Source organism: Scyliorhinus torazame, chromosome 14 (assembly GCF_047496885.1).
Source record: "Scyliorhinus torazame isolate Kashiwa2021f chromosome 14, sScyTor2.1, whole genome shotgun sequence".
Taxonomy (NCBI): Eukaryota; Metazoa; Chordata; class Chondrichthyes; order Carcharhiniformes; family Scyliorhinidae; genus Scyliorhinus; species Scyliorhinus torazame.
This window is the reverse complement of record NC_092720.1, coordinates 211,327,406-211,471,584: the sequence shown is the minus strand read 5'-3', so window position 1 is coordinate 211,471,584 and position 144,179 is coordinate 211,327,406. Positions and strand designations below refer to the sequence as shown.

General features: G+C 51.5%; 1 protein-coding gene across 4 annotated transcripts; it reads right to left on the bottom strand.

Annotated features, from left to right (window-relative positions):
- Positions 1-43,716: 43,716 nt before the first annotated feature.
- On the bottom strand, positions 43,717-128,309 carry LOC140390450 (butyrophilin subfamily 3 member A1-like). 4 transcript variants are annotated; one of them, XM_072475597.1, is made up of 12 exons: positions 128,176-128,309; positions 101,501-101,605; positions 93,954-94,304; positions 83,174-83,458; positions 81,977-82,096; positions 81,700-81,726; positions 80,392-80,418; positions 78,860-78,880; positions 76,998-77,018; positions 53,979-54,005; positions 53,261-53,287; positions 43,717-47,166 (listed from the first exon to the last, which is right to left on the bottom strand). In XM_072475597.1, the coding sequence occupies exons 2-12, from the start codon at positions 101,568-101,570 to the stop codon at positions 46,652-46,654; spliced, it is 1,491 nt and encodes a 496-aa protein (XP_072331698.1). In that variant the 5' UTR covers positions 101,571-101,605; positions 128,176-128,309; the 3' UTR covers positions 43,717-46,651. The 4 variants fall into 4 exon arrangements, with proteins under 4 accessions (XP_072331698.1, XP_072331699.1, XP_072331700.1 ...); XM_072475598.1 differs by having other exon boundaries at positions 128,181-128,276; XM_072475599.1 differs by lacking the exon at positions 93,954-94,304.
- Between the last annotated feature and the right edge of the window lie 15,870 nt (positions 128,310-144,179).

Here is a 144,179-nt window from a genome sequence, read left to right as displayed (position 1 = left end):
TTCACTCTCTTTCACCCTCCTTCGCCTCGTTTCACTCTCTTTCAACCTCCTTCTCCTCGTTTCACACTCTTTCACCCTCCTTCGCCTCGTTTCACACTCTTTCACTCTCCTTCGCCTCGTTTCACTCTCTGTCACCCTCCTTTGTCCCGTTTCACTCTCTATCACCCTCCTTCGCCTCGTTTCACTCTCCTTCACCCTCCTTCGCCTCGTTTCACTCTCTTTCACGCTCCTTCGCCTCGTTTCATTCTCTTTCACCCTCCTTCGCCTCGTTTCAGCATCTATCACCCTCCTTCGCCTCGTTTCACTCTCTTTCACCCTCTTTCGTCCCGTTTCACTCTCTTTCACGCTGCTTCGCCTCGTTTCACTCTCTGTCACCCTCCTTCGCCTCGCTTCACTCTCTTTCACCCTCCTTCGCCTCGTTTCACTCTCCTTCAACCTCCTTCGCCTCGTTTCACTCTCTTTCACCCTCTTTCGTCTCGTTTCACTCTCTGTCACCCTCCTTCGTCCCGTTTCACCCTCTATCAGACTCATTCGCCTCGTTTCACTCTCTTTCACTCTCCTTCGCCTCGTTTCACTCTCTTTCACCCTCCTTCGCCTCGTTTCACTCTCTTTCACCCACCTTTGTCTCGTTTCATTCTCTTTCACCCTCCTTCGCCTCGTTTCAGCATCTATCACCCTCCTTCGCCTCGTTTCACTCTCTTTCACTCTCGTTCGCCTCGTTTCTATCTCTATCACCCTCCTTCGCCTCGTTTCACTCTCTTTCACCCTCCTTCGCCTCGTTTTACTCTCTTTCACGCTCCTTCGCCTCGTTTCACTCTCTTTCACCCTCCTTCGCCTCGTTTCAGCATCTATCACCCTCCTTCGCATCGTTTCACTCTCTTTCACCCTCTTTCGTCCCGTTTCACTCTCTTTCACGCTGCTTCGCCTCGTTTCACTCTCTGTCACCCTCCTTCGCCTCGGTTCACTCTCTTTCACCCTCCTTCGCCTCGTTTCACTCTCCTTCAACCTCCTTCGCCTCGTTTCACTCTCTGTCACCCTCCTTCGCCTCGTTTCACTCTCTTTCACGCTCCTTCGCCTCGTTTCACTCTCTTTCACCCTCTTTCGTCTCGTTTCACTCTCTGTCACCCTCCTTCGTCCCGTTTCACTCTCTTTCACCCTCCTTCGCCTCGTTTCAATCTCTTTCACCCACCTTTGTCTCGTTTTACTCTCTTTCACCCTCCTTCGTCTCGTTTCACTCTCTTTCACGCTCCTTCGCCTCGTTTCACTCTCTGTCACCCTCCTTCGCCTCGTTTCACTCTCTTTCACGCTCCTTCGCCTCGTTTCACTCTCTTTCACCCTCTTTCGTCTCGTTTCACTCTCTGTCATCCTCCTTCGTCCCGTTTCACTCTCTATCACCCTCCTTCGCCTCGTTTCACTCTCTTTCACCCACCTTTGTCTCGTTTCACTCTCTTTCACCCTCCTTCGTCTCGTTTCACTCTCTTTCACCCTCCTTCGCCTCGTTTCATCATCTATCACCCTCCTTCGCCTCGTTTCACTCTCTTTCACTCTCGTTCGCCTCGTTTCACTCTCTTTCACCCTCTTTCGTCTCGTTTCTCTCTCTGTCACCCTACTTCGCCTCCATTCACTCTCTTTCACCCTCCTTCGCCTCGTTTCACCCTCTATCACCCTCCTTCGCCTCGTTTCACTCTCTTTCACACTCCTTCGCCTCGTTTCACTCTCTTTCACCCTCTTTCGTCTCGTTTCACTCTCTTTCACCCTCCTTCGCCTCGTTTCACCCTCTATCACGCTCCTTCGCCTCGTTTCACTCTCTTTCACCCTCCTTCGCCTTGTTTCACTCTCTTTCACCCTCCTTCGCCTCGTTTCACTCTCTTTCACCCTCCTTCGTCTCGTTTCACTCTCTTTCATCCTCCTTCGTCTCGTTTCACTCTCTTTCACCCTCCTTCGCCTCGTTTCATTCCCTTTCACCCTCCTTCGCCTCGTTTCAGCATCTATCACCCTCCTTCGCCTCGTTTCACTCTCTTTCACCCTCTTTCGTCTCGTTTCACTCTCTGTCACCCTCCTTCGCCTCGTTTCACTCTCTTTCACACTCCTTCGCCTCGTTTCACTCTCTTTCACCCTCCTTCGCCTCGTTTCAGCATCTATCACCCTCCTTCGCCTCGTTTCACTCTCTTTCACCCTCTTTCGTCTCGTTTCACTCTCTTTCACCCTCCTTCGCCTCGTTTCACTCTCCTTCAACCTCCTTCGCCTCGTTTCACTCTCTGTCACCCTCCTTCGCCTCGTTTCACTGTCTTTCACCCTCTTTCGCCTCGTTTCACTCTCTTTCACGCTCCTTCGCCTCGTTTCACTCTCTTTCACCCTCCTTCGCCTCGTTTCTCCCTCTATCACACTCCTGCGCCTCGTTTCACTCTCTTTCACCCTCCTTCGTCTCGTTTCACTGTCTTTCACCCTCCTTCGTCTCGTTTCACTCTCTTTCACCCTCCGTCGCCTCGTTTCACCCTCTATCACCCTCCTTCGTTTCGTTTCACTCTCTTTCACACTCCCTCGCCTCGTTTCCCACTCTTTCACCCTCCCTCGTCTCGTTTCACTCTCTTTCACCCTCCTGCGCGTCGTTTCACTCTCTTTCACCCTCCTTCGCCTCGTTTCACTCTCTTTCACCCTCCTTCGTCTCGTTTCACTCTCTTTCACCCTCCTTCGTCTCGTTTCACTGTCTCTCACCCTCCTTCGCCTCGTTTCACTCTCTTTCACCCTCCGTCGCCTCGTTTCACCCTCTATCACCCTCCTTCGTCTCGTTTCACTCTCTTTCACAATCCCTCGCCTCGTTTCACTCTCTTTCACGCTCCTTCGCCTCGTTTCACTCTCTTTCACGCTCCCTCGCCTCGTTTCACTCTCTTTCACTCTCCTTCGCCTCGTTTCACTCTCTTTCACCCTCCTTCGCCTCGTTTCACTCTCTTTCATCCTCCTTCGCCTCGTTTCACACTCTTTCATCCTCCTTCGCCTCATTTCACCCTCTATCACCCTCCATCGTCTCGTTTCACCCTCTATCACCCTCCTTCGTCTCGTTTCACTCTCTTTCACCCTCCTTCGCCTCGTTTCAATCTCTTTCACGCTCCTTCGCCTCGTTTCACTCTCTTTCACCCTCCTTCGCCTCATTTCACCCTCCATCACCCTCCTTCGCCTCGTTTCACTCTCTTTCACTCTCCTTCACCTCGTTTCACTCTCTTTCACCCTCTTTCGTCTCGTTTCACTCTCTGTCACCCTCCTTTGTCCCGTTTCACTATCTTTCACCCTCCTTCGCCTCGTTTCACCATCTATCGCCCTCCTTCGCCTCGTTTCACTCTCTTTCACCCTCCATCGCCTCGTTTCACTCTCTTTCACCCTCCTTCGCCTCGTTTCACTCTCTTTCACCCTCCTTCGCCTCGTTTCACTCTCTTTCACCCTCCTTCGCCTCGTTTCACTCTCTTTCACGCTCCTTCGCCTCGTTTCACTCTCTGTCACCCTCCTTCGCCTCGTTTCTCTCTTTCACCCTCCTTCGCCTCGTTTCAGCATCTATCACCCTCCTTCGCCTCGTTTCACTCTCTTTCACTCTCGTTCGCCTTGTTTCACTCACTTTCACCCTCGTTCGTCTCGTTTCACTCTCTGTCACCCTCCTTCGCCTCGTTTCACTCTCTTTCACCCTCCTTCGCCTCGTTTCACCCTCTATCACCCTCCTGCGCCTCGTTTCACTCATATTCACCCTCCTTCGTCTCGTTTCACTCTCTTTCACCCTCCTTCGCCTCGTTTCACTCTCTTTCACCCTCCGTCGCCTCGTTTCACCCTCTATCACCCTCCTTCGTCTCGTTTCAGCTCTTTCACACTCCCTCGCCTCGTTTCCCACTCTTTCACCCTCCCTCGCCTCGTTTCACTCTCTTTCACCCTCCTGCGCCTCGTTTCACTCTCTTTCACCCTCCTTCGCCTCGTTTCACTCTCTTTCACCCTCCTTCGTCTCGTTTCACTCTCTTTCACCCTCCTTCGCCTCGTTTCACTGTCTTTCACCCTCCTTCGCCTCGTTTCACTCTCTTTCACCCTCCGTCGCCTCGTTTCACCCTCTATCACCCTCCTTCGTCTCGTTTCACTCTCTTTCACACTCCCTCGCCTCGTTTCACTCTCTTTCACGCTCCTTCGCCTCGTTTCACTCTCTTTCACGCTCCCTCGCCTCGTTTCACTCTCTTTCACTCTCCTTCGCCTCGTTTCACTCTCTTTCACCCTCCTTCGCCTCGTTTCACTTTCTTTCATCCTCCTTCGCCTCGTTTCACTCTCTTTCACCCTCCTTCGCCTCATTTCACCCTCTATCACCCTCCATCGTCTCGTTTCACCCTCTATCACCCTCCTTCGTCTCGTTTCACTCTCTTTCACCCTCCTTCGCCTCGTTTCACTCTCTTTCACGCTCCTTCGCCTCGTTTCACTCTCTTTCACCCTCCTTCGCCTCATTTCATCCTCCATCACCCTCCTTCGCCTCGTTTCACTCTCTTTCACTCTCCTTCGCCTCGTTTCACTCTCTTTCACCCTCTTTCGTCTCGTTTCACTCTCTGCCACCCTCCTTTGTCCCGTTTCACTCTCTTTCACCCTCCTTCGCCTCGTTTCACCCTCTATCAACCTCCTTCGCCTCGTTTCACTCTCTTTCACCCTCCATCGCCTCGTTTCACTCTCTTTCACCCTCCTTCGCCTCGTTTCACTCTCTTTCACCCTCCTTCACCTCGTTTCACTCTCTTTCACCCTCCTTCGTCTCGTTTCACTCTCTTTCACGCTCCTTCGCCTCGTTTCACTCTCTTTCACCCTCCTTCGCCTCGCTTCTCTCTTTCACCCTCCTTCGCCTCGTTTCACCCTCTATCACCCTCCTGCGCCTCGTTTCACTCATATTCACCCTCCTTCGTCTCGTTTCACTCTCTTTCACCCTCCTTCGCCTTGTTTCACTCTCTTTCACCCTCCGTCGCCTCGTTTCACCCTCTATCACCCTCATTCCTCTCGTTCCACTCTCTTTCACACTCCCTCGCCTCGTTTCACTCTCTTTCACCCTCCTTCGCCTCGTTTCACTCTCTTTCACCCTCCTTCGCCTTGTTTCACTCTCTTTCACCCTCCTTCGTCTCGTTTTACCCTCTATCACCCTCCTTCGCCCTGTTTCACTCTCTTTCACCCTCCTTCGCCTCGTTTCACTCTCTTTCACCCTCTTTCGTCTCGATTCACTCTCTGTCACCCTCCTTCGTCCCGTTTCACTATCTTTCACCCTCCATCGCCTCGTTTCAATCTCTTTCACCCTTCTTCGCCTCGATACACTCGCTTTCACCCTCCTTCGTCCCGTTTCACTCTCTTTCACCCTCCTTCGCCTCATTTCTCTCTTTCACCCTCCTTCGCCTCGTTTCAGCATCTATCACCCTCCTTCGCCTCGTTTCACTCTCTTTCACTCTCGTTCGCCTTGTTTCACTCTCTTTCACCCTCGTTCGTCTCGTTTCACTCTCTGTCACCCTCCTTCGCCTCGTTTCACTCTCTTTCACCCTCCTTAGTCTCGTTTCACCCTCTATCACCCTCCTACGCCTCGTTTCACTCATATTCACCCTCCTTCGTCTCGTTTCACTCTCTTTCACCCTCCTTCGCCTCGTTTCACTCTCTTTCACCCTCCGTCGCCTCGTTTCACCCTCTATCACCCTCATTCCTCTCGTTCCACTCTCTTTCACACTCCCTCGCCTCGTTTCACTCTCTTTCACCCTCCTTCGCCTCGTTTCACTCTCTTTCACCCTCCTTCGCCTTGTTTCACTCTCTTTCACCCTCCTTCGTCTCGTTTCACCCTCTATCAACCTCCTTCGCCCTGTTTCACTCTCTTTCACCCTCCTTCGCCTCGTTTCACTCTCTTTCACCCTCCTTCGTCCCGTTTCACTATCTTTCACCCTCCTTCGCCTCGCTTCACTCTCTTTCACACTCTTTCGTCTCGTTTCACTCTCTTTCACCCTCCTTAAACTTGTTTCACTCTCTTTCAACCTCCTTCTCCTCGTTTCACACTCTTTCACCCTCCGTCGCTTCGTTTCACACTCTTTCACTCTCCTTCGCCTCGTTTCACTCTCGGTCACCCTCCTTTGTCCCGTTTCACTCTCTTTCACCCTCCATCGTCTCGTTTCACCCTCTATCACCCTCCTTCGGCTCGTTTCACTCTCTTTCACCCTCCTTCGCCTCGTTTCACTCTCTTTCACGCTCCTTCGCCTCGTTTCACTCTCTTTCACCCTCCTTCGCCTCGTTTCAGCATCTATCACCCTCCTTCGCCTCGTTTCACTCTCTTTCACTCTCGTTCGCCTCGTTTCACTCTCTTTCACCCTCCTTCGCCTCGTTTCACTCTCTTTCACCCTCCTTCGCCTCGTTTCACTCTCTTTCACCCTCCTTCGCCTCGTTTCACTCTCTTTCACCCTCCTTCGCCTCGTTTCACTCTCTTTCACGCTCCTTTGCCTCGTTTCACTCTCTTTCACCCTCCTTCGCCTCGTTTCAGCATCTATCACCCTCCTTCGCCTCGTTTCACTCTCCTTCAACCTCCTTCGCCTCGTTTCACTGTCTTTCACCCTCTTTCGCCTCGTTTCACTCTCTTTCACGCTCCTTCGCCTCGTTTCACTCTCTTTCACCCTCCTTCGTCTTGTTTCACTGTCTTTCACCCTCCTTCGCCTCGTTTCACTCTCTTTCACCCTCCGTCGCCTCGTTTCACCCTCTATCACCCTCCTTCGTCTCGTTTCACTCTCTTTCACACTCCCTCGCCTCGTTTCACTCTCTTTCACCCTCTTTCGTCTCGTTTCACTCTCTGTCACCCTGCTTTGTCCCGTTTCACTCTCTTTCACCCTCCTTCGCCTCGTTTCACCCTCTATCACGCTCCTTCGCCTCGTTTCACTCTCTTTCACCCTCCTTCGCCTCGTTTCACTCTCTTTCACCCTCCTTCGCCTCGTTTCACTCTCTTTCACCCTCCTTCGCCTCGTTTCACTCTCTTTCACCCTCCTTCGCCTCGTTTCACTCTCTTTCACGCTCCTTCGCCTCGTTTCACTCTCTTTCACCCTCCTTCGCCTCGTTTCAGCATCTATCACCCTCCTTCGCCTCGTTTCACTCTCTTTCACCCTCTTTCGTCCCGTTTGACTCTCTTTCACGCTGCTTCGTCTCGTTTCACTCTCTGTCACCCTCCTTCGCCTCGTTTCATTCTCTTTCACCCTCCTTCGCCTCGTTTCACTCTCCTTCAACCTCCTTCGCCTCGTTTCACTCTCTGTCACCCTCCTTCGCCTCGTTTCACTCTCTTTCACTCTCCTTCGCCTCGTTTCACTCTCTTTCACCCTCTTTCGTCTCGTTTCACTCTCTGTCACCCTCCTTCGTCCCGTTTCACCCTCCATCAGCCTCCTTCGCCTTGTTTCACTCTCTTTCACTCTCCTTCGCCTCGTTTCACTCTCTTTCACCCTCCTTCGCCTCGTTTCACTCTCTTTCACCCACCTTTGTCTCGTTTCACTCTCTTTCACCCTCCTTCGTCTCGTTTCACTCTCTTTCACCCTCCTTCGCCTCGTTTCAGCATCTATCACCCTCCTTCGCCTCGTTTCACTCTCTTTCACTCTCGTTCGCCTCGTTTCACTCTCTTTCACTCTCCTTCGCCTCGTTTCACTCTCTTTCACCCTCTTTCGTCTCGTTTCTCTCTCTGTCACCCTCCTTCGCCTCCATTCACTCTCTTTCACCCTCCTTCGCCTCGTTTCACCCTCTATCACCCTCCTTCGCCTCGTTTCACTCTCTTTCACTCTCCTTCGCCTCGTTTCACTCTCTTTCACCCTCCTTCGCCTCGTTTCACTCTCTTTCACCCTCCTTCGTCCCGTTTCACTATCTTTCACCCTCCTTCGCTCGTTTCACTCTTTTTCACCCTCCCTCGCCTCGCTTCACTCTCTTTCACCCTCTTTCGTCTCGTTTCACTCTCTTTCACCCTCCTTAAACTTGTTTCACTCTCTTTCAACCTCCTTCTCCTCGTTTCACTCTCTTTCACCCTCCCTCGCCTCGCTTCACTCTCTTTCACCCTCCTTCGCCTCGTTTCACACTCTTTCACCCTCCGTCGCTTCGTTTCACACTCTTTCACTATTCTTTGCCTCGTTTCACTCTCGGTCACCATCCTTTGTCCCGTTTCACTCTCTTTCACCCTCCATCGTCTCGTTTCACCCTCTATCACCCTCCTTCGTCTCGTTTCACTCTCTTTCACCCTCCTTCGCCTCGTTTCACTCTCTTTCACGCTCCTTCGCCTCGTTTCACTCTCTTTCACCCTCCTTCGCCTCGTTTCACCCTCCATCACCCTCCTTCGCCTCGTTTCACTCTCTTTCACCCTCCTTCGCCTCGTTTCAGCATCTATCACCCTCCTTCGCCTCGTTTCACTCTCTTTCACTCTCGTTCGCCTCGTTTCACTCTCTTTCACCCTCCTTCGCCTCGTTTCACTCTCTTTCACCCTCCTTCGCCTCGTTTCACTCTCTTTCACCCTCCTTCGCCTCGTTTCACTCTCTTTCACGCTCCTTTGCCTCGTTTCACTCTCTTTCACCCTCCTTCGCCTCGTTTCAGCATCTATCACCCTCCTTCGCCTCGTTTCACTCTCCTTCAACCTCCTTCGCCTCGTTTCACTGTCTTTCACCCTCTTTCGCCTCGTTTCACTCTCTTTCACCCTCCCTCGCCTCGTTTCACTCTCTTTCAACCTCCTTCGCCTCGTTTCACTTTCTTTCACCCTCCTTCGCCTCGTTTCACTCTCTTTCACGCTCCTTCGCCTCGTTTCACTCTCTTTCACCCTCCTTCGCCTCGTTTTACCCTCCATCACCCTCCTTCGCCTGGTTTCACTCTCTTTCACCCTCCTTCGCCTCGTTTCACCCTCTATCACCCTCCTTCGCCTCGTTTCACTCTCTTTCACACTCCCTCGCCTCGTTTCACTCTCTTTCACCCTCCTTCGCCTCGTTTCACTCTCTTTCACCCTCCTTCGCCTTGTTTCACTCTCTTTCACCCTCCTTCGTCTCGTTTTACCCTCTATCACCCTCCTTCGCCCTGTTTCACTCTCTTTCACCCTCCTTCGCCTCGTTTCACTCTCTTTCACCCTCTTTCGTCTCGATTCACTCTCTGTCACCCTCCTTCGTCCCGTTTCACTATCTTTCACCCTCCATCGCCTCGTTTCAATCTCTTTCACCCTTCTTCGCCTCGATACACTCGCTTTCACCCTCCTTCGTCCCGTTTCACTCTCTTTCACCCTCCTTCGCCTCATTTCTCTCTTTCACCCTCCTTCGCCTCGTTTCAGCATCTATCACCCTCCTTCGCCTCGTTTCACTCTCTTTCACTCTCGTTCGCCTTGTTTCACTCTCTTTCACCCTCGTTCGTCTCGTTTCACTCTCTGTCACCCTCCTTCGCCTCGTTTCACTCTCTTTCACCCTCCTTAGTCTCGTTTCACCCTCTATCACCCTCCTACGCCTCGTTTCACTCATATTCACCCTCCTTCGTCTCGTTTCACTCTCTTTCACCCTCCTTCGCCTCGTTTCACTCTCTTTCACCCTCCGTCGCCTCGTTTCACCCTCTATCACCCTCATTCCTCTCGTTCCACTCTCTTTCACACTCCCTCGCCTCGTTTCACTCTCTTTCACCCTCCTTCGCCTCGTTTCACTCTCTTTCACCCTCCTTCGCCTTGTTTCACTCTCTTTCACCCTCCTTCGTCTCGTTTCACCCTCTATCAACCTCCTTCGCCCTGTTTCACTCTCTTTCACCCTCCTTCGCCTCGTTTCACTCTCTTTCACCCTCCTTCGTCCCGTTTCACTATCTTTCACCCTCCTTCGCCTCGCTTCACTCTCTTTCACACTCTTTCGTCTCGTTTCACTCTCTTTCACCCTCCTTAAACTTGTTTCACTCTCTTTCAACCTCCTTCTCCTCGTTTCATACTCTTTCACCCTCCGTCGCTTCGTTTCACACTCTTTCACTCTCCTTCGCCTCGTTTCACTCTCGGTCACCCTCCTTTGTCCCGTTTCACTCTCTTTCACCCTCCATCGTCTCGTTTCACCCTCTATCACCCTCCTTCGGCTCGTTTCACTCTCTTTCACCCTCCTTCGCCTCGTTTCACTCTCTTTCACGCTCCTTCGCCTCGTTTCACTCTCTTTCACCATTCTTCGCCTCGTTTCACCCTCCATCACCCTCCTTCGCCTCGTTTCACTCTCTTTCACCCTCCTTCGCCTCGTTTCAGCATCTATCACCCTCCTTCGCCTCGTTTCACTCTCTTTCACTCTCGTTCGCCTCGTTTCACTCTCTTTCACCCTCCTTCGCCTCGTTTCACTCTCTTTCACCCTCCTTCGCCTCGTTTCACTCTCTTTCACCCTCCTTCGCCTCGTTTCACTCTCTTTCACCCTCCTTCGCCTCGTTTCACTCTCTTTCACGCTCCTTTGCCTCGTTTCACTCTCTTTCACCCTCCTTCGCCTCGTTTCAGCATCTATCACCCTCCTTCGCCTCGTTTCACTCTCCTTCAACCTCCTTCGCCTCGTTTCACTGTCTTTCACCCTCTTTCGCCTCGTTTCACTCTCTTTCACGCTCCTTCGCCTCGTTTCACCCTCTATCACACTCCTGCGCCTCGTTTCACTCTCTTTCACCCACCTTCGTCTTGTTTCACTGTCTTTCACCCTCCTTCGCCTCGTTTCACTCTCTTTCACCCTCCGTCGCCTCGTTTCACCCTCTATCACCCTCCTTCGTCTCGTTTCACTCTCTTTCACACTCCCTCGCCTCGTTTCACTCTCTTTCACCCTCTTTCGTCTCGTTTCACTCTCTGTCACCCTGCTTTGTCCCGTTTCACTCTCTTTCACCCTCCTTCGCCTCGTTTCACCCTCTATCACGCTCCTTCGCCTCGTTTCACTCTCTTTCACCCTCCTTCGCCTCGTTTCACTCTCTTTCACCCTCCTTCGCCTCGTTTCACTCTCTTTCACCCTCCTTCGCCTCGTTTCACTCTCTTTCACCCTCCTTCGCCTCGTTTCACTCTCTTTCACGCTCCTTCGCCTCGTTTCACTCTCTTTCACCCTCCTTCGCCTCGTTTCAGCATCTATCACCCTCCTTTGCCTCGTTTCACTCTCTTTCACCCTCTTTCGTCCCGTTTGACTCTCTTTCACGCTGCTTCGTCTCGTTTCACTCTCTGTCACCCTCCTTCGCCTCGTTTCATTCTCTTTCACCCTCCTTCGCCTCGTTTCACTCTCCTTCAACCTCCTTCGCCTCGTTTCACTCTCTGTCACCCTCCTTCGCCTCGTTTCACTCTCTTTCACTCTCCTTCGCCTCGTTTCACTCTCTTTCACCCTCTTTCGTCTCGTTTCACTCTCTGTCACCCTCCTTCGTCCCGTTTCACCCTCCATCAGCCTCCTTCGCCTTGTTTCACTCTCTTTCACTCTCCTTCGCCTCGTTTCACTCTCTTTCACCCTCCTTCGCCTCGTTTCACTCTCTTTCACCCACCTTTGTCTCGTTTCACTCTCTTTCACCCTCCTTCGTCTCGTTTCACTCTCTTTCACCCTCCTTCGCCTCGTTTCAGCATCTATCACCCTCCTTCGCCTCGTTTCACTCTCTTTCACTCTCGTTCGCCTCGTTTCACTCTCTTTCACTCTCCTTCGCCTCGTTTCACTCTCTTTCACCCTCTTTCGTCTCGTTTCTCTCTCTGTCACCCTCCTTCGCCTCCATTCACTCTCTTTCACCCTCCTTCGCCTCGTTTCACCCTCTATCACCCTCCTTCGCCTCGTTTCACTCTCTTTCACTCTCCTTCGCCTCGTTTCACTCTCTTTCACCCTCCTTCGCCTCGTTTCACTCTCTTTCACCCTCCTTCGTCCCGTTTCACTATCTTTCACCCTCCTTCGCTCGTTTCACTCTTTTTCACCCTCCCTCGCCTCGCTCACTCTCTTTCACCCTCTTTCGTCTCGTTTCACTCTCTTTCACCCTCCTTAAACTTGTTTCACTCTCTTTCAACCTCCTTCTCCTCGTTTCACTCTCTTTCACCCTCCCTCGCCTCGCTTCACTCTCTTTCACCCTCCTTCGCCTCGTTTCACACTCTTTCACCCTCCGTCGCTTCGTTTCACACTCTTTCACTATTCTTTGCCTCGTTTCACTCTCGGTCACCATCCTTTGTCCCGTTTCACTCTCTTTCACCCTCCATCGTCTCGTTTCACCCTCTATCACCCTCCTTCGTCTCGTTTCACTCTCTTTCACCCTCCTTCGCCTCGTTTCACTCTCTTTCACGCTCCTTCGCCTCGTTTCACTCTCTTTCACCCTCCTTCGCCTCGTTTCACCCTCCATCACCCTCCTTCGCCTCGTTTCACTCTCTTTCACCCTCCTTCGCCTCGTTTCAGCATCTATCACCCTCCTTCGCCTCGTTTCACTCTCTTTCACTCTCGTTCGCCTCGTTTCACTCTCTTTCACCCTCCTTCGCCTCGTTTCACTCTCTTTCACCCTCCTTCGCCTCGTTTCACTCTCTTTCACCCTCCTTCGCCTCGTTTCACTCTCTTTCACGCTCCTTTGCCTCGTTTCACTCTCTTTCACCCTCCTTCGCCTCGTTTCAGCATCTATCACCCTCCTTCGCCTCGTTTCACTCTCCTTCAACCTCCTTCGCCTCGTTTCACTGTCTTTCACCCTCTTTCGCCTCGTTTCACTCTCTTTCACCCTCCCTCGCCTCGTTTCACTCTCTTTCAACCTCCTTCGCCTCGTTTCACTTTCTTTCACCCTCCTTCGCCTCGTTTCACTCTCTTTCACGCTCCTTCGCCTCGTTTCACTCTCTTTCACCCTCCTTCGCCTCGTTTTACCCTCCATCACCCTCCTTCGCCTGGTTTCACTCTCTTTCACCCTCCTTCGCCTCGTTTCACCCTCTATCACCCTCCTTCGCCTCGTTTCACTCTCTTTCACACTCCCTCGCCTCGTTTCACTCTCTTTCACCCTCTTTCGTCTCGCTTCACTCTCTGTCACCCTCCTTTGTCCCGTTTCACTCTCTTTCACCCTCCTTCGCCTCGTTTCACCCTCTATCACGCTCCTTCGCCTCGTTTCACTCTCTTTCACCCTCCTTCGCCTCGTTTCACTCTCTTTCACCCTCCTTCGCCTCGTTTCACTCTCTTTCACCCTCCTTCGCCTCGTTTCACTCTCTTTCACGCTCCTTCGCCTCGTTTCACTCTCTTTCACCCTCCTTCGCCTTGTTTCAGCATCTATCACCCTCCCTCGCCTCGTTTCACCCTCTATCACCCTCCTTCGTCTCGTTTCACTCTCTTTCACACTCCCTCGCCTCGTTTCACTCTCTTTCACCCTCTTTCGTCTCGTTTCACTCTCTGTCACCCTCCTTTGTCCCGTTTCACTCTCTTTCACCCTCCATCGTCTCGTTTCACCCTCTATCACCCTCCTTCGTCTCGTTTCACTCTCTTTCACCCTCCTTCGCCTCGTTTCAATCTCTTTCACGTTCCTTCGCCTCGTTTCACTCTCTTTCACCCTCCTTCGCCTCATTTCACCCTCCATCACCCTCCTTCGCCTCGTTTCACTCTCTTTCACTCTCCTTCACCTCGTTTCACTCTCTTTCACCCTCTTTCGTCTCGTTTCACTCTCTGTCACCCTCCTTTGTCCCGTTTCACTCTCTTTCACCCTCCTTCGCCTCGTTTCACCATCTATCGCCCTCCTTCGCCTCGTTTCACCCTCTTTCACCCTCCATCACCTCGTTTCACTCTCTTTCACCCTCCTTCGCCTCGTTTCACTCTCTTTCACCCTCCTTCGCCTCGTTTCACTCTCTTTCACCCTCCTTCGCCTCGTTTCACTCTCTTTCACGCTCCTTCGCCTCGTTTCACTCTCTTTCACCCTCCTTCGCCTCGTTTCTCTCTTTCACCCTCCTTCGCCTCGTTTCAGCATCTATCACCCTCCTTCGCCTCGTTTCACTCTCTTTCACTCTCGTTCGCCTTGTTTCACTCACTTTCACCCTCGTTCGTCTCGTTTCACTCTCTGTCACCCTCCTTCGCCTCGTTTCACTCTCTTTCACCCTCCTTCGCCTCGTTTCACCCTCTATCACCCTCCTGCGCCTCGTTTCACTCATATTCACCCTCCTTCGTCTCGTTTCACTCTCTTTCACCCTCCTTCGCCTCGTTTCACTCTCTTTCACCCTCCGTCGCCTCGTTTCACCCTCTATCACCCTCCTTCGTCTCGTTTCAGCTCTTTCACACTCCCTCGCCTCGTTTCCCACTCTTTCACCCTCCCTCGCCTCGTTTCACTCTCTTTCACCCTCCTGCGCCTCGTTTCACTCTCTTTCACCCTCCTTCGCCTCGTTTCACTCTCTTTCACCCTCCTTCGTCTCGTTTCACTCTCTTTCACCCTCCTTCGCCTCGTTTCACTGTCTTTCACCCTCCTTCGCCTCGTTTCACTCTCTTTCACCCTCCGTCGCCTCGTTTCACCCTCTATCACCCTCCTTCGTCTCGTTTCACTCTCTTTCACACTCCCTCGCCTCGTTTCACTCTCTTTCGCGCTCCTTCGCCTCGTTTCACTCTCTTTCACGCTCCCTCGCCTCGTTTCACTCTCTTTCACTCTCCTTCGCCTCGTTTCACTCTCTTTCACCCTCCTTCGCCTCGTTTCACTTTCTTTCATCCTCCTTCGCCTCGTTTCACTCTCTTTCACCCTCCTTCGCCTCATTTCACCCTCTATCACCCTCCATCGTCTCGTTTCACCCTCTATCACCCTCCTTCGTCTCGTTTCACTCTCTTTCACCCTCCTTCGCCTCGTTTCACTCTCTTTCACGCTCCTTCGCCTCGTTTCACTCTCTTTCACCCTCCTTCGCCTCATTTCATCCTCCATCACCCTCCTTCGCCTCGTTTCACTCTCTTTCACTCCTTCGCCTCGTTTCACTCTCTTTCACCCTCTTTCGTCTCGTTTCACTCTCTGCCACCCTCCTTTGTCCCGTTTCACTCTCTTTCACCCTCCTTCGCCTCGTTTCACCCTCTATCACCCTCCTTCGCCTCGTTTCACTCTCTTTCACCCTCCATCGCCTCGTTTCACTCTCTTTCACCCTCCTTCGCCTCGTTTCACTCTCTTTCACCCTCCTTCACCTCGTTTCACTCTCTTTCACCCTCCTTCGTCTCGTTTCACTCTCTTTCACGCTCCTTCGCCTCGTTTCACTCTCTTTCACCCTCCTTCGCCTCGCTTCTCTCTTTCACCCTCCTTCGCCTCGTTTCACCCTCTATCACCCTCCTGCGCCTCGTTTCACTCATATTCACCCTCCTTCGTCTCGTTTCACTCTCTTTCACCCTCCTTCGCCTTGTTTCACTCTCTTTCACCCTCCGTCTCCTCGTTTCACCCACTATCACCCTCATTCCTCTCGTTCCACTCTCTTTCACACTCCCTCGCCTCGTTTCACTCTCTTTCACCCTCCTTCGCCTCGTTTCACTCTCTTTCACCCTCCTTTGACTTGTTTCACTCTCTTTCACCCTCCTTCGTCTCGTTTTACCCTCTATCACCCTCCTTCGCCCTGTTTCACTCTCTTTCACCCTCCTTCGCCTCGTTTCACTCTCTTTCACCCTCTTTCGTCTCGATTCACTCTCTGTCACCCTCCTTCGTCCCGTTTCACTATCTTTCACCCTCCATCGCCTCGTTTCAATCTCTTTCACCCTCCTTCGCCTCGATACACTCTCTTTCACCCTCCTTCGTCCCGTTTCACTCTCTTTCACCCTCCTTCGCCTCATTTCTCTCTTTCACCCTCCTTCGCCTCGTTTCAGCATCTATCACCCTCCTTCGCCTCGTTTCACTCTCTTTCACTCTCGTTCGCCTTGTTTCACTCTCTTTCACCCTCGTTCGTCTCGTTTCACTCTCTGTCACCCTCCTTCGCCTCGTTTCACTCTCTTTCACCCTCCTTCGCCTCGTTTCACCCTCTATCACCCTCCTACGCCTCGTTTCACTCATATTCACCCTCCTTCGTCTCGTTTCACTCTCTTTCACCCTCCTTCGCCTCGTTTCACTCTCTTTCACCCTCCGTCGCCTCGTTTCACCCTCTATCACCCTCATTCCTCTCGTTCCACTCTCTTTCACACTCCCTCGCCTCGTTTCACTCTCTTTCACCCTCCTTCGCCTCGTTTCACTCTCTTTCACCCTCCTTCGCCTTGTTTCACTCTCTTTCACCCTCCTTCGTCTCGTTTCACCCTCTATCAACCTCCTTCGCCCTGTTTCACTCTCTTTCACCCTCCTTCGCCTCGTTTCACTCTCTTTCACCCTCCTTCGTCCCGTTTCACTATCTTTCACCCTCCTTCGCCTCGCTTCACTCTCTTTCACCCTCTTTCGTCTCGTTTCACTCTCTTTCACCCTCCTTAAACTTGTTTCACTCTCTTTCAACCTCCTTCTCCTCGTTTCACACTCTTTCACCCTCCGTCGTTTCGTTTCACACTCTTTCACTCTCCTTCACCTCGTTTCACTCTCTTTCACCCTCCTTCGTCTCGTTTCACTCTCTTTCACGCTCCTTCGCCTCGTTTCACTCTCTTTCACCCTCCTTCGCCTCGCTTCTCTCTTTCACCCTCCTTCGCCTCGTTTCACCCTCTATCACCCTCCTGCGCCTCGTTTCATTCATATTCACCCTCCTTCGTCTCGTTTCACTCTCTTTCACCCTCCTTCGCCTTGTTTCACTCTCTTTCACCCTCCGTCGCCTCGTTTCACCCACTATCACCCTCATTCCTCTCGTTCCACTCTCTTTCACACTCCCTCGCCTCGTTTCACTCTCTTTCACCCTCCTTCGCCTCGTTTCACTCTCTTTCACCCTCCTTTGCCTTGTTTCACTCTCTTTCACCCTCCTTCGTCTCGTTTTACCCTCTATCACCCTCCTTCGCCCTGTTTCACTCTCTTTCACCCTCCTTCGCCTCGTTTCACTCTCTTTCACCCTCTTTCGTCTCGATTCACTCTCTGTCACCCTCCTTCGTCCCGTTTCACTATCTTTCACCCTCCATCGCCTCGTTTCAATCTCTTTCACCCTCCTTCGCCTCGATACACTCTCTTTCACCCTCCTTCGTCCCGTTTCACTCTCTTTCACCCTCCTTCGCCTCATTTCTCTCTTTCACCCTCCTTCGCCTCGTTTCAGCATCTATCACCCTCCTTCGCCTCGTTTCACTCTCTTTCACTCTCGTTCGCCTTGTTTCACTCTCTTTCACCCTCATTCATCTCGTTTCACTCTCTGTCACCCTCCTTCGCCTCGTTTCACTCTCTTTCACCCTCCTTCGCCTCGTTTCACCCTCTATCACCCTCCTACGCCTCGTTTCACTCATATTCACCCTCCTTCGTCTCGTTTCACTCTCTTTCACCCTCCTTCGCCTCGTTTCACTCTCTTTCACCCTCCGTCGCCTCGTTTCACCCTCTATCACCCTCATTCCTCTCGTTCCACTCTCTTTCACACTCCCTCGCCTCGTTTCACTCTCTTTCACCCTCCTTCGCCTCGTTTCACTCTCTTTCACCCTCCTTCGCCTTGTTTCACTCTCTTTCACCCTCCTTCGTCTCGTTTCACCCTCTATCAACCTCCTTCGCCCTGTTTCACTCTCTTTCACCCTCCTTCGCCTCGTTTCACTCTCTTTCACCCTCCTTCGTCCCGTTTCACTATCTTTCACCCTCCTTCGCCTCGCTTCACTCTCTTTCACCCTCTTTCGTCTCGTTTCACTCTCTTTCACCCTCCTTAAACTTGTTTCACTCTCTTTCAACCTCCTTCTCCTCGTTTCACACTCTTTCACCCTCCGTCGTTTCGTTTCACACTCTTTCACTCTCCTTCGCCTCGTTTCACTCTCGGTCACCCTCCTTTGTCCCGTTTCACTCTCTTTCACCCTCCATCGTCTCGTTTCACCCTCTATCACCCTCCTTCGGCTCGTTTCACTCTCTTTCACCCTCCTTCGCCTCGTTTCACTCTCTTTCACGCTCCTTCGCCTCGTTTCACTCTCTTTCACCCTCCTTCGTCTCGTTTCACTCTCTTTCACCCTCCTTCGCCTCGTTTCAGCATCTATCACCCTCCTTCGCCTCGTTTCACCCTCCATCACCCTCCTTCGCCTCGTTTCACTCTCTTTCACCCTCCTTCGCCTCGTTTCAGCATCTATCACCCTCCTTCGCCTCGTTTCACTCTCTTTCACTCTCGTTCGCCTCGTTTCACTCTCTTTCACCCTCCTTCGCCTCGTTTCACTCTCTTTCACCCTCCTTCGCCTCGTTTCACTCTCTTTCACCCTCCTTCGCCTCGTTTCACTCTCTTTCACCCTCCTTCGCCTCGTTTCACTCTCTTTCACGCTCCTTTGCCTCGTTTCACTCTCTTTCACCCTCCTTCGCCTCGTTTCAGCATCTATCACCCTCCTTCGCCTCGTTTCACTCTCCTTCAACCTCCTTCGCCTCGTTTCACTGTCTTTCACCCTCTTTCGCCTCGTTTCACTCTCTTTCACGCTCCTTCGCCTCGTTTCACCCTCTATCACACTCCTGCGCCTCGTTTCACTCTCTTTCACCCTCCTTCGTCTTGTTTCACTGTCTTTCACCCTCCTTCGCCTCGTTTCACTCTCTTTCACCCTCCGTCGCCTCGTTTCACCCTCTATCACCCTCCTTCGTCTCGTTTCACTCTCTTTCACACTCCCTCGCCTCGTTTCACTCTCTTTCACCCTCTTTCGTCTCGTTTCACTCTCTGTCACCCTGCTTTGTCCCGTTTCACTCTCTTTCTCCCTCCTTCGCCTCGTTTCACTCTCTATCACCCTCCTTCGCCTCGTTTCACTCTCTTTCACCCTCCTTCGCCTCGTTTCACCCTCTATCACGCTCCTTCGCCTCGTTTCACTCTCTTTCACCCTCCTTCGCCTCGTTTCACTCTCTTTCACCCTCCTTCGCCTCGTTTCACTCTCTTTCACCCTCCTTCGCCTCGTTTCACTCTCTTTCACCCTCCTTCGCCTCGTTTCACTCTCTTTCACGCTCCTTCGCCTCGTTTCACTCTCTTTCACCCTCCTTCGCCTCGTTTCAGCATCTATCACCCTCCTTCGCCTCGTTTCACTCTCTTTCACCCTCTTTCGTCCCGTTTGACTCTCTTTCACGCTGCTTCGTCTCGTTTCACTCTCTGTCACCCTCCTTCGCCTCGTTTCATTCTCTTTCACCCTCCTTCGCCTCGTTTCACTCTCCTTCAACCTCCTTCGCCTCGTTTCACTCTCTGTCACCCTCCTTCGCCTCGTTTCATTCTCTTTCACCCTCCTTCGCCTCGTTTCACTCTCCTTCAACCTCCTTCGCCTCGTTTCACTCTCTGTCACCCTCCTTCGTCCCGTTTCACCCTCTATCAGCCTCCTTCGCCTTGTTTCACTCTCTTTCACTCTCCTTCGCCTCGTTTCACTCTCTTTCACCCTCCTTCGCCTCGTTTCACTCTCTTTCACCCACCTTTGTCTCGTTTCACTCTCTTTCACCCTCCTTCGTCTCGTTTCACTCTCTTTCACCCTCCTTCGCCTCGTTTCAGCATCTATCACCCTCCTTCGCCTCGTTTCACTCTCTTTCACTCTCGTTCGCCTCGTTTCACTCTCTTTCACTCTCCTTCGCCTCGTTTCACTCTCTTTCACCCTCTTTCGTCTCGTTTTTCTCTCTGTCACCCTCCTTCGCCTCCATTCACTCTCTTTCACCCTCCTTCGCCTCGTTTCACCCTCTATCACCCTCCTTCGCCTCGTTTCACTCTCTTTCACTCTCCTTCGCCTCGTTTCACTCTCTTTCACCCTCCTTCGCCTCGTTTCACTCTCTTTCACCCTCCTTCGTCCCGTTTCACTATCTTTCACCCTCCTTCGCTCGTTTCACTCTTTTTCACCCTCCCTCGCCTCGCTTCACTCTCTTTCACCCTCTTTCGTCTCGTTTCACTCTCTTTCACCCTCCTTAAACTTGTTTCACTCTCTTTCAACCTCCTTCTCCTCGTTTCACTCTCTTTCACCCTCCCTCGCCTCGCTTCACTCTCTTTCACCCTCCTTCGCCTCGTTTCACACTCTTTCACCCTCCGTCGCTTCGTTTCACACTCTTTCACTATTCTTCGCCTCGTTTCACTCTCGGTCACCATCCTTTGTCCCGTTTCACTCTCTTTCACCCTCCATCGTCTCGTTTCACCCTCTATCACCCTCCTTCGTCTCGTTTCACTCTCTTTCACCCTCCTTCGCCTCGTTTCACTCTCTTTCACGCTCCTTCGCCTCGTTTCACTCTCTTTCACCCTCCGTCGCCTCGTTTCACCCTCCATCACCCTCCTTCGCCTCGTTTCACTCTCTTTCACCCTCCTTCGCCTCGTTTCAGCATCTATCACCCTCCTTCGCCTCGTTTCACTCTCGTTCGCCTCGTTTCACTCTCTTTCACCCTCCTTCGCCTCGTTTCACTCTCTTTCACCCTCCTTCGCCTCGTTTCACTCTCTTTCACCCTCCTTCGCCTCGTTTCACTCTCTTTCACGCTCCTTTGCCTCGTTTCACTCTCTTTCACCCTCCTTCGCCTCGTTTCAGCATCTATCACCCTCCTTCGCCTCGTTTCACTCTCCTTCAACCTCCTTCGCCTCGTTTCACTGTCTTTCACCCTCTTTCGCCTCGTTTCACTCTCTTTCACCCTTCTTCGCCTCGATTCACTCTCTTTCACCCTCCTTCGCCTCGTTTCACTTTCTTTCACCCTCCTTCGCCTCGTTTCACTCTCTTTCACGCTCCTTCGCCTCGTTTCACTCTCTTTCACCCTCCTTCGTATCGTTTTACCCTCCATCACCCTCCTTCGCCTGGTTTCACTCTCTTTCACCCTCCTTCGCCTCGTTTCACCCTCTATCACCCTCCTTCGCCTCGTTTCACTCTCTTTCACACTCCCTCGCCTCGTTTCACTCTCTTTCACCCTCTTTCGTCTCGCTTCACTCTCTGTCACCCTCCTTTGTCCCGTTTCACTCTCTTTCACCCTCCTTCGCCTCGTTTCACCCTCTATCACGCTCCTTCGCCTCGTTTCACGCTCTTTCACCCTCCTTCGCCTCGTTTCACTCTCTTTCACCCTCCTTCGCCTCGTTTCACTCTCTTTCACCCTCCTTTGCCTCGTTTCACTCTCTTTCACCCTCCTTCGCCTCGTTTCACTCTCTTTCACGCTCCTTCGCCTCGTTTCACTCTCTTTCACCCTCCTTCGCCTCGTTTCAGCATCTATCACCCTCCCTCGCCTCGTTTCACCCTCTATCACCCTCCTTCGTCTCGTTTCACTCTCTTTCACCCTCCTTCGCCTCGTTTCACTCTCTTTCACCCTCCTTCGCCTCGTTTCACTCTCTTTCACGCTCCTTCGCCTCGTTTCACTCTCTTTCACCCTCCTTCGTCTCGTTTCACTCTCTTTCACCCACCTTTGTCTCGTTTCACTCTCTTTCACCCTCCTTCGTCTCGTTTCACTCTCTTTCACCCTCCTTCGCCTCGTTTCAGCATCTATCACCCTCCTTCGCCTCGTTTCACTCTCTTTTGCCTCATTTCCCTCTCTTTCACTCTCCTTCGCCTCGTTTCACTCTCTTTCACCCTCTTTCGTCTCGTTTCTCTCTCTGTCACCCTCCTTCGCCTCCATTCACTCTCTTTCACCCTCCTTCGCCTCGTTTCACCCTCTATCACCCTCCTTCGCCTCGTTTCACTCTCTTTCACTCTCCTTCGCCTCGTTTCACTCTCTTTCACCCTCTTTCGTCTCGTTTCACTCTCTGTCACCCTCCTTTGTCCCGTTTCACTCTCTTTCACCCTCCTTCGCCTCGTTTCACCCTCTATCACGCTCCTTCGCCTCGTTTCACTCTCTTTCACCCTCCTTCGCCTCGTTTCACTCTCTTTCACCCTCCTTCGCCTCGTTTCACTCTCTTTCACCCTCCTTCGCCTCGTTTCACTCTCTTTCACCCTCCTTCGCCTCGTTTCACCCTCTTTCACGCTCCTTCGCCTCGTTTCACTCTCTTTCACCCTCCTTCGCCTCGTTTCAGTATCTATCACCCTCCTTCGCCTCGTTTCACTCTCTTTCACCCTCTTTCGTCCCGTTTCACTCTCTGTCACTCTCCTTCGCCTCGTTTCACTCTCTTTCACCCTCCTTCGCCTCGTTTCACTCTCCTTCAACCTCCTTCGCCTCGTTTCACTCTCTGTCACCCTCCTTCGCCTCGTTTCACTCTCTTTCACGCTCCTTCGCCTCGTTTCACTCTCTTTCACCCTCTTTCGTCTCGTTTCACTCTCTGTCACCCTCCTTCGTCCCGTTTCACCCTCTATCAGCCTCCTTGGCCTTGTTTCACTCTCTTTCACTCTCCTTCGCCTCGTTTCACTCTCTTTCACCCTCCTTCGCCTCGTTTCACTCTCTTTCACCCTCCTTCGTCTCGTTTCACTCTCTTTCACCCACCTTCGTCTCGTTTCACTCTCTTTCACCCTCCTTCGTCTCGTTTCACTCTCTTTCACCCTCCTTCGCCTCGTTTCAGTATCTATCACCCTCCTTCGCCTCGTTTCACTCTCTTTCACTCTCGTTCGCCTCGTTTCACTCTCTTTCACCCTCTTTCGTCTCGTTTCTCTCTCTGTCACCCTCCTGCGCCTCCATTCACTCTCTTTCACCCTCCTTCGCCTCGTTTCACCCTCTATCACCCTCCTTCGCCTCGTTTCACTCTCTTTCACTCTCCTTCGCCTCGTTTCACTCTCTTTCACCCTCTTTCGTCTCGTTTCACTCTGTCGCCCTCCTTTGTCCTGTTTCACTCTCTTTCACCCTCCTTCGCCTCGTTTCACTCTCTTTCACTCTCCTTCGCCTCGTTTCACTCTCTTTCACCCTCCTTCGCCTCGTTTCACTCTCTTTCACCCTCCTTCGCCTCGTTTCACTCTCTTTCACCCTCCTTCGTCTCGTTTCACTCTCTTTCACCCTCCTTCGCCTCGTTTCACTCTCTTTCACCCTCCTTCGTCTCGTTTCACTCTCTTTCATCCTCCTTCGTCTCGTTTCACTCTCTTTCACCCTCCTTCGCCTCGTTTCACTCTCTTTCACCCTCCTTCGCCTCGTTTCACTCTCTTTCACCCTCATTCGCCTCGTTTCACTCTCTTTCACCCTCCTTCGCCTAGTTTCACACACTTTCACCCTCCTTCGCATCCTTTCACTCTCTTTAAACATACTTCGTCTCGTTTCACTCTGTTTAACCCTCCTTAGTCTCGGTTCACTCTCTTTCACCCTCCTTCGCCTCGTTTCACACACTTTCACCCTCCTTCGCATCCTTTCACACTCTTTAACCATCCTTCGTCTCGTTTCACTCTCTTTAACCCTCCTTAGTCTCGGTTCCCTCTCTTTCACATTCCTTCGTCTCGTTTCACTCCCTTTAACCCTCCTTCGTCTCGTTTCACTCTCTTTCACCCTCCGTCGTCTCGTTTCACTCTCTTTCACCCTCCTTCGACTCGTTTCTCAACCCTTCCACCCTCCTTCGTCTCGTTTCTCTCTCTTTCACCCTCCTTCGTCTTGCTTCTCTCTCATTCACCCTTCTTCGTCTCGTTTTTCTCTCTTTCACTCTCCTTCGTCTCGTTTCACTCTCTTTCACCCTCCTTTGTCTCGTTTCTCTCTCACCCTCCTTCGTCTCGTTTCACTCACTTTCAGCCTCCTTCGCCTCGTTTCACTCTCTTTCACCCTCCTTCGTCTCGTTTCACTCTCTTTCACCCTCCTTCGCCTCGTTTCACTCTCTTTCACACTCCTACGCCACGTTTCACTCTCTTTCACCCCCCATCGTCTCGTTTCACTCTCTTTCACCCTCCTTCGTCTCGTTTCACTCTCTTTCACCCTCCATCATCTCGTTTCACTCTCTTTCACCCTCCTTCGCCTCGTTTCACTCTCTTTCACCCTCCTTCCTCTCGTTTCACTCTTTCACCCTCCTTCGTCTCGTTTCACCCTCTTTCACCGTCCTTCGTGTCGTTTGACTCTCTTTCACCCACATTCGCCTCGTTTCACACACTTTCACCCTCCTTCGCCTCGTTTCACTCTCTTTCACCCTCCATCATCTCGTTTCACTCTCTTTCACCCTCCTTCGCCTCGTTTCACTCTCTTTCACCCTCCTACGCCTCGTTTCACTCTCTTTCACCCTCCATCATCTCGTTTCACTCTCTTTCACCCTCCTACGCCTCGTTTCACTCTCTTTCACCCTCCATCATCTCGTTTCACTCTCTTTCACCCTCCTTCGCCTCGTTTCACTCTTTTTCACCCTCCTTCCTCTCGTTTCACTCTTTCACCCTCCTTCGTCTCGTTTCACTCTCTTTCACCCTCCTTCGCCTCATTTCACTCTCTTTCACCCTCCTTCGCCTCGTTTCACTCTCTTTCACCCTCCTTCGCCTCGTTTCACTCTCTTTCACCCTCATTCGCCTCGTTTCACTCTCTTTCACCCTCCTTCGCCTAGTTTCACACACTTTCACCCTCCTTCGCATCCTTTCACTCTCTTTAAACATCCTTCGTCTCGTTTCACTCTGTTTTACCCTCCTTAGTCTCGGTTCACTCTCTTTCACCCTCCTTCGCCTCGTTTCACACACTTTCACCCTCCTTCGCCTCGTTTCACTCTCTTTCACCCTCCTTCGCCTCGTTTCACTCTCTTTCACCCTCCTTCGCCTCGTTTCACTCTCTTTCACCCTCCTTCGCCTCGTTTCACTCTCTTTCACGCTCCTTCGCCTAGTTTCACTCTCTTTCACCCTCCTTCGCCTCGTTTCAGCATCTATCACCCTCCTTCGCCTCGTTTCACTCTCTTTCGCCTCGTTTCACTCTCTTTCACTCTCCTTCGCCTCGTTTCACTCTCTTTCACCCTCTTTCGTCTCGTTTCTCTCTCTGTCACCCTCCTTCGCCTCCATTCACTCTCTTTCACCCTCCTTCGCCTCGTTTCACCCTCTATCACCCTCCTTCGCCTCGTTTCACTCTCTTTCACTCTCCTTCGCCTCGTTTCACTCTCTTTCACCCTCTTTCGTCTCGTTTCACTCTCTGTCACCCTCCTTTGTCCCGTTTCACTCTCTTTCACCCTCCTTCGCCTCGTTTCACCCTCTATCACGCTCCTTCGCCTCGTTTCACTCTCTTTCACCCTCCTTCGCCTCGTTTCACTCTCTTTCACCCTCCTTCGCCTCGTTTCACTCTCTTTCACCCTCCTTCGCCTCGTTTCACTCTCTTTCACCCTCCTTCGCCTCGTTTCACTCTCTTTCACGCTCCTTCGCCTCGTTTCACTCTCTTTCACCCTCCTTCGCCTCGTTTCAGCATCTATCACCCTCCTTCGCCTCGTTTCACTCTCTTTCACCCTCTTTCGTCCCGTTTCACTCTCTTTCACCCTCCTTCGCCTCGTTTCACTCTCTTTCACCCTCCTTCGCCTCGTTTCACTCTCCTTCAAACTCCTTCGCCTCGTTTCACTCTCTGTCACCCTCCTTCGCCTCGTTTCACTCTCTTTCACGCTCCTTCGCCTCGTTTCACTCTCTTTCACCCTCTTTCGTCTCGTTTCACTCTCTGTCACCCTCCTTCGTCCCGTTTCACCCTCTATCAGCCTCCTTGGCCTTGTTTCACTCTCTTTCACTCTCCTTCGCCTCGTTTCACTCTCTTTCACCCTCCTTCGCCTCGTTTCACTCTCTTTCACCCACCTTTGTCTCGTTTCACTCTCTTTCACCCTCCTTCGTCTCGTTTCACTCTCTTTCACCCTCCTTCGCCTCGTTTCAGTATCTATCACCCTCCTTCGCCTCGTTTCACTCTCTTTCACCCTCCTTCGTCTCGTTTCACTCTCTTTCACCCTCCTTCGCCTCGTTTCACTCTCTTTCACCCTCCTTCGTCTCGTTTCACTCTCTTTCATCCTCCTTCGTCTCGTTTCACTCTCTTTCACCCTCCTTCGCCTCGTTTCACTCTCTTTCACCCTCCTTCGCCTCGTTTCACTCTCTTTCACCCTCATTCGCCTCGTTTCACTCTCTTTCACCCTCCTTCGCCTAGTTTCACACACTTTCACCCTCCTTCGCATCCTTTCACTCTCTTTAAACATCCTTCGTCTCGTTTCACTCTGTTTAACCCTCCTTAGTCTCGGTTCACTCTCTTTCACCCTCCTTCGCCTCGTTTCACACACTTTCACCCTCCTTCGCATCCTTTCACACTCTTTAACCATCCTTCGTCTCATTTCACTCTCTTTCACATTCCTTCGTCTCGTTTCACTCCCTTTAACCCTCCTTCGTCTCGTTTCACTCTCTTTCACCCTCCGTCGTCTCGTTTCACTCTCTTTCACCCTCCTTCGACTCGTTTCTCAACCCTTCCACCCTCCATCGTCTCGTTTCTCTCTCTTTCACCCTCCTTCGTCTTGCTTCTCTCTCATTCACCCTTCTTCGTCTCGTTTTTCTCTCTTTCACTCTCCTTCGTCTCGTTTCACTCTCTTTCACCCTCCTTTGTCTCGTTTCTCTCTCACCCTCCTTCGTCTCGTTTCACTCTCTTTCAGCCTCCTTCGCCTCGTTTCACTCTCTTTCACCCTCCTTCGTCTCGTTTCACTCTCTTTCACCCTCCTTCGCCTCGTTTCACTCTCTTTCACGCTCCTTCGCCTCGTTTCACTCTCTTTCACCCTCCTACGCCTCGTTTCACTCTCTTTCACCCCCCATCATCTCGTTTCACTCTCTTTCACCCTCCTTCGCCTCGTTTCACTCTCTTTCACCCTCCATCATCTCGTTTCACTCTCTTTCACCCTCCTTCGCCTCGTTTCACTCTCTTTCACCCTCCTTCGTCTCGTTTCACTCTCTTTCACCCTCCTTCGTGTCGTTTGACTCTCTTTCACCCTCATTCGCCTCGTTTCACACACTTTCACCCTCCTTCGCCTCGTTTCACTCTCTTTCACCCTCCATCATCTCGTTTCACTCTCTTTCACCCTCCTTCGCCTCGTTTCACTCTCTTTCACCCTCCTACGCCTCGTTTCACTCTCTTTCACCCTCCATCATCTCGTTTCACTCTCTTTCACCCTCCTACGCCTCGTTTCACTCTCTTTCACCCTCCATCATCTCGTTTCACTCTCTTTCACCCTCCTTCGCCTCGTTTCACTCTTTTTCACCCTCCTTCCTCTCGTTTCACTCTTTCACCCTCCTTCGTCTCGTTTCACTCTCTTTCACCCTCCTTCGTGTCGTTTAACTCTCTTTCACCCTCATTCGCCTCGTTTCACACACTTTCACCCTCCTTCGCCTCGTTTCACTCTCTTTCACCCTCCATCATCTCGTTTCACTCTCTTTCACCCTCCTTCGCCTCGTTTCACTCTCTTTCACCCTCCTTCGCCTCGTTTCACTCTCTTTCACCCTCCTTCGTCTCGTTTCACTCTCTTTCACCCTCCCTCGCCTTGTTTCACTCTCTTTTTTTTTAAATAATATTTTATTGAAAATATTTGGTCAACCAACACAGTACATTGTGCATCCTTTACACAACATTATAACAATACAGATAATAATGACCTTTTTTATTTAAACAAGAACAAAAGAAAACAACAACAAATAAATAAATATTAAATAACAAAAATAAAAAACTAGCCCTAATTGGCAACTGCCTTGTCTCAGGCCACACACACCCCCCCACCCCCCCCCCCCCCCCCCAAGTCCTGGGCTGCTGCTGCTGCCTTCTTTTTCCCCCCATCTATCTTTCCGCAAGATATTCGACGAACGGTTGCCACCGCCTGGTAAACCCTTGAGCCGACCCCCTTAGGACGAACTTAATCCGCTCTAACTTTATGAACCCCGCCATATCATTTATCCAGGTCTCCACCCCCGGGGGCTTGCCTTCTTTCCACATTAGCAATATCCTGCGCCGGGCTACTAGGGACGCAAAGGCCAAAACATTGGACTCTCTCGCCTCCTGCACTCCCGGCTCTTGTGCAACCCCAAATATAGCCAACCCCCAGCTTGGTTCGACCCGGACTCCTACTACTTTCGAAAGCACCTTTGTCACCCCCATCCAAAACCCCTGTAGTGCCGGGCATGACCAAAATATATGGGTATGATTCGCTGGGCTTCTCGAGCACCTCGCACACCTATCCTCCACCCCAAAAAATTTACTGAGCCGTGTTCCAGTCATATGTGCCCTGTGTAATACCTTAAACTGAATCAGGCTTAGCCTGGCGCACGAGGACGACGAGTTTACCCTGTTTAGGGCATCTGCCCACAGCCCCTCCTCGATCTCCTCCCCTAGCTCTTCTTCCCATTTCCCTTTTAGTTCGTCCACCATAGTCTCCCCTTCATCCCTCATTTCCCTATATATATCCGACACCTTACCGTCCCCCACCCATTTCTTCGAGATGACTCTGTCCTGCACCTCTTGTGTCGGGAGCTGCGGGAATTCCCTCACCTGTTGCCTCGCAAAAGCCCTCAATTGCATGTACCTGAATGCATTCCCTTGGGGCAACCCATATTTCTCAGTCAGCGCTCCCAGACTCGCGAACTTCCCATCCCCAAATAGATCTTTCAATTGCATTATACCTGCTCTTTGCCACATTCCATATCCCCCATCCATTCCCCCCGGGGCAAACCTATGGTTGTTTCTTATCGGGGACCCCCCCAATGCTCCGGTCTTTCCCCTATGTCGTCTCCACTGTCCCCAAATCTTCAGTGTAGCTACCACCACCGGACTCGTGGTATAGTTCCTTGGTGAGAACGGCAATGGGGCTGTCACCATAGCCTGCAGGCTGGTCCCCCTACAGGACGCCCTCTCTAATCTCTTCCACGCCGCTTCTTCCTCTTCTCCCATCCACTTACTCACCATTGAAATATTAGCGGCCCAATAATACTCACTTAGGCTCGGTAGTGCCAGCCCCCCCCTATCCCTACTACGCTGTAAGAATCCCTTCCTCACTCTCGGAGTCTTCCCGGCCCAAACAAAACCCATGATACTCTTTTCTATCCTTTTGAAAAAAGCCTTCGTGATCACCACCGGGAGGCACTGAAACACAAAGAGGAATCTCGGGAGGACCACCATCTTAACCGCCTGCACCCTCCCTGCCATTGACAATGCTACCATATCCCATCTCTTGAAATCTTCCTCCATCTGTTCCACCAACCGCGTCAAATTTAGCCTGTGCAATGTGCCCCAATTCTTAGCTATCTGGATCCCCAGGTAACGAAAGTCTCTTGTTACCTTCCTCAACGGTAGGTCTTCTATTTCTCTACTCTGCTCCCCTGGATGCACCACAAACAGCTCACTCTTCCCCATGTTCAATTTATACCCTGAAAAATCCCCAAACCCTCCAAGTATCCGCATTATTTCTGGCATCCCCTCCGCTGGATCCGCCACATATAGTAGCAGATCATCCGCATATAAAGATACCCGGTGTTCTTCTCCTCCCCTAAGTATTCCCCTCCATCTCTTGGAACCTCTCAGCGCTATCGCCAGGGGCTCAATCGCCAGTGCAAACAGTAATGGGGACAGAGGACATCCCTGCCTTGTCCCTCTATGGAGCCGAAAATATGCCGATCCCCGTCCATTCGTGACCACACTCACCACTGGGGCCCTATACAACAGCTGCACCCATCTAACATACCCCTCTCCAAACCCAAATCTCCTCAACACCTCCCACAGATAATCCCATTCCACTCTATCAAATGCTTTCTCGGCATCCATCGCCACTACTATCTCCGTTTCACCCTCTTGTGGGGCCATCATCATTACCCCTAACAGCCTCCGTATATTCGTGTTCAGCTGTCTCCCCTTCACAAACCCAGTTTGGTCCTCATGAACCACCCCCGGGACACATTCCTCTATTCTCATTGCCATTACCTTGGCCAGGACCTTGGCATCCACATTGAGGAGGGAAATTGGTCTGTAGGACCCGCATTGTAGCGGATCCTTTTCCTTCTTTAAGAGAAGCGATATCGTTGCTTCTGACATAGCCGGGGGCAGTTGTCCCCTTTCCTTTGCCTCGTTAAAGGTCCTCGTCAGTAGCGGGGCCAGCAAGTCCAAATATTTTCTGTAAAATTCAACTGGGAATCCGTCCGGTCCCGGGGCCTTTCCCGTCTGCATGTTCCTAATTCCTTTCACCACTTCTTCTACCGTGATCTGTGCTCCCAGTCCCACCCTTTCCTGCTCTTCCACCTTGGGAATTTCCAGCCGATCCAAAAAATCCATCATTCTCTCCCTCCCATCCGGGGGTTGAGCTTCATACAATTTTTTATAAAATGTCTTGAACACTTTGTTCACTCTCTCCGCTCCCCGCTCCGTCTCTCCTTCCTCGTCCCTCACCCCCCCTATTTCCCTCGCTGCTCCCCTTTTCCTCAATTGGTGTGCCAGCAATCTGCTCGCCTTCTCTCCATATTCATACTGTACACCCTGCGCCTTCCTCCACTGTGCCTCTGCAGTGCCTGTAGTCAGCAAGTCAAATTCCACATGCAGCCTTTGCCTTTCCCTGTACAGTCCCTCCTCCGGTGCTTCCGCATATTGTCTATCCACCCTCAAAAGTTCTTGCAGCAACCGCTCCCGTTCCTTACTCTCCTGCTTCCCTTTATGTGTCCTTATTGATATCAGCTCCCCCCTAACCACCGCCTTCAACGCCTCCCAGACCACTCCCACCTGAACCTCCCCATTGTCATTGAGTTCCAAGTACTTTTCAATGCATCCCCTCACCCTTAGGCACACCCCCTCATCCGCCATTAGTCCCATGTCCATTCTCCAGGGTGGGCGCCCTCTTGTTTCCTCCCCTATCTCCAAGTCTACCCAGTGTGGGGCATGATCCGAAATGGCTATAGCCGTATATTCCGTTCCCCTCACCCTCGGGATCAATGCCCTACCCAACACAAAAAAGTCTATGCGTGAATAGACTTTATGGACATAGGAGAAAAACGAGAACTCCTTACCCCTAGGTCTACTGAATCTCCACGGGTCCACCCCTCCCATCTGCTCCATAAAATCCTTAAGCACCTTGGCTGCTGCCGGCCTCCTACCAGTCCTGGACTTCGACCTGTCCAGCCTTGGTTCCAACACCGTGTTAAAGTCTCCCCCCATTATCAGCTTTCCGGTCTCTAGGTCTGGGATGCGTCCTAGCATTCGCCTCATAAAGTTGGCATCGTCCCAGTTCGGGGCATACACGTTTACCAAAACCACCATCTCTCCCTGTAATTTGCCACTCACCATCACGTATCTGCCCCCGTTATCCGCCACTATAGTCTTCGCCTCGAACATTACCCGCTTCCCCACTAATATAGCCACCCCCCTGTTTTTCGCATCCAGCCCCGAATGGAACACCTGCCCCACCCATCCTTTGCGCAACCTAACCTGGTCTATCAGTTTCAGGTGCGTTTCCTGTAGCATAACCACATCTGCTTTAAGTTTCTTAAGGTGTGCAAGTACTCGTGCCCTCTTTATCGGCCCGTTAAGCCCCCTCACGTTCCACGTGATCAGCCGAGTTGGGGGGCTTCCCACCTCCCCCCCTTGCCGGTTAGCCATCATCTTTTTCCAGCTTCTCACCCAGTTCCCACGCAGCTGTATCTCTCCCAGACGGTGCCCCCCCGCCCATCCTTTCCCGTACCCACTCCCCCCTTTCCCCAGCAGCAGCAACCCAGTAATTCCCCCCTCCCCCCCCCCCTGCTAGACCCCCCGCTAGCGTAATTACTCCCCCCATGTTGCTCCCAGAAGTCAGCAAACTCTGGCTGACCTCGGCTTCCCCCCGTGATCACGGCTCGCACCGTGCGACGCCCCCTCCTTCCTGCTTCTCTATTCCCGCCATAATTATCATAGCGCGGGAACCAAGCCCGCGCCTCTCCCTCGGCCCCGCCTCCCATGGCCAACGCCCCATCTCCTCTCCCTCCCCACCTCCCCCCGTCACCACCTGTGGGAGAAAGAAAAGTTACCATACCGCAGGATTAAAACATAAAACCCCTCTTCGCCCCCCCCCATTCGCCCCACCACTTTGTCCAAACGTTCATTTTCATAATCCAATCATTCCAATTTTTCTTCTACAATAAAAGTCCACGCTTCATCCGCCGTTTCAAAGTAGTGGTGCCTCCCTTGATATGTGACCCACAGTCTTGCCGGTTGCAGCATTCCAAATTTTATCTTCTTTTTGTGAAGTACCGCTTTGGCCCGATTAAAGCTCGCCCTCCTTCTCGCCACCTCCGCACTCCAATCTTGATAAACGCGGATCACCGCTTTCTCCCATTTACTACACCGAGTTTTCTTCGCCCATCTAAGGACCATTTCTCTATCCTTAAAACGGAGGAATCTCACCACTATGGCTCTGGGAGTTTCTCTTGCTCTCGATCCTCGCACCATAACTCGGTATGCTCCCTCCACCTCCAACGGACCCGTCGGGGCCTCCGCTCCCATTAACGAGTGCAGCATCGTGCTCACATATGCCCCGACGTCCGCCCCCTCCACACCTTCAGGAAGGCCAAGAATCCTCAAGTTGTTCCTCCTTGCGTTGTTTTCCAGTGCCTCCAACCTCTCCACAGATCGTTTCTGGTGTGCCTCCTGTATCTCCGACTTCACCACCAGGCCCTGTATATCGTTCTCATTCTCTGCTGCTTTCGCCTTCACGACCCGAAGCTCCTGCTCCTGGGTCTTTTGTTCCTCTTTCAGCCCTTCAATCGCCTGTAATATCGGGGCCAACAGCTCTTTCTTCATTTCCTTTTTTATCTCCTCCACGCAGCGTTTCAAGAACTCTTGTTGTTCAGGGCCCCATATGAAACTGCCACCTTCCGACGCCATCTTGGTTTCTGCTTGCCTTCCTTGCCGTTGTTCCAAAGGATCTGCTGCAATCCGGCCACTTTCCTCTCCTTTTTCCATCCGTGTCCAGGGGGAACACCCTTCTGGTTTACCGCACGGTGTTTTTAGCCGTTAAAATTGCCGTTGGGGCTCCTATCAAGAGCCCAAAAGTCCGTTCCACCGGGAGCTGCCGAAACGTGCGACTCAGCTGGTCATTGCCGCACCCGGAAGTCCTCGTTTCACTCTCTTTCAACCTCCTTCGCCTCATTTCACTCTCTTTCACCCTCCTGTGCCTCGTTTCACTCTCTTTCACCCTCCTTCACCTCGTTTCACTCTCTTTCACCCTCCTTTGCCTCGTTTCACTCTCTTTCACCCTCCTTCGTCTCGTTTCACACTCTTTATCCCTCTTTCATCTCGTTTCACTCTCATTCACCCTCCTTTGTCTCATTTCACTTTTTAGTGGGATCTTACCAATCCTCCTCTCCTGGTCCTCTGGGTGAACCACGAACAGCTTGCTCTTCCCCATGTTAAGCTTCTACCCCGAGAAATCCCCAAATTCCCTTAGGATCCTCATTACCTCCGGCATTCCCCCCAGTGGGTCCACCACAGAGAGCAGCAAATCGTCCGCATAAAGCGACACCCTATGCTCCTCCCCACCCCACACCAACCCCCTCCAGTTCCTCGACTCCCTCAGTGCCATAGCCAGGGGTTCAATCGCCAGTGTGAAGAGCAGGGGGGACAGGGGACACCCCTGCCTCATCCCTCGGTGCAAGCAAAAGTACTCGGACCTCCTCCTGTTTGTGGCCACACTCGCAATCGGGACCTCATACAACTGCCTAACCCACCTGACAAACCCCTCCCCAAACCCAAACATCTACAGCACCTCCCCACTCTACCCTATCGAAGGCTTTCTCAGCGTCCATCGCCACCACTATCTCCGCCTCCCCCTCCCTTGCCGGCATCATGATAACGTTCAAAAGCCTCCGCACATTCGCGTTCAACTGCCTCCCCTTCACAAACCCCGTCTGGTCTTCGTGGATGATCTGCGGCACACAATCCACAATCCTCGTGGCTAAAACCTTCGCCAGCACCTTGGCATCTACATTTAGCAACAAAATCAGCCTGTAAGACCCACACTGCAGGGGATCCTTGTCCCGCTTCAGTATCAAGGAGATCAGTGCTGGGGACATTGTCGGGGGCTGAGCCCCCCCTCCCTTGCCTCATTGAAGGTCCTAACTAGCAACGGGCCCAACAGGTCCATATATTTTTGATAGAATTCGACTGGGAAACAGTCCGGCCCCAGTGCCTTCCCCGCCTGCATGTTTCTTATCCCTTTGGTCAGCTCCTCCAGCCCAATCGGGGCCCCCAATCCCACCACCAGTCCCTCCTCCACCTTCGGAAACCTCAATTGTTCCAGAAAGCGGCCTATCCATCCCTGTTCCAGTGGGGGCTCGGACCGATACAATTCATCATAAAAGTCCCTGAAGACCCCATTGATGCCAACCCCACTCCGCACCACACTCCCTCCCCTGTCCTTAACTCCCCCGATCTCCCTAGCTGCGTCCCGCTTCCGAAGCTGATGCGCCAGCATCCGGCTTGCCTTTTCCCCATACTCGTAAATCGCCCCCTGGGCCTTCCTCCACTGCACCTCCTCCTTCCTGGTGGTCACCAGGTCGAATTCGGCCTGGAGGCTGCACCTCTTCCTCAACAATCCTTCCTCGGGCACCTCCGCATACCTCCTGTCTACCCTCACCATCTCCCCCACCAGCCTCTCCCTCTCCCACCCGCTCCCTCCTCTCCTTGTGGGCCCTGATGGAGATCAGCTTTCCCCTAACCACCACCTTCAGCACCTCCCATATCATCCCCACTCGGACCTCCCCGTTATCGTTGGCCTCCAGGTACCTCTCTATACTTCATCGGGCCCGTTCAATCACCTCCTCGTCTGCCAACAGCCCCACCTCCAAGCGCCACATTATCAGGCCCCCCACTTCCAAGTCTGGGATCCGGCCCAACATGTGCCGCATAAAACCCGCATCGTCCCAGTTCGGAGCATACACATTGACCAGTACCACCCTCTCTCCCTGCAACTTACCACTTACCATTACGTACCTACCGCCATTATCTGCCACAATGCTCGACGCCTCAAATGACACCTTCTTTCCCACCAAGATCGCCACCCCTCGATTTTGGGCATCCAGCCCCAAATGAAACACCTGACCTACCCACCCTGTCCTCAGTCTTACCTGGTCTGCCACCTTCAGGTGTGTCTCCTGGAGCATAACCACATCCGCCTTCAGCCCCTTCAGGTGCGCGAACACGCGGGCCCGCTTGACCGGCCCATTCAGTCCCCTTACATTCCAGGTTATCAGCCGGATTAGGGGGCTTCCCGCCCCCCTCCCCCGCCGACTAGCCATAACCCCTCCTCGGCCAGCCACGCGCCCGCACCCCACACCCGGCCCGTTCCCCACGGCGGCAGACCCCCGCTTCGACCCCCCCCCCCCCCCCCACTCACTCCAGCTCCCCCTTGACCATAGCAGCAGCAACTCAATTCTTCAGACGATCTTTAAGACACAGGCCTTGATGGTGACTATGGGTGATTCCTGATTCCTTTATGTCATTTGTTTATGCTAACATGCGGGCTAATGTTTGGGGTTTGGTGGGAGGATGGGATTATTGTTTTAGATATGGGGATTGACATTGCATTCGTTACTGATTGTTGTTAATTGTTGGGTGTAAATTTGGGAGAAAATGTGAAAGAGGAGGAGAATAACATTTTTAAAAAGACACAGGCCTTGGACATGTCCCTGCAGGCTTTATATCAGGACCTCTGCCCTCCAATTGTCCACCCGCCCCCCAGCCCCAGAAACTAAAGAATTGAACTAATTACTGCATTTCAATAGCTGCACGGCCACATGTAAGGAGGCAGTTCCCATCTCTCAGAATTCATTTCTGTTTTATTAGAAATGTGCAGCGCAATCCCTCAAAGGCCACAGAGCGATGAGATTCACAAAAAGCTTTAATCTCGCACCTTCAATGTAAGAAAGGCACGTCACCACATTATAAAGTAATATACACCGCCCGATCACGAGAAACCATGTGAGGTCACATGACCAAATGCTTGGTCAAAGAGGTTGATTTTAAGCAGCGCTTAAAAGAGGGACACGAGGCTTCCGGATGCGTCGATGACCAGCTGAGTCGCACGTTTCGGCAGCTCCCGGTGGAACGGACTTTTGGGCTCTTGATAGGAGCCCCAACGGCAATTTTAACGGCTAAAAACACTGTGCGGTAAACCAGAAGGGAATTCCCCCTGGACACGGATGGAAAAAGGAGAGGAAACTGGCCGGATTGCGGAGGATCCTCTAGAGCAGCGGCCAGGAAGGCAAGCACAAAGAAAGATGGCGTCGGAAGGTGGCCATCGAGTATGGGGCCCTGACCAACAAGAGTTCCTGCGGCGCTGTGTGGAAGAACTCAAAAAGGAGATGAAGAAGGAGCTGCTGGCCCCAATATTACAAGCGATTGAAGGGCTAAAGGAGGAGCAAAAGACACAGGAGCAGGAGCTTTGGGTCGTGAAGGCAAAGGCCGCTGAAAATGAAGACGAAATACAGGGCCTGGTGGTGAAGACAGAGATGCACGAGGCACAACACAAAAGGTGTGTGGAAAGGCTGGAGGTGCTGGAGAATAATGCGAGGAAGAATTTAAGGATTCTTGGTCTTCCCGAAGGTGCAGAAGTGGCGGACGTCGGGGCATATGTGAGCACGATGCTTCACTCGTTAATGGGATCGGAGGCCCCAACGGGCCCGTTGGAGGTGGAGGGAGCTTATCGAGTTATGACGCGAAGACCGAGGGCTGGAGAAATACCTCGAGCTATAGTGGTGAGATTTCTCCGATATAATGACTGAGAGATGGTCCTCAGATGGGTGAAGAAAGCTCGGAGCAGTGGGTGGGAGAACGCGGTGATCCGCGTATACCAGGATTGGAGTGCGGAGGTGGCGAGAAGGAGGGCAAGCTTTAATCGGGCCAAGGCGGTGCTTCACAAAAAGAAGGTTCAATTTGGAATGTTGCAGCCGGCAAGACTGTGGGTCACACACCAAGGGAAGCAGCACTACTTTGAGACGGCAGAAGAGGCGTGGACATTTATTGTCGAGGAGAAGCTGGAATAAGCGGGCCAGAAAAAGAACGTTTGGGACAAAGTGGTGGGGTGATTACGTGGGGTGAAGGGGGGGGGAAAGGGGGAAGGGGTGATCTCGCTAGTGGTTAATCTTGCGACCCTGTAACTTTTCTCTCTTCCCCATGTCGTGGGGGAGGGGGGAGGGAGGATGAGGAGCTGGGGGCGCCGGCCATTAGGGGTGGGGCCAAGTGGGAAGCGCGGGCTTTGTTCCCGCGCTATGGTAATCACGGCGGGAACAGGGAAGCAGGAAGGAGGGGGCCTTGCACAGTGTGAGCCGAGGTCACGGGGGGAAGCCGAGGTCAGCCAGAGTTTGCTGACTTCTGGCAGCAAGATGGGGGGTGCAATTACGCTAGCTTGGGATCTAGCGGGGGGGGGGTTAACTGGGTTGCTGCTGCTGGGGAGAAGGGGGAGCTGGTACGGGGGGGGTGGTCGAGGCGGGAGGGCGCCGTCGGGGGGAGATACGGCTACGTGGGAACCGGGTGAGGAGCTGGATTAAAAAAGGGGATGGCTAGTCGACAAGGGGGGGTTAAAGAGCCCCCAAACCCGGCTGATCACGTGGAACGTGAGAAGGCTGAACGGGCCGATTAAAAGGGCACGGGTACTCGCACACCTAAAGAAATTAAAGGCAGATGTAGTTATGTTGCAGGAGACGCATCTGAAACTGACAGACCAGGTCAGACTACGCAAAGAATGGGTGGGGCAGGTGTTTCATTCGGGGCTAGACGCAAAAAACAGGGGGGTGGCTATCTTAGTGGGGAAACGGGTACTGTTCGAGGCAAAGACCATAGTGGCGGATAGTGGGGGCAGATACGTGATGGTGAGTGGCAGATTGCAAGGGGAGGCAGTGGTTCTAGTGAATGTATATGCCCCGAACTGGGATGATGCCAATTTTTATGAGGCGTATGTTAGGACGTATCCCGGACCTAGAGGCGGGAAAGTTGGTAATGGGGGAAGACTTCAATACGGTGCTGGACCCAGGGCTGGACAGATCGAGGTCCAGGACTGGGAGGAGGCCGGCTGCAGTTGGGTGCTCAAGGACTTTATGGAGCAGATGGGAGGAGTAGACCCCTGGAGATTTAGCAGGCCTAGGAGTAAGGAGTTCTCGTTTTTCTCCTATGTCCATAAAGTATATTCACGGATAGACTTTTTTGTTTTGGGAAGGGGGCTGATCCCGAAGGTGACAGGGACAGAGTACACGGCTATAGCTATCTCGGACCACGCTCCACATTGGGTGGACCTGGGGATAGGGGAGGAAAAAGAACAGCACCCGCCCTGGAGAATGGACATGGGATTATTGGCAGATGAGGGGGTATGCTTAAGGGTGAGGGGGTGTATTGAAAGGTACTTGGAGCTTAATGACAATGGGGAGGTTCAGGTGGGAGTGGTCTGGGAGGCGTTGAAGGCAGTGGTTAGAGGGGAGCTGATATCTATCAGGGCACATCAAGGAAAGCAGGAGGGTAGGGAAAGGGAGCGGTTGCTGAAAGAACTTTTGAGGGTGGACAGACAATATGCGGAGGCACCGGAGGAGGGACTGTACAGGGAAAGGCAAAGGCTACATGTAGAATTTGACTTGTTGAATACGGGTAATGCAGAGGCACAATGGAGGAAGGCACAGGTTGTACAGTACGAATATGGGGAGAAGGCGAGCCGGTTGCTGGCCCACCAACTGAGGAAGAGGGGAACAGCGAGGGAGCTATGGGGGTTGAGAGATGAGGAGGGAGAGATGGAGCGGAGAGAGTGAATGGGTTGTTCAAGGCATTCTATGAAAGATTATACAAAGCTCAGCCCCCGGAAGGGAAGGAGAGAATGATGTGCTTTCTGGATCAGCTGGAATTCCCTAAGGTGGAGGAGCAGGAGAGGGCGGGACTGGGAGCACAGATTGAGATGGAGGAGGTAGTGAAAGGGATTGGGAGCATGCAGGCGGGGAAGGCCCCGGGACCAGACGGATTCCCGGTGGAATTTTATAGGAAGTATATGGACTTGCTGGCCCCGCTTCTGAAGAGAACCTTTAATGAGGCGCGGGAAAGGGGGCAGCTGCCCCCGACTATGTCAGAGGCAACGATATCGCTCCTCCTAAAGAAGGAAAAAGACCCGCTGCAATGCGGGTCCTATAGGCCCATTTCTCTTTTAAATGTGGATGCTAAGATTCTGGCCAAGGTAATGGCGACGAGGATAGAGGACTGTGTCCCGGGGGTGGTTCATGAGGACCAAACTGGGTTTGTGAAGGGGAGGCAGCTGAACACGAATATACGGAGGTTGCTAGGGGTAATGATGATGCCCCCACCAGAGGGGGAAGCGGAGATAGTGGTGGCGATGGATGCCGAGAAAGCATTTGATAGAGTGGAGTGGGATTATCTGTGGGAGGTGCTGAGGAGATTTGGCTTTGGAGATGGGTATATCGGATGGGTACAGTTGCTGTATAGGGCACCGATGGCGAGTGTGGTTACGAATGGACGGGGGTCTGATTATTTTCGGCTCCATAGAGGGACGAGGCAGGGATGTCCTCTGTCCCCGTTATTGTTTGCACTGGCGATTGAGCCCCTGGCCATAGCATTGAGGGGCTCCAGGAAGTGGAGGGGAGTGTTTAGGGAAGGAGAAGAACACCGGGTATCTTTGTATGCGGATGATTTGTTGTTGTATGTGGCGGACCCGGTGGAGGGGATGCCAGAGATAATGCGGATACTTGGGGAGTTTGGGTTTTTTTCGGGGTATAAATTGAACATGGGGAAAAGTGAGTTGTTTGTGGTGCATCTGGGGGAGCAGAGCAGGGAAATAGAGGATTTACCGCTGAGGAAGGTGACAAGAGACTTCCGGTACTTAGGGATTCAGATAGCCAAGAATTGGGGAACCTTACACCGGCTTAATTTAACACGATTGGTGGAACAGATGGAGGAGGACTTCAAGAGATGGGACATGGTATCCCTGTCACTGGCAGGTAGGGTGCAGGCGGTTAAAATGGTGGTTCTCCCGAGATTCCTCTTTGTGTTTCAGTGCCTCCCGGTGATGGTCACGAAGGCTTTTTTTAAGAGAATCGAGAAAAGCATTATGAGTTTTGTGTGGGCCGGGAAGACCCCGAGAGTGAGGAGGGGGTTCTTGCAGCGTAGTAGGGATAGGGGGGGGGCTGGCACTACCGAGCCTAAATGATTATTACTGGGCCACCAATATTTCAATGGCGTGTAAGTGGATGGGAGAAGGGGAGGGAGCGGCGTGGAAGAGATTGGAGAGGACGTCCTGCAAGGGGACCAGCTTACAAGCAATGGTGACGGCACCGTTGCCGTTCTCACCGAAGATATACACTACAAGCCCGGGGGTGGTGGCAACATTAAAAATTTGGGGGCAGTGGAGACGGCATGGGGGAAGGACGGGAGCCTCGGTGCGGTCCCCGATAAAAAATAACCATAGGTTTGTTCCGGGGAGAATGGATGGGGGATTTGGAGCATGGCAAAGAGCTGGGGTAGTACATTTGAGAGATCTGTTTGTAGATGGGACGTTTGCGAGTCTGGGAGCGCTGACGGAAAAATATGGGTTGCCCCAAGGGAATGCATTTCGGTATATGCAACTGAGGGCTTTTGCGAGGCAACAGGTGAGGGAATTCCCGCAGCTCCCGACGCAGGGGGTGCAGGATAGAGTGATCTCAGAGACATGGGTGGGGGATGGTAGGGTGTCGGACATATATAGGGAAATGAGGGACGAGGGGGAGATCACGGTAGATGAGCTGAATGGGAAATGGGAAGAAGAGCTGGGGGAGGAGATTGAGGAGGGGCTGTGGGCTGATGCCCTACGTAGGGTAAACTCGTCGTCCTCGTGTGCCAGGCTAAGCCTGATACAATTCAAGGTTCTACAATTCAAGGTTCTACACAGGGCGCATATGACTGGAGCACGGCTCAGTAAATTTTTCGGGGTAGAGGATAGGTGTGGGAGATGCTCGAGAAGCCCAGCGAATCACAGCCACATGTTCTGGTCATGTCCGGCATTACAGGGGTTCTGGGTGGGGGTGGCGAAGGTGCTTTCGAAGGTGGTGGGGGTCCGGATCGAGCCAGGCTGGGGGTTGGCTATATTCGGGGTTGCAGAAGAGCCGGGAGTACAGGAGGCGAGAGAGGCTGATGTTTTGGCCTTTGCGTCCCTAGTAGCCCGGCGCAGGATATTGCTTATGTGGAAGGAAGCCAAACCCCCGGGCGTGGAGACCTGGATAAACGACATGGTAGGGTTTATAAAGTTAGAACAGATCAAGTTCGTATTAAGGGGTTTGGCTCAAGGGTTCACCAGGCGGTGGCAACCGTTCGTCAACTACCTCGCAGAACGATAGAGGGAATGGAAAAGAAAGAAGACAACAGCAGCAACCCAGGGGGAAGGGGGGGGGGAGGTTTGTATCTTTGAAGAGTAACTATTTTTGACAAGGCAGTTGCCATTTAGTTTTGTTTTTGTTCCTGTTTATATATTATTTATTTATTTGTTTTAAACTGGCCACTGTTATTTATATTGCTTTATTGTTGTTTAAAAGAAAAACTATGTACTGTTATGTTTGGCCAAAAAATCTTGAATAAAATATATTTTTTTAAAAAGAGGGACACGAAGCAGAGTTGTAGGGAGGGAAGGACGGAGGTTGGGCCCCGGGGCAAGTGAAAATGGAGACGAAGATCCGGCATGCTCTAGGGTCCAGAATTAAGAGGAGCCTATGGAATCTCTACAGTGCATAAGGAGCACAGTACGAAGTCTTACAACACCAGATGCCATCTTTGAATTTGTCTATATATGTGTTTCTGGAACAGACCTCTTCATTCACCTGAGGAAGGAGCAGCGCTCCGAAAGCTAGTGACATCGAAACAAACCTGTTGGACTTTAACCTGGTGTTGTAAGACTTCGTACTGTGCTCACCCCAGTCCAACGCCGGCATCTCCACATCATGCATAAGGAGGCCATTGAGCTCATCGAATCTCCACCGACCATCTAAAAGAGCATCCTACATAGGCCCGTTCTCCTACCCTATCCCCATAACCTCACCTAACCTGCACATCTTTGGACACTAAAGGGGCAATTTAGCACGACCAATCCACCTAACCTGCACGTCTTTCGGGACTTGTGGGAGGAAACCGGAGCACCCGGAGGGAACCCACGCAGACAGAGGAGAACGTGCAGACTCTGCACAGACACTCACCCAAAGCCAGAATCGAACCCGGGTCCCTGATGCTGTGAGGCAGCAGTGCTAACCACTGTGCTGCCCAGATATCACGGAGGGTTTGGGGAGGCTGGAGGTGGTGACAAATATATGGGGGGCAGAGGTGGTGGAGGGAATTGAAGGCAAGGGTGAGACTTTGCTTGAGCGGTAGCCAATGCCGGTCAGTGAGCACAGGGCACGACAGGGGAAATTTGGATGATTTCAAGTTTACAGAGGGTGGAATGTAGGAGGAGCAGCCAGTTAGTGAGTTGGAATAGTCGAGTCTGGAGATATCGATAGTATGGATGAGGATTCCAGCAACCGATAATCTGAGGCAAGGAATGAAATCGGGCAGTGTCACGGCGGTGGTAATGATGATGGTGTGGGTATGTGCTTGGAAGCTCATCTTGGGGTCAAATATATCAAGACTGTGAATAGATGGTCTTAAGCTCAGTTGCGAGGGATGGACTCAGCAGTTAGGGAACCGAGTTTGGAACAGGGGCTGAAAGCAATGGCGTCAGTCTACCCAGTGTTTAACCGGAGAATATTTCTGCTCACCCAGTACCGGATGTCGGATAAACTGTCTTGATAACGTATCAGAGGGGGGGGGGGGAATTCAAGGGAGGTGAGGGTGAGATGGAGTGGAGTGTCGTCAATGTCCATGTGTAAACTAGCACTATACTATTTGTGGAAGATGTTGCCAAGATTCAGCAAGTAGATGAGACGAGGAGGGGGATGAGGATGGAACCTTGGCACACGCCAGAGGAAACGGTTCGGGAGCAGGAAGTGGAGACATTTCAAGGATTGTCTGAATATCATTCGATAAGAATGGAGGACAATTCCTCCCAGCTGGATAACGGTTGTTACAAACACAGCAGCTGTCATTGGTGAGCGAGACAGACGCCAGAGTAACGTCTGTCTCACTAATCATAAACCTTCTTATTATTGTGAAAATGAGGGAAAGCTACTGACCCCAAAACACCAGTAATACCTTTAGAATTAAAAAAAATAATTGTGCAGTGTTTTGCTATGAATATAAGAGCATGGAGGTTATGATGGGGCTGTATAAAACACTGGTTAGGCCACAGGTAGATTACTGTGTGCAGTTCTGGTCACCGCACTATAGGAAGTGATTGCACTAGAGAAGGTGCAGTGGAGATTCATAGAATTATAGAATCCCTACAGTGCAGGCCATTTGGCCATTGCACCAACCCTCCGAAAGACTACCTAGGCCCACTCCCTCTCCCTATAACTCCACCTAACATGTGGACACTAAGGGACAATTTAGCATGGCCAATCCACCTAACCTGCACATCTTTGGACTGTGGAAGGAAACCGGAGCACCCGGAGGAAACTAATGCGGATACAGGGAGAACGTACAACCTCCACACAGTCACCCAAGGTTGGAATTGAACCCAGGTCCCTGGTGCTGTGAGGCAGCAACGCTGACCACTTTGCCACCCTGTCGCTCCAGAATGTTACCTGGGCTGGAACATTGCAGCTATGAAGAGAGGCTGGTACGGCTGGGATTGTTTTCCTTAGAGAAGAGAAGGCTGAGATATATCGATAGGAAGAAACTTTTCCCTTCAGTAGAGAAGTCGGTAACCAGGGAGCATCGATTTAAGGTCAGGGGCAGGGGATTTAAAGAAAAACAGTTTCACCCGAGGGCGGTGGGGGTCTGCCTGACCAAGTGCTGCAAAATGGGATTAGAACAGATAGGTGCTTGATGGCTGACATAGACATGATGGGCCGAAGGGCCTCTTTCTGTGCTGTAAACATGCTACGGCTCTATGAGTGCTTAATAATAATAATCTTTATTAATGTCACAAGTCGGCTTCCATTAACACTGCCATTAAGTTACTGTGAAAATGCCCTCGTCGCCACATTCCGGCCCCTGTTCAGGTACACAGAGGGAGAATTCAGAATGTCCAATTCACCGAACAAGTATGTCTTTCAGGACTTGTGGGAGGAAACCCACGCAGACACGGGGAGAACGAGCAGACTGCACAGTGATCCAAGCCAGGAACCGAACCTGGGTCCCAGGCGCTGTGAAGCAACAGTGCTAGCCACCATGCTACCGTAATGTGGTCCAGCCAGATCTGGTGATGAAATTTTACACCAATTGTCCTCCATATCCATTCAAGTTGGTATTCCCTGGATTAACAGAGTGAGGATCAGGGCCAGACGAGGGGAAGGGTCACTGAGAGAGCAGTCATTTTATTGGGGACTGGAGCATCGAAATTGGAGATACATGGAACTAAAGAGCCCACGTGTGTTAAGAAACTAGAGCCCAAACATTCTGGTCTGTGACATCTGCTGCTCACAAAGATTTTCCTGACCTCGCTGCCCTTAGGCAGGCTGCTATATTCCAGTAAAACCCAACGTAATCTCCAAGAACAGAACCTCATCCTTCAATTAGGAACTTTCAGCCTCCCAGACTCAACACTGAACATAGAACATAGAAAAATACAGCACAGAACAGGCCCTTCGGCCCATGATGTTGCGCTAGATTAATCATAGATTATCATTGAATTTACAGTGCAGAAGGAGGCCATTCGGCCCTTTGAGTCTCTGCCCCCATTCTTTAAGAGGAAAGGTGTTAGTGATGATTCTGCTTTTCCCAATCACACCTCCTCTCAGCCCATCAATTGTTTAATTGTCCCATTTTCTTTTGCCTTCCACCATCATTCCTTTATCACTAAATCGCCCGTCTTCCTCCCTTTCGTGGTCATCCCTCCAATCCATCACTGCCCCTCTACTTGCTTCGAACCTGATGAAGGGTCAGTGACCCAAACTATCGACGTCCACTGGCTATATCGTGCTGAGTTTAACCAACAGCTTCAGCCATCATAGTTCCCCTGAGTCACTAAGGTTTAGTGCAGGCACTAGTGAGACAATATGGAGTGACTCGACCAGATACATTCCCCACCAACCATCTCTCCAAACCCCCAGTTTATAGAAAATTACAGAGAACATACAGCACAGAACCAGGTCATTCGACCCAACCAGTCTGTACTAGTGCTTATACTGTCCGTGAGTCTCCTGCGAACCCATTTATTTTTCAAATTCGATCATGGGATATTGGCGTCGCTGGCAAGGCCGGCATTTATTACCCATCCCTAATTGCCCCTTGGACTTGCTCAACCATTTCAGAGGGCAGTTACGTGTCGGCCAAGAATAATCCATTCCCTGGAGGACATTAATGAACCAGATTTGAATCAATGACTGTTATTCACTATTTACTTCCAGATTTATTAATTCACTGAATATCTAAGCCATTGTGGGATTCAAACCTGTCCCACCATTGCATTGAGCTGGACCTCGGGATTACTAAGACAGTGACATTAGCACCACACCAGTGTCTCAACCACTCACTGGTATTTATCCGGCTTCGGCAGGAATGCATCAATACTATTCACCTAGACACTCACCGTGGTAGTGAGTCCCACCACTCTCTGAGTGAAGAGGTTTCTCCTGAGTTACTGCCAGGATCTATTTGTGGCCATCTCGTTAGGTCACTCGTTTTGCATTTCTTACACGAATAGAGATCCACATGTCGCCATCTGGGATGGCCACTTACAAAGGAAACATGGACACTCGCAAAGACTCAAGGGAAATATGGCCAAAATAGGATTCAGGCAAACTCAGAGCCTAAATGTATATTTGCTGACAGAGAACCAGACAGTATCGAAACCCCCAGCCAATTTGCATTCTAATGGCCCATTTCCCCCGGACAAAGGGCTGATACTCAGGTATCACATACAATTCCAGACGCGAAACCCCAAAGGATAAAGAGAGACACTGCCATGTGTTTGATCTCTTTTGGCCCTGGCACACCGGCACCCTTCGGCCCGGCCTATACCTGACGCCAACTGCAGCACCACGACCAGAAGCAAGTTCAAGATCAATGATCGCTACCAGACGGCTGAGCCCAGCAGAACCGAAGTTACTTCTCCAGACCCAGCCACTCCAGGGATGGGATTCTCCGACCCCCCGCCGTGAACATGTGACCACAAGCTTAGTGTGAGGTGAGGCCAGCATTTATTGCCCACCCCTAATTATCCCTTGAGGAGGTGGTGGTGAGCTGCCTTCTTGAACCCGCTGCAGTCCCTGTGGTGTAGGTACACCCACTGTGCTGTTCGGGATGGAGTTCCAGGATTTTGACCCAGCGACAGTGAAGGAACGGCCGATATCTTTCCAAATCGGGTAAGATGGTGAGTGACTTGGAAGGGAGCCTCCTGGGGGTGGCGTTCCCAGATATCTGCTGCCCTTCCCAGAAGGGGCTGGTGAAATTCACTCTCAGAAGTCAAAATTCTTCATTCGGCATAAAAGGATCTTAATCAAATGCTGGTTGAACAATCCCCCCAATCCCGCCCCCCTGTGGAAATATCCGACCGAGGAAATAGGTCTATGAAAAATGAGTAACCCATTCCCTGAGTTGGGGCAGGGACAGTGGGGATAGCAGGGCAACAGAAACAAGGCATTACATTTGTTACACTTGGCGCAGACATTTTGTGTCACTGTACAAATCTCGCAGTCCTTACACCCAGCAAGGTTCATTCAAAATCAAATGAGAGTGCCCCTGTCACCCATTGGCAAATATTCAGGCATCTTGTTCCCTTTATGAAAGAGAATTGGTTAGGGGCTTTCTTGTGTTGCCCATCATTATTGTCTCAAGTTGCCCTGGGGTAAGTGTCGTTGATTGTGTTCACTGATTGGATCATGAGGAGTTAGAGGGGGGCGATTTTCATTTCCTCTTGTGATCCCCAAGGGCTGAAGAATGGGTAGACTTTCTCAGTGAATGTGGTAGTGAAACTGTAGATTGGCACCATGTCATCAGCATTGTAGAACCCAACCATGCCCTCCTCATAGTTCAGGTAGACGCCTATTCTTTGGGTATTCAGCTTGCACGAGATCGGCTCGGGTATGGCGGTATTAGCCTCATAGGAATTGCCGCGCTTCCCAATGGTCCAGTATCCGTTGTCTGGGGTCAGCATGATCCAGTCTTCCTTCGAGATGGACTCCTTGACCAATCCCAGGTCCCAATCTGGCTTGTTGCCCACCAGCACCTCCCAGTACTGGCTGCCTGTCTCGTACCCCTCCTCCGCCATCACAAAGAGGCGGGAGATGAACCTCTTGGGGTTGGGCTGAAGCTCCTGCCAGTCACCGTTGAACATCACAGTCAGCCGGTCCTCGGAGACTGTCAGGTAGGGGTTGGCGGTCTCGGAGTCGAAGGTCACAGGAGCTGGCAACACAAAAGGAGGTCAGGCCTTTGCATTGTCCAGAAATCACTGAAAATGAGCAGACAGGTATAAAAACAGGAAAAAGACGAACAGAATCATGGTATGGTCCAATCGTGTATGTGTGTGGCTTTCTGGTAGAGTTATTCAATTAGTCCCATGAATTGCAAAGAATCATAGAATCCCTACAGTGCTGAATGAGGCCATTCAGCCCATTGAGTCTGGACCGACCCTCTGAAAGAGCATTCCACCCAAGCCCACTTAGATATCCCAGCTGCATAGAACCTTAGTTAGGCCACACTTGGGAGTATGGTGTTCAATTCTGGTCGCCACACCACCAGAAGGATGTGGAGGCTTTGTAGAGGGTGCAGAAGAGATTTACCAGAATGTTGCCTGGCATGGAGGGCATTAGCTATGAGGAGCGGTTGAATAAACTTGGTTTGTTCTCATTGGAACGACGGAGGTTGAGGGGCGACCTGATAGAGGTCTACAAAATTATGAGGGGCACAGAGTGGCTAGTCAGAGGCTTTTCCCCAGGGTAGAGGGGTCAATTACTAGAGGGCATAGGTTTAAGGTGCGAGGGGCAAGGTTTAGAGGAGATGTACATAGAACATAGAAAATACAGCACAGAACAGGCCCTTCGGCCCACGATGTTGTGCCGAACTTTTGTCCTAGATTAATCATAGATTATCATTGAATTTACAGTGCAGAAGGAGGCCATTCGGCCCATTGAGTCTGCACCGGCTCTTGGAAAGAGCACCCTACCCAAAGTCAACACCTCCACCCAACACTAAGGGCAATTATTCATGGCCAATCCACCTAACCTGCACATCTTTGGACTGTGGGAGGAAACCGGAGCACCCGGAGGAAACCCACGCAGACACGGGGAGGATGTGCAGACTCCGCACAGACAGTGACCCAAGCCGGAATCGAACCTGGGACCCTGAATGAAAATGAAAAATGAAAATCGCTTATTGTCACAAGTAGGCTTCAAATGAAGTTACTGTGAAAAGCCCCTAGTCGCCACATTCCGGCACCTGTTCGGGGAGGCTGGTACGGGAATTGAACCGTTCTGCTGGCCTGCATTGGTCCGCTTTAAAAGCCAGCGATTTAGCCCTGTGCTAAACCAGACCCTGGAGCTGTGAAGCAATTGTGCTATCCACAATGCTACCATGCTGCCCTTAAGAATAAATAAATCGACACTATATCATTTTACCGTAATCCATGTACCTATCCAATAGCTGCTTGAAGGTCCCTAATGTTTCCGACTCAACTACTTCCACAGGCAGTGCCCATTCCATGCACCCACTACTCTCTGGGTAAAGAACCTACCTCTGACATCCCCCCTATATCTTCCACCATTCACCTTAAATTTATGTCCCCTTGTAATGGTTTGTTCCACCCGGGGAAAAAGTCTCTGACTGACTACTCTACCTATTCCCCTGATCATCTTATAAACCTCTATCAAGTCGCCCCTCATCCTTCTCCGTTCTAATGAGAAAAGGCCTAGCACCCTCAACCTTTCCTCGTAAGACCTACTCTCCATTCCAGGCAACATCCTGGTAAATCTCCTTTGCACCTTTTCCAAAGCTTCCACATCCTTCCTAAAAAGAGGCGACCAGAGCTGTACACAGTACTCCAAATGTGGCCTTACCAAAGTTTTGTACAGCTGCATCATCACCTCACGGTTCTTAAATTCAATCCCTCTGTTAATGAACGCTAGCACACCACAGGCCTTCTTCACAGCTCTATCCACTTGAGTGGCAACTTTCAAAGATGTATGAACATAGACCCCAAGATCGTTCTGCTCCTCCACATTGCCAAGAACTCTACCGTTAACCCTGTATTCCGCATTCATATTTGTCCTTCCAAAATGGACAACCTCATACTTTTCAGGGTTAAACTCCATCTGCCACTTCTCAGCCCAGCTCTGCATCCTATCTATGTCTCTTTGCAGCCGACAACAGCCCTCCTCACTATCCACAACTCCACCAATCTTCGTATCGTCTGCAAATTTACTGACCCACCCTTCAACTCCCTCATCCAAGTCATTAATGAAAATCACAAACAGCAGAGGACCCAGAACTGATCCCTGCGGTATGCCACTGGTAACTGGGATCCAGGCTGAATATTTGCCATCCACCACCACTCTCTGACTTCTATCGGTTAGCCAGTTTGTTATCCAACTGGCCAAATTTCCCACTATCCCATGCCTCCTTACTTTCTGCAGAAGCCTACCATGGGGAACCTTATCAAATGCCTTACTAAAATCCATGTACACTACATCCACTGCTTTACCTTCATCCACATGCTTGGTCACCTCCTCAAAGAATTCAATAAGACTTGTAAGGCAAGACCTACCCCTCACAAATCCGTGCTGACTATCCCTACTCAAGCAGTGTCTTTCCAGATGCTCAGAAATCCTATCCTTCAGTACCCTTTCCATTACTTTGCCTACCACCGAAGTAAGACTTACAAGTCCCCCGGGCCTGTAATTCCCAGGGTTATCCCTAGTCCTTTTCTTGAACAGGGGCACGACATTCGCCACTCTCCAATCCCCTGGTACCACCCCTGTTGACAGTGAGGACGAAAAGATCATTGCCAACGGCTCTGCAATTTCATCTCTTGCTTCCCATAGAATCCTTGGATATATCCCGTCAGGCCCGGGGGACTTGTCTATCCTCAAGTTTTTCAAAATGCCCAACGCATCTTCCTAACAAGTGTTTCATCGAGCTTACCAGTCTGTTTCACACTGTCCTCTCCAAACAATTTGGCCCCTCTCATTTGTAAATACAGAAGAAAAGTACTCGTTCAAGACCTCTCGTATCTCTTCAGACTCAATACACAATCTCCCGCTACTGTCCTTGATCGGACCTACCCTCGCTCTAGTCATTCTCATATTTCTCACAGATGTGTAAAAGGCCTTGGGGTTTTCCTTGATCCTACCCGCCAAAGATTGTTCATGCCCTCTCTCTCAGCTCTCCTAATCCCTTTCTTCAGTTCCCTCCTGGCTATCTTGTATCCCTCTAACGCCCTGTCTGAACCTTGTTTCCTCAGCCTTACATAAGTCTCCTTTTTCCTCTTAACAAGACATTCAACCTCTCTTGTCAACCATGGTTCCCTCACTCGACCATCTCTTCCCTGCCTGACAGGGACATACATATCAAGGACACGTAGTACCTGTTCCTTGAACGAGTTCCACATTTCACTTGTGTCCTTCCCTGATAGCCTATGTTCCCAACTTATGCACTTCAATTCTTGTCTGACAACATCGTATTTACCCTTCCCCCAATTGTAAACCTTGCCCTGTTGCACGCACCTATCCCTCTCCATTACTAAAGTGAAAGTCACAGAATTGTGGTCACTATCTCCAAAATGCTCCCCCACTAACAAATCTATCACTTGCCCTGGTTCATTGCCAAGTACTAAATCCAATATTGCCCATCCTCTGGTCGGACAATCTACATACTGTGTTAGAAAAGCTTCCTGGACACACTGCACAAACACCACCCCATCCAAACTATTTGATCTAAAGAGTTTCCATTCAATATTTGGGAAGTTAAAGTCACCCATGACGACTACCCTGTGACTTCTGCACCTTTCCAAAATCTGTTTTCCAATCTGTTCCTCCACATCTCTGCTACTATTGGGGGCCTATAGAAAACTCCTAACAAGGTGACTGCTCCTTTCCTATTTCTGACTTCAACCCATACTACCTCAGTAGGCTGATACTCCTCGAACTGCCTTTCTACAGCTGTTATACTATTTCTAATTAACAATGCCAACCCCCCACCTCTTTTACCACCCTCCCTAATCTTATTGAAACATCTATAACCAGGGACCTCCAACAACCATTTCTGCCCCTCTTCTATCCACGTTTCCGTGATGGCCATGGACGAGGTAAGTTGTTTACACAGAGGGTAGTGGGTGCCTGGAACTCGCTGCTGGAGGAGGTGGTGGAAGCAGGGACGATAGTGACATTTAAGGGGCATCTTGACAAATACATGAATAGGATGGGAATAGAGGGATACGGACCCAGGAAGTGCAGAAGATTGTAGTTTAGTCGGGCAGCATGGTCGGCACGGGCTTGGAGGGCCGAAGGATCTGTTCCTGTGCTGTACTTTTCTTTGTTCTTTGTTCCCCACCTTATCCCAATAACCTTTGAACCTAACCTACACATCTTTGGACGCTGAGGGACAATTTAGCATGAGAGTAGCTTTCAATTCCAGACTTTATTGATTGAATTTAAGTTCCACAATGAAATGAAATGTAAATCGCTTAGTGTCACAAGTAGGCTTCAAATGAAGTTACTGTGAAAAGCCCCTAGTTGCCACATTCCGGCGCCTGTTCGGGGAGGCTGTTACGGGAATTGAACCATGCTGCTGGCCTGCCTTGGTCTGCGTTCAAAGCCAGCGATTTAGCCCTGTGCTAAACAACCCCAACAAGCTGTCATTGTGGGATTCAAACCCATGTCTCCAGAGAAATCGCCTGGGAGCCCAGCGATATTACCACAAGATCATCTTCTCCCCATCAATGGAGATTGTTGATTTCCCGTGGACGGGTGTGTGGAATTAGGCAGTTCAGGGGAGTGGAAATCCGGAACTTTCTACCACTATAAAAAAAAGCTGTTGATGCTGAGGAGCCGACTGAAAATTTCAAAATGGAGATGGATAGATTTTTGTTGGGTAGAGGTATCGCAGGTTAAGGGACAAAGATGGAGTGAATTACAGATGAGCTGTGATCTGATTGAGGGGCTGAATGGCCTACTTTGTTCCGTGCTGAGGTGCCGTCTCTCAGGTAAGGCATCAAGTCGAGGCACTGTCGGCCTCTTTCAGTGGATATACAAGATTTCACGGCCGCCTTTTTAGGAAAATTCTGTCTCCAGATTCTGTAATCCTCAAAATACCATCCTGACACGGATAATCGAATCATCGCCGTGCTTTGTGACCAGGCCATGGGAGGATTGTCTGACACATTTCCCGTGTCGAGGACAAAGGAAAAGTTCACCCTCTGAGATATCTCTTCTCGCAGTGCCAAATAACTGTCAACTTTTCCCATCAATTCCCTAATCGAGACACGCCGAGGCCTCCACCACCCTCTGGCCTCCACCACCCTCTGGCCTCCACCACCCTCTGGCCTCCTGCACCCTCTGGCCTCCTGCACCCTCTGGCCTCCACCACCCTCTGGCCTCCACCACCCTCTGGCCTCCACCACCCTCTGGCCTCCACCACCCTCTGGCCTCCACCACCCTCTGGCCTCCACCACCCTCTGGCCTCCACCACCCTCTGGCCTCCACCACCCTCTGGCCTCCACCACCCTCTGGCCTCCTGCACCCTCTGGCCTCCACCACCCTCTGGCCTCCACCACCCTCTGGCCTCCACCACCCTCTGGCCTCCACCACCCTCTGGCCTCCACCACCCTCTGGCCTCCACCACCCTCTGGCCTCCACCACCCTCTGGCCTCCACCACCCTCTGGCCTCCACCACCCTCTGGCCTCCACCACCCTCTGGCCTCCACCACCCTCTGGCCTCCACCACCCTCTGGCCTACACCACCCTCTGGCCTACACCACCCTCTGGCCTACACCACCCTCTGGCCTCCTGCACCCTCTCAGGAAGTTTGTTCCAGATTCCAACCATCCTCTGGGTGAAGATGTATTTCCTCACATCACTACCACTCCTTTTGCTCATTATTTTGAAATCCGTGCCGTCTAGTTTTTTTTTTTTTAATTTAGAGTACCCAATTAATTTTTTCCAATTAAGGGGCAATTTAGCGTGGCCAATCCACCGAACCTGCACATCTTTGGGTTGTGGAGGCGAAACCCACGCAGACACGGGGAGAATGTGCAAACTCCACACGGACAGTGATCCAGAGCCGGGATCGAACCTGGGACCTCGGCGCCGTGAGGCAGCAGTGCTCACCACTGCGCCACCGTGCTGCTGCCCTCATGCCCTCTAGTTCTTGATGCTCGAATGGGTGGCCCTCCCAGGTTCATCTCCGAACCGAAAGGAGTGTTTGAACCATGTTAAGCCTGAAGGGAGTGGCTGAGGAGAGAATTTGTGGCCTGGGCAACACACGACTGGAAAAGCATCTCTCTCACCTGCAGCACTGATCACTCGCTCGGCAGCTGAAAACACAAAGGGGCAACGGTAAACAATCATGAAACCAGTTCACAGAGCTGTACAGTACAGAAGGAGGCCCTCAATCCGCTGCAGCACAGCGCGAGACATATCCTGACAAGAATTCTTTTGATGTGTTCAACCTCAGTATCGCACACCGAAGAATATTCCGGAAACCAGGCGGCTGCCATTTTCCTTCCACTCACGTCGAGGAAGAGTTTTCGATTTCCCTGAGTGGGAATGTCACGGATGGGAAGAGTTGAACCTTCTGGAGGGATGGGCCTTGGTTGGATCGGCAACATCCTGGCTCTATAAATGTGACAACTGAGGAATCCCTGTCCAGGTACATTCAGGAGGTTGTGTAACGCTCCAATGGCAGCTAGAGTGACAACCCAGAGACCAAAGGAATCCCATCAACCCACACAAAACTCAATCATATCCTCAATGAGCGATAGCCATGATAACCCACTGCCATGCTCTACCCCAAATATCAACACTAGATTCAGTCATGGTGCCGGAGGCCAGAGCGTACCAATGAGTGATAACATGGTGTGCTGACCCAATGCTCTATCTATCCCCACTCTGCGAGGAGAAGGAGCCTGGCTACGAGGAGTCTCCGCTATTACACACTGGGAGACGGATACAGAGAGGCACTCTCAAACCAGCACAACACCAGCCCCGTGTGACTCAGGATCTTACCTGTCATACTCAGATGCTTCTCGAGGCCTGCAATGAAAAAAAGGTATCTTTATTAATGAAAGGCCAGCTCGCTGTGACATGCTCAATATTGTATTCGACGGGAACAAGCCTAACACCCTCCATCAAAGGTCATCCAATCAGAAAGACCAAGACTGCCCCTTTCCCCTTTGCCGAACACCACTCGACCTTGCCCTGCTCTCAGCCCAGTTACTGAAACCCTCATCCTCATCTTTATTGCTGCCAGACTCCAATACACCAATCTTCTCTCAGCTTAGTCCCCAAGTAAACATGTGAGAGAAGGGGGGAGGGTCTGAGAGAGAGAGAGCAACATACACAACAGTGAGAGAGAGAAAGAGACCATAAGATAAAGGAGCAGAATTAGGCCACTCGGACCATCGGGTCTGCTCCGGCATTCAATCATGGCTGATATGTTTCTCATCCCCATCCTCCTGCCTTCTCCCCATAACCCCTGACCCCCTTATTAATGCCCACTCTCCTGCCTTCTCCCTGTAACCCCTGACCCCCTTATTAATGCCCACTTTCCTGCCTTCGCCCCATAACACCTGACCCCCTTATTAATGCCCACTCTCCTGCCTTCACCCTGTAACCCCTGACCCCCTTATTAATGCCCACTCTCCTGCCTTCACCCCATAACCCCTAACCCCCTTATTAATGCCCACTCTCCTGCCTTCTCCCTGTAACCCTTGACCCCCTACAAATGCCCACTCTACTGCCTTCTCCCCATAACCCCTGACCCCCTTATTAATGCCCACTCTCCTGCCTTCTCCCTGTAACCCCTGACCCCCTTATTAATGCCCACTCTCCTGCAATCTCCCTGTAACCCCTGACCCCCCTTTTAATGCCCACTCTCCTGCCTTCACCCTGTAACCCCTGACCCACTTATTAATGCCCACTCTCCTGCCTTCTCTCCATAACCCCTGACCCACTTATTAATGCCCACTCTCCTGCATTCTCCCTCTAACTCCTGACGCACTTATTAATGCCCACTCTCCTGCCTTCTCCCCATCACCCCTGACCCCCTTATTAACGCCCACCCTCCTGCCTTCTCCCCATCACCCCTGATTCTCTTATTAATGCCCACTCTCCTGCCTGCTCTCCATAACCCCTGACACCCTTATTAATGCCCACTCTCCTGCCTTCTCCCTGTAACCCCTGACCCCCTTATTAATGCCCACTCTCCTGCCTTCTCCCCATCATCCCTGATTCTCTTATTAATACCCACCCTCCTGCCTTCTCCCCATAACCCCTGACCACCTTATTAATGCCCACTCGCCTGCCTTCTCCCTGTAACTCCTGCCCCCCTTAATAATGCCCACTCTCCTGCCTCCTCCCTGTAACCCCTGACCCCCTTATTAATGCCCACTCTCCTGCCTTCTCCCTGTAACCCCTGACCCCCTTATTAATGCCCACTCTCCTGCCTTCTCCCCATCATCCCTGATTCTCTTATTAATGCCCACTCTCCTGCCTTCTCCCCATCACCCCTGACCCACTTATTAATGCCCACTCTCCTGCCTTCTCCCTGTAACCCCTGACCCCCTTATTAATGCCCACTCTCCTGCCTTCTCCCCATAACCCCTGACCCGCTTATTAATGCCCACTCTCCTGCCTTCTCCCTGTAACCCCTGACCCCCTTATTAATGCCCACTCTCCTGCCTTCTCCCCATAACCCCTGACCCGCTTATTAATACCCACTCTCCTGCCTTCTCTCCATAACCCCTGATTCCCTTATTAATGCCCACTCTCCTGCCTTCTCCCCATAACCCCTGATTCCCTTATTAATGCCCACTCTCCTGCCTTCTCCCCATAACCCCTGACCCCCTTATTAATTCCCACTCTCCTGCCATCTATCCATAACCCCTGACCCACTTATTAATGCCCACTCTCCTGCCTTCTCTCCATAGCCCCTGATTCTCTTATTAATGCCCACTCTCCTGCAACCCCTGGCCCCCTTATTAATGCCCACTCTCTTGCCTTCTCCCCATAACCCCTGACCCCCTTATTAATATCCACTCTCCTGCCTTCTCTCCATCGCCCAGATTCTCTGATTAATGCCCACTCTCCTGCCTTCTCCCCATAACCCCTGACCCCCTTATTAATGCCCACTCTCCTGCCTTCTCTCCATAGCCCCGGATTCTCTTATTAATGCCCACTCTCCTGCCTTCTCCCCATAGCCCCTGACTCCCGTATTAATACCCACTCTCCTGCCTTCTCCCCATAACCCCTGACCCCCTTATTAATGCCCACTCTCCTACCTTCTCCCGATAACCCCTGACCCCCTTATTAATACCCACTCTCCTGCCTTCTCCCCATAACCCCTGACCCCCTTATTAATGCCCACTCTCCTGCCTTCTCCCCATAACCCCTGACCCCCTTATTAATGCCCACTCTCCTGCCTTCTCCACATAACCCCTGACCCCCTTATTAATACCCACTCTCCTGCCTTCTCTCCATCGCCCCTGATTCTCTGATTAATGCCCACTCTCCTGCCTTCTCCCCATAACCCCTGACTCCCGTATTAATACCCACTCTCCTGCCTTATCCCCATAACCCCTGACCCCCTTATTAATGCCCACTCTCCTGCCTTCTCCCCATTAGCACTGATTCCCTTATTAATACCCACTCTCTTGCCTTCTCCCCATTAGCACTGATTCCCTTATTAATGCCACTCTCCTGCCTTCTCGCTGGATCCCCTGACCACCTTATTAATGCCCATTCTCCTGTCTTCTCCCCATAACCACTGACCCCCTTATTAATGCCCACTCTCTTGCCTTCTCCCCATAACCCCTGACCCCCTTATTAATGCCCACTCTCCTGCCTTCTCCCCATAACCCCTTATTCTCTTATTAATGCCCATTCTCCTGCCTTCTCACAATAACAACTGACCCCTTTATTAATGCCCACTCTCTTGCCTTCTCCCCATTAGCACTGATTCCCTTATTAATGCCACTCTCCTGCCTTCTCGCTGGATCCCCTGACCACCTTATTAATGCCCATTCTCCTGCCTTCTCCCTGGAACCCCTGACCCCCTTATTAATGCCCACTCTCTTGCCTTCTCCCCATAACCCCTGACCCCCTTATTAATGCCCACTCTCCTGCCTTCTCCCCATAACCCCTTATTCTCTTATTAATGCCCATTCTCCTGCCTTCTCACAATAACAACTGACCCCTTTATTAATGCCCACTCTCCTGCCTTCTCCCCACAACCCCTGACCCACTTATTAATGCCACTCTCCTGCCTTCTCCCCATAACCCCTTATTCTCTTATTAATGCCCACTCTCCTGCCTTCTCCCCATAACCCCTTATTCTCTTATTAATATCCACTCACCTGCCTTCTCCCCATAACCCCTTATTCTCTTATTAATGCCCATTCTCCTGCCTTCTCACAATAACCCCTGATCCCCTTATTAATACCCACTCTCCTGCCTTCTCCCCATTAGCACTGATTCCCTTATTAATGCCCATTCTCCTGCCTTCTCACAATAACCACTGACCCCCTTATTAATGCCCACTCTCTTGCCTTCTCCCCATAACCCCTTATTCTCTTATTAATACCCACTCTCCTGCCTTCTCCCCATTACCCCTGACCCCCTTATTAATGCCCACTCTCCTGCTTTCTCCCCATAACCCCTTATTCTCTTATTAATACCCACTCTCCTGCCTTATCTCCATAACCTCTGATTCCCTTATTAATACACACTCTCCTGCCTTCTCTCCATTACCCCTGACCCACTTATTAATGCCCACTCTCCTGCCTTCTCCCCATTACCCCTGATTCCCTTATTAATACCCACTCTCCTGCCTTCTCTCCATAACCCCTGACCCCCGTATTAATGCCCACTCTCCTGCCTTCTCTCCATAACCCCTGTCCCCCTTATTAATGGCAACTCTCCTGCCTTCTCCACATAACCCCTGACCCCCTTATTAAAGCCCACTCTCCTGCCTTCTCTCCATTACCCCTGACCCACTTATTAATGCCCACTCTCCTGCCTTCTCCCCATAACCGCTGATTCCCTTATTAATGCCCACTCTCCTGCCTTCTCCCCATTACTCCTGACCCCCTTATTAATGCCCAATCTCCTGCCTTCTCCCCATAGCCCCTGATTCCCTTAATAATGCCCACTCTCCTGCCTTCTACCCATAACCCGTGACCCACTTATTAATGCCCACTCTCCTGCCTTCTCCCCATAACCTCTGATTTCCTTATTAATGCCCACTCTCCTGCCTTCTCCCCATTACCCCTGACCCCCTTATTAATGCCCACTCTCCTGCCTTCTCTCCATAGCCCCTGATTCTCTTATTAATGCCCACTCTCCTGCCTTCTCTCCATAACCCCTGACCCCCTTATTAATGCCCACTCTCCTGCCTTCTCCCCATTACCCCTGACCCCCTTATTAATGCCCACTCTCCTGCCTTCTCCCCATAACCCCTGATTCCCTTATTAATGCCCACTCTCCTGCCTTCTCTCCATTACCTCTGATTCTCTTATTAATACCCACTCTCCTGCCTTCATCCCATAACCCCTGACCCACTTATTAATGCCCACTCTCCTGCCTTCGCTCCATAGCCCTGATCCTCTTATTAATGCCCACTCTACTGCCTTCTCCCCATAACTCCTGACCCATGTATTAATGCCCACTCTCCTGCCTTCTCCCCATGACCCCTGACCCGCTAATTAATGCCCACTCTCCTGCCTTCTCTCCATAACCCCTGATTCCCTTATTAATGCCCACTTTCCTGCCTTCTCCCCATGACCCCTGACCCGCTAATTAATGCCCACTCTCCTGCCTTCTCCCCATAACCCCTGATTCCCTTATTAATACCCACTCTCCTGCCTTCTCCCCATAACCCCTGACCCACTTATTAATGCCCACTCTCCTGCCTTCTCTCCATAGCCCCTGATTCTCTTATTAATACCCACTCTCCTGCCTTCTACCCATAACCCCCTTATTAATGCCCACTCTCCTGCCTTCTCCCCATAACCCCTGACCCACTTACTAATGCCCACTCTCCTGCCTTCTCCCCATAACCCCTAACCCACATATTAATGCCCACTCTCCTGCCTTCTCTCCATAGCCCCTGATTCTCTTATTAATGCCCACTCTCCTGCCTTCTCCCCATAACCCCTGACCCATGTATTAATGCCCACTCTCCTGCCTTCTCCCCATAACCCCTGACCCCCTTATTAATGCCCATTCTCCTGCCTTCTCCCCATAACTCTGATTCCCTTATTAATACCCACTCTCCTGCCTTCTCCCCATAACTCTGATTCCCTTATTAATGCCCACTCTCCTGCTTTCTCCCCATAACTCTGATTCCCTTATTAATACCCACTCTCCTGCCTTCTCCCCATAACCCCTGACCCACTTATTAATGCCCACTCTCCTGCCTTCTCTCCATAGCCCCGGATTCTCTTATTAATACCCACTCTCCTGCCTTCTACCCATAACCCCCTTATTAATGCCCACTCTCCTGCCTTCTCCCCATAACCCCTAACCCACTTATTAATGCCCACTCTCCTGCCTTCTCTCCATAGCCCCTGATTCTCTTATTATTGCCCACTCTCCTGCCTTCTCCCCATAACCCCTGACCCACTTATTAATGCCCACTCTCCTGCCTTCTCTACAAAACCCCTGACTCACCTACTAATGCCCACTCTCCTGCCTTCGCCCCATAACCCCTGATTCCCTTATTAATGCCCACTCTCTTGCCTTCTCCCCATAACCCCTGACCCACCTATTAATACCCACTCTCCTGCCTTCTCCCCATAACCCCTGACCCACCTATTAATACCCACTCTCCTGCCTACTCCCCATAACCCCTGACACACCTATTAATGCCCACTCTCCTGCCTTCTCCCGATAACCCCTGACCCACCTATTAATACCCACTCTCCTGCCTTCTTCCCATAACCCCTGACCCACTTATTAATGCCCACTCTCCTGCCTTCTCCCTGTAACCCCTGACCCCCTTATTAATGCCCACTCTCCTGCCTTCTCCCCATAACCCCTGACCCGCTTATTAATGCCCACTCTCCTGCCTTCTCCCTGTAACCCCTGACCCCCTTATTAATGCCCACTCTCCTGCCTTCTCCCCATAACCCCTGACCCGCTTATTAATACCCACTCTCCTGCCTTCTCTCCATAACCCCGGATTCCCTTATTAATGCCCACTCTCCTGCCTTCTCCCCATAACCCCTGATTCCCTTATTAATGCCCACTCTCCTGCCTTCTCCCCATAACCCCTGACCCCCTTATTAATTCCCACTCTCCTGCCTTCTATCCATAACCCCTGACCCACTTATTAATGCCCACTCTCCTGCCTTCTCTCCATAGCCCCTGATTCTCTTATTAATGCCCACTCTCCTGCAACCCCTGGCCCCCTTATTAATTCCCACTCTCCTGCCGTCTCCCTGTAACCCCTGACCCCCTTATTAATGCCCACTCTCCTGCCTTCTCTCCATAGCCCCGGATTCTCTTATTAATGCCCACTCTCCTGCCTTCTCCCCATAGCCCCTGACTCCCGTATTAATACCCACTCTCCTGCCATCTCCCCATAACCCCTGACCCCCTTATTAATGCCCACTCTCCTGCCTTCTCCCGATAACCCCTGACCCCCTTATTAATACCCACTCTCCGGCCTTCTCCCCATAACCCCTGACCCCCTTATTAATGCCCACTCTCCTGCCTTCTCCCCATAACCCCTGACCCTCTTATTAATGCCCACTCTCCTGCCTTCTCCCCATTAGCACTGATTCCCTTATTAATGCCACTCTCCTGCCTTCTCGCTGGATCCCCTGACCACCTTATTAATGCCCATTCTCCTGTCTTCTCCCCATAACCACTGACCCCCTTATTAATGCCCACTCTCCTGCCTTCTCCCTGTAACCCCTGACCCCCTTATTAATGCCCACTCTCTTGCCTTCTCCCCATAACCCCTGACCCCCTTATTAATGCCCACTCTCCTGCCTTCTCCCCATAACCCCTTAATCTCTTATTAATGCCCATTCTCCTGCCTTCTCACAATAACCACTGACCCCTTTATTAATGCCCACTCTCCTGCCTTCTCCCCACAACCCCTGACCCACTTATTAATGCCACTCTCCTGCCTTCTCCCCATAACCCCTTATTCTCTTATTAATGCCCACTCTCCTGCCTTCTCCCCATAACCCCTTATTCTCTTATTAATATCCACTCACCTGCCTTCTCCCCATAACCCCTTATTCTCTTATTAATGCCCATTCTCCTGCCTTCTCACAATAACCCCTGATCCCCTTATTAATACCCACTCTCCTGCCTTCTCCCCATTAGCACTGATTCCCTTATTAATGCCCATTCTCTGCCTTCTCACAATAACCACTGACCCCCTTATTAATGCCCACTCTCCTGCCTTCTCCCCATAACCCCTTATTCTCTTATTAATATCCACTCACCTGCCTTCTCCCCATTACCCCTGACCCCCTTATTAATGCCCACTCTCCTGCTTTCTCCCCATAACCCCTTATTCTCTTATTAATACCCACTCTCCTGCCTTCTCTCCATAACCTCTGATTCCCTTATTAATACACACTCTCCTGCCTTCTCTCCATTACCCCTGACCCACTTATTAATGCCCACTCTCCTGCCTTCTCCCCATTACCCCTGATTCCCTTATTAATACCCACTCTCCTGCCTTCTCTCCATAACCCCTGACCCCCGTATTAATGCCCACTCTCCTGCCTTCTCTCCATAACCCCTGTCCCCCTTATTAATGGCAACCCTCCTGCCTTCTCTCCATAGCCCCTGATTCCCTTATTTATACCCACTCTCCTGCCTTCTCCCCATAGCCCCTGATTCTCTTATTAATGCCCACTCTCCTGCCTTCTCCCCATAGCCCCTGATTCTCTTATTAATACCCACTCTCCTGCCTTCTCCCCATAACCCCTGACCCACTTATTAATGTCCACTCTCCTGCCTTCTCCCCATAGCCCCTGATGCTCTTATTAATACCCACTCTCCTGCCTTCTACCCATAACCCCTGACCCACTTATTAATGCCTACTCTCCTGCCTTCTCCCCATAACCCCTGATTCTCTTATTAATACCCACTCTCCTGCCTTCTCCCCATAACCCCTGACCCACCTATTAATACCCACTCTCCTGCCTTCTCCCCATAACCCCTGACCCACTTACTAATGCCCACTCTCCTGCCTTCTCCCCATAACCCCTGACCCCCTTATTAATACCCACTCTCCTGCCTTCTCTCCATAGCCCCTGATTCTTTTATTAATACCCACTCTCCTGCCCTCTCTCCATAACCCCTGACCCACCTATTAATACCCACTCTCCTGCCTTCTCCCCATAGCCCCTGACCCACTTATTCATGCCCACTCTCCTGCCCTCTCTCCATAACCCCTGACCCACCTATTAATGCCCACTCTCCTGCCTTCTCCCCATAACCCCTGACCCACTTATTAATGCCCACTCTCCTGCCTTCTCTACAAAACCCCTGACTCACCTACTAATGCCCACTCTCCTGCCTTCGCCCCATAACCCCTGATTCCCTGATTAATGCCCACTCTCCTGCCTTCTCCCCATAACCCCTGACCCACCTATTAATACCCACTCTCCTGCCTTCTCCCCAGAACCCCTGACCCACCTATTAATACCCACTCTCCTGCCTACTCCCCATAACCCCTGACACACCTATTAATGCCCACTCTCCTGCCTTCTCCCCATAACCCCTGACCCACCTATTAATACCCACTCTCCTGCCTTCTCCCTGTAACCCCTGACCCCCTTATTAATGCCCACTCTCCTGCCTTCTTCCCATAACCCCTGACCCACTTATTAATGCCCACTCTCCTGCCTTCTCCCTGTAACCCCTGACCCCCTTATTAATGCCCACTCTCCTGCCTTCTCCCCATAACCCCTGACCCGCTTATTAATGCCCACTCTCCTGCCTTCTCCCTGTAACCCCTGACCCCCTTATTAATGCCCACTCTCCTGCCTTCTCCCCATAAACCCTGACCCGCTTATTAATACCCACTCTCCTGCCTTCTCTCCATAACCCCTGATTCCCTTATTAATGCCCACTCTCCTGCCTTCTCCCCATAACCCCTGATTCCCTTATTAATGCCCACTCTCCTGCCTTCTCCCCATAACCCCTGACCCCCTTATTAATTCCCACTCTCCTGCCTTCTATCCATAACCCCTGACCCACTTATTAATGCCCACTCTCCTGCCTTCTCTCCATAGCCCCTGATTCTCTTATTAATGCCCACTCTCCTGCAACCCCTGGCCCCCTTATTAATTCCCACTCTCCTGCCGTCTCCCTGTAACCCCTGACCCCCTTATTAATGCCCACTCTCCTGCCTTCTCTCCATAGCCCCGGATTCTCTTATTAATGCCCACTCTCCTGCCTTCTCCCCATAGCCCCTGACTCCCGTATTAATACCCACTCTCCTGCCTTCTCCCCATAACCCCTGACCCCCTTATTAATGCCCACTCTCCTGCCTTCTCCCGATAACCCCTGACCCCCTTATTAATACCCACTCTCCGGCCTTCTCCCCATAACCCCTGACCCCCTTATTAATGCCCACTCTCCTGCCTTCTCCCCATAACCCCTGACCCTCTTATTAATGCCACTCTCCTGCCTTCTCGCTGGATCCCCTGACCACCTTATTAATGCCCACTCTCCGGCCTTCTCCCCATAACCCCTGACCCCCTTATTAATACCCACTCTCCTGCCTTCTCCCCATAACCCCTGACCCTCTTATTAATGCCCACTCTCCTGCCTTCTCCCCATTAGCACTGATTCCCTTATTAATGCCACTCTCCTGCCTTCTCGCTGGATCCCCTGACCACCTTATTAATGCCCATTCTCCTGTCTTCTCCCCATAACCACTGACCCCCTTATTAATGCCCACTCTCCTGCCTTCTCCCTGTAACCCCTGACCCCCTTATTAATGCCCACTCTCTTGCCTTCTCCCCATAACCCCTGACCCCCTTATTAATGCCCACTCTCCTGCCTTCTCCCCATAACCCCTTATTCTCTTATTAATGCCCATTCTCCTGCCTTCTCACAATAACCACTGACCCCTTTATTAATGCCACTCTCCTGCCTTCTCCCCATAGCCCCTTATTCTCTTATTAATGCCCACTCTCCTGCCTTCTCCCCATAACCCCTTATTCTCTTATTAATATCCACTCACCTGCCTTCTCCCCATAACCCCTTATTCTCTTATTAATGCCCATTCTCCTGCCTTCTCACAATAACCCCTGATCCCCTTATTAATACCCACTCTCCTGCCTTCTCCCCATTAGCACTGATTCCCTTATTAATGCCCATTCTCCTGCCTTCTCACAATAACCACTGACCCCCTTATTAATGCCCACTCTCCTGCCTTCTCCCCATAACCCCTTATTCTCTTATTAATACCCACTCTCCTGCCTTCTCCCCATTACCCCTGACCCCCTTATTAATGCCCACTCTCCTGCTTTCTCCCCATAACCCCTTATTCTCTTATTAATACCCACTCTCCTGCCTTCTCTCCATAACCTCTGATTCCCTTATTAATACACACTCTCCTGCCTTCTCTCCATTACCCCTGACCCACTTATTAATGCCCACTCTCCTGCCTTCTCCCCATTACCCCTGATTCCCTTATTAATACCCACTCTCCTGCCTTCTCTCCATAACCCCTGACCCCCGTATTAATGCCCACTCTCCTGCCTTCTCTCCATAACCCCTGTCCCCCTTATTAATGGCAACTCTCCTGCCTTCTCTCCATAGCCCCTGATTCCCTTATTAATACCCACTCTCCTGCCTTCTCCCCATAGCCCCTGATTCTCTTATTAATGCCCACTCTCCTGCCTTCTCCCCATAGCCCCTGATTCTCTTATTAATACCCACTCTCCTGCCTTCTCCCCATAGCCCCTGATTCTCTTATTAATACCCACTCTCCTGCCTTCTCCCCATAACCCCTGACCCACTTATTAAAGCCCACTCTCCTGCCTTCTCCCCATAGCCCCTGATTCTCTTATTAATACCCACTCTCCTACCTTCTCCCCATAACCCCTGTCCCACTTATTAATACCCACTCTCCTGCCTTCTCCCCATAACCCCTGACCCCCTTATTAAAGCCCACTCTCCTGCCTTCTCCCCATAACCCCTGACCCACTTATTAATGCCCACTCTCCTGCCTTCTCCCCATAACCCCTGACCCACCTATTAATACCCACTCTCCTGCCTTCTCCCCATAACCCCTGACCCACCTATTAATACCCACTCTCCTGCCTTCTCCCCATAACCCCTGACCCACTTACTAATGCCCACTCTCCTGCCTTCTCCCCATAACCCCTGATTCTTTTATTAATACCCACTCTCCTGCCCTCTCTCCATAACCCCTGACCCACCTATTAATACCCACTCTCCTGCCTTCTCCCCATAACCCCTGACCCACTTATTCATGCCCACTCTCCTGCCCTCTCTCCATAACCCCTGACCCACCTATTAATGCCCACTCTCCTGCCTTCTCCCCATAACCCCTGACCCCCTTTTTAATGCCCACTCTCCTGCCTTCTCTCCATAGCCCCTGATTCTCTTATTAATGCCCACTCTCCTGCCTTCTCCCCATGACCCCTGACCCACTTATTAATGCCCACTCTCCTGCCTTCTCTCCATAGCCCCTGATTCTCTTATTAATACCCACTCTCCTGCCTTCTCCCCATAACCCCTGACCCATGTATTAATGCCCACTCTCCTGCCTTTTCCCCATAACCCCTGACCCCCTTATTAATACCCACTCTCCTGCCTTCTCCCCATAACCCCTGACCCACTTATTAATGCCCACTCTCCTGCCTTCTCTCCATAGCCCCTGATTCTCTTATTAATACCCACTCTCCTGCCTTCTACCCATAACCCCCTTATTAATGCCTACTCTCCTGCCTTCTCCCCATAACCCCTGACCCACTTATTAATGCCCACTCTCCTGCCTTCTCTCCATAGCCCCTGATTCTCTTATTAATAGCCACTCTCCTGCCTTCTACCCATAACCCCCTTATTAATGCCCACTCTCCTGCCTTCTCTACAAAACCCCTGACTCACATACTAATGCCCACTCTCCTGCCTTCTCCCCATAACTCCTGATTCCCTTATTAATGCCCACTCTCCTGCCTTCTCCCCATAACCCCTGACCCACCTATTAATACCCACTCTCCTGCCTTCTCCCCATAACCCCTGACCCACCTATTAATGTCCATTCTCCTGCCTTCTCCCCATAACCCCTGATTCTCTTATTAATACCCACTCTCCTGCCTTCTACCCATAACCCCTGACCCACTTATTAATACCCTCTCTCCTGCCTTCTCCCCATAACCCCTGACCCCCTTATTAATGCCCACTCTCCTGCCTTCTCCCCATAACCCCTGACCCACTTATTAAAGCCCACTCTCCTGCCTTCTCCCCATAGCCCTGATTCTCCTATTAATACCCACTCTCCTGCCTTCTCTCCAAAGCCCCTGATATTCTTATTAACACCCACTCTCCTGCCTTCTCCCCATAACCCATGACCCACTTATTAATACCCACTCTCCTGCCTTCTCCCCATAACCCCTGACCCCCTTATTAATGCCCACTCTCCTGCCTTCTCCCCATCACCCCTGACCCACTTATTAATACCCACTCTCCTGCCTTCTCTCCATCGCCCCTGATTCTCTTATTAATACCCACTCTCCTGCCTTCTCCCCATAGCCCCTGACCCACTTATTAATGCCCACTCTCCTGCCTTCTCCCCATAGCCACTGTTTCTCTTATTAATGCCCACTCTCCTGCCTTCTCTCCATCACCCCTGACCCACTTATTAATACCCACTCTCCTGCCTTCTCTCCATCGCCCCTGATTCTCTTATTAATACCCACTCTCCTGCCTTCTCCCCATAGCCCCTGACCCACTTATTAATGCCCACTCTCCTGCCTTCTCCCCATAGCCCCTGATTCTCTTATTAATACCCACTCTCCTGCCTTCTCCCCATAACCCCTGACCCACTTATTAAAGCCCACTCTCCTGCCTTCTCCCCATAGCCCCTGACCCACTTATTCATGCCCACTCTCCTGCCCTCTCTCCATAACCCCTGACCCACCTATTAATGCCCACTCTCCTGCCTTCTCCCCATAACCCCTGACCCACTTATTAATGCCCACTCTCCTGCCTTCTCTACAAAACCCCTGACTCACCTACTAATGCCCACTCTCCTGCCTTCGCCCCATAACCCCTGATTCCCTGATTAATGCCCACTCTCCTGCCTTCTCCCCATAACACCTGACCCACCTATTAATACCCACTCTCCTGCCTTCTCCCCAGAACCCCTGACCCACCTATTAATACCCACTCTCCTGCCTACTCCCCATAACCCCTGACACACCTATTAATGCCCACTCTCCTGCCTTCTCCCCATAACCCCTGACCCACCTATTAATACCCACTCTCCTGCCTTCTCCCTGTAACCCCTGACCCCCTTATTAATGCCCACTCTCCTGCCTTCTTCCCATAACCCCTGACCCACTTATTAATGCCCACTCTCCTGCCTTCTCCCTGTAACCCCTGACCCCCTTATTAATGCCCACTCTCCTGCCTTCTCCCCATAACCCCTGACCCGCTTATTAATGCCCACTCTCCTGCCTTCTCCCTGTAACCCCTGACCCCCTTATTAATGCCCACTCTCCTGCCTTCTCCCCATAAACCCTGACCCGCTTATTAATACCCACTCTCCTGCCTTCTCTCCATAACCCCTGATTCCCTTATTAATGCCCACTCTCCTGCCTTCTCCCCATAACCCCTGATTCCCTTATTAATGCCCACTCTCCTGCCTTCTCCCCATAACCCCTGACCCCCTTATTAATTCCCACTCTCCTGCCTTCTATCCATAACCCCTGACCCACTTATTAATGCCCACTCTCCTGCCTTCTCTCCATAGCCCCTGATTCTCTTATTAATGCCCACTCTCCTGCAACCCCTGGCCCCCTTATTAATTCCCACTCTCCTGCCGTCTCCCTGTAACCCCTGACCCCCTTATTAATGCCCACTCTCCTGCCTTCTCTCCATAGCCCCGGATTCTCTTATTAATGCCCACTCTCCTGCCTTCTCCCCATAGCCCCTGACTCCCGTATTAATACCCACTCTCCTGCCTTCTCCCCATAACCCCTGACCCCCTTATTAATGCCCACTCTCCTGCCTTCTCCCGATAACCCCTGACCCCCTTATTAATACCCACTCTCCGGCCTTCTCCCCATAACCCCTGACCCCCTTATTAATGCCCACTCTCCTGCCTTCTCCCCATAACCCCTGACCCTCTTATTAATGCCACTCTCCTGCCTTCTCGCTGGATCCCCTGACCACCTTATTAATGCCCACTCTCCGGCCTTCTCCCCATAACCCCTGACCCCCTTATTAATACCCACTCTCCTGCCTTCTCCCCATAACCCCTGACCCTCTTATTAATGCCCACTCTCCTGCCTTCTCCCCATTAGCACTGATTCCCTTATTAATGCCACTCTCCTGCCTTCTCGCTGGATCCCCTGACCACCTTATTAATGCCCATTCTCCTGTCTTCTCCCCATAACCACTGACCCCCTTATTAATGCCCACTCTCCTGCCTTCTCCCTGTAACCCCTGACCCCCTTATTAATGCCCACTCTCTTGCCTTCTCCCCATAACCCCTGACCCCCTTATTAATGCCCACTCTCCTGCCTTCTCCCCATAACCCCTTATTCTCTTATTAATGCCCATTCTCCTGCCTTCTCACAATAACCACTGACCCCTTTATTAATGCCACTCTCCTGCCTTCTCCCCATAGCCCCTTATTCTCTTATTAATGCCCACTCTCCTGCCTTCTCCCCATAACCCCTTATTCTCTTATTAATATCCACTCACCTGCCTTCTCCCCATAACCCCTTATTCTCTTATTAATGCCCATTCTCCTGCCTTCTCACAATAACCCCTGATCCCCTTATTAATACCCACTCTCCTGCCTTCTCCCCATTAGCACTGATTCCCTTATTAATGCCCATTCTCCTGCCTTCTCACAATAACCACTGACCCCCTTATTAATGCCCACTCGCCTGCCTTCTCCCCATAACCCCTTATTCTCTTATTAATACCCACTCTCCTGCCTTCTCCCCATTACCCCTGACCCCCTTATTAATGCCCACTCTCCTGCTTTCTCCCCATAACCCCTTATTCTCTTATTAATACCCACTCTCCTGCCTTCTCTCCATAACCTCTGATTCCCTTATTAATACACACTCTCCTGCCTTCTCTCCATTACCCCTGACCCACTTATTAATGCCCACTCTCCTGCCTTCTCCCCATTACCCCTGATTCCCTTATTAATACCCACTCTCCTGCCTTCTCTCCATAACCCCTGACCCCCGTATTAATGCCCACTCTCCTGCCTTCTCTCCATAACCCCTGTCCCCCTTATTAATGGCAACTCTCCTGCCTTCTCTCCATAGCCCCTGATTCCCTTATTAATACCCACTCTCCTGCCTTCTCCCCATAGCCCCTGATTCTCTTATTAATGCCCACTCTCCTGCCTTCTCCCCATAGCCCCTGATTCTCTTATTAATACCCACTCTCCTGCCTTCTCCCCATAGCCCCTGATTCTCTTATTAATACCCACTCTCCTGCCTTCTCCCCATAACCCCTGACCCACTTATTAAAGCCCACTCTCCTGCCTTCTCCCCATAGCCCCTGATTCTCTTATTAATACCCACTCTCCTACCTTCTCCCCATAACCCCTGTCCCACTTATTAATACCCACTCTCCTGCCTTCTCCCCATAACCCCTGACCCCCTTATTAAAGCCCACTCTCCTGCCTTCTCCCCATAACCCCTGACCCACTTATTAATGCCCACTCTCCTGCCTTCTCCCCATAACCCCTGACCCACCTATTAATACCCACTCTCCTGCCTTCTCCCCATAACCCCTGACCCACCTATTAATACCCACTCTCCTGCCTTCTCCCCATAACCCCTGACCCACTTACTAATGCCCACTCTCCTGCCTTCTCCCCATAACCCCTGACCCCCTTATTAATACCCACTCTCCTGCCTTCTCTCCATAGCCCCTGATTCTTTTATTAATACCCACTCTCCTGCCCTCTCTCCATAACCCCTGACCCACCTATTAATACCCACTCTCCTGCCTTCTCCCCATAACCCCTGACCCACTTATTCATGCCCACTCTCCTGCCCTCTCTCCATAACCCCTGACCCACCTATTAATGCCCACTCTCCTGCCTTCTCCCCATAACCCCTGACCCCCTTTTTAATGCCCACTCTCCTGCCTTCTCTCCATAGCCCCTGATTCTCTTATTAATGCCCACTCTCCTGCCTTCTCCCCATGACCCCTGACCCACTTATTAATGCCCACTCTCCTGCCTTCTCTCCATAGCCCCTGATTCTCTTATTAATACCCACTCTCCTGCCTTCTCCCCATAACCCCTGACCCATGTATTAATGCCCACTCTCCTGCCTTTTCCCCATAACCCCTGACCCCCTTATTAATACCCACTCTCCTGCCTTCTCCCCATAACCCCTGACCCACTTATTAATGCCCACTCTCCTGCCTTCTCTCCATAGCCCCTGATTCTCTTATTAATACCCACTCTCCTGCCTTCTACCCATAACCCCCTTATTAATGCCTACTCTCCTGCCTTCTCCCCATAACCCCTGACCCACTTATTAATGCCCACTCTCCTGCCTTCTCTCCATAGCCCCTGATTCTCTTATTAATAGCCACTCTCCTGCCTTCTACCCATAACCCCCTTATTTTTGCCCACTCTCCTGCCTTCTCTACAAAACCCCTGACTCACATACTAATGCCCACTCTCCTGCCTTCTCCCCATAACTCCTGATTCCCTTATTAATGCCCACTCTCCTGCCTTCTCCCCATAACCCCTGACCCACCTATTAATACCCACTCTCCTGCCTTCTCCCCATAACCCCTGACCCACCTATTAATGTCCATTCTCCTGCCTTCTCCCCATAACCCCTGATTCTCTTATTAATACCCACTCTCCTGCCTTCTACCCATAACCCCTGACCCACTTATTAATACCCTCTCTCCTGCCTTCTCCCCATAACCCCTGACCCCCTTATTAATGCCCACTCTCCTGCCTTCTCCCCATAACCCCTGACCCACTTATTAAAGCCCACTCTCCTGCCTTCTCCCCATAGCCCTGATTCTCCTATTAATACCCACTCTCCTGCCTTCTCTCCAAAGCCCCTGATATTCTTATTAACACCCACTCTCCTGCCTTCTCCCCATAACCCATGACCCACTTATTAATACCCACTCTCCTGCCTTCTCCCCATAACCCCTGACCCCCTTATTAATGCCCACTCTCCTGCCTTCTCCCCATCACCCCTGACCCACTTATTAATACCCACTCTCCTGCCTTCTCTCCATCGCCCCTGATTCTCTTATTAATACCCACTCTCCTGCCTTCTCCCCATAGCCCCTGACCCACTTATTAATGCCCACTCTCCTGCCTTCTCCCCATAGCCACTGTTTCTCTTATTAATGCCCACTCTCCTGCCTTCTCTCCATCACCCCTGACCCACTTATTAATACCCACTCTCCTGCCTTCTCTCCATCGCCCCTGATTCTCTTATTAATACCCACTCTCCTGCCTTCTCCCCATAGCCCCTGACCCACTTATTAATGCCCACTCTCCTGCCTTCTCCCCATAGCCCCTGATTCTCTTATTAATACCCACTCTCCTGCCTTCTCCCCATAACCCCTGACCCACTTATTAAAGCCCACTCTCCTGCCTTCTCCCCATAGCCGCTGATTCTCTTATTAATACCCACTCTCCTGCCTTCTCTCCATAGCCCCTGATACTCTTATTAATACCCACTCTCCTGCCTTCTCCCCATAGCCGCTGATTCTCTTATTAATACCCACTCTCCTGCCTTCTCTCCATAGCCCCTGATACTCTTATTAATACCCACTCTCCTGCCTTCTCCCCATAACCCCTGACCCCCTTATTAATGCCCACTCTCCTGCCTTCTCCCCATCACCCCTGACCCACTTATTAATGCCCACTCTCCTGCCTTCTCCCCATAGCCCCTGATTCTCTTATTAATGCCCACTCTCCTGCCCTCTCTCCATAACCCCTGACCCACCTATTAATACCCACTCTCCTGCCTTCTCCCCATAGCCCCCGATTCTCTTATTAATGCCCACTCTCCTGCCCTCTCTCCATAACCCCTGACCCACCTATTAATACCCACTCTCCTGCCTTCTCCCCATAACCTCTGACCCACTTATTAATGCCCACTCTCCTGCCTTCTCCCCATAACCCCTGACCCCCTTATTAATGCCCACTCTCCTGCCTTCTCCCTGTAACCCCTGACCCCCTTATTAATGCCCACTCTCTTGCCTTCTCCCCATAACCCCTGACCCCCTTATTAATGCCCACTCTCCTGCCTTCTCCCCATAACCCCTTATTCTCTTATTAATGCCCATTCTCCTGCCTTCTCACAATAACCACTGACCCCTTTATTAATGCCCACTCTCCTGCCTTCTCCCCACAACCCCTGACCCACTTATTAATGCCACTCTCCTGCCTTCTCCCCATAACCCCTTATTCTCTTATTAATGCCCACTCTCCTGCCTTCTCCCCATAACCCCTTATTAATATCCACTCACCTGCCTTCTCCCCATAACCCCTTATTCTCTTATTAATGCCCATTCTCCTGCCTTCTCACAATAACCCCTGATCCCCTTATTAATACCCACTCTCCTGCCTTCTCCCCATTAGCACTGATTCCCTTATTAATGCCCATTCTCCTGCCTTCTCACAATAACCACTGACCCCCTTATTAATGCCCACTCTCCTGCCTTCTCCCCATAACCCCTTATTCTCTTATTAATACCCACTCTCCTGCCTTCTCCCCATTACCCCTGACCCCCTTATTAATGCCCACTCTCCTGCTTTCTCCCCATAACCCCTTATTCTCTTATTAATACCCACTCTCCTGCCTTCTCTCCATAACCTCTGATTCCCTTATTAATACACACTCTCCTGCCTTCTCTCCATTACCCCTGACCCACTTATTAATGCCCACTCTCCTGCCTTCTCCCCATTACCCCTGATTCCCTTATTAATACCCACTCTCCTGCCTTCTCTCCATAACCCCTGACCCCCGTATTAATGCCCACTCTCCTGCCTTCTCTCCATAACCCCTGTCCCCCTTATTAATGGCAACTCTCCTGCCTTCTCTCCATAGCCCCTGATTCCCTTATTAATACCCACTCTCCTGCCTTCTCCCCATAGCCCCTGATTCTCTTATTAATGCCCACTCTCCTGCCTTCTCCCCATAGCCCCTGATTCTCTTATTAATACCCACTCTCCTGCCTTCTCCCCATAACCCCTGACCCACTTATTAATGTCCACTCTCCTGCCTTCTCCCCATAGCCCCTGATTCTCTTATTAATACCCACTCTCCTGCCTTCTCCCCATAACCCCTGACCCACTTATTAAAGCCCACTCTCCTGCCTTCTCCCCATAGCCCCTGATTCTCTTATTAATACCCACTCTCCTACCTTCTCCCCATAACCCCTGTCCCACTTATTAATACCCACTCTCCTGCCTTCTCCCCATAACCCCTGACCCCCTTATTAAAGCCCACTCTCCTGCCTTCTCCCCATAACCCCTGACCCACTTATTAATGCCCACTCTCCTGCCTTCTCCCCATAACCCCTGACCCACCTATTAATACCCACTCTCCTGCCTTCTCCCCATAACCCCTGACCCACCTATTAATACCCACTCTCCTGCCTTCTCCCCATAACCCCTGACCCACTTACTAATGCCCACTCTCCTGCCTTCTCCCCATAACCCCTGACCCCCTTATTAATACCCACTCTCCAGCCTTCTCTCCATAGCCCCTGATTCTTTTATTAATACCCACTCTCCTGCCCTCTCTCCATAACCCCTGACCCACCTATTAATACCCACTCTCCTGCCTTCTCCCCATAACCCCTGACCCACTTATTCATGCCCACTCTCCTGCCCTCTCTCCATAACCCCTGACCCACCTATTAATGCCCACTCTCCTGCCTTCTCCCCATAACCCCTGACCCCCTTTTTAATGCCCACTCTCCTGCCTTCTCTCCATAGCCCCTGATTCTCTTATTAATGCCCACTCTCCTGCCTTCTCCCCATGACCCCTGACCCACTTATTAATGCCCACTCTCCTGCCTTCTCTCCATAGCCCCTGATTCTCTTATTAATACCCACTCTCCTGCCTTCTCCCCATAACCCCTGACCCATGTATTAATGCCCACTCTCCTGCCTTCTCTCCATAGCCCCTGATTCTCTTATTAATACCCACTCTCCTGCCTTCTACCCATAACCCCCTTATTAATGCCTACTCTCCTGCCTTCTCCCCATAACCCCTGACCCACTTATTAATGCCCACTCTCCTGCCTTCTCTCCATAGCCCCTGATTCTCTTATTAATAGCCACTCTCCTGCCTTCTACCCATAACCCCCTTATTAATGCCTACTCTCCTGCCTTCTCTACAAAACCCCTGACCCACTTATTAATGCCCACTCTCCTGCCTTCTCTCCATAGCCCCTGACCCCCTTATTAATACCCACTCTCCTGCCTTCTCCCCATAACCCCTGACCCACTTATTAATGCCCACTCTCCTGCCTTCTCTCCATAGCCCCTGATTCTCTTATTAATACCCACTCTCCTGCCTTCTACCCATAACCCCCTTATTAATGCCTACTCTCCTGCCTTCTCCCCATAACCCCTGACCCACTTATTAATGCCCACTCTCCTGCCTTCTCTCCATAGCCCCTGATTCTCTTATTAATAGCCACTCTCCTGCCTTCTACCCATAACCCCCTTATTAATGCCCACTCTCCTGCCTTCTCTACAAAACCCCTGACTCACCTACTAATGCCCACTCTCCTGCCTTCTCCCCATAACTCCTGATTCCCTTATTAATGCCCACTCTCCTGCCTTCTCCCCATAACCCCTGACCCACCTATTAATACCCACTCTCCTGCCTTCTCCCCATAACCCCTGACCCACCTATTAATGTCCATTCTCCTGCCTTCTCCCCATAACCCCTGATTCTCTTATTAATACCCACTCTCCTGCCTTCTACCCATAACCCCTGACCCACTTATTAATACCCTCGCTCCTGCCTTCTCCCCATAACCCCTGACCCCCTTATTAATGCCCACTCTCCTGCCTTCTCCCCATAACCCCTGACCCACTTATTAAAGCCCACTCTCCTGCCTTCTCCCCATAGCCCCTGATTCTCCTATTAATACCCACTCTCCTGCCTTCTCTCCAAAGCCCCTGATATTCTTATTAACACCCACTCTCCTGCCTTCTCCCCATAACCCATGACCCACTTATTAATACCCACTCTCCTGCCTTCTCCCCATAACCCCTGACCCCCTTATTAATGCCCACTCTCCTGCCTTCTCCCCATCACCCCTGACCCACTTATTAATACCCACTCTCCTGCCTTCTCTCCATCGCCCCTGATTCTCTTATTAATACCCACTCTCCTGCCTTCTCCCCATAGCCCCTGACCCACTTATTAATGCCCACTCTCCTGCCTTCTCCCCATAGCCACTGTTTCTCTTATTAATGCCCACTCTCCTGCCTTCTCTCCATCACCCCTGACCCACTTATTAATACCCACTCTCCTGCCTTCTCTCCATCGCCCCTGATTCTCTTATTAATACCCACTCTCCTGCCTTCTCCCCATAGCCCCTGACCCACTTATTAATGCCCACTCTCCTGCCTTCTCCCCATAGCCCCTGATTCTCTTATTAATACCCACTCTCCTGCCTTCTCCCCATAACCCCTGACCCACTTATTAAAGCCCACTCTCCTGCCTTCTCCCCATAGCCGCTGATTCTCTTATTAATACCCACTCTCCTGCCTTCTCTCCATAGCCCCTGATACTCTTATTAATACCCACTCTCCTGCCTTCTCCCCATAGCCGCTGATTCTCTTATTAATACCCACTCTCCTGCCTTCTCTCCATAGCCCCTGATACTCTTATTAATACCCACTCTCCTGCCTTCTCCCCATTACCCATGACCCACTTATTAATACCCACTCTCCTGCCTTCTCCCCATAACCCCTGACCCCCTTATTAATGCCCACTCTCCTGCCTTCTCCCCATCACCCCTGACCCACTTATTAATGCCCACTCTCCTGCCTTCTCCCCATAGCCCCCGATTCTCTTATTAATGCCCACTCTCCTGCCCTCTCTCCATAACCCCTGACCCACCTATTAATACCCACTCTCCTGCCTTCTCCCCATAACCTCTGACCCACTTATTAATGCCCACTCTCCTGCCTTCTCCCCATAACCCCTGACCCCCTTATTAATGCCCACTCTCCTGCCTTCCCCCCATAACCCCTGACCCACTTCTTAATGCCCACTCTCCTGCCTTCTCCCCATAACCCCTGTCCCACTTATTAATGCCCACTCTCCTGCCTTCTCCCCATAACCCCTGTCCCACTTATTAATACCCACTCTCCTGCCTTCTCCCCATAACCCCTGACCCCCTTATTAATGCCCACTCTCCTGCCTTCTCTCCATAGCCCCTGATTCTCTTATTAATACCCACTCTCCTGCCCTCTCTCCATAACCCTGACCCAACTATTAAAACCCACTCTCCTGCCTTCTCCCCATAACCCCTGACCCCCTTATTAATGCCCACTCTCCTGCCTTCTCCCCATAACCCTTGACCCCCTTATTTATGCCCACTCTCCTGCCTTCCCGTTAAGTATTTGCTCAAAAGTGCATCCTCTCAGCTCTCGTTTTCAATTCCCACGTCCAAATCGAGAGGGTGATCATGAGACCGAGAAAGATCACATACCAACTTGTGCATCTCACCCCTTTCATTTGGTCCCTCAAGTACAGACACAGAGAGTGGAAACATCCTTCACACAGTAGATCGAGAGTAACTTACCTAAATTAGAGGCAGCATTATCTGAGGAAAAACAAAATTAAAAAGACAAGTTAGCTTGTGATGGTGGAGAAAAAATGTTCATGTATGTTTCCATAAATGTATAGAAACTGGATCAAGTGAAGTTTTCATGATCCAGGGAGAGATAGAAAGTTCTTTCACTGCAACTGGCCTCGGACCTGGAGATGAGCTCGGTCCTGGGCCGGGCCTCGGACCTGGATCTGAGCTCGGTCCTGGGCCGGGCCTCGGACCTGGATCTGAGCTCGGTCCTGGACCGGGCCTCGGACCTGGATCTGAGCTCGGTCCTGGACCGGGCCTCGGACCTGGATCTGAGCTCGGTCCTGGACCGGGCCTCGGACCTGGATCTGAGCTCGGTCCTGGACCGGGCCTCGGACCTGGATCTGAGCTCGGTCCTGGACCGGGCCTCGGACCTGGATCTGAGCTCAGTCCTGGACCGGGCCTCGGACCTGGATCTGAGCTCGGTCCTGGGCCGGGCCTCGGACCTGGATCTGAGCTCGGTCCTGGACCGGGCCTCGGACCTGGATCTGAGCTCGGTCCTGGACCGGGCCTCGGACCTGGATCTGAGCTCGGTCCTGGACCGGGCCTCGGACCTGGAGCTGAGCTCGGTCCTGGACCGGGCCTCGGACCTGGATCTGAGCTCGGTCCTGGACCGGGCCTCGGACCTGGATCTGAGCTCGGTCCTGGGCCGGGCCTCGGACCTGGATCTGAGCTCGGTCCTGGGCCGGGCCTCGGACCTGGATCTGAGCTCGGTCCTGGACCGGGCCTCGGACCTGGATCTGAGCTCGGTCCTGGACCGGGCCTCGGACCTGGAGCTGAGCTCGGTCCTGGGCCGGGCCTCGGACCTGGATCTGAGCTCGGTCCTGGACCGGGCCTCGGACCTGGATCTGAGCTCGGTCCTGGACCGGGCCTCGGACCTGGAGCTGAGCTCAGTCCTGGACCGGGCCTCGGACCTGGATCTGAGCTCAGTCCTGGACCGGGCCTCGGACCTGGATCTGAGCTCAGTCCTGGACCGGGCCTCGGACCTGGATCTGAGCTCGGTCCTGGACCGGGCCTCGGACCTGGATCTGAGCTCAGTCCTGGACCGGGCCTCGGACCTGGATCTGAGCTCGGTCCTGGACCGGGCCTCGGACCTGGATCTGAGCTCAGTCCTGGACCGGGCCTCGGACCTGGATCTGAGCTCGGTCCTGGGCCGGGCCTCGGACCTGGATCTGAGCTCGGTCCTGGACCGGGCCTCGGACCTGGATCTGAGCTCGGTCCTGGACCGGGCCTCGGACCTGGATCTGAGCTCGGTCCTGGACCGGGCCTCGGACCTGGAGATGAGCTCGGTCCTGGACCGGGCCTCGGACCTGGAGCTGAGCTCGGTTCTGGACCGGGCCTCGGACCTGGAGCTGAGCTTGGTCCTGGACCAGGACTCGGGCCTGGATCAGACTTCCGGTCTGGAGCTGAGCTCGGTACTGGAGCAGGCCTCGGACCAGATCTGAGCTCTCATCTTGACCAGAGGTCAGTTTTGTCATCCCTAGATCTGAACTTGGGCCTGGACCTATCTTCAGGCGTGTAAACCAGGATCTGACCTCAGGCTTGGATTCGAGCGGAGGCCTGACTTGGACTTTAATCCGACATACAAAGATACAAACTAGAAGCAGTAGTGGGCTACTTGATGTGAACCCATTGGCCTCAGAGCCCTGCTGTGCTCAACAACAGTGACCCGCATGGCTGCTGTCCGCTGACCAATGAATTATTCCAGAGTTTGGGATTAGAAATCAAGCAAAAAAGAGTGTCTGCCTTGGTGACGTGGATACAAGCTTACTCAGACGTCCAGTCAGATGTTGAATTGGAAAACTCACCAACATCAAGCTTCAGCTTCTCTGAAACAAAAACAGAAAAGATATGTCAGCAACAGTTCATGAGGCAGCCGGGCATTTAAATCCCATGAAAGAGGGGGGGCTGCATTTTACACGCCCCTGCCTGGCATGTTTCTGCTGGGGCCGGGTTGGGCACCTCCAAAAGCAGCAGCCCACCCACCAGATTTAAATAGATAATGAAGGGTCAATTAGGCTTCTTACGAATGACTGACAATCGACTGTCTAAGACATGAAACAGTCGGGTGGGAGCAGGCGACCTCTTCAAGGAGCAGCAAGGGAGGGTGAAAGTGGTTTGATCTATAGGGGCTCTCTTTGCAGACCACAGGGTGGAGCCCCTCCTAAGATTGAAAACCTCCTTTCTTCCTAACCCCACCTCACCCATGCAGCCTTCCCCCCACAACCTCCCCCAACGCCCCCCCTCTCCCCCAACACCTCCCCCTATGACCAGCTGAAACTCTCCTTGGCCGAGACCCCATAAGTTGGTTCCATGGATCCATGGGCCTACTTTCTTGGTGCCATCTAGGTAGAGGTCACTAATAGGCCCCTGGTGCTGCCCAGACTTGTGGAGCTGCCAGCTGGCAACTCCCGAGGGGGGAACTTCCTCCCCAGTGAGGGACAGAACTCTTGCACTAGCCGTGTGAAGCACGTCTACATTGTATTATGGTTATTAAGGAACTGTCCAGCTGCCCAGAAACTGTGCAGCTGTCAAGGAAATGTTAAGGAGCTGTCCAGCTGTCAAGAAAATGCCCAACTGTCAAGGAACTGTCCAGTTGGCAAGGCAGCATTAAGAAGCTATCCGGCTGTCAATCCTGTCAAAGCTATCTAGGGAGTGTCAAAGAACTGTCCAATATCCAATGAGTTGGCATGGTGGGTAAGGGCAGCGGGTATGGGGTATGGATTGACATGAACTGACAATAAATTGGCATAGGAGTGTGAGGGGCCATTGGGGTGGGTAGAGGAAAACTAAGCTGGCATAGAGCTGTAGGGGCCATGAATGGGGCATAGAGAATGTGTAGTGAGGGTGGTTTTGGTTTTATTTGTCTTCCTTATTTATTTGAATATGACGGAAGCCTTACGCCAGTCCGCCTCTGCACCCGTTCTGGGGTCACCAGCCCCAACTCGTTTTTCAGCCCGCATTCCACCCTCCCCCGCAAGGAAAACCTGAAAATCCCACCTGGCAGTGGCCATTTTGAATGGTGGGGTTTTCCAATCTCCCAACTCCGCACACCCAACCTGGGGATGAAGGTCTCGGCTAGCGTCCCATTCCAGGAAATACTCTGGAACACATGCAGTGTCCCAGCGACAACCCCGGAGGCGCTAGCGTGTCCCATTCATTTTCTAACCCGGATACTCTGGAACATTCTATGCAGAGCCCAAAGTGTGACACTGAATGTTGTGGGACATTCTACACAGGGCCCAACGTATCACACTAAATGTCTGGAACATTCTACATTCACAGGTACAAGTTACAAGCATTTCGAAGATTCGAGGCGCACACTCAACAGGACTCTTACCTTGTCGGTTCAGGACAGACATGTATTCTACAATAAAAAAGAATAAGGATCAGTGGGCAACCATTTTCAACAACAACCTGCATTGACATGGCACCTTCAACAACATTAAACATCCCGAGGCGATTCACTGGAGTGTTACACAGAGATTAAGTCATTGAAGTAGACAGCATGGTGGTGCAGTGGGTTAGCCCTGTTGCCTCACGGCCCCGAGGTCCCAGGTTCGATCCCAGCTCTGGGTCACTGGCCATGTGGAGTTTGCACATTCCTCCCGTGTTTGCGTGCTTCACCCCCACAACTCAATGATGTGCAGGACAGGTGGATTGGCCACGCTAAATTACCCCTTAATTGGGAAAAATGAATTGGGAATTCTAAATTTATTTTTTTTAAAGTCACTGTAGTAGGAAATAGTTAGATTTCTGGACACTAAAGGACAGCAGGGGGTATGGGAGAGGGCGGGAGTATGGGAGAGGGCGGGAGTATGGGAGAGGGCGGGAGTATGGGAGAGGGCGGGAGTATGGGAGAGGGCGGGGGTATGGGAGAGGGCGGGAGTATGGGAGAGGGCGGGAGTATGGGAGAGGGCGGGAGTATGGGAGAGGGCGGGAGTATGGGAGAGGGCGGGAGTATGGGAGAGGGCGGGAGTATGGGAGAGGGCGGGAGTATGGGAGAGGGCGGGAGTATGGGAGAGGGCGGGAGTATGGGAGAGGGCGGGAGTATGGGAGAGGGCGGGAGCATGGGAGAGGGCGGGAGTACGGTATTCAGATAGGGGATCAGTCATGTTCGTATTGAATGGTGCAGAATGGCCGGCTCCTGATCTTATTTTCTATGTTTCCATTTTATCAAATAAAACTGTGCAGCAAACAATGTAAGGAGATCTTGGGGCCAGTTCCCAAAAGGCTGGTCAGGTAGGTCGGTCTTTTGCAGGTGGAGAGAAATGTTAAGAGGCAGAGAGAGCTTCAGTGAGGATTTCCTGGCCTGGCCACCAGTAGTGGAGCGGTGGGCCGAATGGCCTCCTTCTGCACTGTCGGGTATCTATGGAATGCTCAAGGGGCTAGAATTAGAGGAGCTCAGTTATGTTCTGGGGCTGGGGGGAGGTGGACGGGGAGAGAGAGAGTTCTTGGGCAGCCTTCCCTCAGTATTGCCCTGGGAGTGAAGCCTTTATTGTGTTCAAGTGTCCAGAATGGGATTTGAAACTACAACTTGCTGAGGTAGAGGTATGAGTGCCCACTGGGTCATGGCTGGCTCTGTGATTCAAGTGCTGGAGGGCAGATAAAGGTGGCAGGAGCGATGTGTAACTGAAGTGTAACTTACCTTCAGTTGTTGGGCGTTTGCGAAGCTCTGAAAGAGAAGAGAGAGGTTTGTACGTGCAGTGTTTGATCTCACACATGCACATAAGAGACACGCACATTCACACACGACACAAGGCACACACGAGACACGCACTTACACATAACTCAGACGCGCAAGATTCACGCCCTGTCTCCAAACGCCACTAGCCCCCAGTTTCCAAATGTCACACAATGGTGTCCTGACTTACAATGATAATCCATCTCAAAATGGAGCCATCTCCGTGACCAGGCCGCCATACCTTCCATATTTTCCCGCTTTCTGTACTGATAGAACGCTGCTGCGCCCATTATCCCGACGAAGAGGAAAAGAAACAGGATGAACGCGGTGAATAATTTCGACATCCGAGGGAAGAATTCATCTGGAAACGGAAAGAGAAGGAAGGCCTCCATTTATTAAACTGACCCCAGTCCTGACCCTTAGGCCCACGGTTCACTCCCTCTCAGGCTCCTTGCGCCGCCAACAAAATGAAAGTGGGGAAGTAATTATAGAATCGAGGACTTGTGGCCATCTTGTTCTCTGTCCACTTACAAGTCTGGACAATGGCCTGTCAGGAAAAGACTTGACATCTCTACTCAACTTACTGCCTGGGCCTGTGGTTGGTGGAGGAAGTGTGGGTCGGAGTTCCTGGCCCACTCCAAGGCCCTGACGAGGCAGTGTCCCTCCTCTCCCCGGTTTCAGCTCTGCCCATGGAGAGCAAGCCCGACAATCGACTATATTTGCAGCACAGTGTGGGCGGGGAGGGAAGATACCGCTCGGCACGTCTTGCAGGTGCTAGCCCTCTGGAGGTGCTCTCTGCTTAAAATACTGTTCCTAATCCCCCCCTCAGCCTTTGTGTCAACCGTTTCCTCACTTCAGACACCCATGCACCCACCCCGTAGAAAGTCATTTTTCTCTGCTTTGCAATCCAACGGTTCACCAGACTGATTCCTGGGAGGGCAGGATTGTCGGATGAGCAGAGATTGGGTGGCCTCGGCCTGTTTTCACTGGAATTTAGAAGATTGAGAGAGGATCTAATTGATTCTGGCAGGGCTGGACAGCATGGATGCAGGGACGTTGGTTCCTCTGGGGGTGGGTTCTAGAACAAAGCGTCACAGACTCAGGATATGGGATCGGCTATTTAGGATTGAGATGAAGAGAAATCTCTTCACCCGGCGGGTGGAAACGTGGTGAAGTCACTATTCCCCTGCTCACCTTCAAAATGGCCATGGCAGCTTTTTATATCCTGCCTCAAAGACCTCTGTTTAACAGCACCACTGGCAGTGCAGCACTCCCTCAGTGTGGCGCTGGAGTGCCAGTCTCGGGCTGACGGGTCTCTGGAGTGGGCACTCAAACGACAACAAAGTATTTAATTGGCTGTGAGGCACTTTGGGAGGTTCCATGGCTGCGTTACATACCCGGCCTATCTATCCGAACACGCACAGTTCGCCGTACTGACCGGGGATCTGGAGGCTGCTTTCCTGCGTGCGTTTCAGGATGGTGCTGTTCACCAGGCACTTGAAGATGTTGATGGAGTCGCTGGTCACCTCGATGGTGCTCGAGACGCTGTAGAGGCCGTGGGTGCCCTGCACCGTCTTGGTTGTGGCTTTCTCGGTCATGTCCTTGCCGTTCCTGCTTGACCAGTGCACCCTGGGAGCCGGGTACCAGCTGGACGAATCGCATTGGAGCCCAATTCCCTCAGAGTGGTAACCGTCCAATCGTAACACAGGACGATGGCCAAAACCTACATTCAGAAGAGTTGTCAAGTCAGAAGGAGGAAGGGAAACCGTCAGTGAGACCAACACCATTCGCTCAACTCCAACCTTCCCCATGGTAACCGTTTGAGGTGAAGTCAGTCCACCTGCAACTTTGGCATCAGATTGGATCCCGAGCTGAGCTCCCAACCTCACCAAGAGCGTCTATCTCCACCTCCGTAACACTGCCACCCTCACCCCATCACAGCCCCGTAACACTGCCACCCTCACCCCGTCACAGCCCCGTAACACTGCAACCCTCACCCCATCGCAGCTCCGTAACACTGCCACCCTCACCCAGTCACAGCCCCGTAACACTGCCACCCTCACCCAGTCACAGCCCCGTAACACTGCCACCCTCACCCCATCGCAGCTCCGTAACACTGCCACACTCACCCCATCGCAGCTAAGTAACTGCCACCCTCACCCCATCCGAGCTCCGTAACACTGCCACCCTCACCCCACAACAGCCCCGGAACACTGCCACCCTCACCCCATCACAGCCCCGTAACACTGCCACCCTCACCCCATCACAGCCCCGTAACACTGCCACCCTCACCCAGTCACAGCCCCGTAACACTGCCACCCTCACCCCATCACAGCTCCGTAACACTGCCACCCTCACCCCATCACAGCTCCGTAACACTGCCACCCCTACCCCGTCACAGCTCCGCAACACTGCCACCCTCACCCCGTCACAGCTCCGCAACACTGCCACCCTCACCCCGTCACAGCCCCGTAACACTGCCACCCTCACCCCATCGCAGCTCCGTAACACTGCCACCCTCACCCCGTCACAGCCCCGTAACACTGCCACCCTCACCCCATCACAGCTCCGTAACACTGCCACCCTCACCCAGTCACAGCCCGTAACACTGCCACCCTCACCCCATCGCAGCTCCGTAACACTGCCACTCTCACCCCATCACAGCTCCGTAACACTGCCACCCTCAGCCCATTGCAGCTCTGCAACACTGCCACCCTCACCCCGTCACAGCCCCGTAACACTGCCACCCTCACCCCATCGCAGCTCCGTAACACTGCCACCCTCACCCCGTCACAGCCCCGTAACACTGCCACCCTCACCCCATCACAGCTCCGTAACACTGCCACCCTCACCCAGTCACAGCCCGTAACACTGCCACCCTCACCCCATCACAGCTCCGTAACACTGCCACACTCACCCCATCGCAGCTCCGTAACACTGCCACCCTCAGTCCGTCACAGCCCCGTAACACTGCCACACTACCCCATCGCAGCTCCGTAACACTGCCACCCTCACCCCATCACAGCCCCGTAACACTGCCACCCTCACCCCATCACAGCTCCGTAACACTGCCACCCTCACCCAGTCACAGCCCCGTAACACTGCCACCCTCACCCTGTCACAGCCCTGTAACAATGCCACCCTCACCCCGTCACAGCCCCGTAACACTGCCACCCTCACCCCATCACAGCCCCGTAACACTGCCACCCTCACCCCATCGCAGCTCCATAACACTGCCACCCTCACCCAGTCACAGCCCCGTAACAATGCCACCCTCACCCCGTCACAGCCCCGTAACACTGCCACCCTCACCCCATCACAGCCCCGTAACACTGCCACCCTCACCCCATCACAGCTCCGTAACACTGCCACCCTCACCCAGTCACAGCCCCGTAACACAGCCACCCTCACCCCATCACAGCCCCGTAACACTGCCACCCTCACCACATCACAGCCCCGTAACACTGCCACCCTCACCCCATTGCAGCTCCATAACACTGCCACCCTCACCCCATCACAGCCCCGTAACAATGCCTCCCTCACCCCGTCACAGCCACGTAACACTGCCACCCTCACCCCATCACAGCTCCGTAACACTGCCACCCTCACCCCATCACAGCCCCGTAACAATGCCACCCTCACCCCGTCACAGCCACGTAACACTGCCACCCTCACCCCATCACAGCTCCGTAACACTGCCACTCTCACCCCATCACAGCTCCGTAACACTGCCACCCTCACCCCATTGCAGCTCTGCAACACTGCCACCCTCACCCCGTCACAGCCCCGTAACACTGCCACCCTCACCCCATCGCAGCTCCGTAACACTGCCACCCTCACCCCATCACAGCCCCGTAACTCTGCCACCCTCACCCCATCACAGCCCCGTAACACTGCCACCCTCATCCCATCACAGCCCCGTAACACTGCCACCCTCACCCAGTCACAGCCCCGTAACACTGCCACCCTCACCCAGTCACAGCTCCGTAACACTGCCACCCTCACCCCGTCACAGCCCTGTAACAATGCCACCCTCACCCCGTCACAGCCCCGTAACACTGCCACCCTCACCCCATCACAGCCCCGTAACACTGCCACCCTCACCCCATCGCAGCTCCATAACACTGCTACCCTCACCCAGTCACAGCCCCGTAACAATGCCACCCTTACCCTGTCACAGCCCCGTAACACTGCCACCCTCACCCCATCGCAGCTCCATAACACTGCCACCCTCACCCAGTCACAGCCCTGTAACAATGCCACCCTCACCCCATCACAGCTCCGTAACACTGCCACCCTCACCCCATTGCAGCTCTGCAACACTGCCACCCTCACCCCGTCACAGACCCGCAACACTGCCATGCTCACCCCATCGCAGCTCCGTAACACTGCCACCCTCACCCCATCACAGCCCCGTAACAATGCCACCCTCACCCCGTCACAGCTCACGTAACACTGCCACACTCACCCCATCACAGCTCCGTAACACTGCCACCCTCACCCCATCACAGCTCCGTAACACTGCCAGCCTCACCCCATCACAGCTCCGTAACACTGCCACCCTCACCCCATTGCAGCTCTGCAACACTGCCACCCTCATCCCGTCACAGCCCCGTAACACTGCCACCCTCACCCCATCGCAGCTCCGTAACACTGCCACCCTCACCCCATCACAGCCCCGTAACACTGCCACCCTCACCCCATCACAGCTCCGTAACACTGCCACCCTCACCCCATCACAGCTCCGTAACTCTGCCACCCTCACCCCATCACAGCTCCGTAACACTGCCACCCTCACCCCATTGCAGCTCTGCAACACTGCCACCCTCACCCAGTCACAGCCCCGTAACACTGCCATCCTCACCCAGTCACAGCTCCGTAACACTGCCACCCTCACCCCGTCACAGCCCCGTAAAACTGCCACCCTCACCCCATCACAGCCCCGTAACACTGCCACCCTCACCACATCGCAGCTCCATAACACTGCCACCCTCACCCAGTCACAGCTCCGTAACAACGCCACTCTTACCCCGTCACAGCCCCGTAACACTGCCACCCTCACCCCATCACAGCTCCGTAACACTGCCACCCTCACCCCGTAACACTGCCATCCTCACCCCATCACAGCTCCGTAACACTGCCACCCTCACCCAGTCACAGCTCCGTAACACTGCCACCCTCACCCCATCACAGCCCCGTAACACTGCCACCCTCACCCCATCACAGCCCCGTAACACTGCCATCCTCACCCCATCACAGCCCCGTAACACTGCCACCCTCACCCGTCACAGCCCCGTAACACTGCCACCCTCACCCCATCACAGCCCCGTAACACTGCCACCCTCACCCCATCACAGCCCCGTAACACTGCCACCCTCACCCAGCCACAGCACCGTAACACTGCCACCCTCACCCCATCACAGCCCCGTAACACTGCCACCCTCACCCAGTCACAGCTCCGTAACACTGCCACCCTCACCCCATCACAGCCCCGTAACACTGCCACCCTCACCCCATCACAGCCCCGTAACACTGCCACCCTCACCCCATCACAGCCCCGTAACACTGCCACCCTCACCCCATCACAGCTACGTAACACTGCCACCCTCACCCCATCACAGCCACGTAACACTGCCACCCTCACCCCATCACAGCCCCGTAACACTGCCACCCTCACCCCATCACAGCCCCGTAACACTGCCACCCTCACCCTCGTCACAGCCCCGTAACACTCCCAACCTCACCCCGTCACAGCTCCGTTATACTGCCACCCTCACCCCATCACAGCCCCGTAACACTGCCACCCTCACCCCATCACAGCCCCGTAACACTGCCACCCTCACCCTCGTCACAGCCCCTTAACACTGCCACCCTCACCCCGTAACACTGCCATCCTCACCCCATCACAGCTCCGTAACACTGCCACCCTCAGCCAGTCACAGCTCCGTAACACTGCCACCCTCACCCCATCACAGCCCCGTAACACTGCCACCCTCACCCATCACAGCCCCGTAACACTGCCACCCTCACCCCATCACAGCCCCGTAACACTGCCACCCTCACCCCATCACAGCCCCGTAACACTGCCACCCTCACCCTCGTCACAGCCCCTTAACACTGCCACCCTCACCCCGTAACACTGCCATCCTCACCCCATCACAGCTCCGTAACACTGCCACCCTCACCCAGTCACAGCCCCGTAACACTGCCACCCTCACCCTCGTCACAGCCCCTTAACACTGCCACCCTCACCCCGTAACACTGCCATCCTCACCCCATCACAGCCCCGTAACACTGCCACCTACACCCAGTCACAGCCCCGTAACACTGCCACCCTCACCCCGTCACAGCTCCGTAACACTGCCACCCTCAACCAACCACAGCCCCGTAACACTCCCAGCCTCACCCCGTCACAGCCCCGTAACACTGCCACCCTCACCCCATCACAGCCCCGTAACACTGCCACCCTCACCCCATCACAGCCCCGTAACACTGCCACCCTCACCCCATCACAGCCCCGTAACACTGCCACCCTCACCCTGTCACAGCTCTGTAACACTGCCTCCCTCACCCCATCACAGCCCCGTAACACTGCCACCCTCACCCCATCATAGCCCCGTAACACTGCCACCCTCACCCCGTCACAGCTCTGTAACACTGTCACCCTCACCCCATCACAGCCCCGTAACACTGCCACCCTCACCCCGTCATAGCCCCGTAACACTGCCACCTTCACCCCGTCACAGCTCCGTAACACTGCCACCCTCACCCTGTCACAGCCCCGTAACACTGCCACCCTCACCCCATCACAGCTACGTAACACTGCCACCCTCACCCAGTCACAGCCCTGTAACACTGCCACCCTCACCCCATCACAGCCCCGTAACACTGCCACCCTCACCCCATCACAGCCCCGTAACACTGCCACCCTCACCCCATCATAGCCCCGTAACACTGCCACCCTCACCCCATCGCAGCCCCGTAACACTGCCACCCTCACCCCATCACAGCCCCGTAACACTGCCACCCTCACCCCATCGCAGCTCCGTAACACTGCCACCCTCACCTCATCACAGCACCGTAACACTGCCACCCTCACCCCGTAACACTGCCATCCTCACCCCATCACAGCTCCGTAACACTGCCACCCTCACCCAGTCACAGCTCCGTTATACTGCCACCCTCACCCCATCACAGCCCCGTAACACTGCCACCCTCACCCTCGTCACAGCCCCTTAACACTGCCACCCTCACCCCATAACACTGCCATCCTCACCCCATCACAGCTCCGTAACACTGCCACCCTCACCCAGTCACAGGTCCGTAACACTGCCAACCTCACCCCATCACAGCCCCGTAACACTGCCACCCTCACCCGTCACAGCCCCGTAACACTGCCACCCTCACCCCATCACAGCCCCGTAACACTGCCACCCTCACCCCATCACAGCTCCGTAACACTGCCACCCTCACCCCATCACAGCCCCGTAACACTGCCACCCTCACCCCATCACGGCCCCGTACCACTGCCACCCTCACCCCATCACAGCTCCGTAACACTGCCACCCTCACCCCATCACAGCCCCGTAACACTGCCACCCTCACCCCGTCACAGCCCCGTAACACTGCCACCCTCACCCCATCACAGCCCCGTAACACTGCCACCCTCACCCCATCACAGCCCCGTAACACTGCCACCCTCACCCCATCACAGCCCCGTAACACTGCCACCCTCACCCCGTCACAGCCCCGTAACACTGCCACCCTCACCCCATCACAGCCCCGTAACACTGCCACCCTCACCCCATCACAGCCCCGTAACACTGCCACCCTCACCCCGTCACAGCTCCGTAACACTGCCACCCTCACCCCATCACAGCCCCGTAACACTGCCACCCTCACCCCGTCACAGCTCTGTAACACTGCCACCCTCACCCCATCACAGCCCCGTAACACTGCCACCCTCACCCCATCATAGCCCCGTAACACTGCCACCCTCACCCCGTCACAGCCCCGTAACACTGCCACCCTCACCCCATCACAGCCCCGTAACACTGCCACCCTCACCCAGTCACAGCCCTGTAACAATGCCACCCTCACCCCATCCGAGCTCCGTAACACTGCCACCCTCACCCCATCCCAGCTCCGTAACACTGCCACCCTCACCCCATCACAGCTACGTAACACTGCCACCCTCGCCCAGTCACAGCCCTGTAACACTGCCACCCTCACCCAGTCACAGCTCCGTAACACTCCCAGCCTCACCCTGTCACAGCTCCGTAACACTGCCACCCTCACCCCATCACAGCTACGTAACACTGCCACCCTCGCCCAGTCACAACCCTGTAACACTGCCACCCTCATCCCATCACAGCACCGTAACACTCCCAGCCTCACCCTGTCACAGCCCCGTAACACTGCCACCCTCTCCCTCGTCACAGCCCCGTAACACTCCCACCGTCACCCCATCACAGCCCCGTAACACTGCCACCCTCACCCCGTCACAGCCCTGTAACAATGCCACCCTCAACCCATCACAGCTCCGTAACACTGCCACCCTCACCCCGTCACAGCCCCGTAACACTGCCACCCTCACCAGTCACAGCCCCGTAACACTGCCACCCTCACCCCATCACAGCCCCGTAACACTGCCACCCTCACCCCATCGCAGCTCCGTAACACTGCCACCCTCACCCCATCCCAGCTCCGTAACACTGCCACCCTCACCCCATCACAGCCCCGTAACACTGCCACCCTCACCCCATCACAGCCCCATAACACTGCCACCGTCACCGCATCCCAGCTCCGTAACACTGCCACCCACACCCCGTCACAGCCCCGTAACACTGCCACCCTCACCCCATAACACTGCCACCCTCACCCCGTAACACTGCCACCCTCATCCCGTCACAGCCCCGTAACACTGCCACCCTCACCCCATCACAGCCCCGTAACACTGCCACCCTCACCTCATCACAGCTCCGTAACACTGCCACCCTCACCCCGTCACAGCCCCGTAACACTGCCACCCTCACCCCATCACAGCACCGTAACACTGCCACCCTCACCCCGTCACAGCCCCGTAACACTGCCACCCTCTCCCTCGTCACAGCCCCGTAACACTGCCACCCTCTTCCTCGTCACAGCCCCGTAACACTGCCACCCTCACCCCGTCACAGCCCCGTAACACTGCCACCCTCACCCCATTACAGCCCCGTAACACTGCCACCCTCTCCCTCGTCACAGCCCCGTAACACTACCACCCTCTCCCTCGTCACAGCCCCGTAACACTGCCACCTACACCCAGTCACAGCCCCGTAACACTGCCACCCTCTCCCTCGTCACAGCCCCGTAACATTGCCACCCACACCCTCATCACAGCCCCGTAACTCTCCCACCCCTACCCCGTCACAGCTCCGTAACACTGCCACCCTCACCCCATCACGGCCCCATAACACTGCCACCCTCAACCAATCACAGCCCCGTAACACTGCCACCCTCACCCCATCACAGCTCCGTAACACTGCCACCCTCACCGCATCCCAGCTCCGTAACTGCCACCCTCACACCATCACAGCCCCGTAACACTGCCACCCTCACCCTGTCACTGCCCCGTAACACTGCCACCCTCACCCCATCACGGCCCCATAACACTGCCACCCTCACCCCATCACAGCTCCGTAACACTGCCACCCTCACCCCATCCGAGCTCCTTAACACTGAAACCCTCACCCAGCCACAGCTCCATAACACTGCCACCCTCACCCCATCACAGCTCTGTAACATTGCCACCCTCACCCCGCAACACTGCCACCCTCACCCCGTCACAGCTCCGTAATACTGCCACCCTCACACCGTAACACTGCCACCCTCACCCCCAGCCCCGTAACACTGCCACCCTCACCCCGTAACACTGCCACCCTCACCCTGTAACACTGCCACCCTCACCCTGTAACACTGCCACCCTCACCCTGTAACACTGCCACCCTCCCCCCCAGTCCATAACACTGGCACCCTCACCCCCAGCCCCGTAACACTGCCACCTTCACCCCGTAACAGCACAGCTTTTGCTGAAACCCTCATCCATGCCTCCGTCACCCCGAGGAACGACTATTCGAACCCGCTCCTGCCTGCTCACCCACATTCTACCGTGTAAACCCGAGGCCATTCCAAATCTGTGCCACCCCCGTGTCTTGACCCGTATGCGTCCCGTTCCCCCGTCTCCACCTTTGCTCGCTGCCCGACAGCTCCCAGTCAAGAGGTTCTCCGATTTGAAAATTCTCATCCTTGCTGTTCAAACCCCTCCATGACCTGATCACCCCCTCCCTCTCCCTGTAATCTTCTCCATCTCACATCCCTCTGAGATCTCTGTGCTCCTCTTAACTTCTAGCCTCTGGAGTCCAAAGACGTGCAGGTCAGGTCGACTGGCCATGCTAATTTGCTCTTAGTATCCAAAAAAGGTTAGGAGGGGTGATTGGGTTACAGGGATAGGGTGGAAGTGAGGGCTTAAGTGGGTCGGTGCAGATTTGATGGGCCGAATGGCCTCCTTCTGCACTGAATGTTCTATGTTCCATGTTCTAAACAAGGAATAACTTCCCTACTTTACAATTCTATTCCTCCAGCGATAAACCCTTGCTGAGCTTGCTGACCTCTGGCGCAGTTTTTAGTTATTCTAATTGTACCGAGTTCCCTTTGATCCTCTAACTCACCAAGACCTGCACCTCCCACGGAACAATTGACCTCCCATTCTTCCTGCCAAAACCGACTGCCTCACATTTATCTGTGTTTAACAGCAAGTTTATTAATGTTCTCCTGAGTTTGTTTCAGATCTCCCCAGTAATGTCTATCCCCGCCCTGCCCCTCCCAATTTGGGGTTATCCTCAGGGTTAATGAAGGAAAGAGCGGGGAGAGAGGGGCAGCAAGGAATGGGGTGGAGACACAAAGAGAAGCTGAGAGGGGGGTTGGGGTTAGTGGGAGACAAAGTGGACTAGAAACAGTGAAGGCAGAGGGAGTGGAGGATGAGCGATGGGAGGCCGATGGGGGAGGGGACGATGGGAGTGGAGGGGGGACCGAGGGAGTGGCAGGGAGCTCGAGGGAGCAGAGTTGGAGGGGGAGCAAAGGAGGATCAAAGGGAGCGGAGGGGGGGGCGGATGAGAGTGATGTGAGTGTGAGTGATGGGCGAGTTGATGAAAGAGTGAGTGACAGAGGTGGTATTAATCGAGCAGAGAGAGAAACAGAGACAGAGAGAGGAAGACAGAGAGACAGAGCGAGAGAGGGAGTGACAGCGAGAGAGACAGAGACAGCGAGAGAGAGAGAGGAACAGAGACAGAGAGAAACAGAGACAGAGTGAGAGAGAGAGAGAGAGAGAGAGAGCAGGAGAGAGACAGAGAGCGAGAGAGAGACAGAGAGCGAGAGAGACAGAGAGAGAAAGCGAGAGAGGGAGAGACAGCGAGAGAGACAGCGAGAGAGAGAAACAGACACAGAGAGAAACATAGACAGACTGAGAGAGAGAGAGAGCGCAAGAGAGAGACAGAGAGAGCGAGAGAGAGACAGAGAGAGCGAGAGAGAGACAGAGAGAGCGAGAGAGAGACAGAGAGAGACAGCGAAAGAGATAGAGAGACAGTGAAAGAGACAGAGACAGCGAGAGAGAGAAAAACAGAAACAGAGACAGACAGAGAGAAACAGAGACAGAGACAGCGTGAGAGAGAGCGAGAGAGCAAGAGTTGACAGAGAGCGAGCGAGAGAGACAGAGAGAGAGCGAGAGAGAGACAGAGAGAGCGAGTGAGAGAGAGAGAGAGACAGAAAGAGAGACAGAGAGAGAGACAGAGAGAGAGAGACAGAGAGAGCGAGAGAGAGAGACAGAGAGACAGAGAGCGAGAGAGAGAGACAGAGAGAGAGAGAGACAGAGAGAGAGAGACAGAGAGAGCGAGAGAGAGAGAGAGACAGAGAGCGAGAGAGAGAGACAGAGAGAGCGAGAGAGAAACAGAGACAGAGACAGAGAGAAACAGAGTCAGAGACAGCGAGAGAGAGACTGAGAGAGCGAGAGACAGAGAGAGCGAGAGCGAGAGCGAGAGAGAGACAGAGAGAGAGAGAGAGAGAGACAGAGACAGAGAGAGCGAGAGAGAGCGTGAGAGAGACAGACAGAAAGAGAGACAGAGAGAGAGAGACAGACAGAGAGAGAGCCGCGAGCGGTCCTTCATTGAGCAGCGTTGACTTACTGGCAGTTTTGAGCTTCATGGCCACTTGCTCGATGATGCTGTTCTGCTCGACCATGCAGAGATAATCCCCTTCGTCCTCCAGCCTGACGTGTTTCACTTTGAGGGAGACATTGCCCTGGTTAAACTCATCCTTAAAGAACTCAGTCCTCCCCCGGTAGGCCTCAGCCTGCTGCTCTTCCACATCCTGCCCAAAGATGTACTTGTGGATGAGAATGTGTTGACTCAAATCACTGCGAACCCACTGCAGCTCCATGTCCGCAGTGGGTTTATCTGGAATCAGCTGGCATTCCAACACTGCCTCCCCACCAATCATGGCAATGACAGGGGCTTCGGGGCCTGTCACTTTGAACACTGGAGAGGGGCGGGAGGGGAAAACGCAGCAGTCAAATCCATTCACTGGGAACAGCAATACAACAATAATTTCCACACAAACATTGCATCGATATAGCACCTTTCGTGACCACAGGATGTCTCAAACCGATCCCAACCCGCTTCACGGGCAATCAGTCGTCATGGTGGCACAGTTGTCCGCACAGCGGCCTCACAACTCCAGGGACCCGGGTTCAATTTCGGCCTTGGGTGACTGTCTGTGTGAAGTTTTCACGTTGTCCCCGTGTCTGTGTGAGTTTCCTCCGGGTGCTCCGGTTTCCTCCCACAGTCTAAAGGTGTGCAGGGTCGGTGGATTGGCCATGATAAATTACCCTCAGTGTCCAAAAGGTTAGATGGGGTTACGGGGTTAGGGTGGAGGTATGGGCATAGCTAGGGTGCTCGTTCCAAGAGCCAGTGCAGACTCGATGGGCCGAATGGCCTCCTTCTGCACTGTAAATTCTATGATTCTAATGAGGAAATGCAGCAGCCACTTGAGATGGACCGAGATCATTGGGCTCCTCCAATCCGCTGCCTCTTCTCACCACCCCCCTCCCCCCCTCCCCCCTATCCGCATCATTCCACCAATTGGTGGCTGTGCCTTCGATTGCTGAGATTCAGAACTCCAGAACTCCCTCCCTAAACCTCTCCACCCCTCTCTCTTTCCCTCTCCTCATTTAATGTGGTCCTTAAATCCTTAACCTTGTCCAGCTTTTCCATTTCTTGTCTTCATGTGGTGCCGTGTCCAATTCTATGACAATCGCACGATGATACGAATGATGGGCGGGGGGGGGAGGGAGCGGGTCAGGCCATTTGGCCCCTCGGCCTGCTCCACCATTCAATAAGATGGTGGCTGATCGGACTACCTCGATCCCATACGACCAAGACGGAAGACAGAATCAGGTAATTCAGCCCATCCAGTCTGCTTCGCGATTCAATGAGATCATGGCTGATCTGGTTTGATAATCCTCACTTATCCCAATAACCCTCACTGATTAGAAATCAGTCTATCTCAGCCTTAAACATACTTTTTTTTAAAGATATATTTATTAAATTTTTTAACACAATTTTTCTCCCTTACAAACAATAGCCCCCCCCCTCGTAACAAAAAAAACGAGAAATCGCGCAGAGCAAGATATATACATGGCAAAATGATATATTTACACAGCTTTGTACACTGGCCCTCACCCGTACGTGCCAGTTTCCCCAACCCTTCATGTTATCTCTTGCTCATCCACCCTCCCAGGCAGTCCCCCCTTCCCCCCCCTCCCAGGACGTGCCCCCCCCCACCCCCCACCCCACCCACCCCCCCCACCACCCACCCCCCCCCACCCCCCACCCCCCCCCCACCCCCCCCACCACCCACCCCCCCCCACCCCCCACCCCCCCCCCCACCCCCCACCCCCCCCCACCACCCAGCCCCCCCACCACCCACCCCCCCCACCCCCCACCCCCCCCACCCCCCACCCCCCCCACCCCCCACCCCCCCCACCCCCCCCCCACCCCCCCCCACCCCCCCCCCCCCCACCCCCCCCCTCCCCCACCACCCCCCCACCCCCCCCACCCCCCAAGGTTGCTGCTGCTGCTGACCGACCTTCCTCTAACGCTCCGCGAGATAGTCTAGGAACGGTTGCCACCGCCTGTAGAACCCCTGCGCAGACCCTCTCAAGGCGAACTTAATCCTCTCCAGCATTATGAACCCAGCCATATCATTTATCCAGGCCTCCAGGCTGGGGGGCTTCGCCTCCTTCCATATTAGCAAGATCCTTCGCCGGGCTACTAGGGACGCAAAGGCCAGAATTCCGGCCTCTTTCGCCTCCTGCACTCCCGGTTCGTCCACTACTCCAAATAGTGCTAGCCCTCAGCTTGGCTTAACCCGGACTTTCACCACCTGAGATATTGCTCCCGCCACTCCTCTCCAGAACCCCTCCAGTGCCGGGCATGACCAAAACATATGGACATGGTTCGCCGGGCTCCCTGAGCACCTTCCACATCTGTCCTCTACCCCAAAGAACCTACTCAACCTCGCCCCCGTCAAGTGTGCTCTGTGGACCACCTTAAATTGTATCAGGCTGAGCCTGGCACACGAGGAGGAGGAATTAACCCTACCTAGGGCATCAGCCCACAGACCTTCCTCGATCTCCTCCCCCAGCTCCTCCTACCATTTACCCTTCAACTCTTCTACCAGCGCTTCCCCCTCTTCTTTCAACTCCTGGTGTATTTCCGACACCTTGCCCTCCCCGATCCATACACCCGAGATCATCCTATCTTGAACTTCTTGTGCCGGGAGCAACGGGAATTCCCTCACCTGTCGCCTCACAAAAGCCCTCACCTGCATATATCTAAAGGCATTTCCCGGGGGTAACTCGAACTTCTCCTCCTGTGCCCCTAGGTAGGCTCGCAAACGTCCCGTCGATGAACAGGTCCCCCATTCTTCCAATCCCCGCCCGATGCCAGCTCTGGAACCCCCCGTCCATCTTCCCCGGGACAAACCGGTGGTTACCCCTGATCGGGGACCACACCGATGCTCCCATTGCACCCCGGTGCCGTCTCCACTGGCCCCAGATCCTTAGCGTTGCGGCCACCACCGGGCTCGTGGTATACTTTGTCAGCGAGAGCGGCAGCGGTGCCGTCACCAACGCCCCCAGGCTTGTTCCTTTACAGGACGCCATCTCCATCCTCTTCCATGCCGCCCCCTCTCCCTCCATAACCCACTTACGGATCATCGCCACATTTGCTGCCCAGTAGTAGCTCCCCAGGTTTGGCAGCGCCAACCCTCCTCGGTCCCTACTACGTTCCAGGAACCCTCTCCTTACTCTCGGGGTCTTATTCGCCCACACAACCCCCATAATACTCCTGCCTACTCTCTTAAAAAAGGCCTTAGTGATCACGATGGGAAGGCACTGAAACACAAACAGAAACCTCGGAAGGACCACCATTTTGACCGACTGCACTCTACCCGCCAGCGAGAGCGGTAACATGTCCCATCTTTTGAAATCCTCCTCCATTTGCTCCACCAACCTCGTCAGATTCAGTTGATGTAGGGTCCCCCAACTCCTGGCTATCTGGATTCCACAGATACCGAAAGCTCCCCTCCGCCCTCCTCAGCGGTAGGTCCCCTATCCCTCTTTCTTGGTCCCCCGCCTGTAATACAAAGAGCTCACTCTTCCCTACATTGAGCTTATAGCCCGAAAACTCCCCAAACTCCCTTAGAGTCTGCGTGACCTCCACCATCCCCTCCATTGGATCCGCCACGTACAGCAACAGGTCATCCGCATATAGCGACACCCGATGCTCTTCTGCCCCTCGGACCACCTCCCTCCATTTATTAGACTCCCTCAATGACATGGCCAATGGTTTGATCGCCAATGCAAACAACAGGGGGGGGACAGGGGGCACCCCTGCCTCGTCCCTCGGTACAGTTGAAAGTACTCCGACCTCCGCCGGTTCGTCACTATACTCGCCATCGGGGCTCCAGCCTTAAACATACTTAACAACCCAGCCTCTACAGCTTTCTGCGGTAAAGAATTCCATAGCTTCACTACTCTGAGAGAAGATATACCTCCTCATCTCTGTCTGAACAGCCAACCCCTTACTCTGAGATGATGCCCTCTGTTCCTAGACTCTCCCACAAGGGGAAACAACCTCTAATCATCAACTCTGTCGAGCCCCCTGAGAATCCGATATGTCTCAATAAGGTCGCCTCCCATTCTTCCAAACTCCAAGGAGCACAGACCGAACCTACTCAACCTCTCGTCATAAGGAAATCCCACCACACAGGATCAACCCAGTGAACCTTCTCTCGACTGCCTCCAATGCCTTGGATAAGGGGACCAAAACTGTTCACAATAATCCCTTGCTGCCCAAGAAGTCTGTCTTGGGTAGTCTCCGCCAGAGACCACCCCCTAGCTCAGATAATTCTGAAGGTTCACAATGCTCTGGGTGAAAGAATTTCTCCTCTGGCCAAGTACGCTGGCATGTTTTACCACATTAACTCTGTCTGACTGACCACTTTAAACACATCAAAAGGTCGTGGGTTCAAATCCCCACTCCAAAGACACAAGAACATAAACAAAGGCCGCCTGCCTTCTCAACCTTGCCCCTCTCCTGAGGTGTGATGACCCTCAGGTTAAATCGCCCCCCGTCAGCTCTCCCCCTCATAAAGGGGACAGCAGCCTAGGGTCATCTGGGACTATGGCAACTTCACCTTTATTGAGGGAGTGCTGCACTGTCAGGCAGCTGACTGTCAGATGGGCTGTTAAACAAAGGTCCTAACGCTGAAAGTTTGGGGGCAGTGGAGACGGCATAAGGGAGTGACGGGTGCCTCGGTGAGGTCCCCGATAAGGAACAACCACAGGTTCGTCCCGGGAAGATAGATGGGGGATTTCAAGCTTGGCAGAGAGCAGGGATTGTGAAATTGAAGGATTTGTTCCTAGGCGGGACGTTTGCGAGTCTGGGAGCACTGACAGAAAAATATGGGTTGCCACCGGGGAATGCATTTCGATATATGCAACTGAGGGCTTTTGCGAGGCAACAGGTGAGGGAATTTCCGTGGCTCCCGGCGCAAGAGATTCAGGACAGAGTGATTTCGGGGGCATGGGTGGGGGATGGTAGGGTGTCAGATATATACAGAGAAATGAGAGACGAGGGGGAGATGATGGTGGAGGAGCTGAAGGGAAAATGGGAAGAGGAGCTCGGGGAAGAGATTGAGGAGGGGCTGTGGGCAGATGCCTTAAGTAGGGTAAACTCTTCGTCCTCATGCGCCAGGCTCAGCCTGATACAATTCAAGGTTCTACACAGGGCGCACATGACTGGAGCAAGGTTAAGTAGATTTTGTGGAGTGGAGGATAGGTGCGGGAGATGCGCGGGAAGCCCAGCGAACCACACCCACATGTTTTGGTCATGCCCAGTACCGCATGGGTTCTGGGTGGGGGTGGCGAATGTGCTTTCAAGGGTGGTGGGTGTCCGGGTCGAGCCAGGCTGGGGGTTGGCGATATTTGGGGTTGCAGAAGAGCCGGGAGTGCAGGAGGCGAGAGAGGCTGATGTTTTAGCCTTTGCGTCCCTAGTAGCCCGGCGAAGGATATTACTTATGTGGAAAGAAGCTAAACCCCCGGGCGTGGAGGCCTGGATAAATGACATGGCGGGGTTTATAAAACTGGAGCGGATAAAATACGCACTAAGAGGTTCGGCTCAAGGGTTCACCAGGCGGTGGCAACCGTTCCTCGACTATCTCGCAGAACGATAAGGGAAATGGGAAAGGTAGCAGCAGCAACCCAGGGGGGAGGGGGGGGAGGGGGCATCCAGGCCCTCAGGGGTTTTGTACAGGTGTTTGTATATGAGTTATTTATATTGGTTTTTGTGACTTTAATATTTTGGATATTGGCTAGTTTTTATTTTTGTTGCTGGCAGTTGCCGTCTAGTTAATATATTATTTATTCTTAAAAAAAAAACGGTCATCATCATTATTTATATTGTTTTAAAGTTGCAAAAGGGGAAAATTTTGTACTGTCTTTGTTTGACTGAAAAATTTGAATAAAATATATTTTTAAAAAAAAACAAAGGTCCTGTTTGGCCCTCTCAGGATGCGAAAGGTGGCACTGCTATTATTTCTCCCAGACTAACATTTGTCCCTTGATCAATACTGTAAGACAGGCGATCGTGCCATCATCTTGCTGTTTGTGGGATCTTACTGTGTCAATATTGGCTGATGTGCTTCTAGATTACAACAGTTTCTATGCTTCAAATAATCTGGAGTATTTAGGGCATTTTGAGGTTGCCAAAGGTGCTCTGGAAATGCAGGCCTTTCTTTATAAACATATCAGTCAGTGGAGATTAGCAATGGAGGGAGATTCAGGCAGTTCCAACATTGGCTATTCACACTGAGGGGCTTTGCACTCGGTCTGAACTGCGAGCAGTGTTACAAATGTGAGGCTTTATACCTCAGTTATGCTTTAAACTATTCCTCATCAATTTAAAATGAAATTATCATTTCGAAAGACCTCCTGCAAAACCAGCCCAGAGACATGCCCATGTGACCTGGCTGCCATGGGGACATGGGGCCCAGGTTAAAACGTACTGAAAACAAGGTGCACGTTTTAGCACCTGGACGCAGAACAGGGAGCAGGTGTCCTTGCTCCTGCACAGGCTCAGACTCTCGGAATCAGTCAGACAAAGAGTTTGGGAAGAAGACCGACAGCAGGTGCTGAAGGAAAGGACTGTTTCAGTGCTAGCGGGCAAGTGGAGCGCTGGTGAGTTCAAAGCCCCTGTTACATGGAAACGTACATTGTGTGAAAACTTGAAAACCAAGGAGCCGTGAACTCGCAAGACGTTGTGGGCGGGACCACTTTTCAGCAGATCTGAATATTAAAGCGAGACAGCTAGTCTCATTGTAATGTGTAGATTTTCCGGTTACCCAAGGCTATCTTCTTTGTCTCGGAGACTTCGGGTGAGCGCCGTTCAGCACTGGTCTCCACAAACGGGACCAGGCGGAAAGGTACTCGTGGGGGTCTCCCAGGGGATCAGAGGTCCCCTGGTACATGTGTTTTGGGCAGGGTGGTACCCAGGCACAGCTATCTTGACACTGCCAAGGTGCCATGCTGGCATCTTTTGTATGGTGGCGATCTGGTTGGGGGTGTTGGGTGTAGTGCATTGGGGCTTGAGGGGGGTCAGGGGTTGCTTCAGGAGCTCCAAAGATGGGGACACCATCTCTTGCTGCACAGAGCTCCTCAGTACACAAAATGGGCTGTGTGTGGCCTCGGGGTCCCTGCTGAGGCCCACTATCCTAACGCAAGTGCCATTTTATAACGTTGTCTTTCCTGGTGCTGAGCGCCCATTGTCCCCATTTAGTTAAATCCCGCCCAATATTTCTGTGAGAGTGCGATGTAATGAATAAACATTGTGTGGAATTTTTAGTTCTGTTAAGAAGTTGATGTCAATACCAACTTTGTGGTTTAGTTCTAGTGTATGAGTTGTCTACTAAGTAAGATTGATTTTAATGTGTTTGTTACACTAAGAGTCTTGTAACATGAAATTTTGCCATATGATCCTTTGCATCTCTTTTAAGCTATAGGCCTCGACGGGGATGATAACAGTTGTCAGCCGTTCTGCTGGAAATGTGATCCTCATGTGCATATCAATCTTGAGCGAGGGGACTGAGGTACTTCAGCAGTGGGATGTCTCACCTGTCTGCGCAGAATGGATCCCGAGGAGGAGAATTAGAGACAGAGCCCAGGGCCCCACCCTCTCGGACATCCTCAGCGAAACTCCGAAGCCTGTCCGTGCAGGCCCTGAAAAGAAAAAAGGTTTAGTTAGGGTTCAACATTAAACTTCTTCGCTCTTGAAAGAGTCGCGTCGGAGTGAGTTTGGAGCACAGGGTGGGAGAGACATGGTTCCTGAGAAGAAACGATGAGCAGATTTAACAATCCCAAAACAACCCGAGCGCAGCTGGAGTGCCAGGAATGTTAGATTCAGTCGGTGGTCATGGGATCCGGCATGCAGGGTGAGAAAACGTTGGGAAATGGGTCACGTTCGAAGCTGCCAGTGCCTCACACCTTAGTTTGCGGGACCCTCCCTGCCTCGGGCAACCACCATGACAACTTATATCTATATCGCCCCTTTAACAACCAAATGGATCTTCATTGCCCGGGGGGGGGGGGCATTAAGGAGACATTAAGTCAAAGAGGTAGGTTTGAAGGAGTGTTTCAAGAGAGGCAAGTGGTTTGGAAGAGATGGGGGGGAGAATTTCAGAGCTAAGTCAAGGCCAGCAATGCCGGAGCGATTAATATCAGGGGCGGTATGTTCCGACCTCCCGCGGAGTCGGAGAATCGCCGGGGGCTGGCGTGAATCCCGCCCCCGCCGGTTGCCGAATTCTCCGGCACCGGTTATTCGGCGGGGGTGGGAATCGCTCCACCCCGGCGATTCTCCGGCCCGTGATGGGCCGAAGTCCCGCTGCTGGAATGCCTGTCCCGCCGGCGAAAATCAAACCACCTCTCTTACCGGCAAGACAAGGCGGCGCGGGCGGGCTCCGGGGTCCTGTGGGGGGGGCGCGGGGCGATCTGGCCCCGTGGGATGCCCCCACGATGGCCTGGCCCGTGATCGGGGCCCACCGATCCGCGGGCGGGCCTGTGCCGTGGGGGCACTCTTTTCCTTCCGCCTTGGCCATGGTCTCCACTATGGCAGAGGCAGAAGAGACTCCCTCCACTGCACATGCGCGGGGATGCCGTGAGCGGCCGCCGACGCTCCCGCGCATGAGCAGCACGGCAAAGTCATTTCCGCGCCAGTGGCGGGGCACCAAAGGCCTTTCCCGCCAGCTGGCGGGGCGGAAATCAGTCCGGCGCGGGCCTAGCCCCTCAAGGTGAGGGCTCGGCCCCTCAAGATGTGGAGAATTCCACATCTTTGGGGCGGCGCGATGCCGGACTGATTCACGCCGCTTTTGGCGCCGATCGGCGGTCATCGCGCCGATTGCGGAGAATCCTGCCCCAGGGATGGTTGAGGGGCTGGAATTAGAGGCGGACAGATTTCTTGGAGGGTACGTTGGTATGGTTTTGTTCCTAAATTTTGGAACGTGAGATTTCAGAGATGGGAACGGAGCAAAGATATGGAGCAGTTTAAAAATAAGGATGAGAATTTTTAAAATCTGACCCAGGAGTCAGTGTAGGTCTGCAAGTGAATGAAACCTGCATAGATATATATACATAGAAGATAGGAGCAGGAGGAAGCCTTCTGGCCCTTTGAGCCTGCTCCACCATTCATCACGATCATGGCTGATCATCCAACTCAATAACCTAATCCTGCTTTCTCCCCATAGCCTTTGATCCCATTCTCCCCAAGTGCTATATCCAGCCGCCTCTTGTATATCGTCAAAGTTTTAGTATCAACCACGTTCTGTGGTAATGAATTCCACAGGCTCACCACTCTTTGTGTGAAGAAATGTCTCCTTATCTCTGTCCTAAATGGTTCACCCTGAATCCTCAGACTGTGACCCCTGGTTCTGGACACACCCATCATTGGTAACATCTTCCCTGCATCTACGTTGTCTAGTCCTGTTAGAATTTTATAAGTCTCTGTGAGATTCCCCCCTCATTCTTCTGAACTCCAGTGAGAACAATCCTAACCTAGTAAATCTCTCCTCAGATGACAGTCCCGTCATCCCTGGAATCAGCCTGGTAAACCTTCGCTGCACTCCCTCGAGAGCAAGAACATCGTCCATACAATATTCTAGGTGTAGCCTCACCATGGGTGTATAATTGCAGCAACACATCCCTGCTCAGAACCTCTCGCAATGAAGGCCAACATACCATGAGCCTTCTTTACCGCCTGCTGCACCTGCATGCTTACCTTCAGCGACAGGTGCACAAGGACACTCCCCTCTCCCAATTTAAAACCGTTCAGGTAGTAATCTGCCTTCCTGTTTTTGCTTCCAAAGTGAATAACCTCACACTTATCCAAATTATACTGCATCTGCCATTGACTTGCCAATCGTCCAACCAGTCCAGATCATGCTGTAGGATCCCTGCATCCTCGTCACAATTCATCCTCCCATCCATCTTGGTATCATCTGCAAACTTTGAGATATTACATTTTGTTCCCTCATCCAAATCATTAAGCTGTGAATAGCTGTCTGTCCCAGCAATGTGGCACCCGACTTGTTACTGCCTGCCAATTTGAAAAAGACCCATTAATTGCTATTCTTTGTTTCCTCTGTCAACCAGTTTTCTATCCACCTCAATACATTTCCCCCAATCCCATGCGCTTTAATCTCGCACAATGTGGGAATTTGGCAAATGCCTTCCGAAAGTCCAGATATACCACATCGACTGGCTCCCCCTTGTCAACTGTACTGGTTACATCTTCAAAGAATTCCAACAGATTTGTCAAGCACGATTTTGATTTTCCCTTCATAAATCCATGCTGACTCTGACTGATCCTGACACTGCTTTCTAAATGTTCCGCGAGAAAGTCCTTGATAATGGATTCAAGAATTTTCACCCCTTACGACGACAGCCAAGGTATCTCGCCATGGGAAGCAAGACCCACGTTCAGATGAGAAACTGAAGCAACACTCAGTTTTATATGTGATGTACATTCAAGATGTTGCATCGGACACTCATATTATCTTCCATGTGAGTTCACTTCAGCCATTATCACAGCGGTCTACATCCCACCCCAGGCAGAAGTGAGGCAGGCGCTGGATGAACTATACACAGGAATAAACAACTACGAAACAGAACACCCGGAGGCCTTGTTCATCGTGGCCGGAGACTTCAACAAGGCCAACCTCAAGTGTGCACTGCCAAAATTCCACCAGCACATCTCCTGTCCCACCAGGGGCGACAACACTCTTGACCACTGCTACTCAAAAATCAAGGGCGCCTACCGTTCCATCCCCCGACCGCACTTTGGGAAATCAGACCATAAGACAGTGCTCCTTCTCCCGGCATACAAGCAGAAACTCAAGCGGGAGAATCCAGCTAAGAAGGTTGTGCAGTGCTGGTCCGAGGAAACGGAAGAGCTCTTACATGACTGCTTAGTGACAGTGGACTGGTCCATATTTAAGAACTCAGCAACCAACTTAAATGAGTATGCCACCACCGTCACAGACTTCATCAGCAAATGTGTGGACGACTGCGTGCCAAAGAAAGCAGTACGTGCGTTCCCCAACCGGAAACCATGGCTCAATCGCGAGATTGACTCCCTACTGAAGGACAGATCTGAGGCGTTCAAGTCAGACGACGCTGACCTATACAAGAAATCCAGGTACGACCTCCACAAAGCCATCCGAGATGCCAAGAGAGAATATCAAACCAAGCTAGAGTCACAGACAGACTCTCGGCGGTTGTAGCAAGGACTAAACAACATAACGGGCTACAAAGCGAAGCCGAACAGTATCTCTGGCAGCAGCGCACCCCTCCCCGATGAACTCAATGCATTCTATGCTTGGTTCAAGCAGATAACCAACAATCTGCTGTCGAGTGCCCCAGCAGCCCATAATTCACCCATACCCACCATCACAGCTTCCGAAGTCAGATTGGCCTTCCTGAAAGTGAACCCTCGGAAAGCGACGGGCCCAGACGGGATCCCTGGTCGTGCACTGAGAGCCTGCGCGGACCAGCTGGCAGAGGTATTCGCGGACATTTTAACCTGTCCCTACTCCACTCCGAGGTCCCCACCTGCTTCAAGAAGACCACCATCATACCGGTACCAAAGAAGAACCAGGCAACGTGCCTCAATGACTACCGACCAGTGGCCCTGACTTCAGTCGTAATGAAGTGCTTCGAGAGGTTGATCATGAAGCGAATCACCTCCATACTCCCAGAACGCCCTGATCCACTGCAATTCGCATACCGCTGCAACCGGTCCACATCGGACACCATTTCCCTGGCCCTACACTCATCCCTAGAGCATCTCGAAAACAAGGACTCCTACATTAGACTCCTATTTATTGACTACAGCTCTGCCTTCAACACCATAATCCCAGCCAAACTCATATCAAAGCTCCAAAACCTAGGACTTGGCTCCCCACTCTGCAACTTAATCCTCGATTTTCTGACCAACAGACCACAATCAGTAAGAATGAACAACAACACCTCCTCCACAATAGTCCTCAACACTGGCGCCCCGCAAGACTGCGTACTTAGCCTCCTACTCTACTCCCTGTACACACACGACTGCGTGGCAAAACTTGGTTCCAACTCCATCTACAAGTTTGCTGACGATACGACCATAGTGGGCCGGATCTCGAATAACGACGAGTCCGAATACAGGAGGGAGATAGAGAACCTAGTGGAGTGGTGTAGCGACAACAATCTCTCCCTGAGTGCAAGCAAAATTAAAGAGCTGGTCATTGACTTTGGACAGCACGGTAGCCATGTGGATAGCACAATTGCTTCACAGCTCCAGGGTCCCAAGTTCGATTCCAGCTTGGGTCACTGTCTGTGCGGAGTCTGCACATCCTCCCCGTGTGTGCGTGGGTTTCCTCCGGGTGCTCCGGTTTCCTCCCACAGTCCAAAGATGTGCAGGTTAGGTGGATTGGCCATGCTAAATTGCCCTTAGTGTCCAAAATTGCCCTTAGTGTTGGGTGGGGTAACTGGGTTATGGAGATAGGGTGGAGGTGTTGACCTTTGGTAGGGTGCTCTTTCCAAGAGCCGGTGCAGACTCGATGGGCCGAATGGCCTCCTTCTGCACTATAAATTCTATGAAATTCTATGAAGCAAAGTACTGTACACACCCCTGTCAGCATCAACGGGGCCAAGGCGGAGATGGTTAGCAGTTTCAAATTCCTAGGGGTGCACATCTCCAAAAATCTGTCCTGGTCCACCCACGTTGACGCTACCACCAAGAAAACACAACAGTGCCTATACTTCCTCAGGAAACTAAGGAAATTTGGCATGTCTACATTAACCCTTACCAACTTTTACAGATGCACCATAAAAAGCATCCTATCGGGCTGCATCACAGCCTGGTATGGCAACTGCTCGGCCCAGGACCGCAAGAAACTACAGAGAGTTGTGAACACCGCCCAGTCCATCACACGAACCTGCCTCCCAGCCATTGACTCCATCTACACCTCCCGCTGCCTGGGGAAAGCGGGCAGCATAATCAAAGATCCCTCCCACCCGGCTTACTCACTCTTCCAACTTCTTCCATCGGGCAGGAGATACAGAAGTCTGAGAACACGCACGAACAGACACAAAAACAGCTTCTTCCCCACTGTCACTAGACTCCTAAATGACCCTCTTATAGACTGACCTCGTTAACACTACACCCTGTATGCTTCATCCGATGCTAGTGCTTATGTAGTTACAGTGTATATCTTGTGTTGCCCTATTATGTATTTTCTTTTATTCCCTTTTCTTCCCATGTACCTAATGATCTGCTGAGCTGCTCGCAGAAAAATACTTTTCACTGTCCCTCGGTACACGTGACAATAAACAAATCCAATCCAGTCCAATCCAATAACACATGTTAAACCACTCCAGCATTTACACCGAACAAGAGTGGGTGCAGCAGACAGTCGGAGACTGCCCCCACCCGCAGGTTTATCAGGCAGTCTGTGTATCGCCCCCCCCCCCCGGGTTTATCAGACGTCTGTGACTCCCCCCCACCCCCCAAAGGGTTTATTAGACAGACTGTGTCTCCGCCCCCCCCCCCCCCGGGTTTATCAGACAGTCTGTCTCTCCCCCCCCCCCCCCCTCCGGGTTTATCAGACAGTCTGTCTCTCCCCCCCCCCCTCGGGTTTATCAGACAGTCTGTCTCTCTCACCCCCCCCCCCTCGGGTTTATCAGACAGTCTGTGTCTCCCCCGCCCCGGGTTTATCAGACAGTCTGTGTCTCCCCCCCCCCCGCGGGTTTATCAGACAGTCTGTGTCTCTCCCCCCCCCCCCCCCCCCCCCCGGGTTTATCAGAGAGTCTGTGTCTCTCCTCCCCCCCCCGGGTTTGTCAGACAGTCTGTCTCTCCTTTCCCCCCCCCCGGTTTATCAGACAGACTGTGTCTCCCCCCCCCCACCGGGTTTATCAGACAGTCTGTGTCTCCCCCCCCCCCCCCCAGAGGTTTATCAGACAGTCTGTCTCTTCCCCCCCCCCCCCCGGGTTTATCAGACAGTCTGTGTGTCCCCCTCCCCCCCAGGTTTATTAGACAGACTGTGTCTCCCCCCCCGCTCCCCCCCCCCCCCCCGAGTTTATCAGACAGTCTGTGTCTCCCCCCCCACCGGGTTTATCAGACAGTCTGTCTCTCCCCCCCCGCCGGGTTTATCAGACAGTCTGTGTCTCCCCCCCCACCGGGTTTATCAGACAGTCTGTGTCTCCCCCCCCCCCGGGTTTATCAGACAGTCTGTCTCCCCCCCCCCCGGGTTTATCAGACAGTCTGTCTCCCCCCCCCCCCGGGTTTATCAGACAGTCTGTGTCTCCCCCCCCACCGGGTTTATCAGACAGTCTGTGTCTCCCCCCCCCCGGGTTTATCAGACAGTCTGTGTCTCCCCCCCCCCGGGTTTATCAGACAGTCTGTGTCTCCCCCCCCCACCGGGTTTATCAGACAGTCTGTGTCTCCGCCCCCCCCCCCCCCCTTCCGGGTTTATCAGACAGTCTCTGTCTCGCCCCCCCGCCCCCCCGGGTTTATCAGACAGTCTGTGTCTCCCCCCCGCCCCCTCCCCCCCAGGTTTATCAGACAGTCTGTGTCTCCCCCCCCCACCCCCCGGTTTATCAGACAGTCTGTGTCTCCCCCCCCTCCGAGTTTATCAGACAGTCTGTGTCTCCCCCACCCCCCACCCCGGGTTTATCAGACAATCTGTCTCTCCCCCCCCCCGGGTTTATCAGACAGTCTGTCTCTCCCCCCCCCCCCGGGTTTATCAGACAGTCCGTGTCTCCCCCCCGGATTATCAGACAGTCTGTGTCTCCCCCCCACCCCCCCCCCCACCGGGTTTATCAGACAATCTGTCTCTCCCCCCCCCCGGGTTTATCAGACAGTCTGTCTCTCCCCCCCCCCCCCCCCCGGGTTTATCAGACAGTCCGTGTCTCCCCCCCCGGATTATCAGACAGTCTGTGTCTCCCCCCCACCCCCCCCCCCCCCACCGGGTTTATCAGACAGTCTGTGTCTCCCCCCCCCACCGGGTTTATCAGACAGTCTGTGCCTCCCCCCCCCCCCGGGTTTATCAGACAGTCTGTGTCTCCCCCCCCCGGGTTTATCAGACAGTCTGTGTCTCGCCCCCCCCCCGGGTTTATCAGACAGTCTGTGTCTCTGCCCCCCCCCCCCTTCCGGGTTTATCAGACAGTCTCTGTCTCGCCCCCCGGGTTTATCAGACAGTCTGTGTCTCCCCCCCGCCCCCTCCCCCCCAGGTTTATCAGACAGTCTGTGTCTCCCCCCCCCCCCACCCCCCGGTTTATCAGACAGTCTGTGTCTCCCCCACCCCCCACCCCGGGTTTATCAGACAATCTGTCTCTCCCCCCCCGGGTTTATCAGACAGTCTGTCTCTCCCCCCCCCCCCCCCCGGGTTTATCAGACAGTCCGTGTCTCCCCCCCGGATTATCAGACAGTCTGTGTCTCCCCCCCACCCCCCCCCACCGGGTTTATCAGACAATCTGTCTCTCCCCCCCCCCCGGGTTTATCAGACAGTCCATGTCTCCCCCCGGTTTATCAGACAGTCTGTGTCTCCCCCCCCCCCCTCCCCGGGTTTATCAGACAGTCTGTGTCTCCACCCCCCCCCGGTTTATGAGACAGTCTGTGTCTCCCCCCCCCACCCCCGGGTTTATCAGACAGTCTGTGTCTCCCCCCCTCCGGTTTATGAGACAGTCTGTGTCTCGCCCCCCCCCCCCCCCCCCCCCGTTTATCAGACAGTCTGTGTCTCCCCCTCACGGGTTTATCAGACAGTCCGTGTCTCCCCCACCCCCACCGGGTTTATCAGACAGTCTGTGTCTAACCCCCCCCAAGGGTTTATCAGACGGTCTGTGTCTCCCCACCCCCCCTGGGTTTATCAGACAGTCTGTGACTCTCCCCCCCCCCCCCGGGTTTATCAGGCAGTCTGTGTCTCTCCCCCCCTCTCCCCCCCGGGCTTATCAGACAGACCGTGTCTCCCCCCCACCCCCCGGGGTTTATCAGACAGTCTGTGTCTCTCCCCCCCCCGGGTTTATCAGACAGTCTGAGTCTCCCCCCCCCCCCCCCCCGGGTTTATCAGACAGTCTGTGTCTTCCCCACCAACCCCCCAACCCGGGTTTATCAGACAGTCTGTGTCTCCCACCACCACCCCCCCCGGGTTTATCAGACAGTCTGTGTCTCCCCCTCCCGGGTTTATCAGACAGTCCGTGTCTCCCCCACCCCCACCGGGTTTATCAGACAGTCTGTGTCTAACCCCCCCCCCCCCCAAGGGTTTATCAGACGGTCTGTGTCTCCCCACCCCCCCCCCCCCTGGGTTTATCAGACAGTCTGTGTCTCCCACCCCCCCCGGGTTTATCAGACAGTCCGTGTCTCCCACCCCCCACCCCCCCCCCCCCCGGGTTCATCAGACAGTCTCCGTCTCCCCAGTCCGGGTTTATCAGACAGCCTCCGTCTCCCCCCCCCCCCCTGGGTTTATCAGACAGCAGTCTGTGCTGAGTGTGGTTCTTTCTGTAGTTGTTCAGCCGGTTGTAATGTTCGGAGTGGAGGCCCTGGCTTTACAGAGAGTGCAGGCCCTGGTTTTACAGAGAATGCAGGCCCTGGCTTTACAGAGAGTGCAGGCCCTGGCTTTACAGAGAATGCAGGCCCTGGCTTTACAGAGAATGCAGGCCCTGGTTTTACAGAGAATGCAGGCCCTGGCTTTACAGAGAGTGCAGGCCCTGGTTTTACAGAGAGTGCAGGCCCTGGTTTTACAGAGAATGCAGGCCCTGGCTTTACAGAGAGTGCAGGCCCTGGCTTTACAGAGAATGCAGGCCCTGGCTTTACAGAGAGTGCAGGCCCTGGCTTTACAGAGAGTGCAGGCCCTGGCTTTACAGAGAGTGCAGGCCCTGGCTTTACAGAGAGTGCAGGCCCTGGCTTTACAGAGAGTGCAGGCCCTGGTTTTACAGAGAATGCAGGCCCTGGTTTTAAAGAGAGTGCAGGCCCTGGCTTTACAGAGAGTGCAGGCCCTGGCTTTACAGAGAGTGCAGGCCCTGGCTTTACAGAGAGTGCAGGCCCTGGTTTTACAGAGAATGCAGGCCCTGGTTTTAAAGAGAGTGCAGGCCCTGGCTTTACAGAGAGTGCAGGCCCTGGCTTTACAGAGAGTGCAGGCCCTGGCTTTACAGAGAGTGCAGGCCCTGGCTTTACAGAGAGTGCAGTCCCTCCATTTACAGAGAGTGCAAAGTCTCTCAAATATCTCAAACAGCAGCTGACAGGAAAGAGGAATCATAGAATCATAGAAGTTTACAGCATGGAAACAGGCCCTTCGGCCCAACCAGTCCATGCCGCCCAGTTTTTACCATTAAGCTAGTCCCAGTTGCCCGCACTTGGCCCATAGCCCTCTATACCCATCTTACCCATGTAACCATCTAAATGCTTTTTGAAAGACACAATTGTACCCGCTTCTACTACTACCTCTGGCAGCCCATTCCAGACACTCACTACCCTCTGAGTGAAGAAATTGCCCCTCTGGGCCCTTCTGAATCTCTCCCCTCTCACCTTAAACCTATGCCCTCTAGTTTTAGACTCCCCTACCTTTGGGAAAAGATGTTGACTATCTACCTTATCTATGCCCCTCATTATTTTATAGACCTCTATAAGATCACCCCTAAGCCTCCTACGCTCCAGGGAAAAAAGTCCCTGTCTATCCAGCCTTTCCTTATAACTCAAACCATCAAGTCCCGGCAACATCCTAGTAAATCTTTTCTGCACTCTTTCTAGTTTAATAATATCCTTTCTATAATAGGGTGACCAGAACTGCACACAGTATTCCAAGTGTGGCCGTACCAATGTCTTGTACAACTTCAACAAGACGTCCCAACTCCTATATTCAATGTTCTGACCAATGAAACCAAGCATGCCGAATGCCTTCTTCACCACCCTGTCCACCTGCGACTCCACCTTCAAGGAGCTATGAACCTGTACTCCTAGATCTCTTTGTTCTATAACTCTCCCCAACGCCATACCATTAACTGAGTAGGTCCTGGCCTGATTCGATCTGCCAAAATGCATCACCTCACATTTATCTAAATTAAACTCCATCTGCCATTCGTCGGCCCACTGGCCTAATTGATCAAGATCCCGTTGCAATCCTAGATAACCTTCTTCACTATCCACTGTGCCACCAATCTTGGTGTCATCTGCAAACTTACTAACCATGCCTCCTAAATTCTCATCCAAATCATTAATATAAATCACAAATAACAGTGGACCCAGCACCGATCCCTGAGGCACACCACTGGTCACAGGCCTCCAGTTTGAAAAACAACCCTCTACAACCACCCTCTGCTCTCTGTCGTCCAGCCAATTTTGAATCCAATTGGCAACCTCACCCTGGATCCCGTGAGCTTTAACCTTCTGCAACAACCTACCATGCGGTACCTTGTCAAAGGCTTTGCTAAAGTCCATGTAGACAACGTCTACTGCACTGCCCTCATCTACCTTCTTGGTCACTCCCTCAAAAAACTCAATCAAATTTGTGAGACATGATTTTCCACGCACAAAGCCATGCTGACTGCCCCGAATCAGTCCTTGCCTCTCTAAATGCTTGTAGATCCTGTCTCTCAGAATACCTTCTAGCAACTTACCTACTACAGACGTTAGGCTCACCGGTCTGTAGTTCCCAGGCTTTTCCCTGCTGCCCTTCTTAAACAAGGGCACAACATTCGCCACTCTCCAATCTTCAGGCACCTCACCTGTGGCTGCCGATGATTCAAATATCTCGGTTAGGGGACCCGCAATTTCCTCCCTAGCCTCCCACAACATCCTGGGATACATTTCATCAGGTCCCGGGGATTTATCTACCTTGATGCGCTTTAAGACTTCCAGCACCTCCTCCTCTGTAATATGCACACTTCTCAAGACATCACTATTTATTTCCCTTAGTTTCCTAACATCCATGCCTTTCTCCACCGTGAATACCGATGAGAAATATTCATTCAGGATCTCACCCAACTCTTGTGGCTCTGCACATAGATGCCCTTGTTGATCCTTAAGAGGCCCTACTCTGTCCCTAGTTACTCTTTTCCCCTTTATGTATCTGTAGAATCTCTTTGGATTCTCCCTTGCATTATTTGCCAAAGCAATTTCATGTCCCCTTTTTGCCCTCCTGATTTCCCTCTTAACTCTATTTCGACAATCTCTATACTCTTCAAGGGATCTACTTGATCCCAGTTGCTTATGTACGTCATATGCCTCCTTCTTCTTTTTGACCAGAGTCTCAATATCTCGAGTCATCCAGGGTTCCCTACTTCTACCAGCCTTGCCCTTCACTCTAAAGGGAATGTGCTTACCCTGCACCCTGGTTAACACATTTTTAAAAGCCTCCCATTTACCAGCCGTCCCTTTGTCTGCCAATAGTCTCCCCCAATCTACCTCTGCAAGTTCCTGTCTGATACCATCAAAATTGGTCTTGCCCCAATTAAGAATTTTAACTCTTGGGCCAGACCTATCATTCTCCATAGCTATCTTAAAACTAATGGAATTATGGTCACTTGTCCCAAAGTGATCCCTCACTAGCACTTCTATCACTTGCCCTTCCTTATTTCCCAAGACGAGGTCAAGTTTTGCCCCCTCTCTAGTCGGTCCATCCACATACTGAATGAGAAATTCCTCCTGAATACACTCAACAAATTTCCCTCCATCCAAGCCCCTAATGCTATGGCTGTCCCAGTCAATGTTGGGAAAGTTAAAGTCCCCTACTACTACCACCCTATTATTCTTGCAGCTATCTGTAATCTCCTTACATATTTGCTCCTCAATTTCCCGCTGACTATTTGGGGGCCTGTAGTACAGTCCTACCAAGGTGATCTCTCCCTTCTTATTTTTCAGTTCCTCCCATATAGACTCAGTGGGCGAACCCTCGGATATATCCCCTCTAAGTACTGCCGTGATGTTCTCCCTAATCAAAAACGCCACTCCCCCTCCTCTCTTACCTCCTGTTCTATCCTTTCTATAGCATCTGTACCCCGGAACATTGAGCTGCCAGTCCTGCCCCTCCCTTAGCCATGTTTCAGTCATAGCTATAATATCCCAGTCCCATGTGCCCGTCCATGCCCTGAGTTCATCCGCTTTGCCCGTCAGGCCCCTTGCATTGAAATAAATGCAGTTTAATGTAGACCTTCCTTGCTCTCTGCCCTGCTTTCTCTGGTCATGCTTTACACACTCTCCCTTCCTGCCTTTTGTTTCTGTCCCCACTGACTTCCTACATCGGTTCCCATCCCCCTGGCACATTAGTTTAAACCCTCCCCAACTGCACTAGCAAACACCCCCCCGAGAACATTGGTTCCGGTCCCACCCAGATGCAGACCGTCCGATTTGTACAGGTCCCACCTCCCCCAGAATCGGTCCCAATGTCCCAGGAATTTGAAACCCTCCCTCTTGCACCATCTCTCAAGCCACGTATTCATCCTAGCTATCCTGTCATTCCTACTCTGACTATCACGTGGCACTGGTAGCAATCCTGAGATTACTACCTTTGAGGTCCTACTTTTTAGTTTAACTCCTAACTCCCTAAATTCAGCTTGTAGGACCTCATCCCGTTTTTTACCTATATCGTTGGTGCCTATATGCACCACGACAGCTGGCTGTTCACCCTCCCCCTCCAGAATGCCCTGCAGCCGCTCCGAGACATCCTTGACCCTTGCACCAGGGAGGCAACATACCAACCTGGATTCTCGTTTGCGTCCGCAGAAACGCCTGTCTATTCCCCTTACAATTGAATCCCCTATCACTATAGCTCTGCCACTCTTTTTCCCGCCCTTCTGTGCAGCAGAGCCAGCCACGGTGCCATGAACCTGGCTGCTGCCACCTTCCCCTGGTGAGCCATCTCCCCCAACAGTTTCCAAAACGGTAAATCTGTTTTGGAGGGAGATGACCGCAGGGGATCCCTGCACTGCCTTCCTACTCTTCCTCTGTCTGTTGGTCACCCTTTCCCTATCTGCCTAAGTAACTTTAATCTGCGGTGTGACCAACTCACTGAATGTGCTTTCCACAACTTCCTCAGCATCGCGGATGCTCCAAAGTGAGTCCATCCGCAGCTCCAGAGCCGTCAAGCGGTCTAACAGGAGCTGCAGTTGGACACACTTCTTGCAGATGAAGGAGTCAGGGACACCAGAAGGGTCCCTGACTTGCCACATCTCACAAGAGGAGCATGACACGGGTCTGAGCTCTCCTGCCATGACTTAAACCTGAAGTTAAATTTGAACTACACTACACAGCTAAGAGAAAGTCAAAGAGAGAGAAATCACTTACCAGTTACAAGCCAATCACTTACCTGCTGGCTGTGATGCAATTGCTCCAGAGACTCCCTCACAGGTCTGCTTCTCTGCACCTCCTTCAGGTGAGCACCAAATTCCCTTAACTAGTTAATTAATTTACTTAATTAACTTGATTTTTTTTTTTTTGTCACTCCCCTCTTACCCGAACTCAGCCTTACCCAAACTCAGATACACTCTGTTTGCCTTCAGCACTCTGTTTCTATAGGCACTTCAGCCACACCCTTTGTATCCTTCCTGATTTACAGTCAGCCAATAGGCCTGCTCCCAAAACTGATCTCTCTCCCGAACAGCTGACCTGCAAGGTAAGGAAGTGGTTAAGCAGTACTTACCTCACCCACAGCGCGCCCTTTTAAACTGTCCCCTCTGCCTCGCAGCTCCCGCGCTTTTTGAAACTCCCGCGCTGTGGAACAAATGTTACGAGGAAGGGTGTGGCTTCCTTGTGTAGCGTGGGCAAGTTAGAAGGGGCATTTCAACAGCATGCTGATTCAGGAATATTCCAGAATGATCAGAACGTTCAGAGGGCAAACATAGGGAAGCAGTCAGAATTTAACAGATCTGAGAACCCTGTAAATACTGACACACGCCCCGGGGACCGCCTGTAAATATTCACACACTCCCCGGGGACCCTCTGTAATTACAGGCACACTCCCGGGTAAAGGAATCTTTAATTTATGGGATCTTAACCTGTCGAACTACGCCAAGTTTGGGGAAAGCTTAGTTGATGAATCAAGTCCTGGCGCAATACGACAAGTTGTAAGATTTGTAAGATTTGTAGACTGTGTTAAGTTGTTTGATTCCTTGTATTATTCGACTGTGTAAAGTTGAAGGAATTTATATCATCTCTGCTATTCGGTTATCAGTAGCACTTTGCGAATACTGGAACTCAGCAGAAATTTGCAGTATAAACTCCTCAGGTGCCAAAAAGAATTGTTTTATTTGTAGTCGCTTGATTACAATTTGAAAGTCATTTAAAAGGCAATTCGTAGACAATTCAAAGCTTCCAGAGAATTACAGACATTATCTTTCTTTGCTTAGGCAGACAGCTCGAAAGTAACTTTTAAAAGGTCAAAGTCTGGCAATGAAACATGAAGAGAGAGAGAGAGAGAGCTAATCTTCAGCTAAACTCAAACTCAAAGTCAAAAGTGGACTAACATCACTGACACAGACTGTTAGGCTGACAAGCTGACAGAACCCCCAAAGACAATACCTAAAATGGAGACTATAAAGGACAAAACTGACTAAACTAACAGAAAGACAACACAGCACAACACCCCCCCCCCCAAAGACAATACACTACAGACAACACACTTTCAAAGACAATAAAACCTAAAATGGCGGGGAGAAACTTTTTAGTTATACACTTTCATATCTGTCTTAAGTCATCTAATCACAGCCCAATATAATCCTAATTGGTTTGGGTTAGACTCGAACACATTTGATTTGATGGCAAGCCGTCCATCTTCAATGTGCAACATCAGCTTTTCTGACCCAGCTGTTATCTGCATTGTGAACAATGGTGCCTTCATGTTGCTGTGTATTCAGTCCCTGTCCTAGACAATTAGCACAAGCAGTGTCAAATTATCTTGAAAATATGCATTTGCCAGAACAACGGACTTCAGTAAAAGTGAATTATGCTGTATAAATGGGTATTTAAAACTGGGGCTCAACATTTATGCTTAAACAGCTATCTTTTACCTATACTAGTTGTATTTGAAATACTTGACTTCTACACCGGGGACCCCCTGTAAATACAGACACACTCCCCGGGGACCCCCTGTAATTACAGGCACACTCCCCGGGGACCCCCTGTAAATACAGACACACTCCCCGGGGACCCACTGTAATTACAGACATACTCCCCGGGGACCCCCTGTAAATACAGACACACTCCCCGGGGACCCCCTGTAATTACAGGCACACTCCCCGGGGACCCCCTGTAAATACAGACACACTCCCCGGGGACCCACTGTAATTACAGACACACTCCCAGAGGACCCCCTGTAATTACAGACACACTCCCCGGGAACCCCCTGTAATTACAGACACACTCCCTGGGGACCCCCTGTAATTACAGACACACTCCCCGAGGACCCCCTGTAATTACAGACACACTCCCCGGGAACGCCCTGTAATTACAGACACACTCCCCGGGGACCCCCTGTAATTACAGACACACTCCCCGGGAACCCCCTGTAATTACAGACACACTCCCCGGGAACCCTCTGTAATTACAGACACGCTCCCCGGGAACCCCCTGTAATTACAGACACACTCTCCAGGGACCCCCTGTATTTACAGACACACACCCTGGGGACACCCTGAATGTACATAGAAGCATAGAAAAGCTACAGTGTCAAGAGGGTCCATTCAGTCCATCTGTCTGCACCACCCACAAAACTAGCTGCTCATTGTGATCCCATTTCCCAGCCCCTGATCCGCAGCATTGCAGGTTCCAACATTTCAAGTGCAGATCCGGGTAAACGGAGTTGAGTGTTTTTGCCTCAATCACCAACTGAGGGTGTGAATTCCACCACCCTCTGGTGCAAACGATTCTCATGTCCCCTCCTTCTAAAATCTATGTCTCCTGGTAATCTGTCCTGCCTACCCTGTTCGGACCCTCATGATCTTGTACATCTCAATTAGGTCATGTAGCCACCTAAAATGGCTGATTCCCGATTAATTTGGCCAAAACCCGATGTAAAATGGCTAACCGAAAAGGCTGATGGGAAAAGCAGCCAACAGAGCACAAATGGACAGCTGCAGACAGAACAGCGTATTCGGCTCTGGGGGAAGTCGGCCCAGATCAATACCTGCGACCATTAGCAGCACATCAACCCAGACATCTGCGGCTATCCCCGGGAACAATTGCAACATATTAGCAATTGAAAGCCGATCCAGACCTCTCGGCGCCAGCAGTGGCCAAGACAAAGAAAGGTGTACGACCACCCCCCGATCAAGGAATCGCCCCATTATTAGAGCACATCGAACCAAGTGATTGGGACCAAGTCCAATCACTTGGACCCAGGGTCAAGGTCCGCCCCGAGGGGTGGGAAGCCCCCGGGAACTATAAAAATAGGGGCCAAATTCAGATCGACCCTTCTCTCCTTTCTTCTCCTGCTCGCAAGAACCATCGACCAGCAACCGTAAGTTTGACTCCAGCGATCGCTACCCGATAGAGACTCCTAGCCATCGACCCGTATCAGCCTTTGAATCCCGCAGGCCAGACCCAATTCAATAAGCCATTCGTTTCCCTGACCTAGTGGTCCATTCCCAAAGTTAAGTATTGGCCAGTAGTGGTAGGTAGTGATATAGAAAATAGGATTATTGTGTAAGTATTTATTGCTATACATAATAAATGACCATTGATTTTAATCTTACTAAGCGGTGTGCTGTCTTCTTAATCATAACTACAGCTTGAACCACGTGGCGGTATCAGAAAGATACCTGGCGACTCGTGAGCAAAGGTGACAGAATTAGAGCTAATAAAACTAAGGCTAATAAGAGCAACAGTCACCCCTCAGCCTCCTCTAGTCTAAACAAAACAACCTCAGCCTCTCCTCATTGCTGCAATTTCGAAGCCCCGGTAACATTCTTGTAAATCTCCTCTGCACTTTCTCCAGAACAATGGTGCCCTTCCTGTAAAGTGCACAAAAACCCCAGTTGTGGCCCAACCTGCATTCTATACAGCGCCAACATTACAGCGGTAGCACAGTGGTTAGCACTGTTGCTGCACAGCACCAGGGTTTCAGGTTCGCTTCCCGGCTTGGGTCACAGTCCGTGCGGAGTCTGCACATACTCCACGTGTCTGCGTGCGTTTCCTACGGGTGCTCCGGTTTCCTCCCACAAGTCCTGAAAGACGTGCTGCCAGGTGAATTCATTCTGAATTCTCCCTCAGTGTACCCAAACAGGCGCTGGAGTGTGGCGACTAGGGGATTTTCACAGTAACTTCATTGCAGTGTTAATGTAAGCCTACTTGTGACAATAAAGATTATTAAATTATTAAAAACCCTGCTTTTGTATTCAGTATCTCACTCAATGAAGGATATGCTTTCTTGACCACCTTGTCAACTTGCCCTGCCACCATCAAGGACCTGTGGACATGCACTCCAAGATCTCTCACTTCCTCAACCCTTTTCAATATCTTCCTGTTCATTGAGCGTTCCTTTGCTTTATTTGCCCTCTCCAAATGCATCACCTCACACTTTTTCCGGATTGAATTCCATTTGCCACTTCTCAACCAAACCATTGATAGATATTTTTATACATTTAGAGTACCCAATTATTTTTTTCCCCCCAATTAAGGGGCAATTTAGCGTGGCCAATCCACCTACCCTGCACATCTTTTGGATTGTGGGGGCGAAACCCACGCAAACGCAGGGAGAATGTGCAAACTCCACACGGACAGTGTCCCAGAGCCGGAATCGAACCTGGGACCTCGGCGCCGTGAGGCAGCAGTGCTAACCACTGTGCCACCGTGCTGCCCACCCATACACAGTCTTACTTCTCTCCTGAATACCTGATTGAACCTGCCTCCATCGCTCTCTCAGCCAGACCATTCCAGACCCAAACCACTCACCGTGTAAAAATATCACTGTTGCTTCATTTGCTCATGATTTCAAATCTTTGCCCTCTCTTTCTCAATCCTTTTACGAGCGGGAGCAGTTTCTCCCTCTCTACTGTGTCCAGACCCTTCATGAGTTTGAACATCTCGGGATTGCTACCAGTGCCATGTGCTAGTCAGAGTAGGAATGACAGGATAGACAGGATGAATGCGTGGCTTGAGAGATGGTGCAGGAGGGGGGGATTCAGATTTTGGGGATATTGGAACCGGATCTGGGAGAGGCGGGACCATTACAAATTGGACGGTCTGCAACTGGGCAGGACTGGAACCAGTGTCCTCGGGGGGTTGTTTGCTAGCGCTGTTGGGGAGGGTTTAGACTAACGTGGCAAGGCGATGGGAACCAATGCAGGAAGTCAGAGGGTAGTAAAGAGAGGATAGAAACAAAAGTCAGTAAGGAGAAAAGTGGACGGCAGAGAAACAGATTGAACTGCATTTATTTCAATGCAAGAGGCCTAACGGGCCAGGCACATGGACTCGGAATGGATAGGTTCATGGTACTGGGATATTATAGCTATTACTGAAACATGGCTAAAGGAGGGGCAGGACTGGGAGCTCAATGTTCCGGGGTACCAAATGCTATAGGAAAGATGGACCAGAAGATAGGAGGGGAGGGGGAGTTGGGTTTTTGATTTGGGACATCACGACAGTACAGAGAGAGGATATATCCAAGGGTTCGCCCACTGGGTCTATATGGGTAGAACTGAAAAATAAGAAGGGTGAGATCACTTTAATAGGACTATACGAGAGACCCCTAAATAGTCAGCGAGATATTGAGGAGCAAATGTGTAAGGAGATTACAGATAGCTGCCGGAAAAATCGGGTGGTAATAGTTGGGGACTTTAACTTTCCCAACATTAACTGGAACAGCCACAGCACTAGGGGTTTGGATGGAGAGAAATCTGCCGAGTGTATTCAGGAAGAATTCCTCATTCAATATGTGGATGGCCCGACCAGAGAGGGGGCAAAACCTGACCTCCTCTTGAGGAATAAGGAAAGGCAGGTGATGGAAGTGTGAGTGAGGGATCACTTTGGGGCCAGTGACCATAATTCCATTAGTTTTAAGACAGCTATGGAGAACGATACTTCTGGCCCAAAAATTTAAATTCTAAATTGAGGCAAAGCCAATTTCGAGGGTATTAGTCGGGAACTTTCAAAAGTTGATTGGGGACCCTGTTTGCAGGCAAGGGGTCAGCTGGTAAGTGGGAGTCTTTCAAAAAGGTGTTAACCAGGGTTCAGGGTGAGCACATTCCTCTTAGAGTGAAGGGTAAGGCTGGTAGAAGTAGGGAACCCTGGATGACTCGGGATATTGAGGCCATGGTCAAAAGGAAGAAGGAGGCATATGACATGCATAGGCAGCTGGGATCAAATGGATCCCTTGAAGAGTAGAGAGCTTATCGGAGTAGAGTTGAGAGAGAAATCAGGAGGGCAAAAAGGGGACATGAGATTGTCTTGTCAGATAAGGCAAAGGAAAATCCAAAGAGCTTTGACAGGTACATAAAGGGTAAAAGGGTGACTGGGGAGAGGGTGGGGCCTCTTAAGGATAAACAAGGTTATCTATGTGCAGATCCACAGCGGATGGGAGAGGTCCGAAATGAATATTTCTTGTTAGTATTTACTGTTGAGAAAGGCACGAATGTTAGGGAAATAAAAAGTGATGTCTTGAGGAGTATACATATTACAGAGAAGGCGGTGCTGGGGGTATTAAAGCACATCAAGATAGATAAATCCCCGGGACCCGATGAAATGTATCCCAGGACGTTGTAGGAGGCTAGGGAAGAAATTGCCGGCCCCCTAGCTGAGATATTTGAATCATCGACAGCCACAGTAGAGGTGCCTGAAGATTGGAGGGTAGCAAATGTTGTGCCCTTATTTAAAAAGTGCTGTCGCGATAAGCCTGGGAACTACAGACCGGTGAGCCTTACTTCCATTGTGGGTAAATTGTTAGAAGGTATTCTGAGGGACAGAATCTACAGGCATTTAGACAGGCAAGGGCTAATTAGGGAAAGTCAGCATGGCTTTGTAAGGGGAAGGTCATGTCTCACCAATTTGATTGAGTTTTTTGAAGGAGTAACCAAGAAGGTAGATGAGGGCAGTGCAGTCGACGTTGTCTACGTGGACTTTATCAAGGCCTTTGACAAGGTACTGTAGCCACTTAAATTGGCCAACTCCCGATTCAAAATGGCGAACGGCAAAGGCTGATGGGAAAGTCAGCCAACAATATAAAAACCAGCAGCTGCAGGTTGGCTGTGTATTTACCTCTGGAAAGGCCAGACAATATCGATACCAGCAACCATCAGCAAAACAAAGCAACAGCCATCTGCATACTAATGAGCAATCCCCGGGAACAATAAGCAACATTTGGACACACAAAGCAAAACCAGACTCTTCGGCGCCAGCAGGAGCCTACACAAAAGGAGGTGAACGAGCACCTCAAGACCGCCCATCGATCAGGGAACCGCTCCAGCATTGGAGAAAATCAAACCAAGCTATTGGGACAAAGTCCAATCACTTGGGACCAGGTACAGGGTCCGCTCGAAAGGCAGGAAGCCCCTGGGGACTATAAGAATTGAGCCCCAAGTTCAAATCGCTCTCTTCTTCAGCTCTTTGCTCTCTTCACACTCTTCTTCCTGCCCGGGTCACCCAGCAACAATGAACCAACATTGACTGTGACCGGTGCAGTGACTCCAGTGATCATCAAACTCGTAAGTCTTAATTCAACGCTCGCTACGAGATAGGCGCTCCTAGCTACCAATCCGTACCAACTTCGAATCCCGCAGGCTCAGAACCCGAACGAAAGGCCATTTGTTCCCCTGACCTGGTGGGCCAGTTCCAAGTTAAGTATAGGCCTGTTAGTTGTAGAAGTAGCTTAGACGTAGAATTTGTGCATGAGTAGCGATTACTGTGTATAATAAATGTGGCGGTATCATAAAGATACTCGGCGATTCGAGAGCAAAGGTTATAAAACAGAGCAATTGAACCAAGGAGAAAATTAGCAACAGTACCGCATGGTAAGTTGTTGCAAAGGGTTAAATCTCACGGAATCCAGGGCGAGGTTGGCTTGGTGACCGAAGCCAAAGGGTGGTTGTGGAGGGTTGTTTTTCAAACTGGAGGCCTCTGACCAGCGGTGTGCCTCAGGGATCGGTGCTGGGTTCACTGTTATTTGTTATATATATTAATGATTTGGATGAGAATGTAGGAGGCATGGTTAGTAAGTTTGCAGATGACACCAAGATTGGTGGCATAGTGGACAGTGAAGAAGGTTCTATAAGATTGCAACAGGATCTTGACCAATTGGGCCAGTGGGCCAATGAATGGCAGATGGAATTTAATGTGGGTAAATGTGAGGTGATGTATTTTGGTAGATCAAATCAGGATCTACTCAGTTAAGGGTAGGAAGTTGGGGAGAGTTACAGAACAAAGAGATCTAGGGGGACAGGTTCATAGCTCCTTGAAGGTGGCGTCGCAGGTGGTCAGGGTGGTGAAGAAGGCATTCAGCATGCTAGGTTTTATTGGTCAGAATATTGAATACAGGAGTTGGGACGTCTTGTTGAAGTTACACAAGACATTGGTAAGACCACACATGGAATACCGTGTTCAGTTCTGGTCACCCTATTATAGGAAGAATATAGTTAAACTAGAAAGAGTGCAGTAAGAAGTCTTACAACACCAGGTTAAAGTCCAACAGGTTTGTTTCAAACACTAGCTTTCGGAGCACTGCTCCTTCCTCATGAATGTGAACATAAGAACATAAGAACATAAGAACTAGGAGCAGGAGTAGGCCATCTGGCCCCTCGAGCCTGCTCCATCATTCAATGAGATCATGGCTGATCTTTTGTGGACTCAGCTCCACAAAAACTATCTATCTTTATCTTAAAAACATTTAATGAAGGAGCCTCTACTGCTTCACTGGGCAAGGAATTCCATAGATTCACAACCCTTTGGGTGAAGAAGTTCCTCCTAAACTCAGTCCTAAATCTACTTATTTTGAGGCTATGCCCCCTAGTTCTGCTTTCACCCACCAGTGGAAACAACAGTGAAGGTGAATTCACCTGAGGAAGGAGCAGTACTCCGAAAGCTAGTGTTTGAAACAAACCTGTTGGACTTTAACCTGGTGTTGTAAGACTTCTTACTGTGCTCACCCCAGTCCAACGCCGGCATCTCCACATTATAAAGTGAGAAGAGATTTACGAGGATGCTACCAGGACTTGATGGTCTGAGCTATAAGGAGAGGTTGGATAGACTGGGACTTTTTTCCCTGGAGCGTAGGAGGCTTAGGGGTGATCTTATAGAGGTCTATAAAATAATGAGGAGCATAGATAAGGTAGACAGTCAACATCTTTTCCCAAAGGTAGAGGAGTCTAGAACTAGAGGGCATAGGTTTAAGGTGAGAGGGAGGAGATGCAAAAGAGACCAGAGGGGAAATTTTTCACACAGAGGGTGGTGAGCATCTGGAACGAGCTGCCAGAGGCAGTGGTAGATGCGGGTACAATTTGGTCCTTTAAAAAGCAGTTAGACAGGGCAGCACAGTGACATAGTGGTTAGCACTGCTGCCTCAAGGCGCTGAGGTCCCAGGTTTGATCCCGGCTCTGGGTCACTGTCCGTGTGGAGTTTGCACATTCTCCCCGTGTTTGCGTGGGTTTTGCCCCCACAACCCAAAAGATGTGCAGGGTAGGTGGATTGGTCACGCTAAATTGCCCCTTAATTGGAAAAAATGAATTGGGCACTCTAAATTTTTTTTTTTTAAAAGCAATTAGACGGGTACATGGGCAGGGTGGGTATAGAGGGATATGGGCCAAATGCGGACAAGTGGGACTAGCTTAGTGATAGAAACTGGGCGGCATGGACAAGCTGGGCCGAAGGGCCTGTTTCCATGCTGTAAACATCTAGGAGTCTGTCTCTACCAAATCTCCTCTCAAACGTCTTCTCTCCCAGGAGAACAGTCCTAACCTCTCCAATCTATCTTCATAACTGATGTTTCTCATTCCTGGAACCAATCTCATGTATTTTTTTTTTACACCCTCTCCAATTCGTATACACACTACTGAAAATGCAGCATCCAAAACTGGACTCAACACTCCAGCTGAATTCTTCCGCAAGTTCAGCATAATCTCTTTGCTCTTGTACTCTATGCCCTATATAACTCTATATGCTGTAGACAGCCTGCCCTGCCACCATTGGTGACTTACGCACAGATGCATCCAGGTCACTCTGCTCCTGCACCCCCTTTACTTTAGAAATATAGAAACTTTAAGCAGAAGTAGGCCATTCGGCCCCTCAAGCCTGCTACTCTGGGCAACAGTTCAAAATAAATAAATTTAGTGTATCCAATTAATTTTTTCCAATTCAGGGCAATTTAGCATGGCCAATCCACCTAGCCTGCACATCTTTGGGTTGTGGGGGCGAAACCCACGCAAACACGGGGAGAATGTGCAAACTCCACACGGACAGTGACCCAGAGCCGGGATCAAACCTGGGACCTCGGTGCCGTGAGGCAGCAATGCTAACCACTGTGCCACTGCGCTGCACCCGCTCCTCTACTCAACATGATCATGGCTGATCCTCTATTTCACGCCATACTCCAGATTTAGATTTATTGTTCTGTGTACCGAGGTACAGGTAAAAGTATTATTCTGCGAACAGTCCAGACAGACCATTCCATACATGAAAAACATAGGACATACAATAAATACACAATGTAAATACATAAACACAAACATCAGGTGAAGCATATTGAATGCAACAGTAGCGAGGATGCGTGGAGAGATCAGTTCAGTCTATAGGAGGGCCAGTGATCTCCTCGTATTCTTTGATGCCTTTAGAATCGAGAAATCTAGCGATTTCCTTCTTAAATGTATTCAGTGATTTCTCCTTCAGTCTTCTGTGGTGGAGAATTCTACAGGTTCAGCGCCCTCCGAGTGAAGACATTGCTCCTCATCTGAGTCCTAAATGGCCAAGCCGCTATCCTGAGCCTGTGTCCCCTGTTTCCAGACCCCGCCCTGCAGCCAGAGGAAACGGCATCCCTGCATCCAGTCTGTCCAGCTGTGTCAGAATTTTATACGTTTCTATTGGATCCCCTCTTCTAAACTTCAGTGAATACAGGCATATTCGACTCAATCTCTCCTCATTGGACAATCCTGCCATCCCAGGAATCAATCTGGTGAACCTTCACTGCATTCTCTCCATAGCAAGTATACCCTTTCTTTGGTAAGAAGGCCAAAACTGCACACAATACTCAGAGTGTGGTCTCACCAAGTCTCTGTATGGCTGCAGTTACATCTCCCTGCTCCTGTACTCAAGTCCTCTCGCAATGAAGGCCAACATACCATTTGCCTTCCTAAATTTTTGCTGCACCTACGTGCTTGCTTTCAGTGAAGGGTGTACTAGAACCCCCAAGTCCCTTTGTACATCGACATTTCCCAATCGATCAATATTTAAATAATACGCCATTCAGTTTCTCTATCGAAATAGGGCTAGCTTCACACTGAACCACATTGTACTGCATCTGCCATGTCTTTTCCCACTCACTCAATGTGTCCAAATCGCCTTGAAGCCTCTTAACATCCTCCTCAGCACTCATCTTCCCACCAAATTTAGTTTCATCGACAAACTTAGACACATTTAAGTTCCTTCATAAGAACTAGGAGCAGGAGTAGGCCATCTGGCCCCTCGAGCCTGCTCCGCCATTCAATGAGATCATGGCTGATCTTTTTGTGGATTCAGCTCCACTTACCCGCCCGCTCACCGCAACCTTTTATTCCTTTACTGTTCAATAATCTATCTACCTTTGCCTTAAAAACATTTAACAAGGTAGCCTCAACTGCTTCACTGTGGCAGGGAATTCCACAGCTTCACAACTTTCTGGGTGAAGACGTTCCTCCTCAACTCAGTCCTAAATCTGCTCTCCCTTATTTTGAGGCTGTGCCGCTAGTTCTAGTTTCATCCGCCAGTGGAAACAACTTCTTTGCTTCTATCCTATCTATTCCCTTCATAATATGTTTCTATAAGATCCCCCCTCATTCTTCTAAATTCCAATGAGAATAGTCCCAGTCTACTCAGTCTCGCCTCAAAAGCCAATCCTCTCAACTCCAGAACCAACCTAGTGAATCTCCTCTGCACTTCTTCCAGTGCCAGTACATCCTTTATCAAGTAAGGAGACCAAAACTGTACACAGTGCTCCAGGTGTGGCCTCACCAGCACCCTATACAGCTGCAACATAACCTCCCTGCTTTTAAACTCCATCCCTTTAGCAATGAAGGACAAAATTCCATTTGCCTTCTTAATTACCTGCTGCATCTGCAAACCAATGTTTTGGGATTCACACACAAGGACACCCAGGTCCCTCTGTACAGCAGGATGCTGCAATTTTTTACCATTTAAATAATAGTCCATTTTGCTGTTATTCCAACCAAAATGGATGACCTCATATTTAACAACATTGATGCTAATCCAGTTCCTATGCCTTCTCAACTTTAACTATCCACAGTTTACCCAGTATCTCATCAATTTTGAACCCATTAATGTCTGAAATACCTAATCTGTTACCATATTCTTCCCTGGTAAAAACTGATGCAAAGTATTCATTGAATACCTTAGCCATGCCCCTAATCAGCCTCTTTTCATACTCCCTCTTTGTTTCTCTAATGTGTTTTTTCACCTCTCCTCTGAACCTTCTGTATTCTTCCTGGTTCGCAACTGTATTTGCTACCTGACACTCCAGGAATTCATGGGGTGGGCTGATTGGGAAGGTGCCAGTGTCCAGGGCGAATATTTATTCCCTGAGCTATAAGAGCATGAAGATAGATAAGCTGGGGGTGGCACAGTGGCGCAATGGTTAGCACTGCTGCCTACGGCGCTGAGGACCCGGGTTCAAATCCCAGTCGGTTGGTTAGAAAGGAGCTTTGAGATTTCTGCAGGCGCCATGCAAATGCAGGTCTTTGTTGTTGCCGTTGGGATCGGGACCCCGGGGATTGAGAGAATCTCGCCCCCTCCGTTCAACTCGACCCAGAAGCCGTACCTGAATAGGATAAGAAGGAGGGGGAGGGGGGGGGGTATTAAATAGGGAGTGAAATGTAACCCGTGTTAGTCTCAGGGTTGGGCTGGGAGGTTGGTGGTGACTGTTTCAGAGATGTTCCTGAGCCCAGGAAGCTCTGATCTCTTGTTTTTCACACGCTATTGAAGTAGAGGAGCTAGTGGCCGCCGCCTTGCTCCTGAACCTTGTCCCTGACCCTGAACCTTGTCCCTGAACAGACAGACTGCGATCCCCCGAAGCAGGGAGACGATTCAATTTCCCCAATGTAACCATTTGTCAGTGTCCCGGGCCAGGCAAACACTCTCTCACCTTACCGCTGCATCAGGCACTTCACCTTCCCCTCTCTCCTTCAATGGCTTTCTTCATTCTTTCAGCCAAGAAATGGAAGCGAAAAAGGAGGAAGTGCAGTTAAACATTTTTAGTTTCACTTTGTAACATCCGCCGTGCAACACATTTGCAGAGGGGGAGTCGACAATTTAAGGAGCGGCCCATTTTAATTTGTCCTTGAGTTTATTTCTGTTATTTTTTTAATGTATTTTATTACAAACATGTATCAAAACAGGTTATAACCCATAAACATCCCGGAAAACATACTTCCCAGCAATTAACAAAACAGTCTGTACAAATTTTCCCCCTTTTTCACCCTTCTCTCCTCCCCTGCCCCCTGTGACGAACAGCTCCTCAAACACGGTCCATCCCCCAGCTTTTCTCAAACCCCTCTGCAGAGTCCCTTAATTCATATTTTATCTTCTCCAGCCGCAAGAAGTCGTACAGGTCACCCAACCAAGCCGCTACCCCTGGTGGCGATGCTGACCGCCACGCCAGTAAAATTTACCGCCGTGCAATCAGAGGTGAAGGCCACAACATCGGCCTTCCTCCTCTCCGTGAGCTCCGGCTTCTCTGAAACCCAAAATATCGCCGCCAGAGGGTCTGGGTCCACCTCGTCCTCCACTATCCTGGCTAAGACCACGAACACTCACGCCCAGAACCTTCTCAATTTTTTGCAACCCCAAGACATGTGCACCTGATTTTGTTCCTGTTATTATATTAAGTTGATTGGGCCCTAAAATATTACCTGCACATACCGTCCCCCTTTTCCTTTATTATCCGAGGCATAGAACATAAGGTTATGATCGAGCTGTATAAAACACCCATTAGGCCACATCTAAAGTATTGTTGTGCAGTTCTGGCCACCACACTGTAAGAAGGATGTGATTACACTTGACAGGGTGTGGAGGAGGGTGCACAGTAATTAGCACACTGCCTCACAGTTCCAGGGTCCCAGGTTCGATTCGTAGCGTGTGTCACTGTCTGTGCGGAGTCTGCACGTTCTCCCCGTGTCTGCGTGGGTTTCCTCTGGGTGCTCCGGTTTCCTCCCACAGTCCAAAGATGTGTAGATCTGGTGGATTGGCCATGATAAATTGCACCTTGGTGTCCAAAGATTAGGGTCCCAGGTTCGATTCCCCGCTGGGTCACTGCCTGTGCGGAGTCTTCACGTTCTCCCAGTGTCTGCGTGGGTTTCCTCCCACAGTCCAAAGACGTGCAGGTTAGGTGGATTGGCCATGCTAAATTGCCCTTAGTGTCCAAAAAGGTTAGGAGGGGTTATTGGGTTATGGTGATAGGGTGGAAGTGAGGGCTTAAGTGGATCGGTGCAGACTCGATGGGCCGAATGGCCTCCTTCTGCACTGTATGTTCCAAGTTCCAAGTAAGGTTACGGGAATGGGATGGGGAGTGGGCCTGAGTGAGGTGCTCTTTCAGACGGTCAATGCAGACTCAATGGGTCAGATAGTCTTCTGCACTGTAGGAATTCTATTCACCAAGATGTTTCCTGGGCTGGAGTATTTCCGCTATGAAGAGAGGTTGGTTAGGCTGGTGTTGTTTTTCTGAGTTGGGGGATCTGTTATAATAATAATCTTTATTAGTGTCACAGGCAATGAAGTTACTGTGAAAATCCCCCAGTCGCCACATTCCGGTGCCTGTTCGGGTACAAGAATGTCCAAAATATCTAACCTGCACATCTTTCGGGACTTGTGGGAGGAAACCGGAGCACCCAGAGGAAACCCACACAGGCAGGGGGAGAATGTGCAGACTCAGCACAGATAGTGACCCAGCGGGGAATCGCACCTGGACCCTGGCGCTGTGAAGCAACAGTGCTAACCACTATACTACAGTGCTGCCATTATTGAGGTGTACAAAATTCTGAGGAACATAGATAGGGGAGATAAGACCATAAGACATAGGAGCGGAGGTAAGGCCATTCGGCCCATCGAGTCCACTCCGCCATTCAATCATGGCTGATTTCAACTCCATTTACCCGCTCTCTCTCCATAGCCCTTAATTCCTCGAGAAATCAAGAATTTATCAACTTCTGTCTTAAAGACACTCAACGTCCCGGCCTCCACCGCCCTCTGTTGCAATGAATTCCACAGACCCAACACTCTCTGGCTGAAGAAATTTCTCCTCATCTCTGTTCTAAAGTGACTCCCTTTTATTCTAAGGCTGTGCCCCCGGGTCCTAGTCTCCCCTGCTAATGGAAACAACTTCCCTACATCCACCCTATCTAAGCCATTCATTATCTTGTAAGTTTCTATTAGATCTCCCCTCAACCTCCTAAACTCCAATGAATATAATCCCAGGATCCTCAGACGTTCATCGTATGTTAGGCCTACCATTCCTGGGATCACCCGTGTGAATCTCCGCTGGACCCGCTCCAGTGCCAGTATGTCCTTCCTGAGGTGTGGGGCCCAAAATTGCTCACAGTATTCTAAATGGGGCCTAACTAATGCTTTATAAAGCTTCAGAAGGACATCCCTGCTTTTATATTCCAAGCCTCTTGAGATGAATGACAACATTGCATTTGCTTTCTTAATTACGGACTCGACCTGCAAGTTTACCTTTAGAGAATCCTGGACTAGGAATCCCAAGTCCCTTTGCACTTCAGCATTATGAATTTTGTCACCGTTTAGAAAATAGTCCATGCCTCTATTCTTTTTTCCAAAGTGCAAGACCTCGCACTTGCCCACGTTGAATTTCATCAGCCATTTCTTGGACCACTCTCCTAAACTGTCTAAATCTTTCTGCAGCCTCCCCACCTCCTCCATACTACCTGCCCCTCCACCTATCTTTGTATCATCGGCAAACTTCGCCAGAATGCCCCCAGTCCCGTCATCTAGATCGTTAATATATAAAGAGAACAGCTGTGGCCCCAACACTGAACCCTGCGGGACACCACTCGTCACCGGTTGCCATTCCGAAAAAGAACCTTTTATCCCAACTCTCTGCCTTCTGCCTGACAGCCAATCGTCAATCCATGTTAGTACCTTGCCTCGAATACCATGGGCCCTTATTTTACTCAGCAGTCTCCCGTGAGGCACCTTATCTAAGGCCTTTTGGAAGTCAAGATAGATAACATCCATTGGCTCTCCTTGGTCTAACCTATTTGTTATCTCTTCAAAGAACTCTAACAGGTTTGTCAGGCACGACCTCCCCTTACTAAATCCATGCTGACTTGTCCTAATCCGACCCTGCACTTCCAAGAATTTAGAAATCTCATCCTTAACAATGGATTCTAGAATCTTGCCAACAACCGAGGTTAGGCTAATTGGCCTATAATTTTCCATCTTTTTCCTTGTTCCCTAGGGGGGTTACAACAGCGATTTTCCAATCCTCTGGGACTTTCCCTGACTCCAGTGACTTTTGAAAGATCATAACTAACGCCTCCACTATTTCTTCAGCTATCTCCTTTAGAACTCTAGGATGTAGCCCATCTGGGCCCGGAGATTTATCAATTTTTAGACCTCTTAGTTTCTCTAGCACTTTCTCCTTTGTGATGGCTACCATATTCAACTCTGCCCCTGACTCTCCGGAATTGTTGGGGTATTACTCATGTCTTCTACTGTGAAGACTGACGCAAAGTACTTATTCAGTTCCTCAGCTATTTCCTTGTCTCCCATCACAAAATTACCAGCGTCATTTTGGAGTGGCCCAATGTCAACTTTTGCCTCCCGTTTGTTTTTAATGTATTTAAAGAAACTTTTACTATCATTCCTAATGTTACTGGCTAGCCTACCTTCAAATTTGATCCTCTCTTTCCTTATTTCTCTCTTTGTTATCCTCTGTTTCTTTTTGTAGTCTTCCCAATCTTCTGACTTCCCACTACTCTTTGCCACATTATAGACTTTCTCTTTTGCTTTGATGCATTCCCTAACTTCCTTTGTCAGCCATGGCTGCCTAATCCCCCCTCTGATAACCTTTCTTTTCTTTGGGATGAACCTCTGTACTGTGTCCTCAATTACTCCCAGAAACTCCTGCCATTGCTGTTCTACTGTCTTTCCCACTAGGCTCTGCTCCCAGTCGATTTTTGTCAGTTCCTCCCTCATGCCCCTGTAGTTACCTTTATTTAACTGTAACACCTTTACATCTGATTCTACCTTCTTTCTTTCAAATTGGAGATTGAATTCGACCATATTATGATCACTGCCTCCTAAGTGCTCCCTTACTTTAAGATCTTTAATCAAGTCTGGCTCATTACATAACACTATGTCCAGAATGGCCTGTTCCCTCGTGGGCTCCATCACAAGCTGTTCCAAAAAGCCCTCCTGTAAACATTCAATGAATTCCCTTTCCTTGGGTCCACTGGCAGCATTATTTACCCAGTCCACCTGCATATTGAAGTCCCCCATGATCACTGTGACCTTGCCTTTCTGACATGCACTTTCTATTTTGTGGTGCATTTTGTGCCCCTGGTCCTGACCACTGTTAGGAGGCCTGTACATAACTCCCATTATGGTTTCTTTGCCTTTGTGGTTCCTCAACTCTACCCACACAGACTCCACATCATCTGACCCTATGTCGTTTAGTGCTATTGATTTAATTTCATTCCTAATTAACAAGGCAACCCCGCCCCCTCTGCCCACCTCTCTGTCTTTTCGATAGGTTGTGAATCCCTGGATGTTTAAATGCCAGTCCTGAACCCCCTGCAACCATGTCTCTGTGATGCCTACCACATCATACCTGCCAGTCACAATCTGGGCCACAAGCTCATCTACCTTGTTCCGTACACTGCGCGCATTTAAATATAGTACCTTTAATTCTCTATTGACCGTCCCTTTTTGTTTTCTTAGTGTGGTGGACCTTGGTTTACTGAGCCTTTCCATACACTGTCATATTTTGTGGGATGGGGACAATCGTAACCACTCTTGAGTTTTGTCTGTTCGTGTTTTTTTGTATTCCTAAGCAGCTACGCTCCCCGCTGATTACTTCACCTCTTGGTTCCCTGACTTTCCCTTCCCCCCCAATCTTTAGTTTAAAGTCCTATTGACCACCCTATTTACTCTTTTCGCCAGAACACTGGTCCCAGCTCGGTTCAGGTGGAGACCATCCCAACGGTATAGGTCCCCCCTGTCCCAAAACTGATGCCAGTGTCCCATGAAAAGGAACCCCTCATTCCCACACCACTCTTTCAGCCACGTGTTAACTTCCCTTATTCTTGCCTCCCTATGCCAATTTGCACGTGGATTGGGCAGTAATCCGGAGATTATGACCCTTGAGGACCTGTTTTTAAATTTGAATCCTAGCTCTTTATAATCTCTAAACAGGTCCTCTTTCCTAGGCTTGCCTATGTTGTTGGTACCAACATGGACCACAACAACTGGATCCTCCCCCTCCCTCTCCAGTATCCTTTCAAGCCGGTCAGAGATGTCCCGCACCCTAGCACCGGGCAGGCAACATACCATGCGGGACTCTTTATCCTGCTCACAAAGGATACTATCTATCCCCCTGATAATAGAATCCCCTACAACTACAACTTGCCTATTTACTCCCTCCCCTTGAATGGCCTGCTGAACCATGGTGCCTTGGTCAGCTGACTCATCCTTCCTGCAACCCTGTTCGCCATCCACACAGGGAGCAAGTGCCTCATACCTGTTGGACAGAGTCAAGGGCTGAGGCTCCTGAGTTCCTGACTGCTGGTTCCCTTTACCTGCCTGACTTGCAGTCACACCCTGCTGCCCCTGGCCACTGGCAGGATTTAAACTACTTACTCTGACAGGTGTGACTGCCTCCTGAAACACAGTGTCCAGGTAAGTCTCCCCCTCCCAGATGTGCCTCAGTGTTTGAAGCTCAGACTCCAGCTCATCAACTCTGAGCCGGAGATCTTCGAGCAGCCAACACTTACTGCAGATGTGATCGCTGCAGCTCGCAATGGGATCTGCCAGCTCCCACATCAAGCAGCTCAAGCACATCACCTGACCAGCCATCTCTAATTAATTAATTTATTTATTTAAGTTTATGGTGGGGGCAGCTTCAGCCAATCAGACACTACCCTGCACTTTTAACTGAAAAACAGCACAATTAGATTAACCACTTACCTTTCCTGGTTACCTCACTGCACCAAACTACCAAATTCTCACTGTCTGTATCTCTCTCACTCAGGCTGTGTCTCCCTGACCTGCGCAATGCTAATAATATAATAATGCTAATAATAATAATATAATATGGCACTTACCTCACACCAATGGATCTTATTATTAGGTTAGAGGAGGAGGGTGGGACTAAGAAGGAACTTTTCCCCATAGTAGAGCAGTTAAGGAGACATATGTTTAAGGTCAGATTTAGAGGGGATTTGAAGAAAAGCTTTTTCACCCAGCGGGTGGGGGGAATCTGGAACCCACTGTCTGAAAGGGTGGTAGAGGCAGAAACCTTCACAACATTTAAGAAGCATTTAGATGAGTGTTTGAAATGCCAAAGCACCTAAGGCTATGGACCAAGTGCAGAAAAATGAGGTTAGAGTAAATAGGTGCTTGAATGCTGGCGTGGAAAAGATGGGCTGAAGGGCCTTTCTGTGCTGTAAAACTCTGACACTATGACCCTCCCCAGTAGCCCAGGAGGAGCCCACCCTGAGTTGGATTTCTATTTATATAACTGTGTACAAAGAAAACCTTCCCTCCTCCTGCTTCTTGTCATGTTTACAGCTTTGGCAATGTTTGTAGAATTCCTACATATTGCCTCAGCTGTTCCATAGAATCCCTACAGGGCAGAAGGCCATTCGGCCCAATGAGTCTATACCGGCCCTCTGAAAGAGCACCCTACCTAGGCATACTCCCCGCCCTATCCCGTGTCCCTGTGCGTTCATTATGGCCAATCCACTTAACCTGCTCATCTTTGGACTGTGGGAGGAAACCGGAGCACCCGGAGGAAACCTACACAGACACGGGGAGAACATGCAAACTCCACACAGACGGTCACCGAAGGCCAGAATCAAACTCGGGTCCCTGCCGCTGTGAGACAGCAGTGCTAACCACTGTGCCACCCTTAATGTTGTACACTAATCTTCTCCAACACCTCTCCACTGTCCCCCAGCTGGAAGGGATTATTCCCATCTGGTTCTCCGCTTATCTATTAAATCATAGCCAGAGGTTCACTGGCAATGGTTTCTCTTCCAGCTTCTGCACCGTTGCCTCTGGTGACCCTCTCTCTCACGTTTTTCATCTTGTTACAACCCCGCCTGATGTTACTACCGGACAAGTCACATCCCAGGGTGGAACCCAGCTTGATAGATCCTAACTTTTACTTTTTGTTTAGAATTGGGAAGGGCAGCTACTGAACAGAGTCACAGGAGTCTGCTGATGAACCTTTAACAAAATAATAAACATTTATTGAACAAGATGAACTATAATCCACGACTCCTTTACCCAAAAATATAATTTAACAGGTTTATAAGGATAACACAAATTTCTAAAAATATCTTAAACTCTAAAGTTCTTACTAAGTACAGATAAACAACTTCTGTGGATGTCTCATCAACTCCACCCCACCCCCTCCCCCAAGTAGAACCCAGAAGGATGTGGAGGCTTTAGAGGGGGTGCAGAAGAGATTTACCAAGTTGCCTGGTATGGCATTAGCTATGAGGAGCGGTTGAATAAACTTGGTTTGTTCTCACTGGAACGGCGGAGGTTGACGGGCGACCTGATAGAGGTATACAAAATTATGAGGGGTATAGACAGGGTGGATAGTCAGAGACTTTTTCCCAGGGTAGAGGAGTCAATTACTAGGAGGCATAGGTTTAAGGTGCGAGGGGCAAGGTTTAGAGTAGATGTACGAGGCAAGTTTTTTACACAGATAGTAGTGGGTGCCTGGAACTCGCTGCCGGAGGAGGTGGTGGAAGCAGGGACGATAGTGACATTTAAGGGGCATCTTGACAAATACATGAATAGGATGGGAATAGAGGGATACGGACCCCGGAATTGCAGAAGATTTTAGTTTAGACGGGCAGCATGGTCGGCACAGGCTTGGAGGGCCGAAGGGCCTGTTCCTGTGCTGTACTTTTCTTTGTTCTTACAGGAGCTCTGTCTTTAAGTTAGGTTTCCAGTCTCTGCCATCGAAGAATGAACCTTGGAATCTTCTCCCCAAATGGTGCTTTCTCTCAGATATCTTCACCAAGAATCTGCCTCCAGGGTTTCAACTTCTCCTTCAATGTTCCTCTCCCTTGGATCGCCATGTGCTTTCTAGCTTTGCCTTCCACAGACTCTCTAAGGCATTCAGCCATTCCATCAGAACACCACTCTTTCACAAGCCCACGGTAACGAGTTGCAGACCTTCGACTATCTCCTTGGATATCTGGCTGCTCACAGGCATACTCTGCTTTCACAGGCATACTTCCTACAGCTTTCTCAGTTTAAACTTGGAGCCTGCCCCTCCTCCTCCCTCTTAACTGCACTGAACTGGATTTCTTCCCTGTCCTTTCATTTAATTTAAAAGTGGTGGTGGGTTGATTTCTGCCCCACAGAAGGTTAATGAGATGTTTGAGGCCTTCTACTGTGGTTGTAAGAGTCAGAGCCTCAATAGGAGGGCTCAGCAATGAGACAATCTTTGGATGGGTTGACCTTCCCAGAGGTGGAGCAGGAGAGGAGGCAGAAGTTGGAGACTCCGATTGGACTGGAGGAGATTCTGAGTTGTATTAGGTTAATGCAGACGGGCAAAACACAGAGACTGGATGGGTTCCCCATTGAATTTTATAAACAATTTGCTGGACAGTTGGTCTCACTGCTGCTAGATATGTTTAATGATTCCATGTCCTGGGGTTTATATTATTCTCTAAGTCTGAATAAAGATTGTAAACTTCCAGTTAACACAAATACTTTATTCAGGAGATTTGTTCTGTTTCCAGAGCTTAACTAGATGTAATACAGTCAAGATACATGACCAGTGAAGCTAAGGTAAGCTGCCTTTGTCTGTCTTTGTGTGCTGCTGCTGCTCCCCAGCCTTGTGCTTCTGAAAGAGGTGGATCCTACCTTGGGCTCTACCCTTTATACTCGTCTCTGATGCCCTCTAGTGATGTTATGGCTGTTATATCTGTCTGCAGTCCCTGGTGTATGTGCAGATGTATGTACAGATCACTACATCCCCCCGTTCTTTCATTGGACATGTTTTCTAGACTGACCTCAAGAAAACTGTACATAACAAGTGGTGAGGAGAATATGCAAATCTGCACACTGTGAAAATGATAAAAGTAATACAGAAACAATTAACTGTGTTGTGAGTCCATCGTGAGAAATGTCCATATTCGCCTTGTGCATATGTTGAAGTGTCGTTACAAATCTAGCCGGTTGGGTGCCTTACGGCTTCTGCTGGAGCGTCTTAACGGTGGTAGTAGGGATGATGGAGTACTATCTGGCGTTGTGTGGCGAGGAGCGTCCTGTGGACAAATGGACTCGGTCAAGTCCAGTGTGCGAAATACTGGCGTTGTAGGTCGAATCTCTAATAGATCCCAGCGGTTACAACGGAAAAAATACTCCCGCAGACGATTTGACAATGTAGGACCGCGGTGCCTCCTGCCTGATCACCGTGGCTGACTCAGACCATCCGCCTCCTGGATCCCTGATTCTGACAATGTCACCTATTGTCAGTGGCTTGAGTGGGATCGCATGTTGATCGTAGTATCGTTTCTGTTTGGAGCGGAGTGCCCGCATGTCGTCGAGAACCGACGGTGCATTGCCAGAATCTCGGAATTGCTTTGCCGTTAGGGTTGTCCGGATGTCTCTGCCGAAGAGCATTTGCGCTGGCGCCAGTCCTGAGCTCAATGGGGTTGCTCGGTACGATAACAGAGCTAGGTTGATGTCGGAACGTGACTCAGCTACTTTGCTGACCAGCCGTTTAATGATGTGGATACCTTTTCCCCTGTTCCATTTGATTGCGGGTAGCAATTCTGTGTCGCACCGTTGTCTGACCTCGACTTTTTCCTGTGTTTGTGGTATTGATTCTGTATGTCATCGTTCGTGAAAGCTGTTTTGCTTGTTTTTCTGGAGTCGATGTGAATTTGTGAGATTCTTTATCATGCCATGGCATGTTTGCAGTCTTGTCATTGTTTCGCAGTGTGCTGTGACATTGTCCTTCGCCTGCAGAGCTGTACCATGTTGTACAGGTCGTTGTTTCATTGTTGTTGTTTGTGTCGTTTCTGTCTTCGTTGTTTTTGTCGCACTTGTTGATCCTGTTTTCGTTGTTTTCGCTTTTATCCTTGCTCTTTTTCTTGTCGTGCTTGTTGTTTCTGGGATGCCGCTTGTTGCTTTTGTCGTTCTTGTTGCGGTTGTTCTTGTTTCTGATGTGCTTTGTGCGGTTTTTGTTGTTCTTGTTGCGCTTAATGAGTGTGCCATGTGGATGATTTGAGTCATTGTCACAGTTGTTGGTGTCCGTGTCCTTTGTGGTCTCTGCTACATTGAGCGTATCTTCTTGAGAATTGTGAGAATGATCTGATGTTGCATTGATGTTGATGACATCAGTCGTTTGTGGTGGATTTGATTTGTCTTCTTTGCTTCCTTGGTACTCCTCTTCGAGAGCCATGTCTGGTTCACTTGAATCATCATTGATTTCTAGGTGCTCCTGTTTTGGAGTCATTTCAGAGTCACTTGAATTATCATTGACTTCTTGGTGCTCCTCTTCTGGAGTCAAAATCTTCAAGATTTCAATTGACAGGCTCTCTCTGGACTCATGGGTGGCCGTCCTCTGATTGTTGAGTGCTTCCGTGCAGACGAGCTGAGATATGTCAGTCTCGCTGTGATCCTGCACATCCTGTATGGGAATTGTGGTTTCTTCGTCACTTGTCTCACATACGGTGAGTCGACATTCAGTGTCTTCTTCTGGTTGCTCAAAGAAGCTTGATAGATCTTCATGGTCTTGTACATGCATGGCGTTCGCTATGGAGTGTTTGCTTGCTGCTATTTTTGAGTCTGTCACCGAGCTGTCTGTGGAGGCTTGTGTCACTCTCGTTGTGGAGACTTGCGTCGCTCTCTTTGGGGAGTTTGTCATCGCTCTCTCTGTGGAATCCTTCATCGATCTCTTTGTGGAGTCCTTCCTCGCTCTGCTTGTGGAGTCGTGCAGTGTTCTCGTTGTAGAGTTGATCTGTGCTCTCAACGGAGTCGTTCTGTGCTCTCCGTGTGGCGTCGTCTTCACCTTGGGTATAGCTGTCATCCAAAGTATCGACGATCTGCCATAGCATCATGGTGTTGGATTCATCTACCATGAGAAGAGTCGTGTTGAACTGTTCGACCGTGTTGCCGATGCTGTGATCAGGATCTCAGAATAACTCAGCCATGTTTGAGCAGTATTGTGTGTATTGTTCGATAGACAAATCATCACTTTTTGTTTCGGAGTTGTGATCATTCTCTTCATGTTCAATGAACAAATCATCTTCTTGTGTGGAGGCTGGGACCCTTCGTGGTGCGTGGACCATTCTCTGTTTCTTGGCATCAGGCCGCAGCATAATCCTGCACTCACGAGTCGGAATGTCATATATGCTGGACTGAAGATTTCTCATTCCGAAGAACTCATCGTCGGGGTTTTCACGGTACAACACCTCTAGTTGCGGTTCGGATTTGGTACTGGGGTAGCCATCATCCAAGATGAAATCTTCGTCTGAGTTGTAGTCTACAAGGACCATGTCATCTTCTAGGGCAGTGCTAACTACTTGTTCCAGGGTGTTGTGAAAGTTATTTGTTACTGCTGGTGTAAGTTCGGACATTGTTCCGTCTTTTGAGGCAAGAAATTTGGGTGTTGCAGCTTTAAATTTATTTTTGTTCATTTTCGTGCATGTCCCTTTTAAATAGGCGTGGTCCTGGCCATCTGACGTCATGACGATAGTGTGCCGGACTCGATTGCGCATGTGCAATTCGAGTTTCCTTTACTATGCGCTCTTGGCACAACTGCGCATGTGCGGCTCCTTTCTCAAGATGGCTGCCGCTCAGAACTTCCTTCAATCCTGTCTCTGCCTCGAGGTAAGTTTTGGCGCCGTTTTTCCCGATTTTCTTTTCGAGACACTGTTTCTGTGTTTGTAACGACTGACAGTATTGATTTTGTTTTTGTTCATAAGCAAGGCATTTTTGTATAGCGATTTCTAGAGTTAGATGCTTATTTTGTAATAGTTCTTCCCTCAAATTTTTATCAGATAGTCCAGAAATTAATTGATTCTTTATCAGTGTCTCTGAAACCAGCATAATCACAGCCTTGTGGTATTAACTTGAGATTTGTAATAAAAAGAGTGGACCCTCCGTTTCTCTGACAAGAGTTAAATCTTTCCAGCATCTCACCAGACGGACTCTTACAGCATTTAGCAAATTCTTTGAGTATGATTTCTACTTTCGATTTGTCTTCATCTAAGTAATTAAAGCAATTATAGATTTCTCTAGCTCCATGTCCTCCTGTTGAGAGGTAGGACTATTTTTGTTGCATCTGAGGCATGGCTTAAATCATTAGCTGTGATAAATATTTGGAACATTTGTTCAAACATTTTCCAGTTATAACTTAAATGACCAATTGTTTCCAGCTGCCATGGAGTTCCAACAAGTTCCATCGAATCAGTTAGTCGTCGAGGATCCATTTGCTGCGAAGCCTTCCACAGTCGAATATCCGGTTTAAGTTTTTCTTCTCTTGCTGGTGTCTAGCCAGCTGTCTGAAATCACTTCGGTACCATATATTATTCTCTAAGTCTGAATAAATATTGTAGACTTCCAGTTAACACAAATACTTTATTCAGTAGGTTTGTTCTGTTTCCAGAGCTTAACTAGATGTAATACAGTCAAGAGGTATGACCAGTGAAGCTAAAGGTAAGCTGCCTTTGTGTGCTGCTGCTGCTCCCCAGCCTTGTGCTTCTGAAAGAGGTGGATCCTACCTTGGGCTCCACCCTTTATACCCGTCTCTGATGCCCTCTAGTGATGCTGTGGCGTTATATCTGTCTGCAGTCTCTGGTGTATGTGCAGATGTATGTACAGGTGTACAGATCACTACAGGGTTATTGCCAGCCACGCTCACAGAAGCCTCGATTTCCTTGATCCTGAAGAAGGACAAGGATCCCATGGAATGTGGGTCGAATTGGTCTATCTCGATGTTAAACGCTGATACTAAGTTGTGGCTAAGGTGTTGGCAATGAGTTTGAACCCTGCCTGCCTACCTACCGGTGGTGATCTCGGAGGAGCAGACTGGGTTTGTTAAAGGCTGGCAGTTATAGGCCAATATTAGGAGATTGTTGAATGTTGTGTTGTGGCCCACCTCAGAGACTAAGCCAGAGGTGATTATGTCGAAAGACGCGGAGAATGTGTTTGATAGGGTTAAGCGGGAATACCTCTGAGATCCTGGGGCAGTTTGGCTTCGGGCCAAAATTTATTTAATGGATTAAACTTTTATACAGGGCCTCCCACTGCGAGTGTAAGAACTAATGCCCTGGATTTGGGTTATTTTCAACTGGGCAGGGGTACAAAACAGAGTGCCCATTGTCTCCGCTCTTGTTTGCACTAGCAATCAAGCTGCTGGTCATCACATTGAGATCGTCTACCAGGTAGAGGGGGATAGAGTGCGGGAAGGGAGTGTCCTTCTTTGCAGACAACCTGTTACAATATATCACGGGCGCTCTCTCCAATCTGGGGGAGATAATAATAATAATTTTTATTGTCACAAGTAGCTTACATTGCCACTGCAATGAAGTTACCGTGAAAAGCTTCTAGTCACAGGGCAGCACAGTGACGCAGTGGTTAGTGCTGCTGCCTAACGGTGCCGAGGTCTCAGGTTCAATCCCGGCTCTAGGTCACTGTCCGTATGGAGTTTGCACATTCTCCCCGTGTTTGCGTGGGTTTCGCCCCCACAATCCAATGATGTGCAGGTAGGTGGATTGGCCACACAAAATTGCCCCTTAATTGGAAAAAATGAATTGAGTACTCTAAATTTAATTTTAAAAAAGCTCCCAGTCACCACATTCCGTCGCCTGTTCGGGTACACAGAGGGAGAATTCAGAATGCCCAAATTACCTAACAGCACGCCTTTCGGGAATTGTGGGAGGAAGCTGGAGCACCCGGAGGAAACCCACGCAGACACGGGGAGAATGTGCAGAGTGACACAAGCCGGGAATCGAACCCGGGTCCCTGGTGCTGTGACGCCATAGTGCTAACCACTAATGCTACCGTGCTGCTCAGAAGATTTCACTCCGTTTCGGGGTATAAGCTACCGTTATCTGGGTAACAACTGATCTGGGGAGGCTGTTGTTTCGGCTGGCCAAGACTAGTTTTCGGCATCTGGGCATCCAGGTGGCCATGACTGGGCCATGCTCCATAGACTTACCTTTTGTAGTCTGGTCTGTGGGGTGAAGGCCAATTCGAAAAGGTGGGATGCCCTCCCTCTGACATTAGCAGGAAGGGTACAGATGGCGAAGATGAATATTCTCCCTAGGTTTTATTATTTTGTTTAAGAAACATTTTATTAGGGTATTTGTAGTTTTTATAATTATAGCGATAACAGCAACATAAACATGGTACAGAAACCATTTCCATCCCTATCACGTTCTTCACACCCCCAACAATGAATAATAGCCGAACCCCACCCCCCTCCCCCCTCTAGATTTCTGCTGACATTTTAATTTTCCCCGAGAAAGTCGGCGAACGGCTGCCACCTCCGGTGAACCCGACCATTGACCCTCTTAAGGCCAACTTTATTTTCTCAAGACTGAGAAACCCAGCCATGTCACTGACCCAGGTCTCTACACTCGGGGGCTTCGAGTCCCTCCACATTAACAAGATCCGTCTCCGGGCTACCAAGGGGGCAAAGGCCAAAACGTCAGCCTCTCTCGCCCCCTGAACTCCCGGTTCATCCGACACTCCAAAGATCGGCACCTCTGGACTCGGCACCACCCGTGTTTAGCACCGTGGACATTGCCTAAGCAAAACCCTGCCAAAACCCTCCAAGCTTCGGGCATGCCCAAAACACATGGACATGATTTGCTGGACCTCCCACGCACCTCGCACGTCTGTCCTCTACCCCAAAAAACGTGCTCATCCTAGCCACAGTCATGTGTGCCCGGTGGAATACCTTGAACTGTATCAGGCTAAGCCTGGCACATGATGAGGATGTATTAACTCTGCTTTCGGCATCCGCCCACAGACCCACCTCTATCTCTCCCCCTAGCTCATCTTCCCACTCGCCCTTTAGTTCCCCTATCTGAGTTTCCTCCGACTCCATAAGTTCTTTGTAGATATCTGATACCGTCCCCTCTCCCACGCATGTTCTGGAAACTACCCTGTCCTTCCCCTCTCCCACGCATGTTCTGGAAACTACCCTATCCTGTATCCCATGCGGCGGCAGCAGCGGGAAGGTCGGAACCTGCCTTCTCAGAAAATCCCATACTTGCAGATATCTAAACCCATTCTCTGCTGGCAGTTCAAATTTCTCCTCCAAAACCTTCAAGCTAGGGAAGCTCCCGTCTATAAATAGATCTCCTAACCTCTCAATTCCTGCTCTCTGCCATCACCGAAACCCTCCATCCAGTCTTCCCGGAACAAACCAATGGTTGTTGTAAATCGGGGCCCAGACCGATGCTCCCTCCTCTCTCCTATATTTCCTCCACTGCCCCCAGACTTTCAGAGCCGCCACTACCACCAGGCTTGTGGAGTAGTGGGCCGGCGAGAATGGCAGAGGTGCCGTTATCAGTGCTCCCAAACTTGTGTTCTTACATGATGCCGCCTCTACTCGCTCCGAGGTTTTATTTTGATTTCAGTGTCTCCCAGTCTTTCCCTCCAATGCTTTCTTTTGCGGAGTTAATAAATTGATTTCTGCTTTTGTTTGGGTGGGTAATACTCCTCGTGTTTGTGGGACGTTTTTGCAAAGCAATAGGAGTCGGTGGGGTTGGCTTTACTCAATCTGCTCTGATATTACTGGGCAGCAAATATTGATAAGGCGTGGAGGTGTTGGAGGATCCGGACTCTCTATTGGGACGGATGGGGGAGGTTTTGTGGATAGGTTCGATCTGAGGGCCCTGCTTACAGCTCCACTCCCCCTTCTCC

Coding starts and splice junctions, on each gene's coding strand:
- LOC140390450 (XM_072475597.1), bottom strand. CDS start 101,570: ATGTCCGAGAGGGTGGGGCCCTGGGCTCTGTCTCTAATTCTCCTCCTC. Junction 77,019..78,859: donor GAAGCTGAAGCTTGATGTTG/GTGAGTTTTCCA, acceptor GTTTTTCCTCAG/ATAATGCTGCCTCTAATTTA. Junction 54,006..76,997: donor TAATGCTGCCTCTAATTTAG/GTAAGTTACTCT, acceptor TTTTCATTGCAG/GCCTCGAGAAGCATCTGAGT.